The 144,179-nt window shown below is 37.2% G+C and overlaps 9 protein-coding genes, 1 long non-coding RNA gene and 1 pseudogene across 16 annotated transcripts; 7 read left to right on the top strand and 4 right to left on the bottom strand.

The window, feature by feature from the left end:
• Positions 1-9,257: 9,257 nt before the first annotated feature.
• On the bottom strand, positions 9,258-10,640 carry LOC111214494 (defensin-like protein 250). Its single transcript, XM_022717405.2, has 2 exons — positions 10,631-10,640; positions 9,258-9,599 (listed from the first exon to the last, which is right to left on the bottom strand). The coding sequence occupies exons 1-2, from the start codon at positions 10,638-10,640 to the stop codon at positions 9,346-9,348; spliced, it is 264 nt and encodes an 87-aa protein (XP_022573126.1). The 3' UTR covers positions 9,258-9,345.
• A 25,526-nt stretch (positions 10,641-36,166) lies between these two features.
• LOC111210986 (X-linked retinitis pigmentosa GTPase regulator-interacting protein 1-like) lies at positions 36,167-43,629 on the top strand. Of its 2 annotated transcripts, XM_048777253.1 has the most exons (9): positions 36,167-36,316; positions 40,466-40,988; positions 41,074-41,277; positions 41,349-41,438; positions 41,515-41,622; positions 41,701-42,445; positions 42,533-42,949; positions 43,029-43,319; positions 43,393-43,629. In XM_048777253.1, exons 2-6 carry the CDS (start codon positions 40,476-40,478, stop codon positions 42,067-42,069), a joined length of 1,284 nt encoding a protein of 427 aa, XP_048633210.1. In that variant the 5' UTR covers positions 36,167-36,316; positions 40,466-40,475; the 3' UTR covers positions 42,070-42,445; positions 42,533-42,949; positions 43,029-43,319; positions 43,393-43,629. The 2 variants fall into 2 exon arrangements, with proteins under 2 accessions (XP_048633210.1, XP_048633209.1); XM_048777252.1 differs by having other exon boundaries at positions 43,029-43,629.
• LOC111210985 lies at positions 36,246-39,633 on the top strand. The gene is made up of 4 exons (XM_048777251.1): positions 36,246-36,605; positions 36,697-38,353; positions 38,443-39,068; positions 39,142-39,633. Exons 1-4 carry the CDS (start codon positions 36,514-36,516, stop codon positions 39,428-39,430), a joined length of 2,664 nt encoding a protein of 887 aa, XP_048633208.1. The 5' UTR covers positions 36,246-36,513; the 3' UTR covers positions 39,431-39,633.
• Positions 43,630-48,376: 4,747 nt separating the features above from the next.
• On the bottom strand, positions 48,377-53,718 carry LOC125607277. The gene is made up of 4 exons (XM_048777182.1): positions 52,012-53,718; positions 50,904-51,840; positions 50,053-50,810; positions 48,377-48,475 (listed from the first exon to the last, which is right to left on the bottom strand). The coding sequence occupies exons 1-4, from the start codon at positions 53,716-53,718 to the stop codon at positions 48,377-48,379; spliced, it is 3,501 nt and encodes a 1,166-aa protein (XP_048633139.1).
• A 13,097-nt stretch (positions 53,719-66,815) lies between these two features.
• Positions 66,816-69,186, top strand: LOC106395781 (rho GDP-dissociation inhibitor 1). Of its 2 annotated transcripts, XM_013836143.3 has the most exons (5): positions 66,857-67,832; positions 67,989-68,055; positions 68,326-68,550; positions 68,629-68,753; positions 68,943-69,186. In XM_013836143.3, exons 1-5 carry the CDS (start codon positions 67,644-67,646, stop codon positions 69,012-69,014), a joined length of 678 nt encoding a protein of 225 aa, XP_013691597.2. In that variant the 5' UTR covers positions 66,857-67,643; the 3' UTR covers positions 69,015-69,186. The 2 variants fall into 2 exon arrangements, with proteins under 2 accessions (XP_048633160.1, XP_013691597.2); XM_048777203.1 differs by having other exon boundaries at positions 66,816-67,832; positions 68,326-68,753.
• A 1,779-nt stretch (positions 69,187-70,965) lies between these two features.
• Positions 70,966-76,653, top strand: LOC106409471. Of its 4 annotated transcripts, none has more exons than XM_048777263.1 (3): positions 70,966-72,788; positions 73,365-73,590; positions 73,669-76,653. In XM_048777263.1, the coding sequence occupies exon 3, from the start codon at positions 75,746-75,748 to the stop codon at positions 76,643-76,645; it is 900 nt and encodes a 299-aa protein (XP_048633220.1). In that variant the 5' UTR covers positions 70,966-72,788; positions 73,365-73,590; positions 73,669-75,745; the 3' UTR covers positions 76,646-76,653. The 4 variants fall into 4 exon arrangements, with proteins under 4 accessions (XP_048633220.1, XP_048633219.1, XP_048633218.1 ...); XM_048777262.1 differs by having other exon boundaries at positions 70,972-72,955; positions 73,051-73,590; XM_048777261.1 differs by having other exon boundaries at positions 70,975-72,955.
• A 1,191-nt stretch (positions 76,654-77,844) lies between these two features.
• Positions 77,845-78,658, top strand: LOC106407963. The gene is made up of 2 exons (XM_048777181.1): positions 77,845-78,199; positions 78,306-78,658. Exons 1-2 carry the CDS (start codon positions 77,845-77,847, stop codon positions 78,656-78,658), a joined length of 708 nt encoding a protein of 235 aa, XP_048633138.1.
• Positions 78,659-87,107: 8,449 nt separating this feature from the next.
• Positions 87,108-88,773, top strand: LOC125607314. The gene is made up of 2 exons (XR_007338480.1): positions 87,108-87,251; positions 87,568-88,773. It is a non-coding gene; the product is annotated as an uncharacterized LOC125607314 (long non-coding RNA).
• Positions 88,774-112,708: 23,935 nt separating this feature from the next.
• On the bottom strand, positions 112,709-114,106 carry LOC106409787 (annotated as a pseudogene).
• A 4,884-nt stretch (positions 114,107-118,990) lies between these two features.
• Positions 118,991-122,023, top strand: LOC106407056 (phosphatidate cytidylyltransferase 1). 2 transcript variants are annotated; one of them, XM_013847835.3, is made up of 10 exons: positions 118,991-119,272; positions 119,487-119,887; positions 119,985-120,278; positions 120,417-120,573; positions 120,691-120,738; positions 120,811-120,897; positions 120,979-121,107; positions 121,192-121,248; positions 121,497-121,580; positions 121,687-122,023. In XM_013847835.3, the coding sequence occupies exons 2-10, from the start codon at positions 119,562-119,564 to the stop codon at positions 121,759-121,761; spliced, it is 1,257 nt and encodes a 418-aa protein (XP_013703289.1). In that variant the 5' UTR covers positions 118,991-119,272; positions 119,487-119,561; the 3' UTR covers positions 121,762-122,023. The 2 variants fall into 2 exon arrangements, with proteins under 2 accessions (XP_013703289.1, XP_022544818.1); XM_022689097.2 differs by having other exon boundaries at positions 119,387-119,887.
• A 14,400-nt stretch (positions 122,024-136,423) lies between these two features.
• Positions 136,424-138,390, bottom strand: LOC106407006 (1-aminocyclopropane-1-carboxylate oxidase-like). Its single transcript, XM_013847779.3, has 4 exons — positions 138,131-138,390; positions 137,801-138,027; positions 137,099-137,432; positions 136,424-136,915 (listed from the first exon to the last, which is right to left on the bottom strand). The coding sequence occupies exons 1-4, from the start codon at positions 138,242-138,244 to the stop codon at positions 136,628-136,630; spliced, it is 963 nt and encodes a 320-aa protein (XP_013703233.2). The 5' UTR covers positions 138,245-138,390; the 3' UTR covers positions 136,424-136,627.
• Between the last annotated feature and the right edge of the window lie 5,789 nt (positions 138,391-144,179).

The following is a 144,179-nucleotide window of genomic DNA, read 5'->3' as shown; positions in this document are numbered from 1 at the left end:
TTTTCCTCCTGCTCGTTCTAGAGGACACGCTATCACTCTACAGGAAGGTACATCGCCAATCAACATCATACCCTATCGCTACACCCACTTACAGAAAAACGAGATGGAGAAATTGGTGCAAGAGTTGTTACATGCGGGTTTATGCGGGAGTAGAAAGGGGTAACAAAAAGGGGATAATATCAGAGGAAGAGCAGAGGTAGAAATAATATTCTTTTAATATAGAGTTACTATTTTATCTACTGTTAATAAGCCTATTTTTATAAATAAAATAATAACTCAAAAATATATTTTTATGAATAAAATAATAACTTAAATCAAAATATTAAAGATATATTACATTTATTGTCACTTAATTTTTCACTTCATATAATTAGTTTACTTAATACAAGACTATTTTTATTTCACTTAATTTAACCAAATCACATAGAAATAGTTATTTTTATTAGGTTATAAAATCAGTTAAGCATGAACATTAGCTATCAATATAAGTACGGGTTGTTCTTTTCAGCTATTGTTTAACTTAAATTGGCTCCGCTTGAATATTATAAATTTATGTGTGGGTTTTGAGTCGAGTACTTCTGGGTCTGGATGAGTTCGGTTCTGATGTATAGGAACTTAAAAATATCTAAATAACAAATATATCTGAACCGAATTCGGATATTTGTACCAAAAATAACCATATTACCCGATTCGTCCAAGTCTTTTGAATACAATTAGTTATAATTACGACACATCAAAATATATGACACTAATTATGAAAAACAAATATCAATGTATAAAAATGTAAAAACCAATGTCCTCGCAGGTCTATAGTTAATATTAACCGGCCAACTTCTTCTGACTCGTGGTATTCTATTTAAAAAAAATTCTGATAAAAATGTGGATATATTTAATCATATACAATTTGTAATTGGTCATTTCCCAAAGTACCTTGCTTTTGTAAGCTCTGAATCAAACTATTTGGTTATGTGCCATCCTCAATAAATGACCCTATTTGTTAATACTATAGTACTCCATATGTGAACCAAAAGAAAAAAAACCTTATATAAACCTTGCTTCTTTAGCTTCCATCTATCTTTCTATTTCATACTCACCTCCCTTATTCAAACTTTTTTCATAGAAAATAATAATAGTATTCGTCTTTGGTTCTTCACACAAAGGGTCCCTTTTTCTAGCTGTTATTTTCAAGGGGAAAGTCAAATATATGTTCAGATATATTTGTTATTTAGATATTCTTAAGTTCCTATACATCAGAACCGAACTCATCCAGACCCAAAAATACACGATTCAAAACCCACACATAAATTTATAATATTCAAGCGGGACCCAATCTAGAAAAAAACAATAGCTGAAAAGAACAACCAGTACTTAAATTGATAGTTAATGTCCATGCTTAACTGATTTTATAAACTGATAAAAAGGAACTATTTCTATGTGTTTTGGCTAAACTAAGTGAAATAGAAATAGTCTTGTATTTAGTAAACTAATTATATGGAGTAAAAAATTAAGTGACAATAATTTCTTGGTTACAGGCAACTTGGACCCACGATTAAATATTACTAATATTTGCATGATTCCAAAAGTAGAGAGACCTATAAGGATGATGGAACTACGGCTGATAAGTCTATGCAATGTAGGTTACAAGATTATATCGAAAATTCTGTGTCAACGACTGAAAATTTGCCTCCCCCGGTTAATCTCGGAGACACAATCGGATTTTGTGGCAGGAAGGTTAATATCAGATAATATTCTTATAGCGCAGGAAATGTTTCATGGTCTGAGAACAAATAAGTCATGTCAAAATAAATTTATGGCCATTAAAACGGATATGAACAAGGCGTATGATAGGATAGAGTGGTGTTTTATTGAGGCCCTTCTTAACAAAATGGGGTTTGATTCTCGCTGGATCACACTAATGGTGGAATGTATCTCTTCGGTTCAATATAGGGTCCTCCTCAACGGCTAGCCGCGAGGCCTTATAATTCCCCAGCAAGGTCTACGCCAAGGGGATCTTTTGTCTTCGTATTTATTTATTATGTGTACTGAGGCTTTAATTGTGAATATCAAGAAGGCAGAGAGGGTAAAACAATTAACCGGTATGAAGGTAGCGAGAGCTTGTCCGGAAATATCTCATTTGTTATTTGCCGATGATTGCCTTTTCTTTTGTAAGACAAACAGAGAAGAATGTCAAACTATTCTCAGGATTTTAAAAGAGTACGAGGCTGTTTTCGGGCAACAAATTAATTTTCAGAAATCCTCAATTCAATTTGGACACAAGATTGAAGAGTCCAGTCGACAAGAGTTGAGAGATATTCTGGGTATTCAGAATTTAGGAGGAATGGGATCTTATCTAGGGTTACCCGAAAGCCTTGGGGGATCTAAAGTCCAAGTGTTCGGATTTGTTCAAGAACGTTTGAATAATAGAGTAAATGGATGGACTTTTAGATGTTTTACTAAAGGTGGGAAGGAGGTGATGATTAAGTCGGTGGTTACGGCTCTGCCAAATCATGTCGTGTCTGTTTATCGATTACCAAAAGCTACAGTTAAAAAATTAACGAGTGCAGTAGCTCAATTTTGGTGGAGTCCAGGAGGGATCACAAAGGCATGCATTGGAAATCATGGGATAAATTATGCCTCCCTAAAGACAATGGTGGATTAGGTTTTAAGGATCTTATGGATTTTAACACGGCGATGCTTGGAAAGCAACTGTGGAGGCTGATTGAGAAACCAAACACTCTCTTATCTAGAGTCTTTAAAGGATGGTACTATAGGAATGCTTCACCCCTTGAACCGATCCGATCCTACTCCCCGTCATATGGCTGGAGAAGTATGATCTCTGCTAGATCTCTGGTTTGTAAAGGACTAATTAAAAGGATGGAAACAGGTTCATATATATCAGTATGGAATGATCCTTGGATCTCAGCCACTCGCTCGAGACCAGCAAACAAAAATCTTCAAAACAGTTACCCGGATCTCACAGTGGATTCCCTCATTAGTTTGGAATCTCGAACTTGGAATCTTGAGGCAATCAGGGCTTTGGTGGATCCTCATGATGCACAAATTATTGAAAGTATTCCATTAAGTGGACATCAGATGGATGATAAGAATGGATGGCTTTTCACTAATTATGGGAAATATTCGGTCAAATCAGGGTTTCAGGTGGAATGGGTCTATCCTGATAAGAAAAAACCACCAGATTTTTATGGACCCACAGTGGATCCGTTAAAAGCTTTCTGCTGGGAAGTGCGGTGCCCGCCGAAGTTAAAGCACTTTTTATGGCAACTCGTTTCAGGTTGTATAGCGGTAATGAAGAATCTGCGGGGGAGAGGAATACAAGGGGATATTTGTTGTGCTCGATGCGGAGATCCGGAGGAATCAACTAATCATGTGTTTTTTGAATGTCCTCCAGCACGTCAAGTGTGGGCACTATCTAAAATACCATCGAATCCAATTTTTTTTCCTACTTGTTCTTTTTTTGGTAACATGGATCATATCTTTTGGTGAGTTATTCCAAAGATGGATGATCACCAATTTGCATGGATATTATGGTATATATGGAAAGGTCGGAACAATAAAGTGTTTAGTAATATGGATATTGATCCAAAGGAAACACTTAGACTAGCCGAACTGGAATCAACACTTTGGGCTGAAGCACAGGTTATCACTGATCAACGAAGGGAGAGGCAAGTACAGACCAGACCTACATTAGAAACTACAGGATATGGTGTTTTATAGATGGTTCGTGGAAAGAAAATGCACTATTTTCGGGACAAGGATGGTATAGTACCTTACGAGGTTTTGATGGTTTATTAGGAGCAAGGAATGTAAGGGCGTGTCTATCACCTTTTCACTCGGAGGTGGAGGCGTTGATTTGGCAATGGAATGTATGAAGAACCTATACAGTTTCAGGTTACGTTTGCAACGGATTGTTCTCAATTGGTGAAGATAGTTTCGGAACCAGAAGAATGACCAGCATTTGAAACCTACCTGGAAGATATCAAGCTTTTACGAAGAAGCTTCCTCAACTTAGACATCATACATGTTCCCTGAACGGAGAACCAAAGGGCGGATAGCTTGGCACGTAGTGCTAGGAAACAACCGTCTTTCGTTGTTCATATGGATGCGGAGTTGCCGATTTGGTTTACAGTCAATATGAGTGTGTGAATGTCTTGCTGTAAAAAAAAAAGATTTAAGTTATTATTTTAGATGTGTTGTAATATAGTCTATTCTTTTAATATAGAGTTACTATTTTATCTACTGTTGACAAGTCGTACTAAGACCATTTAAATAACTAATTAATATGGTATATTTAATTATTTATATTAATCATTCAAATATACAACATTTCTATAAAATCTCAATAATCAATAAAGATATTAATTATATATCAATTTTAACTATAAATTTACTTTATTTTTAGCTATAGAAAAATCAGTTAAAAAAATCTAACAAAATCTACTAAAAATTTAAAATATTTTTTATAAAAATGCATTAATTAATTCCGTAATAAGTACTTTAATATTATGATAAATTAGTTTTAATTAAAATTTTATTATAACAAGATAAAAATTATATGCCATCTTTTATAAAATTTATAATTGTAATTTATATTATATTAAAATAGAATTATTATATGAATTAAATAAAAAAATTATCTTAAATTGGTATAACCTTTTTATATAATGTTTTAATTTAAATAAATATTTATAGTTCACTGTTAAAATATGTTAAAATTCGTACTATGTGAATATATTTGTACAAAAATAAAATTATTAACATATGTTACACGTTTTATATCTACAATTATATATTATCTTTTATTTATATTGAAAAATCAAATAATATATATTTAAAATGATTATATACAAAATATAATAATAGTATATAAAAAATTTCTTAAGCTACCACATACTTAATACCACCTTTCATGTTTACCTTTACCACATCTATTTTTAGTTTTAAAGAGGTAAATAGAAATTTGTATCCCTAAGATTAACTAATTAGATTTTAGAGTTTAAATTTGAGGGGTGTGGTTTTGGATGGTGGGATTTTGGATTATTGAAAAGATGATTTTTCTGCATATTCAGAAGTGGCCAAAGAATTAATAATATACCCATGATACATGTATCAGCGGTGGATGAGACGGTTATAGTTTTACTTTGCTCATTTTACGCGCGTGTACCTAATGTATTATCTTATATATTAAAATAGAAGTCACAACCTTGATTCATGTGTGATTTTTTTTTAAAAAGTGGATCCTCATTAGAAATCAGTTAACATTCATTTATTACGAATAACATGGTTTAATAATATATCACAACTAATATAACTATAACTCCTACAAAACGGAAATGGTAAACATGACCAATTTTTAATCCTTATTAAATGTAAAATCAATTTATAGATAGCCAGTATGTAAAACATTATCAAACCAGTCTGTGGACCAATACATCATCCTATTGTTATTATTCTGAACATGCAATATAAATCAAATTTCGACTAACCCCTTAGACTAACGACGAACACTATACCAAATGGGTTTAATTAATCATCAAACAAATTATATAAACCAAATTTGAATTACAGACTAACTAATGGCACGCTAATATTTTACAGGCACATTATATTATAGTGTTAAAAATTTGATGTTTTTAACAGTATCCCAAATTTTTTTTATCTATTACCAATTTGATTTAGTTTTTAACAGTAAGTCCAATTTGATTTAAATTTTATATATATTTCAAATTTAGAAATAAAAAATATGTAAAATATTAATGTTATATAATTATGTTTTCAAAACAAAATTTATTACAAGAATACAAAATTTGAATTTTTTTTAATAATAATAATATCATAAATCACATAAACACAGGTATAATAAAGTTAGATAATACGTAATACTAAACTATATTAATTTATTGATAAATTTTGTTTTATAAACTAAAATGATTTAGTATATAAAATAAAACCCGCACGATTGTGGGGGTCGAGATCTAGTGCATACTTAATATAATTAGATTTTACTATGTTTATTTAGTAATTAGTATATAAAAGTTTGATTGGTTCTCATCTGATGAGGAAGTGGAGGACTATAAGTGTTTGAGGCGGAGTGACAAAGGTGGAATATATGGAATGGTGAAGGAGATGAAATAGCCAAGGAGAAGAGAAAAATAACATATGAAAGAAAAAAATAGAAATTAAATGATTCTTATCTTTAAATTAAAGGTAAAAGAAGAATTAATTCATATAATATACATTATAATCTTGCCATTAAATTTTGATGGTTAGTTTCTTAATTTTTGTTTTGTTAATTTCTCTTATAAAAAATAAAAATATTTAAAATTAAAATTAAAATTATTTTTTTTAAATAGTTTCAAAAAGAATTTTAGAATTTCAAAAAAGAATTTGAATAAAAATTCATTTTTTAAATAAAAAGTTCAAATTGAAAAACGTATAATTTGAAAAACTATAATTTTTATTATCTTTTTATTTTGAAATAATTATTTATAATGTTATATCTATAAAGTAAAGGTAGAAAAGTCTTTTGCATCTTTAATGAAACTTCATACTTTATGTATTTGTTAAAATGTCCTTCTACTAAAGGTAAACATGAAAATTGGTACAACAATAAGGTAAAAGTAGAATTATCCTCGTATATAACTAATCTTAAGTTCATTTATTATTTTAAAATATGCCAACAGAAAACTTTACAATTTGAATAATTTATTAAAATATATTAGTGACAAATCCATTTTAATTATGAGTAAAATATTTATTTTAATTATAAAAAACAATTTGAAAAAATATAAAACATCTTACCAAAAACTCAAATACTTTGTTTATAAAATAATGAATTAATTTGATAAAAAAAAAAATCAAAAGTCGTACAATATTCTAAACTTAAAAATAGTTGTGTAATTTTCCAAATTTCGTTTGACAAAATATATAATTTTGAAAATAAATATTCCAAAAACAAAATGATAATATTCCAAATTTTACAAAAGATAAATCATAGATAGCTAAAGTAAATTTTTTAAAATGCAATACGAAAACCAAATTATGTTGTAAAAACTAAAGTAGTATAATATTTTGAAATTTTAATTTAATAAAAAATCATAAAATTAGTACTATGACATTTTTAAATATCCAATATTGATAAAATTTATTAAAATAATATAACAAGTGCTACTCTGTATAAAATTTACTAAAATAATAAGGTTATATTATTCAAGCAAAACAATGTATTTACTTATAAAATTCCAAAAATATTAAAAACATAGATGTTAAAGTATATTTTTAAAAACACAACATGGAGATATAAATTATCCTGACAAATATTCTTTCTAAAGTATAACTAAATAAATTTTAAAATTTTATTACATGCAAGAACAATTAATAAGGAAGTAAAATGTATAAAACATATACTATATATTAGCAATATCGAATAAGAAACCTAAACGATAATATTATAGAGTTACACAACATATAACACTAAAATGTAAAATATATATTTAAAACGTTTATGATAATATTAAAATTATACATTTATAAAATAAAAAGGTACTTACACGGACGTACGGGTCAAACTCTCGTTTGATTTATTGTCTAAAGCTTTTTCAAAGCCATTGTAAACCAATAGAGATAAAGTGTAAAATGGTCCTCTGGAATTGAATCTTAAGTATTAGAATAACCATTGTTCACTTGACAGTGGCAAAGACTCATTTTTAGTGTATCATATTGCTCCATCTGCCATAGGAAATTATCTACCTCCTTGGCATCCCTCACACCATTGAACCGGTTTGATTGCGGAAAGTCAACCCGACCAGCACTAGTTCCTCTAAAAGATCCAGCTTTACGCTTGCCCTCTTGATCAGCGTGACGTCTTTCTCCATCGTAGTAAAGTGTTCCTTCATCCCTTGATGTCATCACGCAAGGCCTGGATGGATCCCGTCACTAACTCCTCAAGTCGAATGAACTGAGATTCCAAATCGGCAGAATTTTGCTTGACCTCTTCAAGCCCACCGAACACAACACTCTCCATCTCAGTGACAGTATGCTCGACCCTCTTTAGTTTCTCACTCATATCGCCCACATCCACACCCAAAGCCTCACAAGATACACTCATTTCCTGTTGGGCGCCAGCACGTGTGGACGTGGTCTCCCGTCTGCGTTCCTCCACACCACACCGGACGCCAAGCTAACTTCCTTCTCTTTTCCTCCCTTATTCATATTCACTCGGACAGAGTCTCCCCTTGTCTAGATTGTAACTCCGCTCTGATACCAATTGTCATGTACAGATTTCTCACAGCAATCAGAATGTACAGCCTTAGTACCTTTCTAACCTTGTGGTTACTAAGTCATCCTCGAACCGAAAAACGCACCAGCACTTAGAGAGAGGAAGTATGAACGTTTTAGCGAGAGGTCAGAGCTTTATATATGAACTGATTTCTTATTAAGTTCAGAATGATTTACAAGTGAGGAACTCAGTCCCTATTTATACACAACCACCTCCTCAATGGATGGTTCAGATTAAACCGATCTTACGGTTCATATCTTTTCTATCCTATGAAGTAACTTCCCCTTTAAGTGCTTCACTCCTAAGTTACTTCATCTACGCACTTCTTAATATATTTAATACTTAGATATTTTACAAAGCTTAGGACTTAAGAAAATTCTAAGTATAAGTCGGCCCAAAAACCTCCTTCGCTTGGCCTGTCTACTTCTCGATCAGATGGACGTGACAAAGAGCTGAGAAATAGTAAGGAGGCTTGTTGAGGGATGAAATTCTTGATGCCGACATGACTATTTATAAAATCAAATAAGAGGAAATTCGAAAGAGCAATAGTTAGATATTAAGCAAGGAGAGAATGCACTAAATGAAACCTAGTTGGCGAAATGGGTCGGTGATGTTTAAGGTAGCGTTACCTCCTTTGATTGAATGCATCGATTGAAAGTTATGCCGTCAGGTCGTGGGAGTGGTTTGGAGGAACATAGATCAACACTACAGATGAGCCGTCTTCAACAAAAAGATGCAGATGAAGATGGAGGCTTATCATTAATACATCTTTGGTTTCCATAACATATATTTTCTAGTCCAACTGTGTACTAACATACATAAATTTTTCAGACATAAAGTTTAGTCTAATTACACAAAAGCCCAACGAATCTCACATCTGGCATAACTAAACTCTGCCACGTGTCAGTTGTAGATATCATTTGTTGAGGAAGCATAAGGAGAAGACCAGAATCGTACTCTATTTTTATTTTTTTGTCAACTCTTACTTTATTATTATAGAAGATATATATGAGAACAATTTGATTTCCGAATCATAAAAATTACAGTATTTAGCTAGGGCAAGGTAAATAACGACAATAGCAGAGACGCTTGTTCTGGGGTTGAGACGTGCAAGTGCAATCGGTTGGACCAAGGTCTCCAACAGAAGCCCATGTTGCTTTTAAGTCATCAAAGCATTGTGTGAAATCTTTTTTGCATGAACCATCAAATGTTTGTTTTCTTGATGGACACCACGGTCTTATTTCCGCAACAATTAGGCTTGGCGCAAGGGAAAACAAGACACAACAAAGCAACAAAACTGCACCTTACTTCCTTTTTCTAAGTCAGCACTAATATGCTACGTATATATAATTAATATCTACGCAGAAGCGATATAGCTAGCAATAAATGTTACATGTTAGTTTGACTGTTAAAAATTTTGCATCTTGGGTTTGGGAAATCCAAAAAGCTACGACTAAAAAGAGAATCCACGATTTACCGAATTTATAATGAATGATGATTATGTACAGATAATTATGTCAATTAGAAAACAAAAGTTTTTAAAGCTAGTCAAGATAATACAGTTAAAACATTAAATGTTAGTTTGACTCTTAATAATTTTGCATTTTGGGTTTGGGAAATCGAAGAAAGCTAAGACTAAAAAGAGAATCCATGATTTACCAAATCTCTAAGGAATGATGATTATGTAAAGATAACTATCTCAATTAGAAACCAAAAGATTTTAAAAGCTAGTCAAGATAATAAATTTAACACATTAAATGTTTAAAATTTGTTGATTTTAAGAATCAAGAGATTTGTTAAATTTATAAGGAATTCTAAGGAGTCTATCATATTTAAAAAGTTTACTAGATATTGATCCGCGCTTTTGAATGCGCGGGATTCGTTCTTCCGCATAATCGGATTCAAAAATAATATAACAATATTACTTTAAAAAATATTTTGAAAACAAAGTGAAGCCGATTAGCCTTATCAGACTAATTGTATCTCTTAGTTAACCGAATCCAAGTTGTGCTAATAATCGGATTTGGATCAAAACCATTCAAACCGGTTATAAATGTTGTGACAACACTGGTCAACCATAACATCTAGTTTAGGCCTGGGCGTTCAGGTATTCGGGTCGGATTCGGAAGTTCCTTTCAGGTCCAGGTCTTTCGGGTTCGGATCCTAAACACTTAGATCCAATAGGTACTTAGAAATTTTCGGTTCGGGTTAGGATCAGTTCATTTTAGATCCGAGTCGGTTCGGGTCTATAATTAAAATAGCCATAAAATACCTGTAATTTTTCGGGTCCATATTGGATTTGAGTATTTAAGATCTAAAAAAGACATGACATACCCAACTCCATCAAATTTAGTCGATATTTATCATATATATCTAAAATTGTACAAAATAACTTATATGAAACTATTAATAATTAAAATATAACATTTTTAGACTCTAAATTTTATAAGCTTCATATTACTTAAAATTTTTATAAAATAATAACAAATGTTGTTAACAAAATATATTTCAACTAAATCATAAAATAATATATATAATAGAACACAAAAAAATCATAGTTTTAGATACACATGTTTTTAAGTCGGGTACAAATCGGTTCTTACCGGATCGGGTCTATTCGGGTTGGTTCTTTTCGGGTCGGTTCCTTTCGGTTCTGGTTCTTTTGGGTAAAAGAAATTTAGACCCAAAAGGTACTTGTAAATTTTCGGTTCGGTTCTAGGTGGGGTATTTTTGGATCGGTTCCGGTTCGGATTTTCGGGTACAAGTAAAAATGCCCAGGCCTAATCTAGTTCGACCAAATACAAAACATAATTGGTTTAATTTGTATATATAAATAATGTGTATAATTATAAATTTATTTGGACTGCTTACATAAATACTTTGAAGTTTCCTTATAAATGGACTTCTGCATTGTTTTGAAACCCGATCCAGACTTACAGTCGAACCGGTAAACCCGGTGACTAATATGGTTTGGGTTTTAGGACAAACCATTATTTAAAAACCCGATAAAACCCGTAAAAACCTTTAAAACTTATAATTCGGTTACCGGTTGAATCAGTGGCGGATCCAATAGATAATTTTTTAAAATATTTTTATTATATTTCTTAATTAATTTATTAAATTATGTTTTGTATTCTAAATAAAAAAAATTAGGTTTTCAGTTTCTTACTATCGCGAATCTCACTTACATTATTTTTGCAGTTTTGGTTTTTATTTGTGAGTTTCATATTTTGATGAAGATTTTACTATGCTAATTTTACAATGTAATAAACAATGATGATGACATAGAAAACAAAAATTAGTTGATATGATTTGGTATTGACAATCTATTACAATCTGATAATTTAGCTTATTTTGAATTTAAATTTAAATTTTATTATTCAGATTAGACATTGAAATACTCATGAAGTTTAAGTCTTGAAATTCTTAATAAATGTTACAAAAAATGTTAAATAGTTTAAATGTTTTTTATGTGAAATGAAAATAAATAATATCACTAAAGTTCAGTATTTTATATATTAAAAAAAATAAAATATTTCTTATATTTTTTCAATAGGTAATATAATATATAATAAAATTAAATGTATTTATTAATCTGCGGTCGACCCAATAACCTAGTGACTCGAAAAGTTGTTTGGTACTGTGTCTGTGTTGATTTAAAAACATTGGACCTCTAATTTAAAAGACATGTAATTTGCAATATTTTGCAGATTTAATTTTATTTATAAACAGTGAATTAATAATTTTCTGATTTAACAGGCCCGTAACTATTCTTTCAGATTTAATTTTATTTATAAAAAGTGAATTTGTCGACCTTTGGAATATGTTCCTCTCTAAGCATCATTCAATTAAAAAAAATAGGTTATAAACCGATACCTTTCCTTCTATCTATACTATTATTTGCGAAGTAAATTTTTGGAATCAAGCTCTCACGTTAAAGTTAGAACGGTTAATATCGTTTATACCCTTAATAAATCAATTATATAAATTAATCAAAAATAAAAATGAATTTTAAATCTATATGATTAAATAAATGATTAAAATTAATAATAATCAGAATTACCTGTTAATATCGTTTGTACCCTTAATGAATTAATTATATAAATTAGTCAAAAATAAAAACGAATTTTAAATCTATCTGATTAAATAAATGATTAAAATTAATAATAATTAGAATTACCCTTAATGAATCAATTATATAAATTAGTCAAAAATAAAAACGAATTTTAAATTTATATGATTAAATAAATGATTAAAATTAATAATAATCACAATTATCTAAAATATAAATAATTAAAAATGAATTTCTATAAAACATAAGATAATTCTTAAATATGTTGGGTTTTTATCTGAAAATAATATTCTTTTTCGGAGTTGAACTCTCACGTTAAAAATTAGAGCGGTTGATATCGTTTATATCTTTAATGAATCAATTATATAAATTAGTCGAAAATACAAACGAATTAAAAGTTAGAGCGGTTAATATCGTTAATATCCTTAATGGTCAATTATATAAATTAGTCAAAAATAAAAACGAATTTTAAATCTATCTGATTAAATAAATGATTAAAATTAATAATAATCAGAATTATCTAAAATATAAATAATTAAAAACAAATTTCTATAAAACATAAGATAATTCTTAAATATATTGTGTTTTTATCTGAAAATAATATAATTTTATTACAAAGTATAAATTTTAATGTTTGATTTTTTTTTTTTAAACATAATTAATAATTTATTATGTTGATAAAAACACTATGCCCGCATGTGCGGGCAGAATACCTAGTTTAAATTAGTTAACCATCACTTTAGTGAGGTCTCGTGACGTGTCCCTCATATGTGAAGTTTCGAAAAAATTGTTATAATTTGATTGGTCGATTGTTTTTAACTTTTATTTATTTAAATTTGATCTAAAAATTTAAAGTAAGTCTAAAAACATTAAACATCATTTTCCGTATAATCTAAAGAATATTACAAATAACAATTTATGAAGGTTTAGGGTTTTAGGGTTTAGGGTTCAAATATCATAAACATATAGGGTTTAGGGTTCACGTTTAGGGTTTAGAGTTTATGTTTTAGGGTTTAGATTTGAAGGTTTAGGGTTTAGGGTTTAGAGTTGATGTTTCGGGGTTTAGGGTTTAGAGTTGATGTTTCATGTTTTAGGGCTTAGAGTTGATGATTTAGGGTTTAGAGTTGATGTTTCGGGGTTTAGGGTTTAGGGTTTAGGGTTTAGGGTTTAGGGTTTAGGGCTCGAAATTATAGAAAGATTAATAATGTTTTATTTATTACTTTTAATATTTATAAACTATAAACTATAATGAACGAATTTTTATATAAGATAATTATAATAGTTTTATACCCTACTTGATGAATTGTATTCAAATATAGTTATGTAATAACTATTTTAAATATGGGGAAATTTTATGTTTACCATTTTGATGCTACCACTTTTCATCTTTAACATCACTAAAAGAGACATTTTCAAAAATACCATCTTCATTAAGTGGCAAAAGACTCTCATGCCTTTGTTCTTTATATATATAAAAAATAAATATTTAAAACATCAACTTTAAATCCTAAACCCTAAACTTCAACTCTAAACCCTAAACCATCAACACTAAACCCTAAACTATCAGCCCTAGACCCTAAAAAGTAAACTATAAACCCTAAACCCTAAAAAGTTAATCCTAAACCCAAAAAAACCAACTCTAAACCCTAAACCCTAAACCTTCAACTCTAAAACCTAAACATAAACCCTAAAAACCTGAAACATCAACTCTAAACCCTAAACCCTAAACCTCAACTCTAAACCCTAAACCCTAAACTTCAATTCTAAAGCCTAAACCCTAAAAAATTAACCCTAAACCCTAAAATATCAACTCTAAACCTAAACTTGCAATTATAAACCCTAAACCCTAAAACATCAACTCTAAACCCTAAACCTTAAACCTTCAATTCTAAACCCTAAACCCTAAAACATCAACTCTAAACCCTAAACCCTAAATCTTAAAACCCTAGAGTTAATGTTTTAGGGTTTAGATTTGAAGGTTTAGGGTTTTAGGGTTTAGGGTTCTAATATCAGAAAAATATAAGGTTTAGGGTTCACGTTTAGGGTTTAGAGTTTATGTTTTATGGTTTAGATTTGAAGGTTTAGGGTTTAGAGTTTAGATTTGATGTTTCGGGGTTTAGGGTTTAGAGTTGATGTTTCATGTTTTAGGGCTTAGAGTTGATGATTTAGGATTTAGAGTTGATGTTTTAAGTTTCGCTTTAGGGTTTACATTTGATGTTTTAGGGTTTAGATTGAAGGTTTCATGGTTTAGGGTTTAGAGTTGATGTTTAAATTTATATTAAATTTATGTTTTTTTTGTCAAAGTTAATTTAATGATTATAAATGTCTTTTACCCTTCATTAATGATTAGGGTAAAATTGATTAGTGTAATCAAGAAAAGTGGTACTTTGAAAATGATATTTTTGGCAATTTCCCTTTAAATATTACAAAATCCAAACATGTTTATTAATATGATTTTTAAATTATTTATCGTTGTTTACAGAATAACTCTATCAGAATTTTAAATTTATTTATATAATGTTATAAATTATTTTAAATTATTTATATAATGTTATAAATTAATAAACCAACTCTAAACCCTAAACCCTAAACCTTCAACTCTAAAACCTAAACATAAACCCAAAAAACCTGAAACATCAACTCTAAACCCTAAACCCTAAACGTTCAACTCTAAACCCTAAACTTCAACTCTAAACCATAAACCCTAAACCATAAAAAATTAACCCTAAACCCTAAAATATCAACTCTAAACCTAAACCTGCAATTCTAAACCCTAAACTCTAAAACATCAACTCTAAACCCTAAACCTTAAACCTTCAATTCTAAACTTTAAACACTAAAACATGAACTCTAAACCCTAAACCCTAAACCTTAAAACCCTAGAGTTGATGTTTTAGGGTTTAGATTTGAAGGTTTAGGGTTTTAGGGTTTAGGGTTCAAATATCAGAAACATATAGGGTTTAGGGTTCACGTTTAGGGTTTAGAGTTTATGTTTTAGGGTTTAGATTTGAAGGTTTAGGGTTTAGGGTTTAGAGTTGATGTTTCGGGGTTTAGGGTTTAGAGTTGATGTTTCATGTTTTAGAGCTTAGAGTTGATGATTTAGGATTTAGAGTTGATGTTTTAAGTTTCGCTTTAGGGTTTACATTTGATGTTTTAGGGTTTAGATTGAAGGTTTCATGGTTTAGGGTTTAGAGTTGATGTTTTAAGTTTATATTAAATTTATGTTTTTTTTGTTAAAGTTAATTCAAGGGTTATAAATGTCTTTTACCTTTCATTAAAGATTAGGGTAAAATTGACTTGTGTAAACATGAAAAGTGGTACTTTGAAAATGGTATTTTTGGCTATTTCGCTTTAAATATTACAAAATCCAAACATGTTTATTAATATGATTTGTAAATTATTTATCGTTGTTTACAGAATAAATTTATCAGAATTTTAAAATTATTTATATAATGTTATAAATTATTTTAAAAAATATAAATCCTACTATATATTGATTGAGAACTCACATAAGTGATTTTTATTACGTATTGATCATAAATGAACTCTTCAAATTGTAATAATTTGATTGAGCGATGATTTTTAATTTTATTTATTATAATTATATCTAAAAGGAAAGGATAATTCAAATAACACTTTCCAAATAATCTACATAATATTGGAAATAATTATATATGGTAACTAATTGTTGAAACTATGAAAGAGTAATAATGCGATCAATTTTCTTATAGTTTTATAAATTACATAAAATAATAAACAAAAATGTTTACTTGAATTGATATAATGATTTTATATTCGTATAGAAAGAATTATATTTGTATATAAAGTATCATAATAACTATTAATGTCTAATAATTCAATGCATGCTTTATAAATCATTTATAAAATTATTTATATTGGCTTATCAGATGTTTTAAATTATTATAAGAGGTTCTAAGTCATTTATAGAAGCTTATACATTAATTTATAAAAAGTATTTTGAAAATTTATCCTCCTATTACAATATTTTGAATTTTTTCATTTTTAATGGTAAAATTCCTCAACTATGTTTACTTAGTGTAGAAACCCATAAACTAAAGATTTACTGGTAGTAATGGTAATTATGACCTTTTAGAGTTTAATTCATTAGATAAAGTTAGTTTAGGGGATTTTTCGTTAAATACTTAGTTTGGGATTTTTACCCAAAACAAATTTAGTTAAGGGGGTTTTAACGTTAAAATTATTTATTCTTTCTTTATTATCTATTATTTAAATCCTTATAGTGGGATTTGTTTTATCAAAAACCAGTTGCAATCAACTGACGAGATATCTTCTTTCCTAATATCATGCATATAATATTTAAATACATATATATACCAAGATTTGAGTTACCACTCCATGGGGGATTCTTCTTCTCCGTTTATTTTTGTTCTCTTCCACTCCATGTTGTATCTCTATCTATATTTTTGCATCAGTAGTGATTCAACTAACAAAAAGAGACGACTCTGTTTATCCAGGAACTGATCATCCCTTTCGAAAAAGGTAATTCTTTTTTTTATAAAGTTAAATCACTTATCAAGAATATAATATAAGATGTGTATGCTAATCAAGTGCAATTTATTTATTGTGCGTGATCCTCTTCGGTACGTCTGAGAGCCAAAGGTAATCTCAAAGCTTTTTAAAAACTTTGAAACTCATTGACGTTATCCTATCAATTATATAATTTGTTATCTTTTGGGGGTTGTTTACATCTTTAAATATTTTTGTTAGAATTACCTCTTTTCTGACTCAAGGCTTAGAGAAGGAAACCGTAAATCATCTTTGCTGTTACAATGAAACCAATGATAATAAATTTCAGGTAATTCAAATCTCTCTTTTATATTTCATGGCTGATTTTTTTGTTGGGGTTATGCGTGAAATATTTATTTTTTCTCAATTATATTTTTCTGATGTTTTAAGATTAGTGTTAAATGTGATCGTTTGAAGCATAATGCATTCTCAGAACACACTTCCATGATAAACACTTCTATGTAAATTGTGTCAATTATGTTAGTGATTTTGCATCTGAGTATTGTGACTGATGTTCCAAGAGAGAAAGCGTATCATCTCAAACCGAGATTGTTGGGAAATGTAATTGGTTTATAGATGTAATTGGATAATGGACATCTAAAGGATACATTTTATTAGATAGTACCAAGCAGTCCTTTTAAACCTTTTGAACTCTAACATTTTGAACTAACATAATAATCATGCTTAATCTATAAGCAGTTCAAAGAGTTATGTATCTAAAGGATACGCTTTATCAGATATAAATGATACGTTTTATCAGATAGTACCAAGCAGTCCTTTTAAACTCAAACAATGTCATGTTCTGAGTTGTACACAATGTATTGACCTTCTTTTTCCTTGCGGTGTGTATTCAGATAGCAGTAATGAAGTGCAGATATGAAGTAATATCAACCAAAATTAAGAAAAGTCTTTTAAAAGCAGAGATAATCACATGGGCCTCTCTTGAACATAGCAAACAACCAGCAGTTTTGCCAGACCCGAATTTCTTAAACATGTTTTCTACTTTCTTTTTTCTTTTTATTTAGTTTCACCTGATGAGAAATTTGAATCACAAACTCTTGACATTTTAAAATTTATATTATTTGTTTGTGTAATGGTGCAGAGGTTTCAATGAGACCGGCTTATCGTTCTTCCAAGAAAGTAAAGGACTATGACAAGCTTGAAGCTGAAGTGAAGAAGAATAGAAGGATGATAAGCTTGAAGGAGACGCTGCTTTGAACAAGTTCTTCCGTGAGATATATTTGAATTCTGATGAGGATATGAGGAGTGCTAGAGCAAATTATTTGTGAGTATCTATCTATCTATCTATATTCCTATTTAATCTTTCTTCTCTCATGGAGATTACAATGTTTTGGGCATTTTGATTGACTCTTTTGCAGTTTTGCACAATCAACTGGTGGAATCTAATGGGACAGTGCTTTCAATAGATTGGAAAGATGTTGGTGCTAAGAAAATCGAGAGCACTCTTCATGATGATCTGGCGCTCATGACATGAGAAATATGATCTTATATGATGTGTGGGTTTTACCTTAAGGTCTGGTTTCTCTACTTTATGGACTTAAGGTACTTTGTATTTTCCATAACTCATATTGTTTATATGAAACACTGAAATTTTTAATCTAAACGTTCTAATGTTTTTTTTGTTCATATGAACATAGTATAAATATTAAGGTACCTTAAGTCCATAAAGTAGAGAAATCAGACCTTGAGATTAAAAATTCGTCGTGTTCGCATAACAGTTACATTACGATACAACAACAACCTGCTTCTTCAGCTATCGAGACCAATCCCTCATGTCCTGATGATCAGAGCCCTAAATTCAATTCCTTCCTTGACTCATCGGATCCTCCAACTTGTAGAATCTGAACATATAGAACTCAAACAATCTTAATAAGCATTTGCTCTCTTATTAATCTCTCAATGCTTTAGAAAATCACTCAAAACTAAAGCTCTCACACAATCACAAAACTCATAAGTTATGCAACACACTTGCATCTCCTTATATATAACTCAAAATTTCAACTCATTAGGTTTAACATATTTGAATATTTCCTAATCCTTTAAACCATAACTCGGTAGGATTAGGTCTCTAACTTGTAACTCAAGTTTCCTTTTCTTTCAAGCTTAATCCAACATTCTCCCCCTTAAGCTTGAAGTCAGTTTTCAACACATCTTTCACTCCTATGAGCTCTCTCATTTCCTTAAACTTTGTTCTTCACAGAGGCTTGGTTAGTATATCAGCTCTTTGCAAGACTCAGGCTACATGATGCACTTCGATCATCCCTTTGTCGACACATTCTCGAATAAAGTGATAGCGATGATGAATGTGTTTGCTGCGGCCGTGAAATACATGGTTCTTTGTCAAGGCTATGGATGATTTATTGTCAATCATGATTGACACCTTCTTGCTCTCGGTCCCTGTGATCTCCTCCAAAAGGTCTTGAAGCCAAATAGCTTGCTTAGCTGCATCAGTCGCCGCCATGAACTCGGCCTCGCAAGAGGATAGCGCCACTGTCTCTTGTTTATGTGAACTCCAAGTGATTGGACTGTTTGCAAAGTAGAAAACGTTCCCTGATGTGCTTCTACCATCATCCTCATCCACATTATGAGAACTGTTGCTGTATCCTTCCACTTTCGCATTACTTGATCGACTGAAATTAAGACCATATGATAACGTTCCCTGCAAGTACCGCAACACAACCTTCAACGCTGCTTCATGAGATACCTTCGGAGATTGCATGTATCTGCTGAGGACGCCTACCACAAAAGAAAGGTCAGGTCGAGTGTGCAACAAGTATCTGAGACAACCTATGTTCCTTCTATACTCCTTTTCATTCACACTTGCTTCTTCCTGCGCCTTAGATAACTTCAATCCCGGGTCCATTGGGATATGAACTGCATTGCAATCCTTCAGCCCCGTTTCAGATAAGATTCTCATAGCATATCTCTCTTGTCTCAGTGTGATTCCTCCTTGATGTTGAACCACTTCAATCCCAAGATAATAAGTAAGCTTTCCTAAGTCACTCATCTCAAAGTTCTCTGCCATTCCTTTCGTAAACTTAGTTATAAGCTCAAGACTTGTGCCTGTGACTAATAGGTCGTCCACATACACGGCCACTATGAGAACATCCTCTTTCTCTGTCTTGCGATACACGGCTGGCTCTTTTGAACATTTAACAAAATCCAAGCTTCGAAGTACCTTATTAAGTTTTTCATTCCAAGCCCGTGGAGCCTGTCGTATACCATACAGAGCTTTCTTTAGTTTGTATACTTTATTTTCTTGCCCTTTGATCACATAACCTTCTGGTTGACAAACGAAAACTTCATCTTTCAAATATCCATGTAAGAAGGCTGTCTTTACATCTAGATGGTGTATCTGCCATCCCTTTGAGGCTGCTAACGCAACAAGGAACCTTACTGTCTCAATTCGAGCTACCGGAGAAAAGACCTCATCGAAATCAATTCCATGCCTCTGTATATAACCTTTTGCCACCAGCCTAGCTTTGAATTTATTTATGCTCCCATCAGAGTTCCTTTTGACCTTAAAGACCCACTTTAAACCAATGGCTTTTGCTCCTATAGGAAGATCAACCAGCTCCCATGTTTTGTTCTTGATTATCGAAGTGATTTCATCATCACAAGCATCGCACCATACCATTTGATCCTTTGCTTCTTCATAATCCCAAGGTTCATCATTCAAGCTTAAAAGAAGACGCTCACCATCAAGTTCAGCCAAGAGAATGTAATCATCTAAGTAAGCCGGTTTCTTTCTCTCCCGTGTGGATCTTCGTAGCGTGTCTTCCTCGTTATCTTCAACTTCATCATGTTCTTCTTCACTGTCTCGAGTCTCTGCAGTATCATCATGTGTAACTATTGCTTTGTTGCTTCCATCGCTTGTTTCTGATCTTCCGACATCATCATCATTGATTCCTCTGTTTCCAAACGTTCCATAGACGACATTGAAGGTTCCTCCACTATCTTTAGAGTTGTTTCTCCAGTTCCACATCTTGTTCTCATCAAAAATAACATCCCTGCTTACAACAATCTTGCGATTTGTTGGATCATACAGCCTGTAGGCCTTTGATCCTGGTTCTGTACCGAGGTGCACAAGCATACGAGATCGATTATCAAGCTTCTTGAGATTTGGTTTGACTACCTTCACATAACTGATGCAACCAAATACTCAAATGTGCTCAACGGATGGTCTCTTTTCTTTTAGTGCCTCATACGGTGTTTTGTTGTCAAGGACTCGTGTTGCAACTCGATTGATCAAATACGTGGAGTGTCGCACAGCTTCTCCCCATAAATAGTTAGGACACTCCATACCTTTTAATATGCTTCTTGTCATTCCCATTAGAGTTCTGTTGCGTCTCTCCACCACTCCATTTTGCTGCGGGGAGCCGTTAAGTGCCTGGCAATACCAGATGCTTCACAAAATGCTTGAAACTCACTTGAGATAAACTCTCCACCACGATCTTTCCTGAACATTTTGATAGAAGCTCCGGTTTCCTTCTCCACCACGGCCTTAAAGGTTTTGAACTTCTCAAACGCTTCTCCTTTTTCTCTGAGCAATATTGACCACATATAGCAAGAGCAATCATCTATGAGCACAAAGATATATCTCTTAGAGGATGGAGTTTGGGGTGTGATGGGGCCGCATAAGTCGCCATGTATCAACTCAAGTATCTTCTCTGCTCTATAAGTGGTCGCTTGTGGGAATGATTGTCTTGCTTGCTTTCCAAGCATACATGAGGAGCATGTGTCTTTCCCAATTTCTATGTCTGGTATCCCAATCACTAGCTCATTCTTGATCATCTTCTTCATGGAATCTCTTCCTATTTGTCCAAGACGCGAATGCCACTTAGCCGAATCACTTAAATTCGCAGCTTGCAGGCAAACTGGATCAATGATGTCTATAAGAACTTTGTATAACCGATTTCTTGACCTTTTAGCTTTGGCAAGTAGCTTCCCATCTTTGTCTTTGAGCGTAAGATAGTCATCTCTCATTCTAACATCACAACCAGCTTCTGTAGCCTGCCCAAGGCTGATGATATTTGATTTTAATTCCGGTATATAGTAAACATCATCTAGAATTTTCTTTGATCCATCTCTGCTACAGAACAAGATCGAGCCTTTCCCCTTTATGTCGATACACGAGTCATCTCCAAACCGTACCTTTCCTGTGATTGACTCGTTTAGGGTCTTGAAAAAACTTTGACTCCCAGTCATGTGATTACTTGCACCATTATCTAAGTACCAAACGTTTTCATTGTTTGTCTCAAACTCTCGAGGTCTGACATTCTTCTCATTTAAGTACACAACCTCATGCATCATGAGCTCTTCCGCCTCTGTTGTGTCGGCCTCTTTCTCCTTAGCCTCTATGGTCTCTTGTAGATTAAGTAAACGATCCGGACAGGTGGATGCGTAATGACCGTTTTTGTCGCAGCGGAAACAAGTGATCTTTGACAGATCAATTTCACTATAGTATCGATCATTGTATCGTCCATTGTAATGTCCTCTCCCTCTGCCTCTGTTATAATACCTTCCTCCATGTCCCCTACCACGAAAGTTTCCATTGGAGTCGTGATTTGAAGAGGCAGATTGAGAATCCGAGTTCGCATACATAAGCTTCTGAGTATCTTGTGTTTCTTCTTCTTCATCCATAGCAACACGTTCTTCATATGCCTTCAGACGTCCGATAATATCCTTGAAGGTCGTAGTCTTTAGATCAAGAACTTGCTCCAACGAGGCCACAATATGTATATATTTTCTTCGAGGGAGACTTGAGAGAAACTTCTTGACCAGCTTTGTTTCTTCAATGGTTTCCCCTAGAGCGGCTGACTTCGAAGAAATCTCAGATAGTTTTCCTACAAAATCATCAATCTTATCATCATCTTTCATTCCCAATCTGTCAAACTCCGACATAAGAGTTTGTAAGCGAGCCTCTCGAACCCTATCTGCCCCCATGTGTCTTGATTTTATTGCCTCCCAAATCTTCTTTGCAGTTTCTAATTCTCCTATCTGCAGGATAAGTGTCTCTGGTATAGACTGGAATATCAATGCAATCGCGACATTGTTCTTCTCTCCATCAGTGGATTCTTCTTCGACAACCTCCCATACTTTATGCACCTTAAGTATGATCTTTATCCTTATTGCGCACACAGTATAGTTGGTTGAGTTTAACATAGGACAGCTGATAGAAGATGATTTCGCCTCCTTGGCTTTTAACGAATACGGTATTATATCTCCCCTTGTTTCCTTGCCTTGCTTCAAACAGATCGAATCCTAGTTGCTCTGATACCACGTGTAGAATCTGAACGTATAGAACTCAAACAATCTTAATAAGAATTTGCTCTCTTATTAATCTCTCAATTCTTTAGAAAATCACTCAAAACTAAAGCTCTCACACAATCACAAAACTCATAAGTTATGCAACACGCTTGCATCTCCTTATATAGAACTCAAAATTTCCTAAACTCATTAGGTTTAACATATTTGAATATTTGCTAATCCTTTAAACCATAACTCGGTAGGATTAGGTCTCTAACTTGTAACTCAAGTTTCTTTTTCTTTCGAGCTTAATCTAACACAACTCCAGATTCCGACGATCGGTCCAATGAAACTCCCCAAAAGGGTCAGACCCCAAATGGGTTTCACGGAAATGGTTTAAAGGAGATCAAGAACCTGCCTGATGCGTTTTTCAAGCTCAATCTGATGGATAAGAAGTTTCTTCGTCCTTCACTTGCTCGAATTCAATCTGGGGTTTTGAGAAATGGGTTTAGGGTTCACTAACAGTTTCGCAGCAGCGCAGCCTGTTGTAGCAGATGGAAATGGTCATTTCGCGAGAAGGGTATATATAAAGTTTAGACCTTTTGTTTGTTTGTGTGTTTGTGGGTTAAATAAGCCTCTGTGTGTACATAAAGTTTCGAGCTTTTATGTGTTCTACGAGTCTTTTGCTTGATCAATCATTGTATGAGAAGCTGTTTACTTTTGCTTATTCAGTTACACTTCGAGAAAATGGTTGCAAATTTCCTTTTTGGTATGTCAGTTTCTGAAGTTTTAACAAGAAAATATATATTATTTCTGTGAAAAAAATCTTCAAATGGCTTGAGATTGGTTTATTCTTCAAATGAAAGAAAAGTATGCAAAGCTTTACTATTGATTGGATACCAGTTTTGTGATTATTGTGTTTCTCCTCCTTTTACACGGTTGCTGCAGAGAAGGAGCTTTGGCCAAGGAATGAGAAGATTGAACAAAAGAACCAGTTTGGCTCAGAAGGAAGATGTAATCAAGAGAACTATATGTCTCTGATATCGATCAGCAGGTAAAAGAAATAGAATCTTTGGGCTTTAGATACCATTTTATAACCACAATACCTCTCTTTAACTTTTATTTATGTTATTGAGGAGAACCTAGCAGGTGTCTTTGTTAACTGTGGACAGGTACTTAAAATGATCTTTGTTATGTTTTGATTTTCTGCAGTAACTCTTTTCTTCATATGATCTTTTTGGGAATCAAAAGGTTGTTGATTGTCTGTCGTTTATGCGGTGATCCAAAAGTTTAATGGTTTAGGAGATTTCAACTATTGAAATGTGGGGAAGCATCCACTACGAGGTACAACGTTCATTGCTTTGACTGTTGTGTAAATTCCATTTCCATTGAAAAGAATTACACATGTCCACTAATATGAACTTATAAATCTCTTCACTCTTCTTCTTTTTATACATCTCCTCATATTTTTTCTTCTACACTACACTTCCATCAACATTTTAAACTACAATAACACAAGTATTTCTAAAATCTTTGGATACATTTTGATACATTTCAATGAAAGTTATCATTTGATCTATGTTCTCTGACTATGTCAATTTTTCCCTAGATATCGATCACTACGGGTTGCTTATGTAGACGAGAGGGAAGAGACAGCAGATGCTTAATCTCCTAAGGTCTTCTACTCTGTTCTTCTCAAAGGAGGTGGCAAGTTTGATGAGGTACAAGAAACTTGCATGCTGGTTATAGGTTTGTATATATGTCACTCTTCTTGATGTGAATATTCTTTCGTCGTTAGGAAATCTACCGTATCAAGCTTCCGGTCCACCAGCTGAAATTGATGAAGGAAAGCCTGAGAATCAAAACCATGCTATCATACGTACATGTGGTGAGGCCTTGCAGACTATAGTTATGAATCAAGTATGTAACTCTTCTTCATTCCCATAATAGTAGATTTAAGTATAGTATCCTCATGGTTAGTCTCTCAAGTATAGTATACTTACATGTTACTTTTATTTATTATTTGTTCTTGTCAAAACCAGGAGCGACTCTAAGACCAAGAACCTTTTCGAAACCCACCTTGTCAAGAACGTTTACAGGGATAGCTAGAGGGATGCGGAGTCCCATACTGCGACTAAACTCATTGGCCAACCCCACCAGTAAACATGCAGTATTGAGATATACGTCCCTTTTGTATTCACTATTTTTATTTGCAGTTCTAGTTAAATAGAATCTCAAATATTATACAAGTGCATTAAAATGAATTAGACATCTCTTCTCTTCTTCTTATACATCTCTTCACTCTTCTTTTTCTACATCTCCATCAACATTTTCAACTACAACAACCCAAGTACAAGCGCGGGGATTTGTCCCTAGTGTATATTAATGAAAGTCTTTACTTGAAAAACACATAAACCCCACATAAGAATCTCGATTTAAATGTAATGGATAAGTTTAATAAGGAAATATATTGTTAGTTTAAATAAATTTAATTAAAAGCATATATTTTAAATAACCCAATGGCAGTAATATGTAAATATTTACAAAATAGAAGGGCACCTTGAAAAATGGTCTTCTGTTTTAATAGTATAGATGAAACTATTATACTACAATGATTTTAAGAATCTTGATGATATATACGATATTTTGAAAGTTTTATTTCGTCAGTTAAAATGTTAAGAATCAAATCCCAATAACACTAGGGGGTGATTGGTTGGACTGTAACTGTATAAACTTTACTGTAGAATTTAGGCTCTATGATTTTTTTATTTAGCTGTAAGCGATGTTTTGAAACCCGACCCAGACACTGAACCGGAGTACTTCCTGGGTCCCCGGGTCACCAGTTCGATCGCGGGCGAACCATGGGTCAATAAATTCATTAAAATTAATATATAATTATATATAACTATTAAAAATACATATTTACAGAGTCAATATAAGTCTGTTAAATTGATGACAAAAATATATATTTAAAAATCTAATATGAATAATATCATCAGCATCCACATTTTGAACTTCAGGACCTTCTAAGTTAATCATCTAACTGATTTTTTTTTCTCTCTTGCCCTTAATTTCTTTCAGTGTTTGCATAAACTTAAATCACACATCTGCCGGAACCTTCGTACATGCATCAGTATCCTCTTTCATACCAGTAAGATGATGTTTCATCCTATTAATACCACCTCCTAGTTTTTTTTGTGACAAAATCCACATTCTAAAACCAGTTTTCCTCTTGAATCGTTTGACTGAATCACATAGGACCATGCAATATCTTTTTTTCCTCGGACCGAATGGTTTGCAGCAGCCATTTCTTCGTAGTTTTCCTCAGGGTCAGTCTCGATTTCCTGTAAAACTCATACACAAAGTTTTTTAAAAATCATGGGTTACAGAAAATATATAGAGTTGTACAAAACAAACAGAACATGACATATCATTGTGATTAAACAAAACAATAGTCACAGCAAAAAAAAAGTCACTCAGAACATGATTCACGTCATATGGTATTGCATAAACATATACAAAACATAGTCGGGGATACATAGTATATGAGACAGCCGCAAAAAAAAGACAATACTAGGAAATTGATAACTGAAAAACTGAAAACCTAATCCTTCTATTTGAAATATCCAACCGACTTTAGTATCACAATTTAAAAAAAAAACTAAAAAAGTAAATAAAAGTTATCCACTGGGTTCACCCGGTGTCCGGGTTCCGGGTTTTAACGGTTTTTTACGGATTTTACCGGGTTTTTAAATAGTGGATAAATCTTAAAACCCAAACCGGAACACATGCTGGGTCACCGGGTTTACCGGTCTGACCGCGGATCCGGGTAGGGCGTGAAAACACTGGCTGTAAGTAATGTAGCTTTAAAATTGATTGCTACAACAATATATTTTCTACAGCCAAAAAGACGGGCATTAAAAATAAGGCTTTTACAGTTTTTTATTTTTTTATTTTTTGGCTGTAGTTTAAAAAAACAAGATAAAGCATGATTGGTGATTTAAAGGATGTAGATTAATATTAAAGCTAAAATCAGCTCCTACAGCACAACCAATTTGATATAATTATAGAATCATCAAAACCTTAACATTTTGAATAACAATGAATTGTATATATCATTAAAATCAACAAATAAGAATGTTAGAATCTATTAACCATTAACTATAGAATTTTAAAATTTTTACAATCATTATAAGTATCTAAACTATTAAAACTGAAGTACAAATAAATTTTAACCCTAAATTTTCCTCAATAATTACTATTCAATGCCATTAACCTTATAAATAGAAATTTCCATAAAAATTGTTACAAAATTGCCTAATATTTAGCTACCTAATAAATTTAGAAGATATGCAATTCTTCATTTACTTTTAAATCAAAAAGTCAATTTTGCAATTCATAAAAAAACTATAAAATATATTAAATTATCAGATTAAATTATTGGTTTATTAAGAATTAAATTAATCAAAATTGTTTAAATTTTCAGAATAATAAAACTAACTCAGTTATATTTAATTAATTAGTATCTTCTTATTTAATTAGTACAATAATGTATGTATTTAATTTTAAATGTTTACAAAAATAAATATCCGTGCGGACGCACGGGTCAAGATCTAGTAAGTATTAAAAAGAGAATCCATGATTTACCAAATTTTTAAAGATTGATGATTATGTAAGGATATTTATCTCAATTAGAAACCAAAAGTTTTTAAAGCTAGTCAAGATAATGCATTTAATACATTAAATATTAGTTGACACTTAATAATTTTGCATTTTGGTTGTGGGAAATACAATAAAGCTACGACTAAAATGAGAATCCATGGGGGTGATTGGTTGGGTTGTAGAAAGTGAATTTAGCTTTAATTTCCATCTACAACCTTAAATACTACCAATCATGCTTTATCTTAGTTTTTAAAGCTATAACCAAAAAACTAAAGCTACAGAAAAAACATACAAAAAATGGTTGTAAAAATCTTATTTTCTAAAACCCCTTCTTTTTAGCTATAGGAAATTTTAAAGCTACATCCCTTAAAACTAAATCAAAAAATTCTACACACTAAATTCTAAAGTAATTTTTCTATAGTTACAGCCCAACCAATCAATTTCTAAAGAATGATGATCATGTAAAGATAATTATCTCAATTAGAAACCAAAAGTTTTTAAAGCTAGTAAAGATAATGCATTTAAAACATTAAATGTTAGCTGACTCTTAATAATTTTGAATTTTGGTTTCGGAAATCCAATAAAGCTACGACTAAAAAGAGAATCCATGATTTACCAAATTTCTAAGGAATGATGATTATGTAAAGATAATTATATCAATTAGAAACCAAAAGTTTTTAAAGCCAGTCAATATAATAGATTTAAAACATTATTCAATAAGTGATTTAAAATAAATTGTTAAATTTTATAATCAATTAAAATTTTAAATTTAAACATAGTTTTTATTTAACGTATACTAAAATCTCTGCAGTATACTTTGGATTTTGATTTCAATTATTTGTTCATGAGAATCCACCACAAATGATTTGAAATCAATTTTAAATACAAAGAAATTTTAAATCCTTTGAATTTGAATAACAATAGATTTTAAAAACTGAACTTAAATCATTCATTGAATAAAACAAAATTTTCAATTAGATTTATAAATATCATATCGAATAACACTAGATTTTAAAATAGAATTTACAATCATCATTTGAATAACGGTAGATTTAAAATATAGATTTAAACTCTATTAAAATACAAAATTGAATAACACCACCTATATACTTCTCTATCCAAATAACTTACTCCTTTAATTTTAGATTATTAGATCTTTTGACTTGTTCACACATAGTAAAAATTATTTGTAGTTATTTTTTCATTTTTATCTAATCTTATTACAAATTGTCCTTCAATTTTAAAATGCTAAAGAAAAAAAATTTGGGTTGTAAGTAGAAATTTTGCATGAAAAAGTTTCCATTTTTAATTATTTTTAACATCAAAAGTTATTATATTACTCAAATTTGATGTAATATGGATCTGGAAAGCCATACCGGAATTAAAAAAAAATCAACGAAAACAGTTCTCTATGAAGAATCAGTAATATCATTCTCCAAGGGATATATGAAATCACGAAGGGTGAAATCTTCATCGTAAGGTGTGAAATTGTTTCTAGTTTAATGGAGAAGAATATTACTCTTATAGTATGTTAAGTATCCTTTATAAGAATATAAAATTTTAAATATAAGAAACTGGTGATCATAACTAGTATCCATCAAATGACCATATTCTCGCTGGCAAATGGCGACTGGGATGGACGCTCATCTGATTCAAATGTCTCTTTGAAATTTCGATTCTTTTTTCATCATACACTACAAAAAAACGTATTTTCCGACTACAACATCAGTCGAAAATCAGTCTCCAATTAACGATTTAGTTACGAATAATTTGCGAGTAAAGCAAATAGTCGCTATTTGGTCACAGTTTAGTTATAAAATATTCCGTACTAAACTGCAACGAGTATACAGCTGACGTCCAACTATTTATGCAGTCGCAAAATCAGTCGTGAAGTTTGCAGTCGTGAAGTATGCAGTCTTTAAATCAGTCATAAAACTGACGGTAGCTAAATCAGTCGTGAATGCAACAACTGTTTAACGACTGATAGGCTACCGCTTAAGCGACTGATTAACTACTATTTTATTGTTCGAGAAATTCCAAATGGCTAAGGAGCTACTCATTTACGACTAAGTTGTGTCTGTCTAGCGACTGATTAGTGACTGAGTTATGACTTTATTTTGTACGATTGGTTATTGAATTTTTTGGTTTCTTGTTTGGGTAAATGTATTGGTACAGTTCGTGTTTAAGAAATTAAAACCTAATTTTAAATTTAGAAATCAAAATATTTACAAAATTACTTGATACAACAAGTTTCATAAGAAATTCCTACAAGAGGAGGAACCTATCATCCATCATGTTTCATACAAAAAAAAACTGGAAGGGGAACCTATGCATCATCTTGATCATCTTGATCAGCATCTACAAACTCCAGATACCTTTGATCTTTATCACTTGCTTTGAGATGTAAGCTGACTGCTCTTCAATCTTGAGGTGAGCTTCGGCTAGCTGTTCTTGGAAGTCCAAGAATGCTGAAGATATGAGAATGCACTATCTTCCGCTTTCCGTTGACAAGAGTACGCTCAAAGTGCCTATTCCATAGTGTCGTCCCCTTTCATTTGTGAAAGTTGACTACAAAAACAAATAAAAAGCAGAGATCATTAATCAAAAACAACTCAAATCGGCAGAGATCATTAATCAAAAATTAATTCAAAATCGTAGAGATAATTAATAAAAAAAACTAAGAAAGATTGGTGGACAACAGTATCATCATTATTTAAGACATGAAACCCGAGATAAAAGAAGCAACTTAGCAGAAGGAAGTGCTCATTATCCTTGTCTAGGAGGGGCTGTGGAGGACGAGAAGTACCATCTGAAGTCTCTGAGTTTGCAGTGTCGAAGTCAGTCAAGTTGGCCTGCTTGTTCTGCTGATAAGCCTCTGCAACTTTCTGAGCTTTCTTGTCGACAAAGCTGCCATCCTTCTTTGTATGGGTCTTGATAAAAACTTCACCAAGAGTCACTGGTATGCCCAATTCCTTAACCTGAAATACAAAGGAAAGGTTAATAAGACCAAAAAAATTGGACCTTGGACATAAAAAATAAACTTGCCATTTCTTATTTGCCCGGAGCTGTGCTTGTGAGGACTAAGCACTACAAAAAAAACGTGTATTGATAGCACAGTATTATAGCAGTGTTTTCTAAAGTGCTATGGAAAATCAGTTTTGTGTTTTTGGTTTTTATTAATAGCAGTTAAACACAACTATTGGCAAAAATTAGTGAGTGGGAATCGAAAATCACTTATACCGTGAATACTTAAGTAATTCGCTTTAAATAGATTCTTTAAAAAATTGACAAAAAAGGAGCAGTACAAAAAAAAAAAAAAATTCAAAACACTCTCTATCAAGCATCTCAACTTCAATTTCCTCTTCTCATCTCGATTTCGAGCTCTACTCCCTTGTCTCATCTCGGTTTCAACTTCAGTCAGTGGTATTATCTCCGATAAAGCTTGGATTCTCCTCGTGGGTTTGTTCTTCTGCTGGTAAGGTTTCCTCTTTTCCTTTTTTTTTTTTGAATAGAATGTTAAATTAGATTCAAAAGAAAAATAAGCTTGTTTACAGCATGAGGTACTTTTTTTTATGACTTGGTTTCTAACAATGAAACACTTTATAAAAATTTCCTATGTTCCCACAAACCCAATCCAGCTTTGATAAGCATTAACCATCCTTTTGTCTTGCTTTAGGGTCATTACTCTATTCTTCACTTGTCTGTCGATTGACCAAAACAGAACATCTACTGAACGGGAGTTGTCTCCATGCTTCCTTCCATTTCGTTCTCTCCAGAGTATGTATACAGCAGCCTGAAATACATAGCGAAACAGGAATCTGTGAACTGGTGGGTCCTTCCTTGTGTGAGCTGTTGTACAATATCCTCCCATTTAGTAGAATAAAAATTCCCCATTAGATTGTGTGCCAACTTCTTCCACAATGTGGAGGAATAAGAACACTCAAAATAGAGATGGTTGCGTGTTTCCAAATGTTGATTGCAGAGTATACATCTTCCGTCAATTCCCGTGTTCCACAAAACCATTCTATCTCCTGTTGCCAATCGATTATGCAGAGCTAGCCACGTACAGAACCGAAACTTTGGTGTTGCTTGACTAAACCAGATACCTTTGTGCCAAGTTACCTTTCCTCCAGTGGTTCTAATATGGTTCCATGTGTCCCGAGCTGTGAACTTTGGCTTGTAGATATCATTCTTCCCTTTCCATAAGATAACATCCTCCTCCTCTATTCTCGTCAACAGCCTTAAATGCTCTTGAATTTGAGTAAGCTCCAGCGAGCGATGAGTTCTTCTTCTCCTTTTTATGCAGGCCATTTTAACAGTGTCGAACTGACCAATGCCCATATCTATCTGTCCTCTTGGACCTAGCACATCCCGTAGACAACCCATTGGTGACCACTGATCATACCAGAAAGAGGTCTTATCACCATTATGCACTTCCACTCTACAAAAATTTCGCGCCAAGTTCCTGATTTTCAAAATCTTCCTCCACATCCAATAACCTCTATTATTATCTTCTTTGCCTGACCAGATTGATTCATTTTTCAAAAGAGTATCCTTAATCCATCTTACCCAGAGGGATGAAGAATTAGATACCAATCTCCATAGAAGCTTGAGTAGAGTAACCTTGTTTGTTTCCTTTAGCGATCGCAGACCAAGGCCTCCTTCATCAGTTGGCCGACAAACCTCCTCCCATGCCATCTTTGATTTCCTTGGGTTTAAATCATGACCTGGCCACAAGAAAGCAGAGAATAGCTTATCAATCTCCTTAATACATGCACTTGGAAGGCGAAAAGCAGATAACCCAGAAATTGGATGTGCTCCATAAGACTGAACCAATTAGTTCCAGCCTCCCTGCGTAAGATAAGAAACGATTTTTCCAGGAGCAAATTCTTTGCTTGAGTGTCTCAATAAGAGGCTGATAATCACTGGTTCTCATACTCTTGGTGGTGAGAGGTAACCCCAAGTAACGCACTGGGAGAGAACCTGCACCGAAGTTAAATCTGCTTACTATCTCTGTACTGACCTCATCGGTTACACCTTGCAAGTACATGGTAGATTTCTCGATACTTATTTTAAGACCAGAGAACTTTGCGAACTGATCAAAAACTGCTACAATACCTTCAACTGATCTCACTTTCCCATCAGACAGAACCATGAGATCATCCGAAAACGCCAAATGGGTCAGATTCAGATTCTTACATCTAGGGTGATATCCAAACTTTTGAGTACTTGCTGCCTTGTCTAGAAGTTTTGAAAGGACATCCATTACAATGACAAAGAGGTACGGTGAGAGCGAACATCCTTGTCTTAGGCCTCTTTTACTCTGAAAGTAACCAGATAATTTACCATTTACGTGCACCGAAAATGATGCTGTAGAGATACACAAGGATATCCAATGTATAAATGGTGGAGGGAAGTTCATTGCCGAGAGTACATTTAGGAGAAAAGGCCATTGGACTGAGTCGAAAGCCTTCGATATGTCAATCTTGATGGCACATCGAGATGAGATAGTTTCTTTGTGATAATCTTTCACAAGTTCTGTAGCCAGAAGAAGATTTTCGATCAGAAGTCTTTCACTCACAAAAGCTGATTGATTTGCCGAAATAAACTGCGGCAAGATCTTCTTTAGCCTGTTGGCTAAGAGTTTGGATATCACCTTATAAATGACGTTGCAACATGAGATAGGTCTGTAGTCCTTCATCTCCATCACTTCTGTTTTTTCGGTATCAAGGCCAAGATTGTGGAGTTTATCCCCTTAGGAAGAAAACCTTTCTCAAAGAAAGCTTGAACTGCCGTTACAAACTCTGAACCAATGATTCCCCACGTAGATTTATAAAATTCTGCATTAAAACCGTCTGGCCCAGGAGACTTATTCGTTGGCATTGCAAAGAGAATATCCTTTACTTCATCTTTAGTAACTGTTTGTAATAGCACCAGTGAATCAGAGACTGAGCAGCGGAAGGGAAGTAGCTCTTGGAGACTATCCACTGTCATGCCTTCAAAGTCTTCTGGTTGGTGTTGAAGAAACTCTTGAAAAAACCCTGTTGCTTATGCTTTTATTTCATCTTCTTCTCTAGTTAACGTGCCATCTCGACATAGGACTTCTCTGATACTATTTGCTGCTTCTCTTGTAGCAATAGCTCGATGATACGTTTTGTTGTTCTTATCCTCAACTGTTAACAAGTGAAGTTTTGATCTCTGCTTTAAAAAAATTTCTTCCAAGCCAGCGACTAGTTCCCATCGTGTAAAAGCTGCGTTTTCCCTTTCCAAATTCTCAGATGAGGGATGGAGCAGACATCTTTCTTGTTTGAGACAGAGATCCGCATGAGCTTCCTTTGACTTCTTCACGAGGTTACCCATTCTGTCTTTAGCCAGATTTCTAACTAAGGGTTTCAGACCTTTAAGCTTCTTGGAAAACCTGAATAATGACGATGTAGAGAGGAAGATCGGTTCCGTATGTTCCCAATAATCATGCACCATTGGCAGAAAATCATCAATAGTAGTAACAGCATTAACAAATTTGAAAGGCTTGCGTTTAGCCTGTCTTTGTTGAGCTGAAATTTGAATCCGGCATCTCATGTGATCAGAGCATCCTCCTGCTTCAAACACCGAGTAGGAACATGGATATATTTGACTCCAAACTTCATTTACTAGGACCCTGTCTAATTTTTTTGAAATGAGACCAGATCCTCTCTTGTTGCTCCAAGTAAGTAAAGGTCCATGATAGGACATATCAGCTAGAGAGCACAGGTTGACCACGTCTTGGAAACTTCTCATCCCTGAAGTGACCATAGGTGAGCTATCAAAATTTGAATGCTCTGCCATATCCAACGTTTCATTAAAATCCCCAAAAATCATCCATGGCTTATTGCCACTTATCGGAGCATTGTGGTGATCACTCAAATCTCTCCACAGCTCCTTTCTCTCTTCCTCCTCGTTTGATGCATAAACAAACGAACAGAAAAACTCCTCCTCCATTGATTCCAACTTCACTGAACAAGTGATCATTTGACTACTCTTAAAGAAAGGAGTGAGTCTCACATTGCTCCTCCACACAACCCTTTGTAACACCCCCGGACCGTACTAGGCCGGACTAACCCGGTACGTCCCAGGAGCGCCACAATTATAGCTCACCGTACCGGTTCGACCAAGAATCAAGAACAAATCAAGACTCTCGACCAATCCGTTCCAGTTTGCTATGACCTCGATGTCATGGCCTAAGGCTTCACAACCCGTACCACAATCATCGAGTTGTGTCGACCCGGACAAGGTCTAGTATCATTTAACACACAACTACGAATATAAACATACATTTTATTAATAATAGGTAGAAAGCGTTTTACAAAACATTACAATACAAAATATCAGAGTTTGAGCTCACAGCCTAGTGCCAAAATGAAAAGAAAGTAATTATACATTCCAAAAGATAGTCCGCTTATGCTTATGCCACTTCCAATCTACACCGGCCGCTTCCTGTTCCGCTGCGTCCTAAGCTTCCTACCTACGGGTTACCTGCATAGTAGAAGAGGGAATGAGTAATCGGAATTACTCAGTGAGTTTCCAAAAATAAACAACAATGACCCCCTTCAGCCCATGCCCCAAACACAATCAACAATTGGTTAGTAAACAACACAGCAGAAGCAACAAACAAACAAGCAAGCAAGCAAGCAAACAAGCAATTACTAAACAAACAAATGGTCTCACCACCGAGGCCTAACTACACAAAAGAAAGCTAGACTCGATCCTAGACTCGATCTACACAAACAAAAATTCGGATGACACACATCCTGGGATCCCAACACATCGGAGCCCTAACACATCTCCATACTGAACACTCCCGATCACAAACACAACAGTCACATGGTCGGAAAACATCATCTCCGGGAATTAGGCTTCTCCCAATCTAACCCGGGCCGCATCGTCATGCAGCGCTTGTCCATGGGCGCGACCCACTTCACGTGACAAGCCATGGAGAGTAGGTCACTCCACCACTAGAGACACTACAAAAAAAGTTGCTATTCATAGCACATTGTTATAGCACGTTTCACTGAACTGCTGTCGTTGATGAGTGAATTTTTTTTTTAGTATAGGTTAGCATTATATAAATGCTATGATAGAGTTTTGCTAAGCGGGAAGCTAAAATTAGCTTTTCCACGAAACACTTAGTAAAAATTAGCTAATATTTTCTGTTTTCCCTCTCTCTAATCGGGGTTCCCTCTCTTCTCTCTCATTTTCCCCCTTTCTCGACAAAACTCTAAGAGAAATCAATCTGGATTCTCCATCTCCTTCTCTCTCTATTTCCATCTCTGTCTCGATTCTCCATCTCCGGTTCTCCATCTCCGCCTCGATTCTCCATCTCCGCCTTGATTCTCCATCTCTGATTCTCCATCTCCTCCTCGATTCTCCATCACTCTCCTTCATCGCCGCTTCTCCCAGCTCCGATTCAACTCCTGTTCTACATCTCTTAGGTATAGGAAGTCACAATTTCGATATCTCTGTCAGTGTTAAGCTGAAATCGAAGTTTTATTTTTTTGCTTTAATTTCTTGGTTGCTTTGATATGTTGGTTGCTTTGATTTCCTGTTTTATTCCAGTTATCTTTTTATTTGGTTGGTATCGTTTCATGCTCTGAATATTTTTGCTATATCATTACATCCTCTGACTCTTATGTGTTATGTTATAAGTTCGTTTTGTTACAAAAGGTTTCAACTTAGGTTCGAACACAGCATTATGGACAAAGCTTGGGTACATCTAAACAGGTAATGAGCTTAAGCGTGTATCTCATGTTTCATTTGGTGATTACTGACTTAACTTGTTTACTTTTGTTTTTCTTTTGATTGTTAATGGCAGAGTTGATCCTGGATATGAGAGAGGGGCTTCAAAGTTTGTCCGGGATGTGGCTTCAGCAATGGGAGGGGTTGATGTTATTGTATGTCCGTGTATTGACTGCCGTAACATAGTTCGACATTCAGCAAGTGTGGTACTTGATCATCTTGTTACTAGGGGTATGGAGGAGGGTTATAAGATGCGGGCTGATTGGTATCTACATGGAGAGTTGAACGCAGAGGTTGCTGATGAAAGCAAAGGAAGTGAGTGGAACGATGAGATCTATGGGTTGTTCAGAGCTGCTGAGTGTTTTGATGAAGAGTTAGCTGGTATGGGGAATCTATCTGATATGGCAGAGGGAGAGGACAAGAGAGAAGATGAGTTCTTGGCAAAGCTAGCTGACGCTGAAACACCATTGTATCCGAGCTGTTCAAGCCATAGCAAGTTATCTGCAATTGTTTCGTTGTTCAGATTGAAGACTCAGAATGGATGGTCTGACAAGAGCTTCAATGATTTGCTAGAGACCTTGCCAGACATGTTACCTGAAGAAAATGTCTTGCACACATCACTCTATGACGTGAAGAAGTTCTTGAAATCATTTGACATGGGCTACGAGAAGATCCATGCTTGTGGCAACGACTGCTGCCTATTCAGAAAGAGGTTCAAGAAGCTCGATAAGTGTCCTAAATGCAAGGCTTCAAGGTGGAAGACTAATGTCCACACGGGTGAGACGAAGAAAGGCGTCCCACAGAAAGTTCTCCGTTACTTCCCTGTAATACCAAGACTGAAGAGAATGTTCCGGTCTGAAGAAATGGCCAAGGATTTGAGGTGGCACTTTACCAACAAAAGCAGTGATGGAAAGCTGCGTCATCCTGTTGATTCTGTGACATGGGATCATATGAATGCCAAATACCCTACGTTTGCAGATGAAGCAAGGAACCTGAGGCTGGGACTTTCAACAGATGGATTCAATCCATTCAACATGAAGAACTCGATGTACAGTTGCTGGCCTGTTCTGCTAGTTAACTACAACTTACCTCCAGACCTGTGCATGAAGAAGGAGAACATCATGCTTTCTTTGCTGATTCCTGGTCCACATCAGCCTGGTAATAGCATAGATGTGTATTTAGAACCCCTAATCGACGATCTTAACACTCTGTGGAGCATTGGAGAGGTAACATACGACGCTCTTACTCGATCAGCTTTTAGACTAAAGGCGATGCTGCTTTGGACAATCAGCGATTTTCCAGCTTATGGGAATCTAGCAGGCTGCAAAGTAAAGGGAAAAATGGGATGTCCGTTATGTGGAAAAAATACAGAGAGCATGTGGTTGAAGTTCAGCAGAAAGCATGTGTATATGGGTCATAGAAAGGGTCTGCCACCAACTCACAGTTTTAGAGGAAAGAAGAAATGGTTTGATGGAAAAGTAGAACAAGGGAGAAGGGGAAGAATACTTACTGGGCGTGATATTTCTCAACATCTGAGAAATTTTCACAATGATTTTGGAAATTTCAAACGGTCTGCCAGTAAGAGAAAAATGATGCAGGGTTCAACTGATTTAGGGTCTGATATTGAGGGTATGTCGAGTGAATCAGATGAAGAGGAAGAAGTACTAGTAGATGAGGATGAGTTATCTAGATGGAAGAAGAGGTCAATATTCTTCAAGCTACCTTATTGGGAGGTAGATTATTATTTCATTTGCTTAGTTTTTTTTTCCTCATCACTGTTATTTTCTTAACTTAAATATGATATTTTATTTCTCATGTGTAGGAACTCCCGGTGAGGCACAACTTAGATGTAATGCATGTGGAGAGAAATGTTGCTGCAAGCTTAGTTTCAACGTTGTTGCACTGTGGGAAATCTAAGGATGGCCTTGCCGCTCGTAAGGATCTGGAGGAGCTTGGTATTAGGCCGGATTTGCACCCTAGAGTGCAAGGAAAAAGAACCTATCTCCCTCCAGCACCATGGTCTTTGTCCAAGCAAGAAAAGAAGATATTTTGCAGGCGTCTATTTGACTTCAAAGGGCCAGATGGATATTGTTCTAACATATCAAGAGGTGTCTCGTTGGATGACTGTAAAGTCTCTGGTCTGAAATCACATGACTACCATGTTTTGATGCAACAACTTCTGCCGATTGCACTTAAAGGGTTGCTGCCAAAAGGACCGAGGCTTGCAATTTTTAGATTATGCTCTTTCTTCAATCTGTTGTGTCAAAGAGTGATTGACATGGAGAAGCTTCTGGTTATGGAAGCTGAGATTGTTGAGACTCTGTGCTTGTTTGAAAGATACTTTCCTCCAAGTTTGTTTGATATCATGCTTCATTTGACTGTCCATCTAGGAAGAGAAGCTCGGCTTGGTGGACCAGTCCACTTTAGATGGATGTACCCGTTTGAAAGGTAGATAGATATGATTTTTTTTTTCATTCTGTTACAAACATATCCAAAACTGACATTTATTGATTTGATTCAGGTACATGAAAGTCCTCAAAGACTTTGTTAGAAATCCTGCAAGACCAGAGGGCTGCATAGCTGAGTGCTACCTTGCTGAGGAATGTATCCGGTTTTGCAGTGAGTTCCTGAAGAAAACAACAAATGTTCAAGAGAAACAGGATAGAAACACAGAGTATGAGAACAATTCTATCTTAGAGGGTCGTCCAATAACCACTGCTACTTCAGTAACTCTCACTGAAACGGAAAAGAGAATTGCTCATCTTGCTATCATCCAAAACATGGCTCTGGTCGAACCTTATGTAGAGTAAGTATAAATTTATCTTTCATTACATAGTTTTTATTTACAATCAATAACTTTTTCTAATTTATTTCTATTTTGATCTGCTACTAGTGAGCATCTACAATATTTACAAGACACAGATGGAAGGTGTCGGCGAGATGCATCAACGTTATGGAGTATGCATACTAAGAATTTTGCTTCCTGGCTAAAAGAGAAGGTACTGAATTACATTATACAATTCTCCTCTTATAGACTGCCTACTTGTTATTGACTTGTTATTTCTTTATCAGGTGCCGCTTGATTCTGCAGAACATGACGACACACTTAAGTGGATAGCTTATGGTCCACGTTGTTCTGCGAGATCATATACAGGATTCATTGTTAATGGGCAGAGGTTTCACACAGTGTCAGTTGATAGGAAAAGTCAGAATAGTGGGGTCTATTATGAGGCTACAGCAGTGTGTAGAGCTAGTGCAAAAGATACATCACAGGTGGTAGATTTAGTATCTTACTACGGCAGGGTGACAGACATCATTTTGATCGACTACAATGTCTTCTATGTTCCTCTGTTCCGATGTCAATGGGCAGTTAAGGGTAATGGAGTAAAGATTGAAGATGGTTTTACGCTTGTGAACATGAATCAAAGTCAAGCCTCCTTTGCAAGTGACCCTTACATTCTAGCATCTCAAGCGAAGCAAGTGTTTTACTCCAGAGAAGATGAGTCATCAAACTGGTATATTGTCATGAAAGGTCCTTCTAGAAGATACAGTAAGGAAGATATTCAAGAGGGAAATGCAGATATTGGGCCACTACCGTCGAATGTTGACTTGGATGTTGACATTGATGATGCTGAGAATGTCAGAACTGATTGTGAAGGGATATATGTGTGACGAAGTTGCCTTATTTACATTGATGATATCATTGCTTGTTTTTGTTTTTGATTGTGGTACTTGCTTGGTCATTGTCTGCTTGTTTGGTTGTTTCTTGTTTTGAGGTTGTTGTGTGATTGTTTCAGTGTTCTGTTGAGTATGAAGTTAACTATGTATTTCTTATTATATTTCAGGTGAATTAAGATGGGACGGGCAAAGCAGACTAAACGTGGAAGGAGACAAGCAAAGAAGTCAAAAAAGGCAGATGATGACGAAGTTGAGTTCGTTTGTACTATCCAAACACATGAAGAAGAACATGAAGAGGAACGTGGGCAGCAACAGGAACAGGAAGAGGAACATGTGGAGGAACGAGAACCGGAAGAGGAACATGAGGAGGAACAACAACAGGAAGAGGAGCGTCCACCAGAGCAACATAATGGCGACGAGCCTGAAGGTGAGATAGAACATACTCAAGAGGCTGAAGGTGGAACCTCCCGTAAGAGAAAGCGTGGTCCAACAATGATGAGAGACCTAGCCAAAGATCCAAATACCAGAGTTCATGTCGATTTCACTTTTATGGGAGAAGCTTATGGTCCTGGTTCAGTCAAGCTATCTTCATATTTGGGTCCGTTGGTAAGGGAGCACGTGCCTGTTACAGTTGAAAATTGGAAAAAAATTACTGAAGAAGTGAAGACAGTGCTTTGGAAATCAGTCCAGGTGACAATTTCTAAACGATAACAGCATATATATTTCTGAACAGACATCAAGTTATTGATTATTGGTTGGCTAACTATGTGTGCAGGCAAGGTTTGAACTTGATGAGGACCACCAAAGGGTTGCAGTTCTTAAGCAGATGGGAGCCTTGTGGAGATCATCCAAGTCACGTCTTGTTACCCAAATCAATGAAGCTGAAAATAACCAACAAAGGATGAATCTCAGACCTAAGAATGTTCATCCAATTGAGTGGCGCAAATTTGTGAAGCTAAAAACAAGCCAAGAATTCAAGGTATAAATTCTTAAATGAATAAGATCGTTATTACTAACTAGATTAATAAGATCGTTATTACGAAATGATAGGTTCTGAGTGATAGCTACAAAGAGAGGAGAAGCAAACAGATTCCTCACACTTGTAGTAGAAAGGGAATGGTTAGACTAGCAGAAGAGATGGTAAGCATATTATCTCAGATTTTGGTTTCATTTTTTTATCTGTAGACAAGGCTGTTGACATATAATTTTGCAACAGAAAAATAGTTCTGAAGACAAATCTGAAGTGTCGAGACTTAAAGTCTGGGTGAGGTCACGTACAAGAAAAGATGGAACTCCCATCAACACAAATGCTGCCGAGAAGATTGTAAGTTTATAACATAATCTGTTCCTCCTATTAAGACAATCTTATAACTTTTTCTGTTAATTGTAATGTGGTATACAGCAAAAGGCAGCTGAGATTGTTAAGGGTGGTAGTCAGAGTGGAAAAAATCTGGATGAAGATACGCTCATCCAGGTCTTAGGACCTGATAATCCTGGTCGTATGAGAGCAATGGGGAGGAATATTAGTAAGACGAAATTAGCTTGCTTCAATGTCAACCAGAAGTCAATTTCTGAAATGCAACAGACACAAATTCATCTTATGCAAAAGGTTGATGAACTACAGTCTGAACTTGCGAAAGTAAAAAACCAGGTTAGTTACATCTCCAAGAATACATCTCCAAGTGCTTATCACATAATAATAAGCTTTGTGTTGGGTTTATGTTACAGAGAGATGACAATGAAGTGGGGGAAAACTCGGCTGCAAGAGTAAGCAATTTATATGAGATCAATGGCATTTTTTTCTACTTTACACTACTCTTATACTTTAACAACTGAACATTTAACAGAGTGTGAACAAGATACCACAAAAGAAGTGTCTTCTCATTGACTGGGCTGATGAAGATGGAAACGTTGCTGAGGGTCGTATCATTTCTTCTGACCCTGAAGACATAGTGAATGACAGTCGATTAGGTCCTAATGATGTTAAAGTCTTGGTTGATGAAGCTACTGAACCTGAAGCATTCCTCTGGAGACCTGCGACTAACATGTGCACAATTAAGGAAGCTGTTGGTCATATTATTGCATGGCCGAAGAAAAAATGCGTGGAACTAGGTCTGGGGCTTGAACATGAAGACATTGCACCACTGGTAAATGTTTTTCATTCTTGCAGTTACATAGTTAATAAGGTCATGATTTCGCCTATGATAACTTCTTTTTCTGAATGTGTTTGATAGGGCTCAAGAGCAAATTCTCTCAACAAATGCAAACTTCTGGATTTGTCTGATGATAGTGTAGTTGTTGGTGAAGGGCGTTGGCAGACAAAAGAACCAAAAGCATTGGTTAATGGACTTCCTCTAGGACCTAAAGCAGTTAAAGTATTCTTGGATGTTGTACATGAGCATGGAACATATTTATGGAGGCCTACGATGGATCATTCCTACCTGGAGGACTGCTTACATTCTTTTATGTCATGGCCTGCTAGCAAAGTTGTCTTTGACAATCCACCAGAAGCAACAAGAGGACAATCTCCTACGGGTATGAAAGTTACATCGGTTGGTTATAAATCGCCTACTGATACAAGTGGTAGAAAAGGTGCAAAATCAGGAGCAACAACATCAATTCATACTGACGAGTCTCCTGCAACTGATCAGGTAAATTTTTAACTTATATGTTCAATCATCTGTCAGATTAATATCTGTGTTTTGAATTGTGTGCATGTCTATTGTAAAGTGTCAGCTTAAGCATGGATCTCAGACAATGAAACAGAATCAGAAGTGCAAATTGATGGACATTGGTGAGAGGAAACAAGTTGTTGCTGAAGGTCGTATCCATTCAACAGACCCAACTCAACTGGTCCACTTTGTGCGCTTGGGTCCAAAAGCAGCTAGAGTGTGGGTAGATGCAGTGCTCGTAGATGATGCCGAAGTTTGGAGGAAATCAGATGAAATAGAGAGTTTGAAAGATGCACACGGTTCATCAATTGCATGGCCAATTGATAAATTGGTCATATTTTAAGCTGCTGTAAGTATTCTGTTTTGTGTGTTTAAACCTGCATATGTAATTGCATAACTGATCAGAGTTTTCATTGTTGCAGCAGCTGAGGGAATGAAGAACTTAGGTCCAGATTTAGCTAGTGTTTAAGCTAGGCTAATGAACTTGATGTATGATATTATTGCTTATGACTTTGGTTTGTGTTTTAGAACTGCATCAGTAACACTTATGTGTAATGACTTATGTATGTCAAACTTATTTTATGATTGTGTTAGTTTGTTATGAAGTTTCTGCTTTTTTTATTACAAATTTTCGAAAATGCAAATTCATAGCTCGTGGACAAAATAACAATAGCTAAAAAAAAAACAGTTATGCTTGTAAAGCATAGCATTAAATATTTCATATAATGTAAACTATCATAATATATTTCTAAGCTATTAAAAACTTTAGTATAGCACTTATCCACAGCAATTACCAAAATAAGCTATTGCTATTGTAGACGTTGCTACCATGGCACACAATACGTATCATAATCAATTTGTAACAAAAAATAACTGTGCCGTAGATTCATTAATAACATCAGCTAATTAATGCTATCGTAAACGTACATTTCGTAGCATCAAAGAAAAACGCTATTGTAGGGGGCCTACCTATGATGGCTGCCGTATACACAGCAGTTGTGAATTCGCTATCAAAACTCTAACATAGCATATAACCCGCGCTAACAATGAGCATTTTTCTTGTAGTGAGAATTGGGTATCGCCCAATCTAACTCCATGGTCTCGAACACCTTCGGAGAATTAGGCTTTCCCTAATCTAACCCTGAGATGGCCTATGCTTTAGACTATATGCCACACAAACAAGCAACAAGCATGAGGGAGCTCCACCTCTAACCTCCACGCACATCTAGACTCAAAGCATAACAATCACTCGCCCTAGTCTAGACAACACACACACAAACACTACTTAGCATGAGGGAGCTTAACCTCAAACCTCGATGCACCTAAGTCTAGACTAAGACTAATAACTAAGCGAGTGACAACTAAACAAACAAACAATCAATCACACAACATGTATGCAGCAGCACACACTTTCCCCGGGGCCCTGCAGAAAATCGATTAACTATGCCCCGAGTCTCCGTTTAAGACCCGTTGGTCAAGCTTGAACCTGCATACAAAACACACACACAAGAAACACACAGGAAACCCACCTTGGCTACTGGCTACAAAGACTATCCAGCACCCCTAGCTATCTCCCCAAAAACGCTAACTAAAAACTACCCGAAAACACTCTTTTTCTCGGTTTCTCTCTCTAACTCACCACTCTCTCTCTAAGGTAAGCTCTCACGGTTTTGAATGAGAAAAATGAAAGGGAGGGGTCTGGTATTTATAGAAATGGAGGACTGAGGCTGGGCTGGACAAATGGCACATATGCATGAGGAAAAATGGACACATGTCCCACTACGAATCTTCCGCGACAAGTAACCTTGCTTCCGGAAGGTTTTTACCTTTCTCCCCAAGTTTTACCGTTGCTTGGTTGCCAAGTCTTGTCTTCTAGAAGCTTCGTAACTTGGTCGCCAAGTCTTCTTCCAGCCAATGAGAGTTTGCCACGCGTATCGCTCCGTCACTCCTCTGAATCCAATCGGTGGTCGCCATGTCATCGCGTCTTCACTTTCTTCTCCATGTCAACAACTTCTAAACCTCTTCTTCAAATGAGAAAACTCATTCCTTGATTTACTTAGACAATGCTTCTCCTTCTTCGGTTTCAAAACGTCGATCTCCTCTTGCTCGGTTTTTTTTATCGATTTTCTCGTACCGGCAGAAAACTGTCTTTCGACCATGACCGTTCCTCGTTTCGACCACGACTAAGGTCAAGGTCTTTGACTTTTCTACTTATGAGCAGGGTCATTACAATAACCTTCCTAACCTACTATATTCATAGTTTGTTAGGATCGACCAATTATTAAAAATAGTTCCCATCAGCCTTGGAACTTTTCCTTCATTCACTTTCGTTTCTATCAAGCAACCAAACTCAAACTGCCTCTCTTCAACCCACTTCTTTACTACGGAATGTTTTATAGATTTGTTTAGACCGCAAACATTCCAAAAGAAGCTCGACATTATCAATTCTTTTTGGAAATGTGTTTCTTGCTATTACCACTTGGTTTTCCAACCTTAGCAGCCATAGCAAATTGCATCGTTCGACTTACTTTCCTAGCAGATCGAGCATGTTTGGTGCTTTGCGCAACTCCCGTCGTCGTATCTTCTGATCGTGGGACTCAAACCTCATTTCCTGATATTTCTCCCTCCTCAACTTCTTCCGTAGGATGATTAGGATCCTTAGAAATATATGTCTGTATATCCTTGTTACGACTACTCATCTGCTCGTCTTCTACATCTTCTAACAGTTGGAAACGTGATGGAGATATCACTGTCTCTGAACTCGGCTTACTTTCTGTGCTCCTACCAACCTTCCCAGGTGAGACATTCAACCAACTTTCCTCCTCTGTTTCTTTGAACTCAACCCGGGCCACTTCATTTAACTCCTCTGTGAATTGTTCCTCACCTGCAACTTTTTCCTGCACTTCTTTCTCTGGCGAGATGGAAATTCCCTCTTCTTTTTCCTCCACATATTTAGTCACCAATGTACTATCAGCTTCATTGTCATCTCTTATCAGGTAGCAACGTTGACTCAATTGTTGAGCTAGCCAAGTTTCAAGAGGGGAAAGTGGAGAGACCAAACTCGGATTCAATTGGTGATGGATGTGACAGAACAGCATTCATCCATGATCAGGTAAAAATGCTTAGCTTCTCAATCATGGCTTCATCTAAACGTTCAAAGTGTTTTTGATGATAACCAATTAACCATATTTTGCTTCCTTTAAACTATACTTGATAACTTATATGGCTGCTCCTTGTGTTCTAAGTAGGCACATGATTTTGAGGTGGAGGCTGTGTTCGATCAAGATTTCATCAAGGTATCTTGTCTAAAGAACCTTCCCTGTTCCATCTCAAATAGTTTTTTTCCAACAATGTTTTCAATGCTTATGGTTTACATGATACGTAAGATTACGTCTTCTTGTTATGGATACTAATTGGTAAATGATGATATACGTAAATATTATTTCTTCTTCCTAAGATAGTATGTTTTTTCCTGAATTTATCTTTGTTCTTTGTAGAAGAGTTGTTGCAGCAGAAAAAGGTGATGTTTGGTGGTGGTGTGGTGAAAAAGATTGGTGGTGAAGGTGATGTGGTGGTCGTTGGATTCACGTCACACGGCTGGAGGTTGGAAGAAGAAGATTTTTGAGATCCAGTGAGGAGGAGGATTTAAGGTTGAAGGACCTAGGCAACTAAGAAGATGATGACATTAGGTTTAGATTTTTTTTTTCTGGTTTTACTTCTTTTTTTTTTCTAATTCTGATTTAGTGTTGTAAACCAGAATTTATTTGTATACAGATTTTAATTTATAAATAAAATTTATTTTATTTTTAACTATAATGCTCTAAATAAACGTTATTATAATATTCATTATCTAATAGCAAACTATAAACCCTTCTATCATATGTCTCTGATACAATAGCTTGTACAAAACTATAATCGTAAGTGGGAGACTTATTATAGTTTAGGGGTGTCAAAATGGGTCATGACCCATGGGTTGACCCAACCCAAGTTGATCCATTAACCCAAATGAACTGTTTATTTTTGATCCAATGGGTTAATGGGTTAACATGTTAATGGGTTAACATGTTAATGGGTTAATAGGTTAATGGGTTAACAAGTTAAAGGGTTAGGAAGTTAATGGGTTTATTGGGTTGGGTCAACTCTGACCCATTTTGTTTTCAATTAATAAAACCATGAGTAAACCACTCAATTCTAAGGTTTGATAGAATTGGAAAATCATGAGTTTCTCAAAAGTTTAATCATTTATTCGGTAGTAAAATGCATTTTCCACTAAAACCGCAAAAATAAGTTTTTTTCCGCTAAAATTGCGAAAAAAAGTTTTTCCGCCAAAACCGCAAAAACGCGTTTTCCCGCCAAAACCACAAAAACGCGTTTTCCCGTCAAAACCGCAAAAACGTGTTTTTTTGCCAAAACCGCAAAAAACGCAATTTCCCGCAAAAACGCGTTTTCCCGCAAAAATGCGTTTTCCCGCCAAAACCGCAAAAACGCATTTTCCGCCAAAATCGCAAAAAATGCAATTTTCCGCCAAAACTGTAAAAATCAGTTTTCCCGCAAAAACGATTTTTCCCACCAAAATCACAAAAACGTGTTTTCCCGCCAAAACCGCATTTTCCGCCAAAATCGCAAAAACGTGTTTTTCCGCAAAAATGCAATTTCCCGCAAAAACGCGTTTTCCCGCAAAAACGCAATTTTCCGCAAAAACGCGGTTTTCCGCAAAAATGCGGTTTTCCGCAAAAACGTGTTTTCCGCAAAAACGCGTTTTCCGCAAAAACGCGTTTTCCCTCCTAAACCCAAAAACGTGTTTTCCCGCCAAAACCACATTTTTCCGCCAAAACCGCAAAAACGCAATTTTCCGCAAAAATGCAATTTCCCACAAAAACGCGTTTTTCCGCAAAAACTTGTTTTCCACAAAAACCACAAAACGCGTTTTCTCACCGAAACTGCAAAAGTTTATTTTTCCGCAAAAATGCTTTTTTCCGCCAAAACCACAAAAAACGTTTTTTTATTTCGATCTAACTTGGTCTTAACTTAAAAATAATTCATTATAAAGATGTTGGGTTGATGGGTCAACCATTAACCCATCTAACCTATTTAATTTAATGAGTCATGGATCAACCCAACCCATTTAATAAATGGGTTGGGTTGACTCATGACCCATTAACAGTAAACCCATTTGGGTTATAGGTTGGGTTGACCCATTTGACCCATTTTGACACCCCTATTATAGCTGAAACAGATATAACGGTTCATAATATGTTATCTAGGGCCTGTGATAGCAGTTTTTCTCTTGCTAAGAAAAGAGTTTTTTTTTGTAGTGAAGTCCTCCACGGTCAGACATCCGAGCCGCTGAAGTCGTCTCTTTCTTAGCTTGGGCTTCAGAGTGTCTCAAACCTTTATCATTTCTTTTCACAGAGTATCAGTAATCCAAGTTGGTTGCACTCGAGACGTCCTACATATGCTAACCATGTCTTCCATATGCTGCTCACATATCTCCTCGAACTTTTCCTGAACCACACTGGTTTGTGACGGATGTCAAGTGTGAGTTTTCTATAAAACAGAAGAGTAAATTGATGGTAAGAATAAAATTAAACAACATTTTAATTGTGAAGTTTAAAAGAGAAAATTTAACTGCAAATTCAACAAAAAACTTTTTCTTTTTGGCCCGAGGGACAACAGTCCAACTGTAGAAAGGACCATCAAACTTGTCGTAACATCCCGAGTTGTGATATATACAAAGACTTAAGAAGATTGATTTGGGTACCTCTGTCACCAAAGTTGATTTACTTTTTCAGTCACACATCCGTTTAGAACTTCAGAGTTAAGCATGCTTGAGCTGGAGTAGTGGAAGGATTGGTAACCTATCGGAAAATGATTCACGTTACCGTGTGAGTGGGACCAAAGCACGGGAAAAGGTCATGTGGTGATTGCAAGGTCAGTAAACATTACTTTGGGACCTCGGAAAATTAATGCACTGACCGTTGGAGTGGGATGGTCGCACATGCCGAGAGAGCGGGCATGGGTGGCCCATTAGCTGTGGGCGGTTGGGGCGTTACAAGTGGTTTCAGAGCTGCTTAGCCATCTCTGTTCTGACCTAAGATGTGTCTTGAGACATGTCGTGGGGCACAACGAGGACGTTGCATTTTTTGAGAGGAGGTGAATTGTAACATCCCGAGTTGTGATATATAGAAAGACTTAAGAAGATTGATTTGGCTACCTATGTCACCAAAGTTGACTTACCTTTTCCGTCACACATCCGTTTAGAACTCCAGAGTTAAGTGTGCTTGAACTGGAGTAGTGGAAGGATGGATGACCTATCGGGAAGTGATTTGCGATACCATTTGAGTGAAGCTAAAGCACGGAGAAAAGTCATATGGTGATTGCAGGGTCAGTAAACATGATTTACGGATCTTGGAAAAAATAACGCACCGACCGTTGGAACGAGATGGAGCCCACGGGCCGAGAGAGCGGACATGGGTGACCCATTTGCTGTGAGCGGCGGGCGTTACACTTGTTTGCAAAGATCTTTGTGGTATTCCGGGTCAGTGATGATTTGTCATGACCAAACCTTAAAACACATAAACATAAGTTACTAGGGTAAGTCCGCCCTACGGGCGGGATGTGGAAAAAAAATATTTAATTTATATTCAATTTGTGAAAATTATCTTACAATATATTTATTATTATATACTATTATTTTTGTTAAAATCATAAGGGGTAGTCCGCGCTATTTGATGTTTTTTTGTAAATTTTACCATTTTTAAAAACTTGTCTGTTGTAAAAATAAATTTTATTGTTTTTTTTGTTTAACACTGTTTATATGTATGTCTGTATTATGTGTAAATTGTTATTCGGTTGTTGCTATACTTTATATCTTTCGTCAAACTTATTTGGTTTAAAAAAAATATTTTCATTAATTTGTCAATAACCATTTTTTTTTTTTTTTTTGACGTCGAAAGTCATTCTATTACTCAAGCTAGAGGTGGTCTAGGTAACCAGACCGGAATAGAACAACCAATAAAAAGTAACTCCCTATGGAAGGATCTCGCAGTTTTAGCTAAAAAGTCTGAAGTCTGATTGCGCACTCTTGGAACATGAATGATGCTGAATTCCGGGAAGCATATTTGAAGCGTCTCTATCCTCTCCAGTTCCGTCGCAAAGCTTGGCCAAGCATGAGGTTCTTTTAACATTGCGATCAGGTCCTTGCAGTCTGTCCCAAAACTCTGGCATGTCGAGTGTTGGAGCATATTCTCCATTGCCCACCGCAGTGCTTCAAGTTCCGAATGCAGGGCTGATTCGCGTCTAGTGATATTTCTTGTCCCCATAAGCTGTATGTTGCTCCCATTGTCCATCCACACCCATCCACATCCACTGAAGTGATCAGTAGATGTCCATGATCCATCTAGCAAGCAAATATTCCCCAAGCTTAAGACTTGGGGTTCCTCAGTGTTGCTTTCCTGTATCACTAGTTGTGGCACTTTATTCGCATCAAACCAGGCTTGGCATTCACTTTCTGCATATCTAACCAGCTCTAATGGGTCTCTGTCTATACCTCTAAAGAGTTTATCATTCCTGGCCTTCCAGATGTACCAGATTATCCACGGATAAGGATCCCTGTCTTGTTCTGGGTCAATGATGCTTTTCCTCCAGAATAGATAATCCATGTTCGTGTAGACGCTTGATACTGGAAACAAATTCGGACTTGTTGGAGTTGATGATAATAACCAGGCCTGCATAGCTGGTGGACACTCAAAAATGGCATGGGTTACTGATTCTTCAGGTTCTCCGCATCTTGGACAGTAGTTATCACACCTCATCTTGCGTCTTACTAAGTTCCTTGTTACTGCCACATGACCAGTTAACAATTGCCATATAAGATGACATATCTTCTTCGGCGCCTTCAGCTTCCAAGCAAAGGCTTGAATTTCAGTAATACTTGGCTCCACAACTTCCTTTTCTTCCTCTGGCTTTAGTAAAGTCCGAGTCACCCAATATCCAGATTTGACCGTGTATTGTCCATTCCTTGTGTAGCTCCAGCAAAATGTGTCCCGTCGGTGGGCCGAGCTTATGGCTAAGCTCCGTATAAGAGGTATGTCATCCCGATTGACGTATTTCTCCAAAAGACTCACATCCCAATCCTTCGAATCCTGATTAATGAGATCGCTCACTCTCATGTTGGGGTTCATAACTGGGGCCACAGGGTGAGCTGCTCTCGCCGGCACCGTTGGAATCCACGGATCCTGCCAGATCTTGACTTCATATCCTGAGTGTACCTTCTGTCTGATTCCCATCATCAACAACTCCCTTGCCGCCGAGATACTAGTCCACACATATGATGGGCTACTAGCTGGGATTACACTTAGTGGTGAGCACAACCTATAATATCTTCCTTTCAACACCCGGGCTACCAAAGAGTCAGGGAACTGGACAAGCCTCCATAGCTGTTTCGCCAAAAGAGCCAGATTAAACTCATGGATCAAACGAAAGCCAATCCCACCCTCCTCTCTTGGTAGACAGACTTTTTCCCATTTCGCCCAGTGCATTCCTCGTTTCGGTGGATTTGAACTCCACCAAAATTTAGCAATAGCCGCTGCTAGGTTTTCGCATATCTCCAAGGGGAGAAGGAACGTAGACATTACATAAGTTGGAAGCGCTAGCAAAATAGATTTAATCAGTACTTCCTTGCCTCCTTTTGATAGCCACCTACATGTCCAACCATTCACTCTATGCATGAGCTTATCCTTGAGAAACACAAAGAGCTTGCACTTAGACCCACTTATGTCTTCCGGGATACCAAGGTAGTTTCCCATTCCTCCTTCATTTTGGATTCCAAGTACATCTTTAATCTCTTGCCTACTATTTGCACTGATTCGCTTACCAAAGAGTAAGGATGATTTATCAAAGTTGATACATTGACCTGATGCTTTACCATACTTCCTGACCACTTTCATTACTTCTTCACATTCACGGGGCTCCGCCTTACAGAAGAAAAGGCTATCATCAGCAAAGAGAAGGTGGGATACCGAAGGGCACGCGCGTGTTACTCGCATCCCCGTTATCTTCCCTTGGTTCTCTGCATGATTGAGAAGGCTAGCGAGCACTTCCGTGCATAGAATAAAAATGAAAGGAGACAAAGGATCTCCTTGGCGTAGGCCTCTACCAGGAACAATATTCCCTCTTGGCTGTCCATTCATGAGTACCTTGTACTTAACCGACGTAATGCATCGCATTATCCAGGCGATCCATGTTTCCGAGAAGCCCATCTTTCGCATGACAGCCTCAATAAATGACCATTCCATCCTGTCGTATGCTTTACTCATGTCCGTCTTGATAGCCATTCTTTTGTTTCGACCACTTGGTTTGGTTCTCAGGGCGTGGAACATTTCTTGGGCTATCATAATATTATCTGAGATTTGTCTTCCTGCCACAAAAGCTGATTGAGTTTCTGATATCAAGCCTGGCAGTACTCTCTTCAATCTCTGGCATAAGACCTTAGAGATTATCTTGTAACTTACATTACATAGGCTAATTGGCCGAAATTGGGTCATTTCATTAGGCTTTGTAGTCTTCGGGATGAGACATATATTCGTATCATTCAAGCCCGCTACCACAGTCCCCTCAAAAAGAAATTTATTAACCATATGAGTTAAATCATCCTTCACAATATCCCATAATTTCTGGTAAAAAAGCGCAGTCATCCCATCCGGGCCTGGAGCCTTCTCGGGATGCATGGCAAAAAGCGCTACTTTGATCTCCCATTCAGTGACCGGGCATGTCAGATTGTCATTCATTGCTCCAGTAATCATCGTAGGAATCTGAGCCAATGCTTCTTCAATATCCTCTGGATTAGACGATTCAAAAATCTGTCTAAAATAGCTTGTAGCAATGGCTACTAACCCTTCTTCATCCTCTACAACATTACCATTTACATCCCGGAGCTGCGTTATCTTGTTCCGGGCCCTTCTTTGCTTCGTCAAAGCATGAAAGAATTTTGTATTTCTGTCCCCTTCACGCAACCAAAACACTCGACTCTTCTGTTTCCAGAACATTTCTTCTGCTTTAAGAGCATCAGATAGTTCCTTCAGAGCTGCTGCAATCACTTCAGTTGTAGCATTATCATCAGCATATAGACCCTCCACTTTCTCCTTAAGCTCCTCCACCAATTTCGCGGAATTAACATTATGTTGTCTCCTCCATTCGCTCAAGGCTTTGCGGCAACTCGAAATGTGTTCCATTATAGTCGCATTAGGAGGGAGATCAGGTGATTTCCATCCCTCGAGAATGACTTGCCTTAACTCCTCATTATCCAGCCATCTTTTGTCAAACTTAAACTTTTTTATTCTCCTCGTTGGCTTTGTGAGTATGTCTGCAAGAATCGGACGATGATCCGATCCCCATAACCTCATATACTTAACCCCCGTATGCGGAAATTTCTCATGCCAGTCCGCATTTCCTACAGCTCTGTCTAAACGACATCTGACAGTTGTCCCTCCTGCTCTCTTTCCTACCCAAGAAAGCATGTCCCCCGTGAAAGGAAACTCCAGCATACCACAATCATTGAGCATTTGTTTAAAAGCCAGGAAGGAGCTATCAGGACGTTGTCTTCCTCCCTCTTTCTCATTATGACCCGTAATTTCGTTAAAATCTCCAATCATGAACCAGGGGCCAGTTCTTATTGTTGAGAAACGCGTAAGACGTTTCCATACATGATCCCGTCTTTCTAATACAGGATCCCCATAAACAAACGTCATATAGACTTTTATTCCATCAATGACTGCCTCAATGTCAATCATACGGTTATTTGAAAACAAAACATGAACTTGAAATTCATCCATAAAAAATAAAGCTAAGCCTCCGCTGAGGCCAAGTGGCTCAACGGTAAACAAATGATCAAAACCTAGGTCAGCCTGAATGTTTTGCAACAACGGCTTCCTATTCTTCGTCTCAGAAAGGAACACAAGTCCTGGGCGATGCTTCTGACACATCTACGTAAGGCGTCGAACTGTGAGGTCGTTCCCTATCCCTCTACAGTTCCAGCTGATTATCTTCATAGATGTTTTCCGGAGGAGTTTTTGGACCCCTCCAGACCATTCACCTTACGTGCACTGCCTCTCGAACTCTTACGCGACCCTGATCGTTGTTTTCCTAGATGTGCGTTGTCTCTTGAAGACGAGCGACGCACCAGCGGGGATCCTCGACGAAAGAAACCCGCCTTCTTATTCTGTAACCCCAAAGGGAATCCAGATCTCCCACCACTCTTATAAGAAGATGATGTTCTCAGCTTTACCCGTGCATTTACGTCTCCCACTCGCTCAACCTGTTGCAAATTGCTCGTAGATCCTACCTCCATGTCCATCAAATCCTCCCCCAGCATGTCATCTTCTTGAATTTCCGCCAGCATCTCTTGATCATGTAGCTCCTCCTCTGTGTTGATTGGGTCAACAATTTCCATGCCATTTAGAGCTCCAATAATCTGAGCATCAACCGGCAAAGCTTTCTTCGTAGGAGAGAAAGTCAACAACCGGGGAGAGACGCGAGGACGTTTTGTGACATTATCATCATTGTCATGCCTAGCCGGTGTCACAATTTGACTTGCAATCCTCTTCCCACTGCTCTTATGGACCAATTCATCATCAGAATGATGCACAGAAGGCTCGCCAGTAAAACGCATATGCGTTCCATGGGCGAGAGATCCACTCCTGTCCGCATTATACACCTCGTGTGCCGGGGACCTTTCCTTTGCCCTCCATACCGTCGGCCTCTGCTTCCCATAAGGCGCATATCGCGAGCTCTGACGTGTGTATTCTGAAGCTAGCTTTCTTACCTTGCCTCCTTGTTGCCTTGCATTTCTATCTCCAGAAACATCACGGCGCGAGTAAGCTACCCTAGCATCATTCATAAAACCACCATCTGCCCTACGCTCCCTCAGAGGTGATCTACTACGGCGATCTCTTCTGCCATAGCCATCTCTGCCATACCTACTCTCTCTCTCTTTATCTCGCAGCAAAGACTGTCGAGATTCTACATTTGCCGGGAGCTGTACCCTGGAGAAAACATTAGATCGCTCTCCTTGGACTGCCAAAGGCGTTACCTTCGTTGGGCAAAGAGCCTCCTCGTGAGTAAGCATTCGACAGGTCTTACAATACTTGAATAGCCTCTCGTAATGTATCTGAATCCAAACTTCATCACCTTCTGGCGATGCAATCTTCCTCTTGAAAGTGAGAGGCCTCCTAGTATCAACATCAATAAGCATGCGTCCTGCAGACAGTTCCACCGTATCAATATGGCCTAGTCTTTTCCCAATGTTTTTGAGATTTCCAATCGTCCAGAGATGTAGAGGAATGCCCGTGATCTCGACCCAAAACGGGATGATCCAAGGGTATTCATCGTGAACCACTGGCTCCCAACGAACTAACACAAACATGCAGAAGTTATAGTGGAAGGGACCTTGCCTAAGGACAGATTGTAGATCCTCTTCTGTCGCAAAGTTCAGAAGAAACTTGCCATTACCAAGATCATTAGCAGTGATCTTGTCCTGCATCTCCCACTGCGCTGGCATGGTCTGGATGAGCTTCACCACAGACTGTTTCTTAGGGTTCAGTACCTTGCCGATGAGAGAAAGCTTGTAATCGCGGATGGTGGGAGAATCTCCCTGATCTGTTAATTGAATGGGCTCGTCATCTTCCTCGTAGCAAATCCCTTTCCCTTTCAGATCCGCCATATGAGCAGAACGTGGACGACTCATCCTCCGTTAGGGTAACAGAGTAGTTGTCTTGTAGATCACGCGACAGAAAATTCAAATCGAATAGAAGGTCACCTTAACACCAGCGATCAACAAAGGCTTGTCAATGGTGATCGTCGTGTGTATAAAGGAGAACCGGTGATGAGTGATGCGATTCCGTGAAAATCCCTATCTCATAAGGAGTAGAGATCACGATAATGAATGATACGTCTTCGAATGGAGAAAACGTAACAGCAACGAAATATCAGCACGCTCCTGGTAATCTCACGCCAAAGAACGTAAGATTATGTGAAGATCACGATCTCAAAGGAGATCATGTTCTAGATCGCCATCGCAGCCGCCTCTCCTAGGGTTCTCTATAATCCAAAATTTGCACATGTCATTAATAGAAAAATGTTGAAACAACACTGTTGATCAATAACCTTTTCTAGTTTGAAAAGATCAATATATATATATACATAAATATATAGTATAGATAGGGGAACGATAGAAGGCATGGGTCAACTCCGATATCCATCCCAACATCTCTCTTTCAGACAACTGGGAGATTTCACTTATGCTGCAAGTTTGAGTGTGTGGCTTGCCACACGCTAATACAAGAATGAACAATGGTGGGTTTTTTTTTATAACTTTCCAGTCTTTTGATCTTTGTAGCACTTGATGCAAATACTGTGTATTTTTCATTTTGAGCAAATTTAACATATATTAATATATATATATATATAAGAATGTTATTTCTTTCTTGGGCGCGCCACGTTCAACTTCGCTTAGTATGAGACCCTTTGGGAACGTTTGCAGGTTATCTCTCTCCACTTGATCATAAATATATAAAACAAAGCTAAATTTTCGCCAATTTGTGCATAAGTTAAAATTCACTTTCTTTTGACATCGTTGATATTCTTTATATTTTATCATTGTTTTATATTTAATTTGTTTGCTGTAAAGAAATTTAGTTTTCTTTCCAATGTTTTGACTCTATAACAAAGAGTATATAAAAAGAGTGTGTATATGTATCAGAACCATACAAAACCAGTAAACATACGATAAGCTTAAAGAATTTAATTTTTTTCAAAACTATTATGTATTTATAAGATGAAAATGAGGAGACTAACCCTCAAACAGAGGACCAAATCCAAACTTCGAATCTCTTACGGAATTTTTTTTGTATAAACTCTTGAGCAGATGGCGTTTTATACATTATAAACATCAAGAACACTTAGTTAAGTTTTGAACAGAAAAAGATAACTAAAAAAAGAAAAAAAAAAGACATTGTAGTGAAATTTGTTTTGAATCCCAAATATGAACATAACAAAAAAAACAACTTTTCTTACTATCAACTATGTTGAAATGCGCTTGGGCTTCCTTATTCAAATTAGTTAAACAGATTTTGATACACATAATAAGCAGGTTCTGTTCTATATTCTTGCGCTGCACCAAGCAAACTGTTTAATCAGAAAACATAAAATTTTCAAAGTTAAGCAATGCAATTTTACCTTATGGGCTCTATTTTTACTTTAGCTTCAGCTTGCATTTCCATAGCAACCCTCACTCCATTAGGAGGTATGATAATTCAACCAAAGAGGAACAGAAAATGTCTCACTTGTCTCATAAAAATTCACTCAAGAACACAATGTTTTGCAGCAACATTGATGGCTTCGTGCAAGAATGATTCAGTCTCGAAATCATCATATGATTCTGTAATATGCAATGCATACAGGGCCGGCTCAACATTCTTAGGGGCCCTAGGGCAAAAAAAAAAAATTTACCTTCTAAAATTTGTATACAAATAATATTTAAAATATATTTAAAATTTAATATGTAATATTTTGTATATATTTGCAATGAAAATAAAACTATATATAAATCAAATAATTTCGGACCCTTTTCAATTTTATTTATTATATTTATAATTTTTATATATATAAAAATATAGATTTATAAGAAAATCGGGTCCCTTAATTATTATTATACGGGGGGACACAGGCTTGGGCCCGGGGCGGTCGCACCGGTTGTCCCCCCACTGAGCCGGCCCTGAATGCATACTCTGTATTTACCAGCTACATTGTACAAAATCTTATCTAATTAAAACTAATATCAATCTCAAACCTTGCAATGGCTAAAAGAACCCGAAAAAAACTAAACAAACAGCAAGCCTAGGTACTAACATCTCATCATACACCCTCGAGCACTTGTTAAAAAGGACTGCAGACCCAAATGAGACTTCTTTTGTGAACACAGGACTTCAAAGTCGAGTTTATAACGACGTGGTGGAAGGGTGAGACACACCAGTGCTTATTATGTCTGCCATGTGAACATCCAAGTGAAGTTTTGGAGGGTAGTGTACTCCTAGATAAAATACATATTGTTATGTTTACTGGGGTAAATAGTTTGAGTCCACATTAACAGAAAAAAAATGAAGACTTTCTCTCAATTTTTATAACATGAAGATACGCACCATACAACATACAGTCATGCTCAGGAAGAAGACAAAATAAATTCCACATTTTAAAAAGTCGGGCTGCATTTGCAAGACTTTGGGCAATAGAGTGTATGAGGAACTTACGACAATTTCAGGTTACATTTGCAACGGATTGTTCTCAATTGGTGAAGATGGTTTCGGAACCAGAAGAATGGCCAGCTTTTGCAAGTTATTTAGATGATGTTAAAGTCCTGAAAGAAAGTTTTTCCCGATCAGAGATTGTCCATGTGCCAAGAACGCAAAATACAAAGGCGGATAGCCTAGCACGTAGTGTCAGGAAGCAGCCGTCTTTCGTCGTTCACATGGATAGACATCTCCCAGTTTGGTTCACAGAGTCTGTATGAGTCTGTTTATGCTGATGACAAAAAAAAAAAAAAAGTCGGGCTGCACAGCTGCATAACTTACACAGAGAGCGAGAATGAAACTTCATTAGGGAGATAAAACATGAGTCACCATCTCCAAAGCTATATCTGACCCGTACCTGAGAATCTATCGTAAGAAGAGAAAGCACATAGTCGGAACCATCAATGGAGATGTCGAAGGAAAGAAGAGACGGAACAGTGTCGGAGAAATTTTAACTGGCACACCGGACCCTTGAACCACTGTTGAACTGACATGTCCATCTTTTAAGAAGCAGATATGGTTATTCTTATCCACATCACTTGAATCGATTCCCGATTTTTATACCATATACAGATCTCTTTGCTTCTTAACTAAGCCTTGAATCATTTCACTGCAGCAGCGTTATAGGATCCGGACTGTGAATCTTCGTCTATTGAGATCCAATCACTCAGATCCAATCACTCGTCTCGGATCCGAACGATAATCCGTCAGTCCTAAAAGTTTCTCTATGCTTAAAAGTTAGAAACTGAGGAATACAAAATCACTTGTCCAACGCTTGAACAATCGGCAAGCAACCATTTCCCTCATAAACTGAGGAAGACAATGATCTTCTTGAATGCCGAGTTAGTGGAGTCGTGGTTTGATGGAGTCAATGAGAACGTATATGCCACAAATTGAATGAAAGCATAGACCTTACGCTTTCGTATGGTAAGAGGCGTGTTCTGAACTATGATCGTTATGGCGGCCTATGAAGATGATGAACTGTTAGGAAACGTAAAGACCCTAATTGAGATCCCAAATTAATGAAGTTCTGCGTTTTTGGGATGGTGAGACACGTGTCGCAACGATAGTATTCGAATTTCTGACCTGGCATCCTAGGTGTCTCTCTAAGACTATCTACAATCATAAAATTATTCAACACCCTTTTTTCTCTTTTTAACACTTCACATCATCTTCTCTCTTCCACATACTTATTCAACACCCATTTAAATTAAAATTTATATCAAAATTCATAATTTTTTATGGTCTATAAATAGAGTCTAGGTTTGTTTCATTTAGATAAAGAAAAAAAAAAGTCAATTTCAGATAAATTTTCTATTAGTCTCCAAGCACATTTCCTTTTTTTTGTGTGTAAACTTCCTTTTTTAGTTAAATGAATTACAATAATGATCCCTTTAATTTAAAAAAAAAATTCTTATTACAAAATAATTGAGTTACAATGATTTGGGGAGAAAAAAATCTCCAAAATTTAGAATAGCCAATAGGATGAGAGTAGTTCTTTTTACAAAATAAGGTTTTAGACATGTGATCACTCTTTTCCTTTTTTTCCTCTTAAATTTCGACATGTGTATTTGTGGGTCCCATAATCAATGTATTCAACTAGTTGAACTGATTCAACTCCAATTCATCCACGTCTGATTTTTTGAAAATTCAACTACTCCATTGTGGAGTTCAACGCGTTAAATTTATTATTCACCTATCTCATTGCTCCTAATCTAAGGAGAAAGCAAACTTTCCTTTATATAATAAAATAATAAGATGTACGGGTGAGAGTGATTTCATATTTAAAAAATAAATAAGTTAAATTGAACCAAAATTGATAACCAAACAACGAAATAAAACATTTAAACTGAACCGAAACTCACGGCAAGAACAAGTCATATACTCATATTAGAAACAAACATAGAAAAAACTTTCAAGTCGCAACCAAACAACGAAAATAAAACTTAAAACATAGACAAAAATTTCACCATACAGCAATTTCAAGTCATATTTAGAAACATAGAAACACTTAAACAAAAATAGAAAAAACTTTCAACTCACTAGGTAAAACCCGAGACCAAACTTTGAAACACATATGCGATTGGTTTCACCTGCTGACCACCCGGCCATGCCTATATTATTCCCCAAAAAATTGAGTTTAACCCATTTAATCCAATTTGCATATGGGGTTCGTCCCTAACCGACTCATCTATATTATTAAAAGAAAAATACAAAAATAAAGTACCCCTTAATTTTTCAACTTATCTACAATGACATGCCATTAAAATTATTAATTAACCTACTTTTTAGGATTCTTTATCTTTTTCTATTTTCTTTATTTATTTAATAAATTGATTACTAACTAAAACAATTACTCAACTATACTTTAATGCAACTAAAAACCTAATTGAGCCTAACTTTTAGAATTTACTATTTTTTGTCAAATTAACAACCGTAAAACATAAATTTTATATGATAAATTTTCAACAAAATACTAATATCATAAATTTAGTACAAACGAAAATTTAAAACTGAAAACAAATACTAGCGTAATTTCCCGGATCATTAATATAAATTCAATATGATAAATATTTAACAGTATACAATACATGTTTTAAAAAAAGAGTATAAAATGCATAGCACTAAATTTTAAATAGTACATAATTTTTTTTATCATACATTATCATCAAATTTTAATCCATATAAAAAATAAAATCATATCCGCATGCACATGTCATATTTTAAAAATGTGGATGATATAGTTAACGATTTACAATACAAAATAAAATCATCCAATATAAACTATAAATTTATTGTGTTAAGAAATGTCATATTAATCATTATTTAATATATGTTATAAATTTTGAAAATATATATTATCACTTATACAAAATATATATGATTACCATCATGTCGGTGTACCGACTACCGAAAGCTATAGGGAAGAAATTAACGAGTACAGTAGCTCAGTTTTGGTGGAGACCAGGAGGAAGTACAAGGGATATGCATTGGAAATCATGGTATAAATTATGTGTCCATAAGGATAATAGTGGGCTAGGTTTCAAGGATTTGACGGATTTTAATACAGCAATGTTGAGAAAGCAGCTGTAGAGGCTGATTGAGAAGCCAAATTCTCTTTAATTTAAGAGAAAGAAAAAAAAACGTCGATTTCAGATAAATTTTCTATTAGTCTCCAAGCACATTTCCTTTTTTTATGTTTAAACTTCCTTTTTTTAGTTAAATGGATCACAATAATGATCCCTTTAATTTTAAAAAAAAATTCTTATTACAAAATAATTGAGTAACAATGATTTGGGGAGAAAAAAATCTCCAAAATTTAGAATAGCCAATAGGATGAGAGTAGTTCTTTTTACAAAATAAGGTTTTAGACATGTGATCACTCTTTTCCTTTTTTCCTCTTAAATTTCGACATGTGTATTTGTGGGTCCCATAATCAATGTATTCAACTAGTTGAACTGATTCAATTCCAATTAATCCACGTCTGATTTTTTGAAAATTCAACTACTCCATTGTGGAGTTCAACGCGTTAAATTTATTATTCAACTATCTCATTGCTCCTAATCTAAGGAGAAAGCAAACTTTCCTTTATATAATAAAATAATAAGATGTACGGGTGAGAGTGATTTCATATTTAAAAAATAAATAAGTTAGATTGAACCAAAATTGATAACCAAACAACGAAATAAAACATTTAAACTGAACCGAAACTCACGGCAAGAACAAGTCATATACTCATATTAGAAACAAACATAGAAAAAACTTTCAAGTCGCAACCAAACAACGAAAATAAAACTTAAAACATAGACAAAACTTTCACCATACAGCAATTTCAAGTCATATTTAGAAACATAGAAACACTTAAACAAAAATAGAAAAAACTTTCAACTCACTAGGTAAAACCCGAGACCAAACTTTGAAACACATATGCTATTGGTTTCACCTGCTGACCACCCGGCCATGCCTATATTATTCCCCAAAAAATTGAGTTTAACCCATTTAATCCACTTTTCATATGGGGTTCGTCCCTAACCGACTCATCTATATTATTAAAAGAAAAATACAAAAATAAAGTACCCCTTAATTTTTCAACTTATCTACAATGACATGCCATTAAAATTATTAATTAACCTACTTTTTAGGATTCTTTGTCTTTTTCTATTTTCTTTATTTATTTAATAAATTGACAACTAACTAAAACAATTACTCAACTATACTTTAATGCAACTAAAAACCTAATTGAGCCTAACTTTTAGAATTTACTATTTTTTGTCAAATTAACAACCGTAAAACATAAATTTTATATGATAAATTTTTGACAAAATACTAATATCATAAATTTAGTACAAACGAAAATTTAAAACTGAAAACAAATACTAGCGTAATTTTGCGGATCATTAATATAAATTCAATATGATAAATATTTAACAGTATACAATACATGTTTTAAAAAAGAGTATAAAATGCATAGCACTAAATTTTAAATAGTACATAATTTTTTTATCATACATTATCATCAAATTTTAATCCATATAAAAAATAAAATCATATCCGCATGCACATGTCATATTTTAAAAATGTGGATGATATAGTTAACGATTTACAATACAAAATAAAATCATGCAATATAAACTATAAATTTATTGTGTTAAGAAATGTCATATTAATCATTATTTAATATATGTTATAAATTTTGAAAATATATATTATCACTTATACAAAATATATATAATTACCATGATGTCGGTGTACCGACTACCGAAAGCTATAGGGAAGAAATTAACGAGTACAGTAGCTCAGTTTTGGTGGAGCCCAGGAGGAAGTACAAGAGATATGCATTGGAAATCATGGGATAAATTATGTGTCCATAAGGATAATAGTGGGCTAGGTTTCAAGGATTTGACGGATTTTAATACAACAATGTTGGGAAAGCAGCTGTGGAGGCTGATTGAGAAGCCAAATTCTCTTTTCTCGCGAATCTTCAAAGGACGGTACTATAGGAATGCTTCACCCCTCGAACTGATTCGCTCATATTCCCCATCGTATGGCTGGTGGAGTATTATCTCTGCTAGATCTCTGGTTTGTAAAGGACTAATTAAAAGGGTTGGAACATGGTCATCTATCTCAGTATGGAATGACCCATGGCTCCCATCCACCGCCCGAGACCAGCAAACAAAAATTTTCACTATAGCTACCTGGACCTCACAGTGGATTCCCTCTTTCATCAGGAATCCCGAACATGGAATTTACAGGGAATTAGGACTTTGGTGGAACCCAATGATGCAAAAACGATTGAAAGTCTTCCTCTGAGTAGAAATCTGTTGGATGATAGGAATAGATGTCATTTCACTAAAAAAGGAAGATACACGGTACAATCAGGGTATCAAATTGAAAGGATATATCCTGATAAGGAGAAACAACCAGAATTTTATGGACTCAACGTGGATATTCTTAAGGCATTCTGCTGGAAAGTGAAGTGCCCTCCAAAGTTAAGGCATTTTCTATGGCAGTTATTGACAGGTTGTACATCAGTGACCAAAAATTTAAAATCACGTGGAATACAAGGTGTGATGATCCAGAGGAATCAATAAATCATGTATATTTTGAATGTCCTCCGGCACGGCAAGTGTGGGCACTATCTAAGATTCCATCGAACCCAAATATTTTCCTTTTGGGCTCGATATTTGCTAATATAGATCATCTGTTTTGGAGAGTTAATCCAAAAATGAAGGATCATTAGTTTGCATGGATTCTATGGTACATTTGGAAGGGTCGGAATAATAAAGTTTTTAGTAATATTGATGTTGACCCGAGAGAAATGATAACTTAGCTGAATTGGAATCAACATTTAGGGCGGAGGCACAAATTTTTAATGATTCTAGGATGGCCCCTGAAGCGCAGTTCAGAGTTAACTCACAGACTACAGGAAGATGGTGTTTCATTGACGGATCTTGGAAAGATAAGGATTATTTCTCAGGACAAGGCTGGTTCAGCACGCTTACGGGGTTTGAGGGTTTGTTAGGGGCAAGGAATGTAAGGGCGAGTCTCTCATCTCTTCATGCGGAGTTGGAGGCTCTAATTTGGGCAACGGAGTGTATGAAGAACTTACGACAGTACTGGGTCACGTTTGCAACGGATTTTTCTCAATTAGTGAAGATGGTTTCGGAACCAGAAGAATGGCCGGCATTTGAAAGCTACCTGGATGACATTAAGTTTTTGAGAAGAAGCTTTACCAACTCAAAGATCGTTCATGTTCCAAGGACGGAAAACATAAAGGCGGATCGCTTGGCACGTAGTGCTCAGACACAACCGTCTTTCGTCGTACACATGGATACGGAGTTACCACATTGGTTTACAGAGTCTATATGAGTCTGTAAATTTATTTTGCTGTAAAAAAAAAAATATATATATATATATATATATATAATAAAAAACAAACACTCGAGCGGAGGTTTAGTCTACTCTATTAATTTAGAGTCTTATTTTTTTATCTACCATAAAAGGTTGTTTTTAAAATTTGGACTTTTCATTTTTAGTACCACGCTTAATATATTACGAGATGCACAAGTTTGTTACACATTATATATTTACACGCTACGTACATAATGAGACCGGATCACTTAAAGTAAAGCAAAACCTTATTTACCATAACCATCGGAAATTAATCTAACAAAACCGATGTGTTATTGACTATTAGAATAATAATACACTAACTCTGATTTGACTCCATGTCACCACAAATAATCGATCATCTTTGCTTATATTCCAATCTACATATACAAGACCATGTTATGATAGAAGAGTAATACAATAACACTGATTTACTATTAGAAGCAAAACATGGTCTTTTCTGCTTATTCTCAGATCAATACCTGCGCACATAAAAAATCAAAGTGTTTCATATTTGGTTCAGCTTGACCCATACAAAGATTACCACCAATTTATAGTTATTAATATGAAAATAAGTCGCATATAAGCTTCAGTCTTATATATTTATAACTAGGTCTTTTGTCCGCACATGCGGGCACAATCATCTTACGAATACTTATTAGTTTATGTGTTATTAATTCAAAAATCAGCATAACAAAACTCTAATTGGTGAACATGTTGAAGGAAAAAAATTATGGTGAATTCTTTGTTCTTCAAAATTTATACCAGTTATATTGAAATTTTAGTCAAATTATTGAAAGGTAGATCCCACTTTTTTCTTCTAAATTCTCCATGGAGGAATGAATTTATAAGAAAAAAAATTCCCTATGCAATTTTGATAAGGAACAAATTGAACAAAAATTCATATTTTTTTTTTCAATTCCTCGAATGAAATTTTATTTTTTATTTTATATTTTCTTCATTTTTTTCATTCGTCTAGTGGTCACCAGCTGAAACTATAGTGTTTTACGGATTAAACTTAAACTGGTTTAAAGTAAAAGCAAAATAATTTGTTTTGAATTCAGTCACAAGTTAAGTTATTATTTATGATTTTAAATAGTTAAATCAAACATCAAATTATTTATATATGTAAAAAAAAACGTTCATCAAACTATGTACTTATTATTGTGTTAAAATTTTTAGAACATTTATATATTAGAAATAGTTTAGAAAATATCTTTATATAAATATTTTTGTTTGACTAATATTTAATTATAATTTTTTTTATCTTAAATTTTTAACTTTATAATAGAAAATATTATTTTCAGATAGTAATACAATATATATAAGAATTCTCTTAATTTTTAAATATATTTTCCCAATTTTATTATATTAGTTTATAATTTAATTATTTAATATAACATATAAATTTCATATTATTAAAATAAAATTCTTATTTCATTATATATAAAATTCATTACAGGTTTTGTGAAAATTAATAAATACTCATTTAAAAACTAATAATAAATCAATGACCTGTATAAAAGCTTAAAACCTAATTAAATATGAAAAATAAGAAAATATGAATTTTAATATAACACATAGATTTAAATATTATTAAATCAAAATTCGTTTTTAATTTTATAAAATTAATTACGAATATGTTTTAAATTAATAAATTAGTGATTCAGCTAAAAATTATTAATAAATCAATGACTAAACTAAAACCTAATAAAAACATGACAAATAAGCAAAATTGACTAAAACCATGGAAAACATGACAAATAAGCAAAATCAAAATAATTATTTATCTTATTACATATTTTATAGTTATAGTATTTAAATTAATTAATTATGGAGTCAACTAAAAACTATTAATAAATTAATGACTCAGCTTAAACCTAATTAAAACATGACAAATAAGCAAAATTAACTAAAATCATGGAAATCATGACAAATAAGCTAAATCACTTCATAAATAATAGTATAGATTCAAAACATAATTGTCATTACATATGTTTTCTTTTTTTAATCTATTTAAGCCATATATTATAAAGGAATACTGCAGTTTATATCGGTATTGTAATACCAATTATTTTAATTTCTTTTAATTATCAAAATCTAATCAAATAGAATAGAATATTCTAACCTCATTAACAATATATAAATCTAATCTTAACTAAAGTACCGTGCAAACAAGATAACCTCTAACAACTTAATTCCTTCTTATCTTCAAGATTTTCTTTTTGATCAAAGTAGATTCTTTGTTTTAACTAATGGGCCAATTCCATAGACAATAAGTGTAACTATTTTGCAAATATATGCTTCCCAAACGAGTATCTATTATTCTTATATGTGCCAATAGTTTTCAAAGTTTGAATATATCAAAATTTACATAAATGTCTATCTCTTCCAAATTGTGTTTCAAAAAACAAACTTTTTTTGTCAACAAATAACAAACTAAAATACAAACGTTACGTCCAAAACAAAAGTAAATTATTTAAAAAAAAAGAAGTTATACAAAATAAAAATATAATCTTATCTCAATAATAATTATTAAAATTAGTACAAATATTATCCGCGCATGGATCTGGATCTAGTTATATTTTAAACGCTGATCACTCATGGATACGCTGATCATTTGACACTCCTATAGACTGTCGCCAAAACGTATAAACAATACAACTATACGCGCATTTTAAAACTCGTACATATTTAGCAAATTTTGACTTTTTTGAGAGTTAGATTAACAGAATAATAGGATCACCGCATGACCATTTCTTCAACTCCAAATATAATCATTTCTCAAAAAAAACACTCTCACTTTCTCTCTCTCCCTCTTTCTGTTGCCATCTTTGAGTTTTGCTCGAATCCAAAGGTTGATTTTAACTAAAATCATATTAGATTAACCAAGAGACTTTGGTTTTTGTTTGTTTCTTAAGTTTTGCTTGGAAGAATCAATAATGGGTTTGGAAGATGAGAAGAAGGGAGGAGAAGCATCAGGAGAAACATCAGACAGAGAAAATAGGCTAAGCAGAATGAACAGTGAGAGCTCTTTGTCTCCGACCGAAGATGATGATGATGACGACGAAGACAGGAAGCCCGAACTCGGTCCCATGATCGCTCTCAAAGAACAGCTTGAGAAAGACAAGGTCTTTATATTTTTTTAACTTACTGTTATGAGAAGATCTAAACTATACAAGGTTATATATAATGGTGGGATTAGCTTGGTTATATGTTATTAATCTTACTATTATATTAATCGAACTTTTAAAAATAATTTATATTTCCGTCGAAAATTTTGATAGGATGATGAAAGCTTGAGAAGATGGAAGGAGCAACTTATCGGCGTGGTGGATCTTGAAGACGTTGGAGGTAAACCAAAACCACAATCTCGTTTACATCTTATGATTTAATTAGACTGTAATCTTTAGAAGGATATCATGTACGGGAGGGACGATTCATGCATGTTAGTTAAATCAAATGACATTTTTACTTACCCTAGTCTCTCGGTTAATATTAATACGGGCATAAAGTCCATAACTATTGAATTTAAGCTGTCCTAATGCTATATGCTAAATGATGTTTTGGAAGAAAAACACTTAAATTGTTATATCCAACACACTTACGATCTACGAAATGCAGAGACATCGGATCCTGTAGTAAAGATACTACACTTGACAGTTAGGTCTCCAGACAGAGATGAGATGGTATTGACGATACCTGATGATGGTGTGCCGAACCCGAAAGGTCCTTGGTTCACCATAAAGGAAGGATCTAAGTACACCCTTGTCTTCAACTTTCGTGTTACCAACAATATTGTTTCTGGACTTCGCTATAACAATACCGTTTGGAAAACCGGTGTCAAGGGTAATTTTAAATTTTTGTGTAAGATATATTCTCCAAGAAATTATCTATTAATAGTTGGTGTTTTTCTTGTTGGGGCAGTGGATAGTACGAAAGCAATGCTTGGGACATTTAGTCCCCAGGCTGAGCCTTACCAACATGTGATGCCTGAAGAAACCACGCCGTCTGGTATATTTGCTAGAGGATCCTATTCCGCAAGGACAAAGGTATATCGTTTCATATTTGAGCAGGCAGTTAAATTTTTATAGGTTTTTGTCAACGTAATAAAATTTAATTATTATCTTTTACTAACGTTGATGAGTATCGATCATGAGGCCCTCTTCAAATACAACTATGTTTTGCTTTGTTAGTGAATAAGTTTTTAAGTTACTTAATTAGTTTATTTTACATTTCAGTTCATTGATGATGATAATAAGTGCTATTTGGAGATCAACTACACCTTCGACATCCGCAAAAATTGGCAATGATTTATCAGATTCAACATTTTCTTAAGTCTAAAACTATATAGACAAAGCTCTTCTGATAACATTCATTTTTATCTTACATACGACTTCAGACTAGAAAATTTATTTAGCTTTCGATTAAACGAGCATGAATAAAAATATCGTTCGAAGCTTTAATCTAATTTCCTCTTCACTTCTCTAGTGATCTTTATCTTCTAGAGTTTTAATGAAAAAATGTTATTTTGAAGCATAGTGTTTTATCTCGTAGTCTTTCAATTCTTTCGACCATATATTATAAAACTCATTAAGCAAGAATAAGCATTTGTAAAAGTAATTTATATTTTACAACATTTAGAAAATACACGTAAAATAAGTAGCCTATCTATACTATTATTTGCGAAATGATTTTTCCCGTTTGAACTTTCATGTTAAAAGTTAGACTGGTTAATGTCGGCTTTATCCTTAATGACCTTTTATATATAATTTATTATATAACTTAATCAAATCTATACTAATATTTGTGAAGTGATTTTTTGCATTCGAACTCTCATGTTAAAAGTTAGACTGGTTATGTTGGCTTTACTCTTAATGAACTTTTTATATATAATTTATCTGTTATATTAGATAATTGATTATAATTTAATATAATAAATTTCCAAAAAAATATTTTAAAAAGTAAGATAATTCTTATATATTGTGTTATTATCGAAAAATAATATTTTCTCTTATAAAATTATAAAATAAGATATAAAATATTTTTAATGTGTGAATATTTTTAAAATTTCAACACAATAATAAACATATTTAATAGATAAAATATTTTATATATATAAATAATCTGATGTTAAAGAACATAAATAATAACTTATTATGCTGTGTTTTTAATTTAATAAGATAAAATAATAATTATTCGCAAGAGAATTAAGCCCACGGAGAAAATATTTAGTTGTAAAATAACTCAAAGCATATACTTAATTTTCTATGCAATCAATAAAAATAAACAGAATAATTGTAAGCCTTTAAAAAAATAAACAGAACAAATATTCGAGGGGGGGGGGGGGTGGGATGGACTCTCATTCACCAAAACACACATGAAGCCAAATGAATTGACCATTGTGACTAGTGTCGACGTTAAGCACTAGGTAATGCACTGCTTAAACTTAGTAATATGGGATTGATGGTGGGGGAGGAGACGCATAAGAGAAACTGTGGATTGGTGGAAGAAGTGTATCTTAGAATGGAGGCGGTGGAGTAATGAGTATTAAAATAAAATGAAAAAGTTTTATCCAAAGATACATCACTGGAACATAGTGGACAAAATACTGAAGTATTGAATGGGTCCTGGTCAAGGAATTTTGATGGAATGTAATGGGAGTTAAGAGGTTGTTGGCTACTGTGACGTTGATTGAACATGTGATAGAGTGGATAAACTTAGTGTGGGGGGGGGGGATGGACTCTCATTCACCAAAACACACATGAAGCCAAATGAATTGACCATTGTGACTATTGTCGACGTTAAGCACTAGGTAATGCACTGCTTAAACTTAGTAATATGGGATTGATGGTGGGGGAGGAGACGCATAAGAGAAACTGTGGATTGGTGGAAGAAGTGTATCTTAGAATGGAGGCGGTGGAGTAATGAGTATTAAAATAAAATGAAAAAGTTTTATCCAAAGATACATCACTGGAACATAGTGGACAAAATACTGAAGTATTGAATGGGTCCTGGTCAAGGAATTTTGATGGAATGTAATGGGAGTTAAGAGGTTGTTGGCTACTGTGACGTTGATTGAACATGTGATAGAGTGGATATATGATCGAACACATGCTATTTTACTTTCATTGGAGGAAACTTTGTTACTTAGAAAAGTAAGAAGCAGAAAGTGGTATCTTTCTCGAGTGTTGAGGTAAAGTATAAAACCATGTTGAAGATGACAAATGAGTTGATAAAGATCAAGGGTATCTTGAAGGATTTTGGCATCGAGACAACAACACCCATGACCATACATTGTGATAACCAAGCAGCTATCCACATTGCATCTAACTCAGTTTTTCATGAGAGGACAAAGCACATAAAAGTTGATTGTCACAAGGTGAGACAGATGATAATCCAGTGAGTGATACTGCCATTCTATACACGAAGTGAAGATCAGCTTGCTGATGTGTTCACTAAGGCTGCAAGACATAAGACAAGTGAGTCTAGTCACTCTCGCTGCCTTGGACTCATGGATCTCACACCCAACAGCTGATCCTCTTAACCATGAAGTCTCCACTTTTTTTTTCTCATCAAGATTTTATTCCAATAGGTTTTCCTTGGTGATGTTTTTAATGAGAGGTCTTCGGTGGTTACTACTTGGACCGCCATTTCATCTCTTCGGTGGTAGTTGCAGAGAGTGGTTTGGGGTTGTCGGTTGTGGCGGTTGAGGACTTTGTGTAACTGGAGGATAATACACCGGTGATGGTGGAGGTGGACATGTTCTATTAACTTTATTTATTCTCTTTACAAGCGTGGATATATACAATCACAATGACGGTGTAAAACCCTAAACCGTATGAGTATCAAAATAAGAAAACATCCTTATGGAAATCGGATATGGGAAAATATACGATTTTCATATTTTCTAAACATATGCTCAATACTCCCTCTAAAATTGGAGCATGAAGATTTTGAATGCACAACTTGGATACTAACTTCTGAAATGGAGCTCCAAAACCTTTGCTTAAGATATCAACAATCTGCAAATCTGTACAAATATGTTGAGTAGTCATGATCCCATCTCGAACAACATCCTAGACTGAATACAATCATTCTCAGTATTCTTGGCACATTCGTAAAAAACAGGATTTGAAGCGATCTGAATTGCTGTTTTATCACAGAAAAAGTTTGCACCTACGTTGCATGGAATCGCCAATGGAGCCACGATTCTCACTCCGGAAGCAGAAGCAGAAACGGAAACAGAAGCGTTTGGAATCGCCTGGAATCGGCCGGAAACGCCATTCTTAAAAATAGAGTTTGCAATCGTTGTGGAAACTCACGATTCAAAGTTGGAATCGTGATGTTTACAGATCGGAAACGGTTACTTTTCGTCGTTGCTAGAGTTAGCGTAGAAGATGTTCACACGTGTTTATTTAATAAGCTTTTTATATTTTGGCCCATGTTAGTTTGGATTGTAGGACCATAGTTTCACACTAAAAATACATAGCTTATTAATAAAGTTAAAATGAAGCCTATATAAAAAAATCATGCGTATGTAAAAAAACTAACTTAACGTACATTTAAAGACAAGTAAATTCCAAATCGTTCAAATTGAATAGTTTTTAGCTATGGTTTTATCTTTTGTCGAATTACATCTTCATATTCAGTTATACATATATATTTAGTTCATATAATTCAAAAAATCTAAACAAAATTTTAGAATGTGTTTTAAGAATTATTAGATTATGAAGGGTTTGACATTTGTGTTTCACAATAAATAAATAAATATATATATATATATATCTAATAATATAAAGTAGACAATTCTCTCATTCTCCTTCATCTACGTCAGATAATAACTTCTTCTGTGCGCGACACGTATCATGAGAGACAATTTGCTGCGTTTCATTAAATCATCGTTTGGGCGTTTGTTATATTTTTATTTTGGGTTGGGCTATCATTTTGTTATAAAAAATTGAGTATTAAGCCCAGTAGAAAGAGAGTCTACAAAATCAGGGTTTCGTCGTCTTCCTCGATCAATCACAAGCTGAACCAACAATGGCGATTCTGAATGTCGAGTAAGACGAATCGTCCTCCAAAAAGTATGTGCTATGCTTTGTTTGCGCCGTTTTGTATTTTGTTTCTATCCTCCAAGACGTTACGATTGATTCATCGCATTTACGACACTTCATAACTCCATCAACGCACATCAAGCACATTCAATGATACTTTTCCATGTTCAAGGCGGTGCTTTCCCACCTATATATAAGTAATCCTTCATCCATGCGTTCATCTTCCTCACAATTAGTTCTAAAACAAAAACCTTATTTTCAGTATTATAGCTAACTTAACTGTTATTTGAAGTCCGGCCGATGTTCTTCCACCGTGGAGGTGCGGCTCCTGCGATTCTGGGAAGCCGTCAACAGCGGTGGCGATTTGATGGGAGTGGACATGCTCCTCCGATCTTAACTCTCATAATCATAGTGTTTAGAAAAATTCCAACGACAATATTCATAAATAAGTATCAAACATTTTATGCATCTTAGAGTAATGTTTTGAACAATTCAGGCGAACACATTCATAAGTATCAAACTTTTAGTTTTTATTTTTGTTTAATATCTTCTAAATGCTCTATTTTGATGTGTTTGTTGATGATGCTTTTTTCACAATTGTTTCAGTCCACCCTCATGCCAGCCACCGTTAATATTCACCCACTTGACGCTTTCAGCACCGTCTCAAGGCAGGTTCGATGTTCACACTCAGAACTACAGGCTCTCCGACTCTTATGATGATTTGGGTCAGTGATTCAACCAATTTCAATGTGTTAACCCGATTCCGGCAGAGCGTTTTTTCCAAATCATGATTCGCTGCTTGGCCTAGACAAGACTAACCCACAACTTCCAGGTACATCATCTTATAATCTGATCATCTCATACTTATCATTGTAACGGATAGATAATAAAGCTGTTCCCCATCTTGCAGATGTTCTTGGTGAGCTAACCTCTATGAAAAGTACAATGAGTGACAGTCCTCAAGGAAGACATTCAAGGATCAACGTGTTTTGAGTGTTTTACATCACTCTATCTGGCTCTGTTTTCAAATACCAACTACGCGGCATCCATTACAGGGGAAGCAACATATGCCCTTCTGAAGAAATAACTCAGTGAAACCAAGGAATCATATTTCCAGAAACAAATAATTTAAATTTGAAAACTCATTCTCCTCTTTCCAGTTACTACTGAAACACATACGGGTGGTTAAAGTTTGTGCCATTTCCAAATATTGACTTTTCTAATATAGCAGTTTAGCATGTGTTATTTTCTGCGTCACTATAAAGGACCAATGTAATATCTCACATAATAAATTAAGTTGAAGATAATGGCACATCAAGCCTATCAGTTAGAGCTTGGAAATGAATCACCAACTTCAGCCATATAAAATTATATCACAGAAATACAACTGTATAAAGCCCTGTTCGAAACTACGCTAGGCGCTAGTCGGGCAGCAATTACGGACCTAGCGAGTTACCAAAAAATCGGGGATTAATCGGGATATACCCGGGGACTAGTTTAATTATTATTTTATTTAATTATAATATTTAAATTAAATATAAAATATAAATATATTAGAATGTAATAGTTTTTTTGTATGTTATCATTGAAATTTATATTTATTAGTTGAACAAAATTAATTATTAGCATATGTTAATACCATACAAGTGGAAAACAAATTAATCTAGACTAGTTTTTGAATATTCATATATGTATACGCGTCTATATATTAATATTTGCGTACAAGTAACAAAATTTCGCTTTTTCTCATTGGTAATGTCACATGTTCTTAGGCCGAATAACCTGTGTTCGAAGCTCTCCGCCTGCAATTTATTATTTTCGCATTGTTTGCATTGATTTACAAAAGTTCCACATCGGTTGCTGAGGAAAAGAGATTCAAAATCTTAATAGAGTTCACATGTTTGGGAAAGAATAAGGTATTTGGGCTTCGGATTTCTTCTAAAGCCCGATATATATTTTGCAGTTTATTATTAAGCCTTATATAATCGGGCTGATTAAACGGTAAATGAGCCGCTTAGTTGGTTAATGGGCTGATTAATCGGTCTAATGGGCCGAGTAAGTTGAGTCCGATTTTGTAGGGCGATTATACCAAAATCGCGGCGGGTGATGTCCGAGTCCCGCCTACTCGGACGCCTAGACGGCCAGGCGGCCGCGTTTTTGAACAGGGGTATAAAGTAACAACCCTTTATCTAATGATTAATATGCTAAGCGCAAGTTATAACACTTATTATCTGTTTTCTCACATAAACACCATTGTAGCCAAGGTTTTGTAGGAGAGGAATTTAGCATTCTCACACAAGGCCCATCGGTTAATAAGATTCGGACCAACTTTATCAGGAGACTAACCAGGATCTAACATGACGATCGGTGTTAGAATCCAAGCTAATCAACTGGGCCTCGCGATCGACTGGATCAGTCTTGGCCCATCAGGCCATCGCTCGATCGACTCAGCCTCCCGATCAAATGACCGACTGGATCAGTATCGGCCCATCAAGCCATCGCTCGGCTGGAAAGCCCATTAAACATCAAATTAAGCCCAAACTGCCAGGGCGAACGAGTGAGAGACATGTAGAGCCTATAAAAGGAGAATGAATGGGAAGAAGAAAGGGATCCGCAAATAGACACTAAGAGATTGACGGCAAGATCTAGGGTTTACGATCAATCGCCTTGCTTAGTGTTTCTGTCGGAGTCTTTCAACAAAGCTCCAACCTTTTCCTTCTTTCCCTAATCTCTTTGTAACCTCGACTGTTTACCTCATATTGTGAATAGAACGTCTTTGTAAGACCCACAAAAACCGAGTTCATTTCACTATCGTTCAACCTACCAAACTTGTACTCAACATTTGGCGCCCACCGTGGGGCCTTACAAAGTAACGTTCACAAACTCAGTATGAGTCCGACGACACACCCGCTGACGGTAACCGACCGTCGGTCTCTTTCACGCCGGCTCCTGACGCTCCGGTCGCACCGAACCAATCTGTTCCCGAGATGCTACAGGCCATCATGGCACGTTTCATTCAACAAGAAGAAACCAACAAAGCTACGAGCGACCGTCTGGCTGCACTCGCTGCTGCTCTCGGAACCCTAGATGGTGAAAACGACAGAGCTGAAACGGCAAGAAGAAGGTTGTTCGCAACCGAAAACCCTAACCTTGGAGTCGAACGACCAACAGACAAAGCAAACCCTACGAACGGTGAAGTTGCACAAACGACTGACGGCTCAGACTCTCTGACTAGCCGCCAGATCGCCGATCTGCAACTCTCACTGTGGGACATCCATTCCAAGATACATCATGTCAAGGCATCCACCCCAGAGATTGAACACGTTCTCGCCACCACCCGGCGAAACTCTTTCACCCAGCGGATAACGAAAGTTAAGATCAAGAAGACGGAGAAACTCCGTATCCCTCCATATAAGGGAGATTCTGATCCGACCGATCACATGACCGCTTTCAACATCGCTATGGGTCGAAATCACTTTTCCGACGAAGAGAAAGACGCAGGCCTCTGCCAACTCTTCGTCGAGAGCCTTTCCGGACCGGCCCTAAGTTGGTTTTCACATTTGAAAGAAGGTTCGATCCATAGCTTCGACGACCTGTCCGCCTTTTTCCTCAAAAACTATATCATGTGGTCCTGTCAAGGAACATCCATGGCCGACCTATGGAAGTTGTCACAATCGCAAAACGAGAGTCTAAAGGACTTTATGGAAAGATTCAAGCAAGTACTATCAACGGTATCTACCCCGGATCACACTACCGTCGAAGCTTTGACCAACGCTCTTTGGATCAACTCCAAGTTTTGCGATTACCTCGGGACTAACCCAACCATAACCATCGAAGACGCTCTGCACGACTCAAAGAACTTTATCAAAATGGACGAAGATAGGTGAGCTTACAACGCCAAGCAACAGGCTCTAAAGCCAACGGCATTGAAGACATCAAACGCCCAGGAGCCACGACATCACGCCCCTTACCAAAAGAAAGGACCTGTCTACGCCGTCTCCGAAGACGATCAATCTGGCGTAGTTGCCGCGGTACGTGAACCAGGGTGGAACGTATGAGAACGCGATACCGAAAGAAAGGCGCAGCAGCCCCGCAAACCTGCGCCTGCCAACTCTAAGAGCTCGTACGACCAGAACAAGTTCTGCAAGTATCATGATATGAGAGGTCATGACACCAAAGAATGCAGACACCTCTACGAAGCATGGCTCGCCTCCACCAGCGACGGTCGCACTGAGGTCGAACCACCAAAACCAAAAACGACCAAAAACAGTAAAAGTTGGAGCAAGAGCAAGGACAAGAAGAAAAAGTCCAATGAAAAGAAAGAAGAAGACTCCCCTCCGACAGATGATGGCGACCAATCGCATCATGACGAGGAGTCAACCTCCGACGAAGAAAAACCAAAAGCTCGGCGAAAGATTTTCACAATCCGAGCACGCCATCTACAACGGCAATGCCGGAGGACGATCTACGTCACTCACTCAACCAAAAACCCGGAAAGACGGTCGAAAGCCCCACTCTCACTGACACCTCGACGCGAACAATAGGAAGCAGCAGTACGCTTATGGAGATCGATGGGGCGCCGCCTAGGATCAGTCGTTCCATAAGGAAGCTCAATGTCTCAGACGCTCGACACGTCCTAGACGCAAAGAGAAAAGATCCACTCCATCGGCAAGACAAACTTAAACGGGAACTGTTGTCAAGCAACCAATCCGATTGTGTCGAGATGACTGATCTTCGAATTAAGCTTAACTCGAAGATCCCGGATCTTCGCGAAAAACTCAAACGATGCAAGATCGACCGTTCCAAAGCGGAGCCAGAGCCAATCGTTCCATATCAACGCAAGACTCAAGATCTGCGTACACGTCTCAATTCACTTAGAGCTGAACGAACGGTACAACCCGAGGAAGAGAACCAAGAGCAGTTTCAGCACTTAAACGTGATCATGGGAGGATCCCCTCCTGGCAACGATTCTGTCAGATCTGAGAAAGCGTTCCGACGGTAGGCAATCACAACTAAGCGCTGGCCTACCACTCCAGAGGCTAGCCCTCCAATCACCTTTTCTGCCGAAGACGCGGCAGGCGTCCACATGCCGCACAACGATTCACTCCTCGTTGACGTCGGAATTAGTGACTGTACGGTCACCAAAGTCCTCGTAGACACTGGCAGTTCAGTCGATCTCATCTTTAAAAGAACACTCGTCAAGATGGGGGTAAGCCTCGACGATATGAAACCGTCCGCGCGATCGCTAACAGGTTTTAACGGGTCAACCGAAACCATGCTCGGAACGATATGCTTGCGAGTGTACGCCGAAGGCATCGCCAAAAACGTCAAGTTCTCCGTCATCGACGTTCACGCTCCATATAACGCAATCCTAGGTACACCATGGATCCATGCGATGAAGGCTATCCCTTCGACCTATCACCAATATATCAAATTTCCTGGTAACGAAGGACGGATCATTACTCTTCGGGGCGACCAAGCAGCTGCTCGAGATCTCCTCGTCGCCGAGATAAAAAAACCGCAAGGCGACTTCCCACGTTAACTCAGTCGCCAAACCAATCCAGAAGATATACCCTTTCAAGGAAGAGATTCTCGAGGTAACCATCGACGACAGTGACCAAGCCAAGATCGTCCGAGTCGGCGCCCACCTTCCCGACGACACGAAAGACAAGATCATTTTGTTTCTCAGGGATAACATCTCTACTTTCGCTTGGTCTACCTCCGACATGAAAGGGATCGACCCGGGCGTCACTACACACGAGCTCAACGTCGACCCAACATTCAAACCAATTCGTCAAAAAAGGTGCAAGCTCGGCCCCAAACGATCAAAGGCCGTCAATGAAGAGGTCGACCGACTGCTGAACGCAGGCTCCATCACGGAAGTGAAGTATCCCGAATGACTGGCAAACCCAGTCGTCATAAAGAAGAGGAATGGCAAATGGAGGGTCTGCATCGATTTCACAGACCTCAACAAAGCATGTCCTAAAGACAGCTTCCCTCTCCCTCACATCGATCGACTAGTCGAATCAACAGCAGGAAACGAACTGCTGACATTCATGGGTTCCGGTTACAACCAAATAATGATGCATCCAGACGATCGAGAGAAAACAGCTTTCATCACTGACCGCGGGATATACTGCTACAAAGTAATGCCCTTTGGTCTCAACAATGCCGGCGCGACATACCAACGACTCGTCAATAAAATGTTCGCCGAGCGATTGGGAGCCACAATGGAAGTGTACATTGATGACATGCTGGTAAAGTCCCGAAAGGCAGCCGACCATATCGACCATCTCAAAGATTGTTTCTTCATTTTGAACAAGTACGGGATGAAGCTTAATCCAACGAAATGCACTTTCGGCGTAACGTCCGGCGAATTCCTTGGATATATAGTCACTCAAAGGGGAATCGAGGCAAACCCAAAGCAAATAACCGCCATCCTTGATCTTCCTAGTCCAAAAAACAGTCGCGAGGTGCAACGGCTGACCGGTCGAATCGCCGCCCTCAATCGATTTATATCACGATCGACCGATAAGTGCCTCCCGTTTTATGATCTGCGGCGCGGCAACAAGAAATTCATTTGGAACAAACGCTGCGAGGATGCATTCGAACAGCTCAAACGCTATCTTACAACACCGCCAGTGTTGGCCAAGCCGGACAAAGGTGACACGTTATACCTTTACGTCGCAGTCTCCGACGCGGCTGTGAGTAGTGTGCTCGTCAAAGATGAACGAGGCGAGCAGCGTCCAGTATTCTATACCAGCCAACGCATGACCAACACAGAAACGCGGTACTCGACCCTCGAAAAGATGGCGTTGGCGGTTATGACTTCAGCAAGGAAACTTCGGCCTTATTTCCAATCTCATTCGATCTTCGTCCTGACAAACCTACCACTACGAACCATCATGCAAAACTCCAATCACTCGGGTAGACTCTCAAAGTGGGCCATCGAGCTTGGTGAGTACGACGTCACGTTTCAGAGCAAACCAGCTGCAAACTCCCAAGTGTTGGCCGGTTTTCTCATCGAGCTAACGCCGGAACTCGAACAAGACTTACAACTGCCCAACGCCACCTGGATCCTGCACGTCGACAGATCATCCTCCACTAAAGGTTCAGGAATCGGTATCCACCTCCAATCCCCCACCGGGGAATTGCTCCAGCAATCTTTCCGACTCGGTTTCAAAGCATCCAACAACGAAGCAGAATATGAATCCCTCATTGCTGGATTACGCCTTGCGCAAGCAGTCCAAGCAAAGCGCGTCCACGCCTACTGCGACTCTCAATTGGTTGCTAATCAATTTAGCGGGGACTACGACGCTAGGAACGAGCGAACGGACGCTTACCTTAAAGTTGTGCAAGACCTAGCCAAAAAATTCGAGTCTTTTCAACTTACAAAGATTCCCGCGGAGAAAACGTCTGCGCAGATGCTCTAGCGGCGCTCGGGAGCAGTCCAAAAGATCAAGTAAAGCGGACCATTCCAATTCAGCAGATTGACAAACCAAGCATTACTCTATCGCACGATGAAAGCGATCATGTAGTAACAATCGACGCAGCAGAAGGGATGGATATAAGCGAATCAGGCGATCGACCGAATGATACACCGCTTGACTGGCGAACCCCATTTATCCGTTTTCTCTCAGACGGATCACTTCCGCAAAACAAATGGGAAGCCCGTCGACTGAAAACCAAGAGTGCGAACTACGTTCTCATCGATGGAAGACTACGTCGTTGGACCTCCGCCAAAGTTCTGTTAACATGCCTCGATGTGGAAGAAGCGTCTCTCGCCATGGCCGAAACCCACGAAGGAGCAGCGGGGAACCATTCAGGCGGACGAGCGCTAGCCCTTAAAGTAAAAAGCCTCGGCTTTTACTGGCCAACCATGGTCGCCGATTACGAAACAAATGCACGCAAGTGCGACAAATGCCAACGACACGCACCGAACATACACAGCCCGACCGAAGCTCTGCGAACTATGACAGCTCCCTACCCATTCATGCGCTGGGGGATGGATCTCATCGGACCAATGCCAAGTTCCAGACAACGCAAATACGCCTCGATCATGACGGACTACTTCACCAAATGGGTCGAAGCGAAAGCACTCGTCCACATAACAGACAAAGAAGTCCAAAACTTTGTTTGGAAGAACATCATTTGCAGGCACGGCCTTCCCTACGAAATCGTCACTGACAACTGCTCTCAGTTCATTTCTAACGACTTCCGCGGTTTTTTAGAACGATGGGGAATTCGCTTGAACACGGCGACGCCTCGCTACCCCCAATTCAACGGACAGGCCGAAGCCACCAACAAGACAATCCTGGATGGCATCAAAAAACGCTTGGACCTCAAAAAGGGACATTGGGCCGATGAGTTGGATGGAGTTCTTTGGTCACACAGAACAACCCTACGAAGTGCGACCAGTCAAACACCATTTTCTCTGGCATACGGAGTCGAGGCTATGGCTCCGGCGGAAGTCAACGTTACAAGTCTTCGCCGAGCGAAGATGCCGCAGAACGAGGAACTCAACAGAGAAATGCTATTTGATGCCTTGGACGCAATCGAAGAACGAAGAGACCATGCGCTGCTCCATATCCAGAACTACCAACACCTGGTCGAATCTTATTACAACAAGAAGGTTCGCGCTCGACCGTTAGAACTCAACGACCAAGTATTCGAAAACACGAAAGAATGGAAGGCCGGCAAGTTGGGGACAAACTGGGAAGGACCATATAAGATAGTCGAGATCGTTAAGCCTGGTGTCTATCGATTGGAAACCTCCGCCGGCGACCCAGTGCCACGAGCGTGGAACGCCGCCAACCTTCGGAAGTACCTCATCTAACCGTCTCCCCAAAAAAAAAAAAAAAAAAAGGAGCGAATGACCTTATCGTCACTTTCGCTTAGAGCCGAACGAATGACAATACGTCACTTTCGCCCAGCTCCAGACAGATGACACCACGTCACTTCTGTCCAAACACCGAATGAGCACGTTTTCGTCACTTTTGCCTTAACTTATGGTAAATGACCAAGACGCCGTTCGGTCAAATCGAACTACGATTGGCTTGATCCCTTTACCAGGGGTACGTAGGCAGCCTGTCATCAGGTCCAGCCATACTCCAAACAAAAAAAACTCATATACATAAGTTGGAGTCCTCACCAAATACACCGCGCGAACGCTTGTATGTCACTTCTGATCGACTCGGATGACTATACATCTCACGGTCCGGACTCGCCATCAGCATCAATGGCAAATCCGTGATAAAGCCCCATCAACAGGAGCTTCTCGGTCCTCCAATTTTGAAGCCAAAGTCGCCTAATTGGAGTACTCACCAAAGACATGGCGCGAACGGAAGCTTCTCGCAGCCCCATCAACGGAAGCTTCTCGCGGGTTTAAAGCCCCATCATTTGCTCGACAGTCAAAGAAGCCAGAGATCATATATACACGTCGGCCAGCAAGAAGCTCGAGCTTAAGTTCAAAGATCAATAGGCTCACTGCGCCAAAATTCTTTTCGATCCTAAGACAAGTTCGCACATTGCTCGCAACTAGTCATAGTCGCTTCTCTAGCAGCCTTACTCCAAAGGCTAATCTTCTCTTTGTCAAAAAGATGCACACATGACCTTGACACGAACCATTTCGGATCGAAAATGTCATCACATCTCCATCACAAGAAGCTGAGCTAACACATTACATAGAATTTAAGGGGAGAGCGTCTGAAACTAGGAGAATAAAGAAGATCCAAAAGATACAACAACGGTTCCAGACCAAATGCAACAGCAAGCGGCCGACCAAACAAGAGACAGAGCTCAGAGGCCATAACAAAAGGTGCTAAATAATTAAAAAAAACATAAGTAGTAAAACAACAACAAGGTAGCACGATCAACCCTTGAAGGCTATTCTTCAGTGGCTACTTCCGACGAAACAACACTTCCTGCTTCTGCGACCCCCACAGGCGCAGAAACCCCAAGACTGTCCTGAGTAACCGCACGACCATCGGACGTGACAGCCGCCGATCGACAGGCAACGGCCGGATCCAAAGCAGCGGTCGAACTCTCACAACAAAGGACAGGATATCGAAGAGCCGTCGCAGAATCAGAATCAACGGTGCCGAAGGTTGACCCAAATTGGTTCCCATAAGGAAGCAAGTCCCTACGAGGAGGTGAGAGAGCAAGATCGTTCTCCGTGATAACTTCAAAACTAACGTTTTCTACCTCTTTCTTGAACTTCTCCTCGTTAGCAGTCAAAAGATCTTTCAGTTGTTGCGGGACAGACAGTCCCTTTGTCTCCAATAAACTCAACGCGTCCAAGGTTCCAAGAGCCATACCGTGGAGTAGACGCTTCTCCTCCTTTTCATCTCGTTCAGCAATATACTTCCAAAATTTGTCGAAACGCCTATTAGCCGCAGAAACCACGCAACTTCTCTCGGATAAAAGCTCGCGATTGCGAGATTGTCTCATGCGATCCATCGCTCTCTTCGTCTTCTCAAGCTCCTCGCCCTTCTCCGCCTCTAGCCGAGAAATTGTGCTCCCTGCGGTCTCTAACTCCTCCTCAAGATCCGCGGCTGTCTGGATCGCTTGCCGACGCTCGCGGGAATAGCGACCTCGCTCAGCGGCCAACTCCTTATCCCTATCGTGCTTCTCCTTTCTAGCCGCTTCAAGCCCAGCCTCTTTTATCTTGATCGTCTCTTCCGCTTCCTTAAGGTCCAACGTCATCTTCTGCAAAGCTTTTTCGTACTCCATCACGAGAGCATTCTTCCGAGCAGCAGCCTAAACCAAGAGAAAGCCAACAAAAAGAAAAGGATCAATAGATGATAAGAAGATCGTCACCCAAAGGAACAAGATAAGTAAGCAATCAAACACAATCCCACAGACAAACGCCTACCTCCGCATCTGCACGAAGTGTTTCAGCAAATTTGTCTGGAAACGCAAATTCATAAACAGATAGAGTCGTCTGCATCCTACCGCCGATCGGACGAGTCACCTCACCAGGCTCCCGGGTCTGCCCCCCCCCCCAAGACTTATCTCCGGGCGGACCTGTAGAATCCTCTATGGGAGCAACTTCATCACCTTCATCCACCTCGTCACCACCCATTGGTTCGAGTTGGGTTTGAGCAGCCTCTGTTTCATCTCCATCCAAAGGAGGATCAGCCGTCACCTCTTTGGAAGACTTAGTCCTCTTTCTCTTTTTCTTCGGCGGACGAATGTCAACGGATCCCTCAACGCCAGAATCAACTGTAACGATCACCGGCGCTGGCGCCCGATCGATCGATATGTCCGCAACTGCGCTACCCGTCCCATCCGTGTTCGCCGAAGGGCCGAAGTTTGCGTCCCTCAGTTGAGCAGCCAAGATTTCATTGTAGTCTGGATACACTCTAGAAGGCGTCCCCATGATCGGAAGTTTTAGTCTTTTCTTTCCCTTCGGTTCCTCGCAAGGAACGTTTGCTGCTCAATCGACTGCCAAAACAAAAAGGAGAGGAGAAGAAAAGATATAAAACAAAAAGAGATAATGACAATCAATCGATCGGTCGAGAAGAAAGGAAAAAAAAAGAAATATAAAGGAGACAAACCGTTAGCAACGCGTCTTCGTTGACGACAAATTCTTTTGCGGTCAAAGTCCTTCCACTCTTGGGATCGGAGCACGACGATCTTCGGTAAGTCCCTCCGAAAAGCGTCCCAAGGACCAAAGGTGTTTGGACGACCCACTGCAAAAATTTTAAAGAAAAAGTTAGAATCAACACCACACGAGGAACAGGTCGACACAAAACGATCTACCAATGCTGCTACTCCATAAAACCCGGCGATCGACTTCTAGCGGATCAACGAATCCAGCATCGTCTGCTTTGACATAAAAGTAAGAGCGTTGCCATCTCTTAGTCTTGATAAGGGGACTCGTAAAGACGTTCAAACCCGACCTCATCTGCACAGAGTAAAGCCCGTTTGGTTTTGGCTGAACTTGTGTTAGTTTCTCGAAACTGTGAACGGTCAATCACACGTCAATCTCAGGCGCCATAACCATTAACGCAACAGCGATCCTGATCGCCCCGTTCATGAGCTGACTGATGGCGATCCCTTGCCGAAAGCAATAAGAAGTGATCAAACGAGGAATTGGAAACCACAACCTCGAATCCTCCCCGAAAAACGATTCGTAAACGCAGCAGTATCCGACCGGCGGACTCCATGGACGCTGGTCTGATCTCGGGATCATGAAAGTGACGCCGGATGCTCGGCTCGCTTCCATCAACAAGGAAACCCCTTCCAAAGTAGAATGAGTAGGGGCAACGTCGCCCCAATCCTGCCCATCTATTCCCCGCGACCGATCGAATGACGGAGCCAGATCTGGAAGTTCTTCAATCGTTCCATCACAGCAAAAACGGAACGGAGTCAGTCGTTCGGTCGGCGAAGGAATAGACCTCCGCGATGATTGCCCCGCAGCCTCGGAGTTGCTCGAGCGCTTCCCGGCGGGCCCAACCTTCGCCGGACGAGAGTCGCGCGCAAGATGCCCAACGCCTCCATCGCCATCGCTCGCCGCGGAGTGCTCGCGATCGACCATAAGACGTCGCCTACCTTCGCTTCCATCAAGCGGCTCTTCAGTGCCAGCCCCCGAATCAACGGATCGAGCAGCCGTGTCGTCGCGATTAACCCTAATCGCCGGATCCATCCGTTTAGGAGCGATCGACGGCACGCGCGGATGACCCAAGACCGATCGATCGACTTTCAATCGATCGTGAGAAAAGCCTAATCCGATCTCAGACAACGAACCTTCCTCCTCAAAGAACGATCGACCAATCGATCCCGAAGATAAAAAAAAGGGAGGTGAAAGAAAGAATGGAAATCGAAAGGGAGAAAGGGAGAGAGAAAGTACATTTGGGTTTGAAGAGAAGTGAAGAAATAAGAGATTAAGACCTTATTTATAGCTAAAATAACGGGCTTTGGAGATAATACTGTTATTAGGCCTTTTTGGGCCCATATTATTACACTCAGAATCCCGCGCCAACGGAGGCGACGCTCAAGATTTCCGCACGACATGCGGCATAAGAGGCGACCAATCGATAGGCAAAGACCAGACGGTCAATCGATCGCCAAAAGGAATCGTGGAAACATCACGGTTGTTCGTTGATTGCCGGATCACCCAGGGCGGCGGTCGTCTAACCGATCAATGAACTCCAACAATAGACAAGACCGAATCCATTACCCTCAGAACCAATTCATGACATTCCACTGCGAAGACCAATGTTTCTTCGCAAGCGGACTGGGGGGGGGGGGCTTACTGTTGGAGAAGAATTTAGCATTCTCACACAAGGCCCATCGGTTAATAAGATTCGGACCAACTTTATCAGGAGACTAACCAGGATCTAACATGATGATCGGTGTTAGAATCCAAGCTAATCAACTGGGCCTCGCGATCGACTGGATCAGTCTTGGCCCATCAGGCCATCGCTCGATCGACTCAGCCTCACGATCAAATGACCGACTGGATCAGTATCGGCCCATCAAGCCATCGCTCGGCTGGAAAGCCCATTAAACATCAAATTAAGCCCAAACTGCCAGGATGAACGAGTGAGAGACATGTAGAGCCTATAAAAGAAGAACGAATGGGAAGAAGAAAGGGATCCGCAAGTAGACACTAAGAGATTGACGGCAAGATCTAGGGTTTACGATCAATCGCCTTGCTTAGTGTTTCTGTCGGAGTCTTTCAACAAAGCTCCGACCTTTTCCTTCTTTCCCTAATCTCTTTGTAACCTCGACTGTTTATCTCATATTGTGAATAGAACGTCTTTGTAAGACCCACAAAAACCGAGTTCATTTCACTATCGTTCAACCTACCAAACTCGTACTCAACAGGTTTAATATGCTAATTATCTGATATGTTATCGGTGAACTCACCACTATCAATACCGTGTGATGGCGACCATCAAATTGATAAGTAAATTTCTAATTCATGCCGAACTCAACACTGAATAAATAATTTTATACATTTTAAAATAAAACACGTGGTTTGCATTCCTTACACTGTTCTTCTTGTCGCAGTGATGTGTATGTGACCTTGAGTTAGCATTAAACAGGTTTTGTTGGTATACTATTTCCGATCTGGTTCTGTTTTCAAATACTGACTATATCACTTTCATGGCAGGGAAAACAAACAATGTGTTCTTGAAGAATTTTTAAGTTAGACGACTAATCATATTCGAGTGGACAAAAAATATATTCTAAAAACTCAACTCACACTATTTTTTGTTTTTTCATTTGCTATTGTATGCAACCATCAACTGTTTCGCTTAAACATTGGTTAAAATATCAGGTTTCAAATAAATGAAAAAAGTACATTCGCCACCGCAGTTCAAATTATTTTGATTTATTAAGTTTATATGGGATAGATAATTCATTCTTTCGGTGTTCAAATCTCATTGCAGCTCGAAATCTACTGAACTGGATGATCTATAGAGGAGTGACTTAGCTACGATAAATCTGAGAAGAAGCAGCTTCTTTTATTATTTTTGAAAGGTGTGTTCTGCCAAATAGTGTAAACAAAATATGTTTTAAATTTTTTTAGTCTCGATTCTAAAAAAGAATTTTCGGCTGATATAAGAGAATATTATATCATTTTTATATGTTTTATAGGTATCATATTCTTCCTAATGAAAAATAAAGTATTCTTCATATTTTTGTCTCGATTTTAAGGCATCCCTATTGTCTAATTAATACGCATGTGTTAGTTAAAATGCTTCAAGATAAGGACTCACCAAGGAAATTAGCGGAATTTTCTTTGATATTTAACATTTCACTTCTTTAAAGCTTGCTCTTTATATAATATTCGTAGATTATGTAATGTGAGGCTGATGCAGTGGCAAATTCAACGCTCTTATCTCTAAATTTGTCTTTTCTTTGTTTCGGGTAAACTTGCTTTTTGTTTAATGAATTGTAGTTCAGCCAGAAAAATGTAACTATGTATAATGATATTTGCTTGGTGTTTACCACATTATAGCTTCAATGTAACAAAAGCAATCCACGTTTAAGTTTTGAATGAATCCTCAAAAATTTAACGAGATGTGTCTAGCCAGCATATATATATATATATATATATATATATATATATTCTAAAATGTAGAAGTACTATATCTAATTATTACGAGTATACATATCTCTTTTGTAAAATGTATGGACACTATATCTAATTATTACAAATTATTTCAAAATCAACAAATATTAAAATGTTATAAAATACTCTAATATAAAATGCTAATATAGTCTTATAGAATAATTCTAGGAACAATGATGCAAGATTGAAAGAAAATTAATGCATAGTCATGTGTTAGACAAATACTTTATTTTTCATGACCATAAAATTAATTTAAATTTCACTAGAACATATATTATCATCGAAATCCGGCGCGTAGCGCCAGGCTACCCTAGTGTATATATATATATTATATGCTTCCAATAAGCATCCCCTTCTTGATATATTTTATAAAATTCGCTTTTACGCTTCCAAAGGTTTCTGCTTCCGTGCATCTTCCTGTGATTCCATGCAACATAAGTTTGCAGAATTTGTTCGTTTCCAAGTTCTTTTAACAATTTTGCGAATCCACTTCCTTCTCACGGTTAGCAACTGACATGGCCCTTATTCTGCCCCTGCAGACGAGTGTGATACAGTGCCTTGCTTTTTCATTTTCCAGGCATTAGGTGATCCTCTTTGAAATGCTTTAACATGTGAGAGTTATCACCACATATGAGAAGGTCATCAGCATATATCAACACACCCAACTCAATATTTTTAAACGAGTATGAGAAGAGTGAGTAGTCTTCATAAAACTAAAAAAAATCAAAAACGAAGTACCGCATCTGAGAGAGGCAAAGAATGCTAATGTAAATGAAATCTGAAAGATGCATTGAATTGTGTGTACAATATATAGACTGTGTAAATATACTTGCCTAAGTACCCTACTTGTAATGTATTATATATATGGTGTAATCTCAGTATAATAAGATCATTCAATCATTAACCTCTATTGAGTACATTCAACAATCCTGAGACAAGAGATCCAAGTTTGTGATGTCAAGACTCAGGATGATCCAGATAAGAGCAGAGGAGATGTATTTGTTTCTGAGCGTTTTCTGCAGAGAATATAACAGTTATATTGGGAGTTTGTCTCTCAGGTTTAAAAGAGGAGTAAGGTGAAGCCAAGTCTCTTTTTGGATCGGTCAGTGATTAGTTTAATCAATCTGATAGAGAGATTGGTTACAACCTAGAGACACACGACACGTCGTGATCAGAGTTATATTCACATTTAATATCCCAAACAGTTTATGAAATAAAGATGTGAAGCTGAGTGGTTACTGCTTATAAAGTGACATAGCTATATATATTTTGTGACACCCCGATTACATAATAAAATATTACGATAAATAGCTCTGATACCAAAAATGTGACACTCCGATTACATAATAAAATATTACGATAAATAAATAGCTCTAATACCAAAAATTATCAGACCCGGCTTTCTCTTTTTTTTTTGAAACACTACCCGACTTTCTCAAAATAATATAAATGCGAAAATAAAATAATAATAATAATATAATACAACCGAAATAATAATAATAATCTCCATATCATAATATAAAAGTAAATTCGATACCACAAGGCCTAAAGGCCCAATAACGATAACATCCGAAATATAAAGTACGACATGAACCGAAAGTCCAAAATACAAGATAACATAAACAATAGATAGGAGCCCAAAGGCCCAAAAGCGATAAAACGATAAAAGTGATAGAAGTCCAAAGCTCGATAGTAGTAAAAGCCCAAAAGCACCGGTCCGGTATAATCACTCCTGCTCATCGGTCTCACCTGAAAGGAGAAAGAAGCAGGGGTGAGCGACAGAAGAATCGCCCAGTGAGGTATGGGGATGCTAAACCGCAAACCACTGACTGAATTCATAGCACTACTAAAATGTAGGCCTAGCTCTAGCATGAAACAAACACGGCGTCTATTACACCACACAAAACAATCAAAATATGTCTAGTGGACTAGACATGCTACAACCAATGCGATGATATCATACCGCATTTCCTTATAAGGATATAAATATATATGACTCTACAAGCGTCGTAAATACAGTAGTCCACTCTGTACCCCCGCAATCTCCACAAACAAGCGGCCTAGTACAAACGTCTCTGTACCCCGCTAAACACACGGCCTAGTACAGATATCTCTGTACCCTGCGATCTCTCAAACAAAACGGCCTAGTACAAACGTCTCTATACCCCTGCTAAACACACGGCCTAGTACAGATATCTCTGTACCCCGCGATCTCTCAAACAAAACGGCCTAGTACAAACGTCTCTGTACCCCGCTAAACACACGGCCTAGTACATATATCTCCGTACCCCGCGATCTCTCAAACATGCGGCCTAGTGCAATCACCCTGCACCCCGAAATCTCAACACGTGGACTAGCATATATACATATATATATATATATTTAACAGTTCTTAGCATCAATCATTTCAATCAACCGTTGAATCCTATATTATCCTATTTCCGGTTTAACAATCAATATCAATAATGAACAAGCAAGACTCTCAAACAGACTCAATTCACAGAGACGGATCATGTTTCGAAACTAAACTTTCCATAATGGTAGTACTAAACTAGCTCGGGATTTAAACGGAGAAGCCCTCACCTTAGCAACAAGAAGAAGTGGTATCTATGGACTCTAGATGCTCAAATAGACTCCAAATCTGAAACCAGGGCGAGAAATCGAGTCAAAACGCCTTTCGAATGGTTTAAAACGAGTCTGGTCAAGGTTTATGGAAAAGTCAACTCGCTGGTCAAAGATCAATCTGGTCAACCCTTGATCAGAAATCAATTTGACTTAACCGACCGGTTTACCCTAACCGAATTGAAATCAATTTAAACCGGTCAGACCAACTGGTTGACCGAGTCACCGAGTTGACTTACCGGGTTGGCGAGTCGTCGGCGAGTCACCGGCGCCGGTCATCGGTGGCGGCGGCGACGGCGGGTGGCGGTGTCTTACCGGAAAAGTCACCGGCGACGGCGGAGGTGTGGTGGCGATACGGCGGCAGCTTCCCGGCGTCGGGCTGACGGCGGCCGAGCACGGCGGCTTTGGCGAACGACGGCCGGAGACGGCGGCACGTCTGTTTCACGCGCTGGAGAAGGGCGATCTTCCGGGGGCGCGTGAGGGCTCGTCCGGACTCCGATTGCAGCGCGGTCGGTGTGTATGGCTTCGTCTCGACGAGGGGAACACGATGGTGGTCTTTCATGCATGAAATTCACAGTGGTTAGGAAGTTATGGGTGATTTACTAAAACGGCCGAAACTGAACTAAATGCATGGCGGTTTGCGGTGGTTACCTAGCGTTGCGAGCGGTGGTGATGAGCTCAGCTTGGTCACGGCGTGCGGTTACTCCGGCGAACTCCGGTGATGGCTCAGCCTCTGCAAAAGTTCCCCATTCTCAATCTCTCAACTCTTTCTTTCTAGCTTATGATTTTCTTGGATGGTTTCGGTAGAGAAAACAAAATGAAAGGAGTTTTTATACCCATTACCTTGGGCTAATTTGATTGGTCTTGGGCCTTTGCTGGTTTGAATATGTGGACTTGGGTTTGGGTCATTACAATTCTCCCCAACTAATAAGGAATTCGACCCTGAATTCGAATCACCAACTGGCTCTCCAATATCGTCCGAAAATAGCTCCGAATATTCAATCCTCATCTCTGCCTCGGACTCCCAAGTCTCCTCCTGAATATCGTCTCTCTTCCAACGAACTTTGACCAACATGGTCATCATACCATGATCTTCTCTCACTTGACGATCCAATAACTCTAATTGCTGACACGGCGCATGAAAATTTCTACCAAGGTCACTGGGCGGCTGCTTCAAAATGAGCTCCGGTTCTCTCAGGACTTTCCTCAAAACCGAAACATGAATCACGTCATGGAAGTCTGATAACTCTTCTGATAAATCTAATCGGTAGGCAACTGCTCCAATCCGCTCCAAAATAGGATATGGTCCCATATATCTCGGCTTAAGCTTCTTTAGTTTTCGAGTCTTAGATCCTCCCTGAAATGTCCTCATTTTCAGGTATACCAGATCGCCAACCTGAAACTCCAAATCCTTACGCCGCTTATCTGCATAACTCTTCTTACGGTCATGGATTTCCTTAACCCAAACCTTGAGCATCTCAACCTGCTCTACCGTCTCTTGAACCATGGCTGGTTCTATCTTGTTGGGGTCAAAAACGGTGATGACAGAATTAACACCCGAAAACCCTCGGAAATCGTATTTTCGAAAAGATAGTAAAAGAAAAATATGATTTTCGTAAAAAATAACCAATACGAAGTTTTTACGAAGAAGTATCCTTGAAAGCTCAAAGTGGAAAAACCAAGCTCGGTCATTGCGCAACTACCGCACATGCACGCTATCCGGTCGCTACGTAGCGCCGAGTTCGAGCCAAAGCTCGGTCGCTACGTAGCGATCGAGCCCAAGCCAAAGCTCGGTCGCTACGTAGCGACCGAGCGCCCGTCCCGCTCGGTCGCTACGTAGCAACTGAGCTCGGCCAAGCTCGGTCGCTACGTAGCGACCGAGCATCCGTTCCACTCGGTCGCTACGTAGCGACCGAGCTCGAGCCAAAGCTCGGTCGCTACGTAGCGACCGAGCCCGAGCCCGAGCCAAAGCTCGGTCGCTACGTAGCGACCGAGCGTCCGTCCCGCTCGGTCGCTACGTAGCGACCGGGCTCGAGCAAAGCTTGGTCGCTACGTAGCGACCGAGCTCTTCCGAAATGTCGATACGACACCAGTCCATGCATTCTCGTCAAACCTTCGATGCTATCTCCCGAAGACCGTAGCCAACTCGGTTCATGTTTTCCGCTATTCTAAATCATCGATCAAACTTTGCGGATTGAAACCGCGGAAAGTTAGTTCTTTATCGAAAGAAATCGTAGTAAACGCTTCGAGTCGGAAGACGGCCCAAAGGGATCTAAAACACGACTCGAGGCCCACCCTACGATTTCTCAACCAAAAGCCCGTAAATCGTGGTACGATTTACGCTTGGCGCGTAAGGAAAGATAAATGTCAAGTTTCTGGGGATAAATACAAAATTTTGAGGATAATTACGAAGATCGGAAAAAATAGAATATCTCCATTTTATGCTATGACGGCTTAAGGGCAGAAGAGTAAAAGCGTAAACCGACCTTGAAGCAAGTATATAAGGAGTCCAAGGCGAGAGGCATGGGGAGAGACTTTTTTCAGAGCAAAACTTAGCACTTACAGTATTTAGGCAATTTTCCGTTTTTGTTATTTCGAGCTGCGACTCAATTAGGTTTAGCCGTCTTAGGGTTGCTCGAACTAGGAATCTCGCCGACAGCTCTCGAGTCCAGGCTTATACCTTGTTGTAACGCTCATACGCAGATTCGGAACAAGATCTACTTTTCTCTCTTTTCAATCTCTAATACTTTATCGTTGTTATTCTCGTGTTCTGATTGCTTGACGTGTGGTAATTAGCAGATATCCGGATCCTCTGGGAAATTAGGGTTTTCCTAGTTTCCTTATTTAAACGGAAATCGACAGTGCGAATTTCGGTTCCCACATATCTCACGTTGCTCCCCCACTTCTGTCCAACAAAGTGGTGTGCGACAAGGTCTACCATATAGAGCCTCATATGGTGCCATCCCAATACTCGAATGATAGCTGTTGTTGTAGGCAAACTCGGCTAGAGGTAGGTACTTCACCCAACTACCTTCCCAATCTAAGACGCAAGCCCTGAGCATATCCTCTAAGGTCTGGATAGTCCTCTCTGACTGACCATCTGTCTGCGGGTGATAAGCCGTACTCATATGGACTTTTGTCCCAAGTGCCTTCTGAAAGGCTCTCCAAAACTCAGATGTGAACTTTACATCCCGATTCGATACAATGCTCACGGGAACTCCGTGCAATCTCACAATCTCGCTAATGTAGATCTGTGCCAACTGATCGGCTCTGTCTGTCTTCTTAATCACTAGGAAATGGGCTGACTTGGTAAGTCTATCCACGATCACCCATATGGCATTTTTCCCTCCTGATGTGGTCGGCAAACCCATCACAAAATCCATAGTTACCATTTCCCATTTCCACTCTGGCAAAGGCAGGTTCTGTAATAACCCGTTAGGCACCTGATGCTCAGCCTTAACCATCTGACACGTTTGACATTGCGATACAAATGAAGCAACATCCCTCTTCATACCAGGCCAATGGTAATATCGCTTCATATCCCTGTACATCTTCGTATTCCCTGGGTGGTTAGAAAAATTCTAGTGGTGTGCTTGCCGTAAGATCTCCTTCCTTAACGGCTCATTATCTGGCACACAAACCCGCTTCCGATACATGAACATCCCGCTGGAGGCTGTATGATAACCAATACTCTCCATCTCGATCTGCTTACACAAAGCTTCATCATTATCTTGAGGTTTGCGTATCCTCCACAGTAAATCTGCCTGCTCCACAGCCTCAACGCCAACTGTCTCTCCATCCACGGTAACTGCACACAATCTGAGGCTAGCAAGTGTCCCAGTAAGCTCTTGAACCTCTTTGGTTCCCGATACATTGCTTATGCGCCTACTCAAGGCATCTGCCACATGATTGGCTTTTCCCGGATGATATGTGATCTCGAAGTTGTAGTCTACTAACAACTCCATCCATCTACGCTGCCTCAAATTCATGTCTGCCTGCGTAAATATGTACTTCAGACTCTGGTGGTCCGTGAAAATTTTCACCTTCTCTCCATACAAGTATGACCTCCAGATCTTCAATGCAAATACAACTGCTGCCAACTCCAAATCATGCGTAGGATAATTGGCCTCGTGAGGCCTCAACTGTCATGATGCATAGGCAATGACCTGATCCTCCTGCATCAGTACACATCCCAATCCGGTGCCTAACGCATCAGTGTAGACCTTATATGGTATTCCTGGCCTCGGAAGTACCAAAACTGGCGCATGGGTCAGCTGTCGCTTCAACTCAGTGAAACTCCTCGAACATTCATCTATCCAATCAAAATCGGCTGTCTTTTCCTGTTAGCCGTGTCATTGGCTTTGCAATGCTAGCAAAACGTTTGACATACTTTCTGTAGTATCCAGCCAAACCGAGAAAATTGCGAATCTTCGTCGCACTCTTAGGTGCTGGCCACTCTGAAATGGCGGTAATCTTCTCCTGATCTACGGCAACTCCTGCTTCTGAAACCACGTGACCCAAAAATCCAATCTTCCTCTGCCAAAAGATACACTTACTTAGCTTGGCAAACAACTGATGTTCCCGAAGCTTACCCAACACAATCCGCAAGTGCTCAGCATGCTCTTCTCTACTCCGAGAATAAACCAAGATGTCGTCGATGAAAACGATCACACACTTATCCAAGTGCTCTTGAAACACATCATTCATGAGCTTCATGAATGCTGCCGGTGCGTTTGTCAACCCAAATGGCATCACCACAAACTCGTAATGTCCATAACGTGTACGGAATACCGTCTTCCGCACATCTCCCTCAGCTATCGCAATCTGGTGGTATCCCGATGCTAAGTCAATCTTAGAGAACCATGAAGCTCCCTGCAACTGGTCTAACAACTCGTCGATACGCGGGAGCGGGTACTTATTCTTGATGGTCACTTTGTTCAGACCTCTATAGTCGATACAAAGTCTAAAAGTCCCATCTTTCTTCTTCACAAACAACACTGGTGCTCCCCACGGTGAAGTACTCGGTCTGATAAACCCCTTATCAGATAGCTCCTCCAATTGTTTCTTTAACTCTGCCATCTCAGTTGGTGCGAGACGGTATGGAGCTCGTGAAACTGGTGCTGCTCCTGGCTCTACTTCTATCATAAGACCGTCCGCTCTAGCTGGTGGTGGCCCTTTTAAAGCCTCAAAAACGTCCTCGTACTCGGCGACCACTGGAATATCATGCAGTTTCTGCTTACCGTCCTCCTTAACCATCGAAATGGTTGCCAAAAATCCCTCTGCTCCACCCTCTAATAATTCTTCTGCACGCAACATGGAGACGATAGGAATTTCCCGGTGTGTCTGAATGCCTTCGTAAATGATCTTTCCTTCTTCTCTAGGGATATTAACTCTTGCCTTCGGACAATCCAAGACTACTCAATGTCGCGACAACCAATCCATCCCAAGTATAATATCGTAGAAGCTCATCTCCAACTCCGTCAAATCTCTGAGCAACTCAACTCCTGCAAGAATAACTGGTACATCGTGATGAATGCCAACTGCTCCCAGCTTCTCCGTGCCGGCAGTCTGAATCTGCTTAGCCTTCGGTTCGAAGACACCCCGAAAAGACCAAGACTGGACTAAGCGCGGACTCACAAAACTATGAGATGCTCCCGTGTCAAATAAGGTATAAGCTGACTCTCCTCCAACCGAAATTGATCCTACACAAGATTTTTACTAACTACACATAATAACCACACACCAAAATATTCAGAGACAATAAGTATGGAAAAGTCACATACCCGCTATCGGCTCAGCTCCTTGGGGATCTCCAACCGCAAACACACGTGGAGCGATGGCTGGACGCTTCAGTGGTGGTGGAAGCGCTGCATTGCCCCTCCTCGGACAATCTCTGTAAATGTGACCTGGCTGGTTGCAGCCGTAACAGTTCCTCGCTGCCGCTGCTGGTGCTACTGCCGCTGCTGGCGCTGCAACCTGAGTACGTGACGGCTTCCTACAATTCTTCAAGATATGCCCAGACATACCACAGTTAAAGCACTGGAGACATTCCCCAAAATGCTGGCGATGACAACGCCCCCAACGGGGTACTCCAGTCTGTTCCCAAGTCCTCTTTTGTGATCCCGAAGTCCCTCCGGCCTTAGGCTGAAATGCTTTGGAGAACTTCTACTCCTCTACCATACATTTCTCCTGCACAGCTGCCTTCCCTACCAGATCCTCCAAACTGGTGTAGGTAACCACACTGCATCTACCACGAAGCTCTACTCGCATCCCATCTAAGAACCTCCTGATCAGATCCTCCTCATCAATGGTGTTACCCACAAATCTGCGGAGTTGGTTAAACTCCCGCTCATACTCCCTCACAGACTTTGCTCCCTGCCTCAAATGCTCGAAGTCATTCTTCTTCTCATGCAAAGCTTATCTCGAAAAATACTTCTTGGTGAACGCGTAAAGAAAATCATCATATGTCAGCTCGCCACGGTGCATCAATCTCACTCCATCCCACCAGATTGATGCGTCTCCACGCAAATAAAGCTCAGCGATGTTAAGCTTGAGCCTTGGCGGGCACGAGATGGTCTTCAAACACTTATCCAAACTGTGCTTCCAATCGTGAGCAACTGTAGGTTCCGTCATCCCACTGAAATGCTCCAAACTCACATACTTCATCTGTCCCAACACCCTGATAAATGTCTCATCAACCTCGGGCACCTGAACTGGGAAAGCAGGTGGTGGCGGTGGAACCTGAAAAACTCCTAGAACAGGCTGAACGGGAACCTGAGGATACTGCTGAGCTGGAGCCGGCTGATGTGGAACCTGATGATCATGCTGAACCTGAACAGGTGGGGCCTGCTGCACGTGAATCTGCGGACCCTTCTGCACCTGAACCTGAGGACCATGCGGAATCTGCTGACCCTGCTGAACAGCAGCCATCTGTCTGGCAACCTCCAGAGCAGCTACTCGGGCAGCCTCCTGGGCAGCTTGCTGGACTGCCTCCTGTGCAGCCTGCCTAGCCGCATCCTGAACCATCGTTCTCAAAGCATCCTGATCAATAGGTGGAGCCGCCTGCTGCGGAACTGCGGGCTGAACATGCTCGTCCTCAGCCTCAACCTCTCTAGCATCTCTGACGGTCTGAGTACGAACAACTCTCTTCCTAGGCGCCATCTGAAAGGGAAGCGAAAAGTTAACTTCTGCTGAACTCTGGATACCAACATTTAAAGAGGAGTGATTCCGAACGAAAATGTGCTATTTATTTTCATTTTCAAAATTCCCAAATCTCCGAAAATATTTTGAAATCGTCTAAAACCGTTTAAACCGAATAAAACCAGGTCTCCAAAATCGCCATCCCGGGTCGGAGCCAGGATGGAACCCCGTTCTGATACCAGAAATGTGACACCCCGATTACATAATAAAATATTACGATAAATAAATAGCTCTGATACCAAAAATGTGACACCCCGATTACATAATAAAATATTACGATAAATAAATAGCTCTGATACTAAAAATTGTCACACTCGACTTTCTCAAAATAATATAAACGCGAAATTAAAATAATAATAATATAATACAACCAAAATAATAATAATAATCTCCAAAAGTCAATTCGATACCACATGGCCTAAAGGCCCAATAACGATAACATCCGAAATATAAAGTACGACATGAACTGAAAGTCCGAAATACGAGATAACATAAACGATAGATAGGAGCCCAAAGGCCCAAAAGCGATAAAACGATAAAAGTGATAGAAGTCCAAAGCTCGATAGTAGTAAAAGCCCAAAAGCACCGGTCCGGTATAATCACTCCTGCTCATCGGTCTCACCTGAAAGGGAAAAGAAGGAGGGGTGAGTGACAGGGGAATCACCCAGTAAGGTATGGGGATGCTAAACCGCAAACCACTGACTGAGTTCATGGCACTACTAAAATGTAGGCCTAGCTCTAGCATGAAACAAACACGGCGTCTATTACACCACACAAAACAATCAACATATGTCTAGTGGACTAGACATGCTACAACCAATACGATGATATCATAACGCATTTCCTTATAAGGATGTAAATATATATGACTCTACAAGCGTCGTAAGTACAGTAGTCCACTCTGTACCCCCGCAATCTCCACAAACAAGCGGCCTAGTACAAACGTCTCTGTACCCCGCTAAACACACGGCCTAGTACAGATATCTCTGTACCCCGCGATCTCTCAAACAAAACGGCCTAGTACAAACTTCTCTGTACCCCCGCTAAACACACGGCCTAGTACAGATATCTCCGTACCCCGCGATCTCTCAAACAAAACGGCCTAGTACAAATGTCTCTGTACCCCGCTAAACACACGGCCTAGTACAGATATCTCCGTACCCCGCGATCTCTCAAACATGCGGCCTAGTGCAATCACCTATGCACCCCGCAATCTCAACACATGGACTAGCATATATACATATATATATTTAACAGTTCTTAACATCAATCATTTCAATCAACCGTTGAATCCTCTATTATCCTATTTCCGGTTTAACAATCAATATCAATAATGAACAAGCAAGACTCTCAAACAGACTCGATTCACAGAGACGGATCATGTTTTGAAACTAAACTTTCCATAATGGTAGTACTAAACTAGCTCGGGATTTAAACGGAGAAGCCCTCACCTTAGCAACAAGAAGAAGTGGTATCTATGGACTCCAGATGCTCAAATAGACTCCAAATCTGAAACCAGGGCGAGAAATCGAGTCAAAACGCCTTTCGAATGGTTTAAAACGAGTCTGGTCAAAGTTTATGAAAAAGTCAACTCGCTGGTCAAAGATCAATCTGGTCAACCCTTGATCAGAAATCAATTTGACTTAACCGACCGGTTTACCCTAACCGAATCAAAATCAATTTAAACCGGTCAGACCAACCGGTTGACCGAGTCACCGAGTTGACTCACCGGGTCGACTAAGCCGGGTTGGCGAGTCGTCGGCGAGTCATCGGCGGCGGCGGCAACGGCGGATGGCGGTGTCTTACCGGAAAAGTCATCGGCGACGGCGGAGGTGCGGCGGCGATATGGCGGCAGCTTCCCGGTGTCGGGCGCACGGCGGCCGAGCACGGCGGCTTCGGCGAACGGCGGCGCGTCTGTTTCACGCGCTGGCGAAGGGCGATCTTCCGGGGGGCGCGTGAGGGCTCGTCCGGACTCTGATTGCAGCACGGTCAGTTTCTATGGCTTCGTCTCGACGAGAGAAACACGATGGTGGTCTTTCATGCACGAAATTCGCAGTGGTTAGGAAGTTATGGGTGATTTACTAAAACGGCCGAAACTGAACTAAGGGCCTGACTGGTTCAAACGCAGCGGTTGCGGTTGCGGTTGCGGGAGTTTGTGGATGCGGGCGGTTGCGGTTTCTAGCGGTTTTAAGAGATTTGTACGACTGGTACTGCGGTTTAAAATTAGTGCGTTTGCGGGTGACTTATGACTGGTTAACTACCAAATGCGGTAAAAGTCAAATAATAAATTAACAATATTTATATTTAATATAATTATAAAAATATCAAAAATCATAAAATTATAATAAATATAAAATTTATATTTAGAAAGTTATAATTTTAATTTTTGAAAATTTATTGAAATTGTTTTTATTATAAAATTTTATAATATTAATTAAAATATAATATATATATTTTAATATTTTCATAATTTCAATTTTAAAATTTTTATTAAATATTTTTACTTTTGTATATATATTGTTTTAAAAAAAAAGAAAAAAATTTTACCCTCCAGCAACCGCCCGCAACCGCAAACGCTAGCTGGAGCCAGCTTTTGAATTTATGAGATTCGAAGCGGTTTCAAGCGGTTTAGAGCGATTTGAGTGATTGTTGCAAACCGCCGACAACCGCTACCAACCGCAAAAACTGCGTTTGCGGGGGGTAGCGGTAAAACCAGTCGCCCCCTAAATGCATGGCGGTTTGCGGTGGTTACCTAGGGTTGCGAGCGGTGGTGATGAGCTCAGCTTGGTCACGGCGTGCGGTTACTCCGGCAAACTCCGGTTATGGCTCAGCCTCTGCAAAAGTTCCCCATTCTCAATCTCTCAACTCTTTCTCTCTAACTTATGATTTTCTTGAATGGTTTGGTAGAGAAAACAAAATGAAAAGGAGTTTTTATAGCCATTATCTTAGACTAATTTGATTGGGCTTGGACCTTTGCGGGTTTGAATATGTGGACTTGGGTTTGGGTCATTACATATCCCTTTATTATTAATAGAGAAGCAATTTTAAAGAATACCCTTTAAAGTGCAACATATTTACGAGCATGCCATTTGCTGACGTGTCATCATGAGAGCTACTCTCAGCAACCATTGATATAGACCCACTCATTACTAGAGTATTTACAATTATTTTCACTGGTCAGACTTTATTGTCGAGACTTATACACATGCATATAGTACGGTTTTATAAAATGTGTCGTGTTCTCTTTCTCACAATGATTATAACCTATAGTAATTCTCATGTAAATATTTTATAAAATTTAAAGCCTCTGCTCTACTATATGTCCTGGCCGAAAATAATCAAGCACACATCCAAACGATCGTATAACATATAAGATGAACTGTCTTTTATAATCAAACAAACATCAAAACGACTGTAAAACACACATCAAATTGCAAATTGTGTTGTGTTAATTTCTGCCGGTTTAGGTTTTGTATTTTATTCGAGAATCAAGGTTACGTATGGTAATGGCTACGAATCAATGTTTCGTTTGTTGTCGAACATAACAGTGAAATCAACATTTACAGGACAAACTGGCTATAAGTTTCAATCATGTTCTTCTCTTATTTTGAACAAATGTTCCAAAATCTTCATATTAGTAGAGTCTACCGTTTTAAATTTCTCATATTTGTGGGTTTCGAAATTGTTTCTCTATTCATATCAGCTATGTTTTTTTTCTTTTCTGGGATCCTCTAAATCTAAAATATATATTTCTAAAAACGCCTCTGAATATTTTACATGAAGAATTTCTTTATCATTTTCTTTATTAAGTAAAGAACGTTATGCTTTAATTCCATGCAAGTCTAACAAGATTATACTTGAATTTCCACACTATACAAATTTTTATAAAGAAACATTGTTCTTAACTTTGAATCTGGTCAGAGTACGGTTAGCCAAATTATATTTTAAAAGACTTATTCTTAGGTCCACCCCTAGGGTGAACCTCTAGGTTCACCAATCAATAGAATTGTTTTATTTTATATTCGATATCTTTTAAAAAAGGAAACAAAATATTGTCAAATTATATTATGTTTTTAAATTTAAAAAGTAATAATTACAAAAAAAATATTTTACGTCGTCAGCATAACATTAAACTCTAAACCCTAAATTCTAATCCCTAAACCCTTAATCCTAAACTCTAAACCCTTGGATAAATCCTAAACTCTAGGATAAATCCAAAACTCTAAATCAAAATCACTATACACTAAAACATTCAAGCGTTTAGGGTTTAGTGTTTTAGTGTTTTTTATTTAGAGTTTAGGATTTATCCAAGGGTTTAGGGTTTACCCAAGGGTTTAGAGTTTACCCAAGGGTTTAGGATTTACTCAAGGGTTTAGGATTTATCCAAGGGTTTAGGGTTTAGGGTTTAGTGTTTTAGTGTTTTTTATTTAGAGTTTAGGATTTATCCAAGAGTTTAGGGTTTACCCAAGGGTTTAGGGTTTACCCAAGGGTTTAGGATTTACTCAAGGGTTTAGGATTTATCCAAGGGTTTAGGGTTTAGGATTTAGGGTTTAGGGATTAGGATTTAGGGTTTAGTGTTTTGTTGAGAACATTAAAAATATATATTTTTTTTAATTCTTTTTCTGTAACTATTATCTTTTTTTTATTTTAAAAACATAATATAATTTGAGAATATTTTGTTTCCTTTTTAAGAGATATCAAAATTAAAATAATGAAATCCTATTGGTTGAACCTAGAGGTTCACCCTAGGGAGTGAACCCAAGAACGACTCATTTTTAAATACTTAAATTTTGAGTAGAAAATTGTAACATTAAATATATGACTCAAATTTGGGTAACTTTGAACAATCATAAAGAGTGCAATTTTTTTTAAAAAAAATTGAATTGGTCATCACGCTAATTATACATTGAATGTAAATATATATATATACGTATTTTATTAATCAATGCTACCATCTATAAATTTATTTTACGGCAAGTAAATTTTCCGTATGGTTAGTTAAATATTCCCTTATCTTTATAATTGAATATATTTCATTGCAAAAGAGGAAATCCTACATTTGTCAAAAAAAAAAAAGAGGAAATCCTACATATCATATGCTTATAGAAAATAATCAGAGATGTTATCATTCACTGTGTTTATGCCTTAATTGGATCCTGTCGAGAAATTAATATATTAATATAGGAAAGTCTTCGTTTCAAGAGCTAACATTTCGGCATATAGGTTGTTGTATACATTTATTTACAAACTAGTGGCATGCCTGCCGGGCGGGCGGTTGTATTTTGTTGTAATTCTTATGTTTTTGATGTAGCCATGTTTTGGAGTTATTTGTTTGTGTTGAATTTACTTCATTTTTGAAAGTTGAATATACGTTGAGGGATAGATATTCTTCTGTTCTCTTTTGATGATTAATGAAACTTGAAAAATTAGGTAATGTTTGAATTAAATTTGTCCGGTTGAAACAAACGTCAAATGAATAATAACATGAAGAGTTCTGTTTATATTCCAATGCCTTGACAAAGAAGTAAAACCTTATTTCATTCTCCTTAAGCAAACGATAATGACCTAATATAATAACTGTTGGTAATTCTAATAATAATAGAAACTTTCACTAATCATAATTTATTATTTAAAATCAAAATACATAAATGATAAAGTTTAAATGGAAATAACTTAGATGAAAATTAAGGAATAAAACATGAAAAAAAAGAGAGGCTGGAATGCTTGGTTCTCTCAGTTGCAAACGTTTTGTTCGTTTACATCATGTAAACAAACTTTGTCAATTGCTTATAATAGTAGCACGTATCACAGCGCTCGTGAATATTGTCTCTGTGGCATGCGATGGTCTCTCTTGTGTTACGGTAAGCAGTCATGTAAGACTCAAGTCTTGTGACTCTTATTCCATGGAGTGAGCGCTTGACCCTTCTCCAGCACCTGTCAGCTCGGTTTTTGCTTTGTCTCCATCCAAGGGTATCTAAAATTGCTTGTCCAATTGCCGTTTCTCCCTTAGCTAGCATTATTACACCATAAAGGTAAACAGCTTTTTCGTACGATCCTTCTGCTGCGATCTGAAGATGTAGCAAGCCTCCATTGATGTTTTGGTGGTGGAAATATTGTTGTATCCCCCGTACGTAATGAGCTTGCAAGTTACCGCTTGCGAGGCAATTTTCCATAAGAATTTGGTACCTTTGTAACGCAGCTCGTGGATGAAAGGTTAACGGTGGATATTGAGGTTCCTATAGACAATAGGAACTGCCGCGGAGCGGGCAAGATTAGGAACCGCAGCCAAGAGATTGCGGACTGCTCTCCTGGAGTGCCTTGCTATACGTGAAATGATTTCTGTTTGCATATCAATTGGCATGAGTTCGAGGTTAGAGAGATCTCTGTTTCCGGCCATTGTGATCTGAGTGTTTTTTTCTTCTGGTTAGTGCTTGTGGAAGTTTCAGAGTTTATATGTAGGTGGCAAGGGTTTGGTCTGATCAATATATGTCGAGCAATGTTTATTGCTTGACGTGATCTTGTCTTTGTAATTGATTTTTTTAAAGTAATATTGGAAAGTATGCTTATTTCATAGTAACTGTTTTATATTTTTTTGATAATCATTTGAACTTCGTATATATTGGATTTCATGTATAGTTTAAATTTGGTGTTGACTATCTTTTGTTATCATATTGTATTTAATAGTATAGATATATATGAGAATTGGATTAATGGATTTGTTTTTTTTTTTAATTTTGAATGATTCAGATTAGTTTTTATAAGTAATTAATCTTAGATTTTGTTTATGAATTTTGAATGACTAAGATTTCGTTTATGAATTTTGAATGACCAAGATTTTGTTTATGAATTTTGAATGACTAAGATTAATTTTTATAAGTAAAACGCATAGAAGAAACCCGTTTTGGGCTTAATATATTAAATCAGGTTTGGTGGTTTAGTACACGTTATTATTAAGTTGTTTTAATTTATAAAAATCAGCTTTGGGCTAAGTATCAGAAAATGAACACAGGTTTTGAGCCCATGCGCATAAACCGTTTAATGAGTTTTCTTAAGTTTCCATGCATGGTAAAATCATAGGTCAAACATGATAAAGACGCGGGAAGTAATATTTTTTGTTTGTAGTTTGGTTAAAATATTATTTTGTAATTTGATTAACAGTTTCGGTTTGTTGTAGGAAATATTGAATGAGTATTTGTAATTTTAATTCTGATAATAATGTGTGTATCATTGTGGTAGGTGATTTAAAATATAATCTTTTAAACATTGTGATTATACATCGACTTGTATTTGTTTGGAGTCCAAATTAAATAAATGGGGTATCAATTTAAAAGATTAAATAAACGGGATATCAAATTAAATAAACAGGGTATCATGAGTAAAATAGTGCATATGCGTATTTATATTATATTTAATTTGTTTATTACGTCTGTAAAATTTTATAGTCTTATAATCCAAAAAAAAATTTCAGGCTTGATTTTGTATTTTTTTGTCATCTCGATTATAACTTTATGATCAACGAATTATGATTTGCCATAGGCCTGATTTTCAAGTTCGTATGCGTACGGATAAGATAGCTTAGGTCTTGGTTCTACTCTTGATCGTAAAGCTGGTTTCTTTGTTTTCATTAACGAATGTATTAAGGGACAATGTAATGCTATTATTATTATTATTATTTTTTTTTTGGTCAATGTAATGCTATCTATACTATACTAAAAGTTCTTATTCCTCAACACCTAAGGTATCCACGTCGTTTAATTAAATTGACCAATGACAGAGAGCCTTTTTACCACGTCATACATACTTTAGTCCAAATAGATCTTTCATTTGGGCTGTGCTCACATTTCGAACGCCTCAATTTAAGCCCATTTTACCATCTATGGAGCGTGAAGTTTTGTTTTTCCCCGAATATTCCTCTTCGTCCTCACTGATCAAATTCTCCGCACTTCGCCGTTACCGTAATCCACTCTTCATCAGTATATGCTCTTTAATCCTGCTTTAATGGTTTCGTTTCACCTTCCCCTCTTTCTCCCTCTATACAAAGAGCTTCATCTCGACTTTATTCCAACCCAGATTGAAACTCTGCAGAAACAGCTACATCTACAGCCATGAAATTCACTGTAGAGTCTCCCCTCTCCACCGGCAAGTCCCATCGCCGTTTCTCTTTCCAATTGAAAATGACGGGCTCCGAGAATGAGGAGGAGGAGGAGGAGATGAATAATCCATTCCTCAGTGATGACAGTCCGAGAAGCAATGTTAACGGCGACAAAAAAAATAACTTTTCGATCCAACCTCTTTCGGTATGTTGTTTACTGTTTCATTTGATCAAAATCTATACTATACTAAAAGTTCTTATTCCTCAACACCTAAGGTATCCACGTCGTTTAATTAAATTGACCAATGACAGAGAGCCTTTTTACCACGTCATACATACTTTAGTCCAAATAGATCTTTCATTTGGGCTGTGCTCACATTTCGAACGCCTCAATTTAAGCCCATTTTACCATCTATGGAGCGTGAAGTTTTGTTTTTCCCCGAATATTCCTCTTCGTCCTCACTGATCAAATTCTCCGCACTTCGCCGTTACCGTAATCCACTCTTCATCAGTATATGCTCTTTAATCCTGCTTTAATGGTTTCGTTTCACCTTCCCCTCTTTCTCCCTCTATACAAAGAGCTTCATCTCGACTTTATTCCAACCCAGATTGAAACTCTGCAGAAACAGCTACATCTACAGCCATGAAATTCACTGTAGAGTCTCCCCTCTCCACCGGCAAGTCCCATCGCCGTTTCTCTTTCCAATTGAAAATGACGGGCTCCGAGAATGAGGAGGAGGAGGAGGAGATGAATAATCTATTCCTCAGTGATGACAGTCCGAGAAGCAATGTTAACGGCGACAAAAAAAATAACTTTTCGATCCAACCTCTTTCGGTATGTTGTTTACTGTTTCATTTGATCAAAATCTATACTATACTAAAAGTTCTTATTCCTCAACACCTAAGGTATCCACGTCGTTTAATTAAATTGACCAATGACAGAGAGCCTTTTTACCACGTCATACATACTTTAGTCCAAATAGATCTTTCATTTGGGCTGTGCTCACATTTCGAACGCCTCAATTTAAGCCCATTTTACCATCTATGGAGCGTGAAGTTTTGTTTTTCCCCGAATATTCCTCTTCGTCCTCACTGATCAAATTCTCCGCACTTCGCCGTTACCGTAATCCACTCTTCATCAGTATATGCTCTTTAATCCTGCTTTAATGGTTTCGTTTCACCTTCCCCTCTTTCTCCCTCTATACAAAGAGCTTCATCTCGACTTTATTCCAACCCAGATTGAAACTCTGCAGAAACAGCTACATCTACAGCCATGAAATTCACTGTAGAGTCTCCCCTCTCCACCGGCAAGTCCCATCGCCGTTTCTCTTTCCAATTGAAAATGACGGGCTCCGAGAATGAGGAGGAGGAGGAGGAGATGAATAATCTATTCCTCAGTGATGACAGTCCGAGAAGCAATGTTAACGGCGACAAAAAAAATAACTTTTCGATCCAACCTCTTTCGGTATGTTGTTTACTGTTTCATTTGATCAAAATTTAGTTAAGTTTCAAGTTTTGTGTTAGATTGTGGAGACAGAATATGATTTCGGGTTTGAACCTATCCTCCAAATAAGTTGAAATCCACCTACTACCACCCTTAAGCTACACAAAGTTTTCTGATTTTAGCAAAGGCCATTTTGATTATGCCGTCAGAGTTTCCAAGTTGTCGACCTTTTTCGTAGATCGTTGATTTGGATGGATATGGACCTTCATCTAGACGTTTCCAACCAAACACTCGAGTAAAGTTGAGTGACGAAGACCATACCTACTTAGAGAAACATTTCTCAAGCTTTACCATTCCATTTCATCCTTAGTAATTTGCATTACCTATTTTTTTAGCTATCTTCCTCACCACCATTGTGTGTCTTCTCAATAGTTAAGCTTCAGGGAGAGTTGTGCATAAGCATCTTGAAGAATTCCTGAGAAAGTGAGGTAACTTGCTTAAACGCGTTCTTTTCAAAAAAAAAATCAATCAGTTTGTGAGTAGGTTTATATTTTGAGAAGAGATATGATCATGAAATGTTCTCATGATTTATACAAGTTGCAATTTTTGTGTTTGAATTTCTGCCTTTTCCTTTTCATTTGCTGATACCACTTATCTTTGTTCTCTTTACTTTTGTATTAACTAAGTTATGATTCTTCTGCATTTGGCCTGAGGTTTTCTTCATCCAAGTCCTAACAGTCTTTTCCTTTTTTTCTTCTTTAATCTGTAAAGGGAGGAACAATGGGCTAGCTTCTGCTATCGTGAGACTATGGGAGAAATGTAATATTGCAATCAAATTAGTGCTGTTTATCGTCTTTATATTTTGTTACGCACAGAAATACATAATGACAAGGTCTCAACCAGAGACTTCAGAGGCTACCGGTATATACTTTCACATAATACTTTTTTGTTATTTCTGAACTATAAACAATGCATGTCTCTAGAGCCTTACTTACTCTTTAGATAAAAGGTAAAGTCTTGAAGGCAAACAGGTTACAAAGGGACCAATTTCTTTTTTTTTTCTTTCACAGGAGAACCTCAAGTGACGAAGATGACATCTATCAAAGATATCAACTCTCTTGACATTAACACTTAGGACATTTCTGTGTTCTGAGTTCTGACTTGATAACAAACCAGGAATCATTCTTTCGTATTTGTTCAGAATCTGATTGTTATAGTATTTACTTACCTATATGTTTAATTTTGTCACTCTTTCTTTACCAGGAGCTTTGAGATCACATAAGCTCCAACGTTTAAAGTGGAAGCTTAGAAATGTTTCCATGAGCAGATCGAGGTAATGATTTAACTTGCATAGCTGCTAAAAAACTAACCTTTGTCTGCTTTCTAACCAAAAAGAACATTAGTCATATCATATCTGATGTTGTTTAATTTATATGCCCCAGCTCCAATGGTCCTTGCAATTACAGATCGAAAACACGGTGGTACCTACAGATGATGTTTGAGAAACAACAAATAAAACAAGAGACCACGAGCTCTTCCTCAATGCCATCCACCAAAGCAATGCAATGGCACATTGGCTGCATCCGAGTTTGGTTTCAAGACACAAACTGTGAACCAAACTGAATCTGCTTTGGTATGAATGAAACTAAGTCCACTCAAATTTCTGTTTTTTTTTTTTCCAATTTGAGTATAGTTAAGGAAATACGTTGTCCTGGAAAAATGAAGATATTATGGGTATACATTGGTACAAAAGTCCATATAAGAGAATACAACAAAGAACCTATGTATTTTATCTGTGTATACTTAGAAGTGATATAGAGCTCAACACTTAAGAATGTCTGGAAGCTTCAATTAGTCAAACTTTTGTCTAAACAGAGAAGAGATGACTACGAGAACAATTCAAAAACAACAAGTCACCACGCATAACCAGGGAAGATTAGTAGATTAACATTTAAGGTTGATATCTTTTGGCTAAACATGTTTAGTAGGAATTAGTTTAGGTGGTTTTTCAAATACAGAGTAAATAAAATTTGAATAATCGTTGCAATAATTCCAATGTTGTTATAAGAAAATTGTCTTTTCCTTGCTTCGTAAGTCCTCAACAATCTGAAGTAGTGAAGATGATTACCAACACATGAATAATATTAGCATCATATGATATATTAAGTAATTTTCTCCGAGCATGTAAATATTTATAAAGGAAGCACACTACAATATTTTTTTTAATATTTGACTTAGATATAAATTATTTTGTAATTTATATGTATTATTTACTTGAAATAATATTATGTTAGCTCTTTTACCGAACATGTCTACGGTTCAAATCTTTTAATTAAATACGTGCTTTCTATATAAAGATCCGGTCAGTTTGGTTATTATTGTAGTTATTGGATTGCATATACTTTTCTGAACTCAACCATAAGATTATTCATTTTTAAAAAAATTGATTAGTTTTGTTAATGCACTTAGTTGAGTTTGTTGTCTTAGATTCATAAATTTGATTTAGTAAAATTATGTATGATTTGATATATGTTTTATTGTGAATCAAATAAAAAAAAGTTAAAAGTATTGATCGATTTAATGTTTAGAAGCTCATACATATATATAATTTTGTTTACAGAATTAAATCATAACTGTTACTTAAAGTTCCAGTTTCATTTATTAATATATCTTCAGTCATTCCATAATTTATATGTATAAAATAGATAAAATTATTATTAATAACAAAATTTTATTATGTTAGTTAAATTTTTAATTTTGGTATAATGTAGTTTGGTTCTGTTATTCATTTTCAGATATATTAGTTCTCTAAACTGATTTAAAATTTATGATGCTGATTAGACCAAGCAGATTAGTTTTAGTCATTGCTTTTAGTTAAGTTCTTTATCTAAAATATGGAACTTTATTTTCATAGATTTTTATGAAAATTTTAATTTTACAGATATTTTTTATTAATATATTTTGATAAAAAAATTTAACAAAAATTTAAATCTAATTATTAAAAATAATAATCTGCAAAATAAATAAGTATGTCCAAAATTACTTATATAATTATATCTAAACCAAATAATTATTTACAAAATAAATATTTTAACAGACGCACATCAGTAGAAGATATGATTTATTATATTATAATTATATTTTAGAAAACAAAGTTTTAAATTCATTATGCTTTAGATAGTTTTAGAACTAATTAAAAATAAACTAAATAATTAATCAGAAAATATTATGTAAATTATTTGGTTATATTTTACACAATTGCAAAGTACACATTTTCGCAATCATAAAGTTGTTTTCACCACAAGCATTAAACCAAAAGTTATCAAAAGCCAAGCTCATATGTTTTCAACCTTAAATAATATCCTCTAACTATGTTGTTAAAAGTTGATGACAAAAAAAAAATGTTAGTTAAAAGTTTAGGAAATTAGTTATCAAAAGTCAAGCATTTAAGGAACCTGATTTTATTTTAAAAAAAAGGTGAAGAATATCAAGAGTTTCATACGAATTTATAAAAGATAAAATCAAGAAGAAAAACAAATGGAACCAAAGTCCAGAGCAACACAAGTCCATCCGATTGATTTTTTTTTTTTGGCGTCGTCCACCCGATTGATTTAAGAAAGACAATGCATTCAACATAATTTCTGTCAACAGCCTATATGTTTTTTATATATTTATACATCATGCATTGATATTATTCATTGTGCAACAAAAACTCTATAATTATTCTTACCTTTATGCAACACTAAGATAGAACTGTTAACCATCTCTGATCAATAATATTTTTTATTGCTCATTCAATCCAATTCAAAATGACTAATACAAAATGTATCCTAACATTTTTGTGTAGATTGGTACATATATATACATGATAAATAGAATTTGCTGCCAAATGAGATCATCAACAAAAAAAATAACAAATGGACAACAAAATCTTATTCTACTTTTTATGTACAAAGTTTATAGGTTATTTGCGACAAAACGATCAAACTATCAATAACATATATTTATATTCATATAAAAGGAAAATAACATAAATATATCATCCGCGCGTAGCGCGGAAATGGATCTAGTTATTATAAAATGATGATAGTAAGAAAGAAAACCTCACATGGATATTATTAAAACATAATGCAAAATAAGAAGTTGATTAAGGAAAAAAGAGAAACAACATAATAGGATACGTAAACATAAGTAAACGTAAACATAGCAGCATGAACACTGGATTGGGCTTTTCTTCTTTCAAACTAAAGCCCAAAAAAACCAAACTCTCCCGTGAACCAAACTCTCCCGTAAGAAAAAAGTGAAGCTCCTCCCTCTTCGACACGTGGCGGCAAAAGGAATAGAGTGTGCTAAGGTGGCACTCTAAGGAGAGTTTCTGGGCAACTTTATTAATATAGATACTACAGTTCCTTAGGGTGCATGCAAGTGAGAGTTATAAGTCATTTGTATTAAAAACGCATTTAAAATCCACTTTTATTGAACTTAACATTTCGTAGAGTACTCTAAAATCCACTGTTATTGAAAATATTTTAAGTTATTGAGTTTTAAAGTTTTCAGGTGATTTTGGGGTGTTTGGTGGAGTTTCTTAGTTAAAATAAAAAATAAAACTCAAATTTTATGGTTTTTAGGTTATATTCGAGTGGTTTAACAATAATCACCTAAATATCTGGAACTTATTGAAATCATCTAAAACTCCATTAAAAGTCAAATCATCTCAAATGTTATACACTAAAAATTCCATTAAAAGTCAATTTATTATATATATATATATATATATATTTAAATCATTTTCGGAAATCGGTTTGGTTCAAAAAATTTTGGGTATCGGGTAGTTCGGATAGAGGATTAGAGGATCCATGACCTATTTTTGGTTTGGTTCGGATAGTTTTGGGTTTGGTTCGGTTCAGATAGTAATACTAGGAACCGGAAAATACCCAAAAATTTGGTTTTCATCTGGTTTCGGTTCCGGTTTGGATAGGTCAGGTCGTTCGGATAATTCAGTAAAATATCGGTTATTTAAGGTAAAATATCAAATAATTAGGATGATTTAAATTAAAATTTTAAATATTTCGGATAAAACTATCTTGATACTTTCGGATTGTTTTGGATACTTTCGGGTAGTTTGGTTAATTTATAATAATTTAGTAATTTTTAATTATTTTTATACTTTTAATAGATTTTTAAATTATAAAAATATATTTAGTTATATTTTAGGTATATATAATTAATATTCTTTTATATTCGGATACTGTTCGGTCCTCGGTTCGGTTCAAGTTTGGTTTTGTTATTTCGGATATAAAAATATAAGAACCATTTGGATATTTCAAGGTTTCAGGTATTTTAGTTCGGTTCCGGCTTGGTTCTTCGGTTCCAGTTTTTTTTGCCTAAGCCTAATTTTAACATTGTAATTTTCATCTCATCCCGCGCAAGGCGCGGATCCTATCCTAGTTTATTACTAAAAACAAAAACCTTAACAACATGGATGTGTAAATCTACAAGGGAAGGAACAAAAGGATGGTGAGTTATGCCCGTGGGAGCTCTAGTGTGTGTGATATCCCATGGATTACAAAGTTGTTAGAAGAGAACATATCTGGATCTACAATCTCAACTCCAGAGATCATGAAACACTGTGACGAATTAACTATAGCTCTCCTAGTGAATATGAGACCTTGGTAAGGATCCAGTGTCTTGAGTAAGGCTTTATCAGGCATTGAAGCAAGATCTTTGTTGGTAAGTCGTTGAGCAAGAATGTGACGTCTCATGACTTCGTAGAGAAACGGAGAAGCAGATGACAGTGAGACCAGATTTGGTGTGGCTAGAATTGTTACTCCGGTGAAGTTCTTGTGTTGATCTGCAATGATCCTGTTGAGAACAGAGTGCAATCCGATTGCAAATGGCACAAACCCGTTTGAACTTAGCAGCTGAATGATCCGAGTCCACTCTATCTTAACCGGCACAGCTTCTTCTTCTTCTTCTTCGATAATGGTTTTGTTTGAGTCAGATTGACACAAAGATGACTGGGGAATATGATGCATGCGAGGTTGCAGAGGTGAGAAGGGTCCAAGAACTCCGTGAATAACCAATGAATCTCCAAGAAACATGTCCGGATGTGAGATCATGACATGATTCACTTCTGCTGTTCTTGATTCTTTGTCAACGGTGGAGATCTGGACGCTCTGGTGACGGAGAAGGGTAGGGAGACAGGTTCCTTGTGGCTTCTTGAGGAGTTCCTCCATCGGAAGCTTTAGAGGGAGTGTGTGATACTGAAGAAGCTGCTTCAGAAACAGAGGAGGAAGAGATGACGTGTTGAACAAGGAAGAGTCGTCAATAGCGAAGAGGGTTGTGTTGGGAGAAGACGAAGAAGAAGAAGAGAGGAAGATCTCAGGAGATACGAGGAGGAGAGTGGCGATTGCCTTGAAATTGGATTGGCGTAGAGCTTTTGAAGCGTTTAAAGAGAGAGGATCATGATGAGTAATGGGTCTGTTAGTTTTTGTGATGTTGGAATCTCGAGGTGGAGACGGCCATGAAAGCTAAAGCAATAGAGAGGACAAAGTAGACAAAGCAATCCAATGAACAACAACCCATCTCAGAGACTTGGAGAAGACGAAGAAGAAGAAGAGAGAGCTCGTCAAAGAAATGGTTTCTTGGAGGGAAGTTAGGTTTCACAGGAGAGTTGACCGATATTGCCGTGTGGATAAGTCGTTGTCATTATATCTTATACTCATTTTATTAGTTAATCCTTTTCGTGCTTTTTTCTTTCTTGTAGCGGTTACTTATTGAACTAAGTCAATGCCATTATCATGCAAGAATGTTGTACTCTTAGATTCTTCCCCTGTTCGAAAACGCGGTGTCCGCGGCCGGAAACACGCGTTGCGCTATAGCACCAGACAACGTTCATAGAATTTTCAAACCACATAAGCTTTTCTTATATATATGTTGTTTCAATATCCCCGCTAGTCTAATGTAAAATTCGCACAAGAGCCTCAAAAAAGGATGGAGGGATTACATATTTTTCAGTTTTCACTGTGCTTTGAGTTAGAAGTAATAGTGTAGAGATGCAGATTAACCAATTTTAAACTGCTTATATCCGCCAACTCACCAAATTTATATTTAAAAACTAAAATATATTATTTATTTAAATTTAAATTATGTACATTATATAAACATAATATTTATATTTTAAAATACAATTTTATTTATAAAATACAGTATATTATTAAAAAGATTTTTTAACAACATATAAAAGTTGTTTTTTCTTTAAATTATTATATTTCCTGTAGACATTCAGAACACCATTTCACATGAATACTCGACACCTCTACTCTCTGAAAGACTAATGGAGATCAAGTTCTTTGACATTAATGAAACATGTCTAATTTCAGTCAATGTGTATAATTTACCATCATATGTCATGAGGTTTATAGACCCAATTCCAGCAATCTTGCATGCAAAATCATTTGCCATCTTAATTTTGCTATAATATATTTTTTTCAAAATCCGAGAACCATTTTTTCCTTGGACACATATGATATGACAATCTTATTTCCAAAAGCCACACATCTTTAGGATGTGCTTTTTTCATGACCAACCAGAACAATTTTATCATCCGACTTAGTTTCATTCTCTGCTACCAAAAGGGAACTATTGCTTTTTTTTCTTAGCACAATCAGACTTCCAGCGTTTTTTTTTTTTGCAATAATTGTAAATATCGTTTGGATTAGAATTTTTTGGGAATGTCTTTTTGTCTTTCGACCTCTTGCCTTTCCCAAATTTCTTTCCACTACTGGCAAATAACACATAAGCATGGCCATCTTACCATATCATTATGCCTTGTGATGCAACTCTGTACTATAAAATGTTGACCCAGTTTTTTCAGGTTCATTGTATCCTTACTTCCTATAAATGACAGAACAAAATTCTCAAAGAAGTTTGGCAGTGATACCAACAAGATCAACGCTGCATCTTCATGTTTGATCTGACATCAATTTTACGCAGATCCAGCATTATTGAATTTAGCATGTCAAGATGATCCTGAAATTGTGTATCTCTCTCCATTCTCAAAGCGAAAAAATGTTTAAAAGTAACATTTTAGTCAAAGACTTTGTCATGTATCGACTCTCTAACTTCGACCACAAACCAGCTGCAATATCAACACCTTAAACCTCGATGATGATATCATCTGTCAATTCTAACAAGATTGTTGAATACACCTTTTTATATAACCTCCATCTCAAATGCAACATGCTCAGTATTCTTCCCTGACAACGGTGCCCGGAGACCCTGTTGATTTAGCAATGTGTTCATCTTAATTTTCCAAAGACAAAAACTGTTCCTACCAGTAAACTTGTCGATCTTCATGTTTATCATATATATTCTCACCAGATTACAACCTGTAACATTGATGCTAGTTTATTGTGACGAATGTGAGAAGAACAAATTAACATATTTGATAAAAATAATGAAAGACGCGTATATTTAATGCGGTTCACCCTTATGACCACATCCATAAACAAAAAATACTTTATTAATGGAGGCAGAGTTTTAGAATACAATTCTGTGCTACAGACTAGGTATTAACTGTATAGATTAACATAGGAAATATTTAATGACTAGTTTCATATTTTCTGTGATTGGCAAAGATCGGTACATGATCTATTCTTGCATGGGATCAGTTGATTATTGATTCAAAGAATCGACCGATCCTTGCTTGCAGATTCAAAGTGTATTTCAACACTTTCAATTTTGTGCTCTCAGTCACTATTAAAATACAAGATTATGATATTAGGAAGATAATATATTGAATTGAATAGGGCACGACAGATACGGCCGTGCTTCTCCCCATGTGCCCAAAAATTCTGATCTCATTTGGCTCCTTCTCGGTTTATCTGTGATATCCAAATATTAGATACTCTTTTAATTCTTAAAGGGAGACCATCATACAGAAAAGTAGTTGTACATTTTCTAAGTATTAATACTATTATATTATTTCTTTATTCGATAATATGGATAAAATTTCTAAATCACTAATTGAAGATGATCGCATCACATTTTTAATTAACTTTTATGAAAGTTAGGGAATACACACTGATAGTAAGCTACAAATGATGTTATAAAAGTAAGCTACAATAAAAAAAATACTACTTTGAGATATCTATATACTAGGAGCGGAGCCCGTGCAAGCGCAGGGATGTTAATAATTAGATGTGTTGTAATACTTTTAAAATGTTATAGGAATGTTGTGGAAGGTCTCTCCAAAGCAGGATGGATGGTTAGTAATTCCAATGGTATAATGCTATCTTTTGGGGTACTACGTGTTTGGGGATGGCATTTTCCACATTAGAGGCTGAAGCACTTGCATTACTTGCTCTAGTACAACTATTAAGTCTAAGAGGTTTTGTTTCCATAGTATTTGAACGTGAATGTCTTAACTTGGTGAAAATGATGAATGATCATGATTTCTTTTACAATATAGCTGTTGAAAGCAACGTTAAATCATAGTGCGTATTAAATTTTGACTCCAACTAAGGTGTCCATTACATTTATATTTACAAACCCTTTTAATATTTTTGTGTTAATATCCCACCCCACCAGTGTTTTTTTTTCATTGAGGTTGATGTGTTTTCAAAGTTATGGGACGTAGGAATTTGTACTGCATGATAAAATGAAGTGTATAAGTAATTAAGTGGACACCATAAATTCTAATACTCGTCAACGTTCCCCATAATTAAATCAAAAAGTATATACTAACCCTCGTGGGTGATAATTTACAGAAATTTGAAAACAATAAGAAAACTCAAAAATTGAAAAACATAGCAATTTAGAAAAGTGAAAACGCAGGAAAGCTAAGTGGGGTTGACAGTGTACCAATCACTCAAGGGGGCGCTTGCGACTCTTGTCTTTCTAAACCAAGCTTGGCGAATTTGCTTCATCAACTTCCTTGGCATTGCTGGGAGAATCCCCAGTCTTGCTAGCAGATGATGGTGATTGTTCTGGTTGGAGATCTCCCCCTAGAGCCTTTTCAGCCTCGGGTATCTGTAAGAAAAAAAGACGGTCAAGGTTTTATTGCTATTAACACTGTTAAATCATGTTAAAGGTAAGATGAGAGTGATTGCAGACATAGTACATGTACGGTAGTTGGAGGTGAAATTGAAGGAAGTGATGTAGCTCGGTTCCAGCTACTTGATCAACCTTTTCATCGACAAATTCATTGACTTTGTATGTAACAGTAACAGAGCCCAAATAGTCAATTTTATTCACCAGAGCCTTTATCGCATAATCTTTGACTCTGCATACACATGTATAAGCTTTATAAATAAATAAAAAAGTCTAATAAAAATAAAGAGGAATAAAGTTTCAATGACTATTGTGTGTCTCCATCGTTTGTGTAGGATAGTTCCAAGTACTTAGCTGCTGAAATACAAAGATGTCATACTAATAAACCTCTTCTTGTTGATACTCAGACTGATTAGTTGAAACATGAAAAGAACTTAGCATTGATCAGTCACAAGACTTGTGAAGATTACTCAGTTTCAATTTTTTTTAATATTACCTTAAGACTATCAGAGAATAGCATACTCTGTTGCATAGAGATTTCATCGTAGTTTGAGCCATCTCAGGGCATGTGCAGCCGCTGCACTCATTTTGATTCAAAGGTTAACTAACAATGGAGTCTTCATAGCCAGTATGCTGCTTTTTGGTTAATAACAGACGTGTAACATAATGTAGAAAATTAACTGCAAATAAAATACATCAGTTTCCCTGAAGAACAAAAAAACCATGAGGATTTGGAGAAGATCAAACTCACATGATCGATTTGTCGTGTTGCTTGTGCCTTCCCAGAACCGCCTTGCTCAAATCACTGTAATAAGTAATAACTCTCTAGGAAGATGGACTTTTTCTTGGCAGCATCGGGAAGAGAAAGCCAAACCTTTTGCCTAAATGATGATGGGATCCCATTCCTAATCAACCTATTCAATGTGATCGCATTAGTCAAGATGTAGAAAGGACCCCAAATGGAGAATTGGAGTGCATGATATACGTACCGGAAGAGGAGGAAGAACAAGCCAACTAATCCCATATTGATGGGACTGAATCGAAACCCTGAACCCGAGGAGTAACATGTCAACCAACTGCAAGAAACATTCATACACGACATATGACATGGGCTTCAGTTTAATTGAGAATATATTATCATTAGTTAGTCCAGTTGATCGTTCTTAGTTCTTACCATTCGTAGGTCCTCGAGATCCACTGCCTTTGATTTCTTTTCGTGAATCTTTTGATATTTCTAATATAAAAGGTTACTTTCTATATTAAGATGAAGATAACAAAGCGAACAAATGCCTTCGGTGTAAAAATATCTATTCTCTTATTTGACTAAAAAAAATCTAGAAGAAAAATAACGAAAAAAGAGGCTTTGGTTGTAAATATTTATTCTTCACTTTATTGGGCCACATGTTTTGTAAATAATTGAATATAAAGGTTAGCCCATCCATCCAAAACGAAAAACACAACATGTCAGTAAAACGATACACACGCAAAGTAAAACGCAAATATATTTTTTGCATGGGTCCCACCAGTGCTGACATGAATAGTTTAATTTACTATGCGTTTTATATTATAGATTGAAATAATATTTTATGTTTATTATTATGTAGAATAAACATAGAAATGGTGTTAGAAAAAGGCAAAATAATACCAACAAATAGAATTTTCAGAAGGTGTGACAAAAACAAAACCAATAAATACGAATTGTAGGAACAAAAGAAAAATATAATCTTTGTGCCAGGCGAAAAAATGTTTTTTTTTAAAGAAAAAAAGCCTTGTGCTCTCTCTCTCTCTCTCTCTCTCTAGTCTCTATTCCAGAGAAAGGGAAAATAATTCTCCTTGTTGATACTTTCTACTGGGCTTTGCTTTGATTTACTTTTACTCTCCATCTCCACAATAATATTCCTTTGGTCTCTCTGCAAATCTCTTCGTTCTCGTCGCTCAGTGTGTTCTTCTTCCGATCTTCGCTTCAAAACCAAAGCTATCCCTTTGGATTCAAAACCTCGTTCTCGGCGAAAGAGGTATGCTCGAAAATAATTAAAACTTTGAATTCGAATTCGTCACTTCACTCTATTTTGAATTAATATCTGAATTAAATCTTGTCTTTGATGGAATGGAATGGAATCGAACCCAAGGGCTTGTATGATAAATCCACAGCCGCCTTCATATATAATCATAAATTAGGGTTTTTAGGCGAATCAAAATGAGTCAGTTTCAAGTTTCTGTTGGACACAGATGTTCGCCTCTTGAGGTCAGGTCCGGTCCAGTCAGCAAAAAAAAAAAGACAAAACAGTTAATAAGGCGAAAGATATGGAAGAGGAGAGTAACGTTAGTAGCTCCCCTTCAACGCGGCTTAGGCATCGAAAACAACAACGCTCCTCCTCTGCGGAGGCTGTTGTTGATGGGAACCCAAGCCCTCTCCTTGTTAATGATCAAAACAAGTACAAATCTTTCATGGTCCGGACATATTCGACAATATGGATGATTGGTGGGTTCGTCATGGTTGTCTACATGGGCCATCTCTATATCACTGCCATGGTGCTTGTCATCCAGATCTTTATGGCCAAAGAGCTCTTTAATCTCCTCAGGAAAGCGCCTGAGGATAAATGTCTCCCTGGAATCAAACACCTCAATTGGTAAAGAAAGAAAAAAAAAAAAGTCTCAACACCTTTTGTTCATTAAAGATTATTGGCTCAGGCGCTGTATAATGTTCTTAAACTCGTCTTCCTGCAGGCACTTCTTTTTCACTGCCATGCTTTTCGTGTATGGCCGGATCCTTAGTCAACGGTTGGCTAATACTGTCACTGCTGACCAGTTCCTATACCGGCTTGTCAGTGGCCTAATCAAATACCATATGGCTATCTGTTACTTGTTGTATATTATAGGTTTCATGTGGTTCATCCTGACGCTAAAAAAGAAGATGTACAAGTACCAGTTTGGCCAATATGCATGGACCCACATGATTTTGATTGTCGTCTTTACTCAGTCCTCCTTCACTGTTGCCAACATTTTTGAAGGAATCTTCTGGTACATTTGTGAACTTGAAATCAATCTTATGCTTTTCAGTCTTTTTGCTGAAAAGCCACTCTGTTTTTCTTTTGTTCTTTGTCGAAATGTGATCGTCTGCTTTTTTCTTTTCTTTTCTTTCCGTGGCTTTAACTGCAGGTTTCTTCTTCCAGCATCCTTAATTATAATCAACGACATCTTCGCTTACATTTTCGGTTTCTTCTTTGGAAGAACGCCCTTAATAAAGCTATCTCCAAAGAAAACGTGGGAAGGATTCATCGGAGCCTCTGTCACAACTATCATCTCTGCATTTTTTGTGAGTTTTTGTTACCTCTACCACCACCAGTTCAACACATTTAGAATGCCTACGTCATTTCATTAATTTTTTCACCCACCCTCTGCCTGAAAATGTTATGTATTCGCTCTGTTTCAGCTTGCTAATATTATGGGTCGTTTCCTATGGCTGACATGCCCTAGGCAGGTTAGTGATTTAAGAAAAAAATGATACTGATCTTTGAGGGAGCTTATAGTAAATCTGTTGCTCATTCTGCAGGATTTGTCCACTGGCTGGCTACAATGTGATGCGGATCCATTGTTCAAGCCTGAACCTTTTACCTTACCTGCGTGGATTCCAGGATGGGTAAGCTTTAGTATAATGTTACATTTCTTTGAAGAAATTTTGCATTCGCTTTGTCAACTTGTTACTACTATACTTTTGCAGTTTCCTTGGAAGGAAATGGAGGTCCTCCCTGTTCAGTGGCATTCGTTATGCCTCGGTTTGTTCGCATCGATCATAGCACCTTTCGGTGGGTTTTTCGCCAGCGGGTTTAAAAGAGCATTCAAAATCAAGGTCTGTAACCATCATCACCAAATATGAGCTAAGCTTCAATTACGATACACATCTAAAAAAAAACCTTTGCTTCTGTAATGGCAGGACTTTGGTGATAGTATTCCAGGACACGGTGGGATCACGGATAGAATGGACTGCCAGGTAACTCTTATGAATTGAGTTTATGATTAATTCTTCTAGTAGCAGAATTGATTTTGGTAAGAACACAAAAAAAAAAAAAAAAAGAGTGGCAGAAACAGTAACATTTTTTCTACTGTTCCTCTGTAAAATGGTCGATAAAGAACATTGCACTGAGGAACCAAGGACTAGTGGATATCAAGAACCAAGAGATAGTTAGGGTCTTGTTCTATATTCCTCTAAACAGACTTTATCCTTTTCTATTGTCACAGATGGTAATGGCAGTATTTGCTTACATATATCTCCAGTCATTTATAGTCTCCCAAAGCGTTTCCGTTGACAAAATCCTGGACCAGGTAGTTTAACTTCTCCATATACAAAGCTAGACTTTGTTATTCTATCAGAGCTAGATGATTCTCTTTTGCAGCTAATCAAATTCAATCATATTATGTTTTATTGTAGATATTGACGAACCTTACCTTGGAGGAACAACAAGCTCTCTTCACGAGATTAGGGCAAATGATTGGTTACTCGTAGTTTCCCACTGCCAAAAATACTTTTCCTCAGATTCTTCCAAGAACAGCTTCTGTAACTCTGAATCAGTACTAGAGACAATCCTTTGAAATTGGATAAGATTTGTTTTATGGCATTGTAAATCCTCTCTTGAAGTTAGAAGTTTTTTTTTCTAAAAAGGTCCTCTCATTTGATGCAATAGGTTTGAAGTTACAATTGCAAAGTTGTATCTACTATCTACTTAGCTAGTAGCATCGGTAGTTCGTATGTATTTTTGTTCCATGTTTTTTTTTACTCAAATTGATATATATATAGAAAACGAAACTGATATACGAAATCAAAGATGACATACCATCTGGATCACAAAAACCATTCAGTCTCTAACCACCACCAAGAGCGCTAAACCTTCCAAAAAACTTCAACATCCAGCATAACCATACAAAATATACCTCCTCTACTCTAATTGACCAGAGATACTTCTTTCTTTTATTTTACAAAGAACTTGTCCAACCACTGAGGATGACCAGAGGCAACATAGGACTGTGTTAACCCAAGGTTAACCACACTCTGCGCGATAAAAGAAGCACATCTAACCGTAGCCAAAGCTTCCACTTTCAATTCCCACTATACAAAAACCTGCAACTCCTTCCTTAGCTCTGAAGCTTCAAATTGCAAAGCCGGCCACAGCCAAGGTTTAACCACCGTTTCAGACAGATCATCAAAAGTAGAAGAGAATATCACCTTTTGATATCTGAGACTTCTCATACTTTCCACTACCCACATATAGACTTGAAGCTTAGCCTCCAATACTGTGGAAACAGCAGGGAGAGCTCTTCTACTGTGCTGTAGGACTGCCACCATCATTTTTAACTATCCAAGCCGCACCTGTATATGAGCTCCCTCTAGACCACTCCATTCCTATCTCACATCTCACCCAATCTTTTGGAGGCGCAATGAATGGAGGGCAGGCTTCAGACGGACATACCGCTTCCTCCATCTCCATTTTTCGCTCTATCTGTTGAGCCATGAACCATTCATCAGCTTCCTTATACGCGTTGCTCACAATAACATTTGGGGGTTAAGCTTTTTCCTTCGAAAATGAAGCCATTTCTATGCTTCCAGAGAAACCAAAGGATCCAAGGCCAAGCCCTTGAGATGTTAGGGTCAACCTTCACATTCTTGCTCATCGACAGCATATAAGAAATATTATCATAGATGGATCTCTCCAACCATCCTTTCGGCGGCATAGGGATGTACGAAAGCGCCCAGGTCTGTCTCGCTATATCACACTGGAACAGAACATGATTGATAGATTCACCTTCTCTCCCAGCGACCCGACACCTTTCATCACATTTCATACCTCTCGCAATAACCAGCTCTGATACAGGGAGAGCATCCGACAAAGCCTTCTACAAGAACAATCTTATCTTAGGCGAGGTATGCACCTTCCAACATTGCACGTTGAGGTCATTAAGAGAAGGCTTCGCACCAGCCAGCACCCGCAGCTCCTTGTTCTTCTCGTTTGCAGAAACAAAGAAACCAAAGGAAGAGACAAAACAGGTTAGATGATGATGAGAAGAGGGTCAGAAATGGTGATCGTCCCTTCACCAAAGCCAAGAGAAGCAACTGTGATATGCTTGATCGGAACGAGCTTCAGACGTATGCCAGTTTGGAGAAGATGTTGCACAAGGCAATTTTTGCTATTCAGCAACTCAAAAAGAAGGGAAACACCAACACTTCTTCTGCACCAAAACATCAATGTAATTTTTCTTCTCTTTCAAATTCTGATTTGAAAAGTAATGTGTTTTCTTTTGATAAAAGCAAAGCTGTGAAAACCACAAGCAAAGCTCATTCTACCAGGTGCTTCAAATGCCATAGGATCGGTCATTATGCTAACAAGTGCCAAAACCAGAAACCGTTGGTGACTTTGGAGAATGACAAAGTTGAAACCGAGCTAGAAAAGGAAGAATTTTCAGACCTATTGCCAATTTTTGATGACTATGCACATGAGCCAATGGCATGTTTGAAATCATGTGAATATAAGAACTTTTTTTCTTCTCAATCTGAATCAATTCCTGGTGAATCTTGCTTGCAATTAACCATTTTACAACCGGAGAATCCAAGTAGTTTTGAACTAATTTCTCAGTTTGAAAAAGATTCTAAAAACGTTTTGAACAAGAATGAATTTTCTGGTCCTTTGAATGATCTTGATATTGGTGCATATGACCTTGGTCTTGGAAGCTTTGTGTCAATACAGGAAGGGCCAGATGAAGAACAAAATCGTGGTCATCAAGCAAACTAAGAAAGATCTTCTTCCATTCAAAAACCGGACCAAACTAAAGGTGAGCAATGTTCTGAATATGATTCCTCTGCTTATAATCCTTTTCCTTTTAATGTTCCAGACTTGAGGACAAATTTTTTTTAAGAGGGAGGGAATAATGCGCCCCAGTCGATGGATCAATACATGGAACCAGCTCAGCATGGAGATCAGGATGTTCTGAACAATTCAACCCAGGTTCGCCCATCCGACCGTACCAATCAGACTAACCGCACCATGTACCAGATCAACCCGCGTACGTCTGAAATAGTTTCGACTGGAACCACGACCATGCAACCGAACTGACCCTACCAGAGCTCGTCTTTCCCGACCATCTCGACATTCTAAAGACAATAGTCGAGCCAGACTTAGCTTGGGTCGTGAAGAACCCAAAGATGGACATGCATTCTCACCCAGTGGACCATCCGGACAGTCCCGCGTGTGTCCTTCTCCTTACCGCCGTGCACCCATCTGGTTCGGATGAACCTGGACAGTAGTCGATGGGTCATCCTAGACCAATATGCTCGGAAGACTGAGTCCTTGAAAAGAAGAACCAGCCAATCTTACAGGTACAAGCCGGTGCCATTGAGGGACGGAGGAGGCAGCGACGCTTCACCATCCTTTCTGACTATGGCAAGGTCAGATCTGACCCAGATCTGCTCTGATTGAAAGGCCATGACCGATTTTGAAGGCTCTTTAAGCTCCCCTACAGACCCACTCCTAGCTGATGATCTAGAGAGGCTATACACACGTACAGTGCTCGGTTAGATTCACCCGAGAATCCGGTGGAAGTCCAGACAATCGTGCGAAGAGGAAGAGGGTGGGAAGAGGAGGCTAAGGAAAGAGGCTAAAGAATGGAGTGGCCGGGGGTGGCGACCGGAGCTGGAGAGCTTCCGGTCACCGGTCGCTAGAGAAAAGTGGTGGTGGTTCTAGGGTTACGGGGAGTTGAGGGGAGAGACCCTAGAGAGAAAAGTTTTTTTTCTCTCTCTCTCTTGAATGTAACTTGATTTTAGTTGCGTTTCTCTTGAATGTCTCTCCAAACACATGTATGACTAGCTTCTAGCCAAGATTGCTCTGCACGAGCTATAAACTTAAACCGAATCTTGCTTAATGCATGGTTGCGTGACTGGAAAACGAACCTCAGAGGTGTGGGACGATGGAATCTTTCGTACGTATAACTTATGTTCTTGATGGACTTATGATTCAAACTTGAATAATTTTTCTTGTGTTTCTTGTACACCTCAAGGTGATTAATTTTTAGGGAATTACTTAATACATTTGCCAATTCTGTTTAAGTTTCCAACATTCTTTGTTTTTTTTTTCGTAACACTGCATATTTTTCATTCATACTTTAATGTTTACATGGATACAAGCAACATCAAACATATGATGTGCCATCTTTTTAGGGAATTTAAGAACAAATCAAACTAAAGATAGAGAACTTAGCTAAGTTTGATAAAGGGTCGAAATTGATATCAAAAGAGCCACTCGCAAGTAACCTCATGGAGAAAGTATTGGGTCCTTTGAAATCTTCAGACTTTGAAATAGTCACTTTAAGTCGTGACGTTGAATGCTTCACAACCTCGAGTCTTAACAGGATGATTCTCGTTGTATCTTCCGGTCCGAAATGAACCATCACACAAGATATCAAGCTGTCAGGAAAGCAACAATGCTCATTGGCTCTGAGGCCACGAGTCAAATACCTCTTATTGAGAGGAGTACTGGTAGAAAGATGCACTTCTACAATAAGGAGGAGAGTAGAAAAGGATCTCTCATGGCACCGGCATGAGGAAGTTTGGCTAGCCTTTTTTGCAAGGAAAAATGCCAAGGGACTGCAATCTTCAAGTTTCAATAAACTCCGACCAAATGTTGATATTTATTTGATAATCGATCTTGTCGGGGTTGACCTCTGATGATGAACTTGACTTGACATTTTTGGAATAAATCCAACGACTGCACCAAGGAGAAACACATGTGGTTCTAAACCTAATATGAATGGTTCGATTGATGGGAATATACACTCGTACAACAATGGAGAGTGAGTCATCTTCACAATGCCGAGTAGAGTAGTGATTGTACCTCATTGATCGTTGGGGTCTTGCTGCCAGGTTGAGCTTGGAACCCCACAAACACAGGTCTGACGATTAATTTGTGACTGAAGAGCACAAGATCATATAAGATTGATATCTGGAGCATACGGCGATATAAGTCGAAAGAAGAGCAGGTTCTTTTCCGGAATACCAGAGACAATCACCAAAAGAAGATGTTAACGTCATGGAGATGATGGTCGAGCTTCGTGAATACCAATCTGGTCGCAATCTAAGAAGTGGAGCCCCGTATACACATGGTACCAGATCCGGTCGATAAGAACAGAGAAAGCGCATAGGTGAGAAATGGATATCCCTAGAGCCAATCACCACCAATATTTTGACAATAAAAAGCCAGTCCTCGAGACTTCGGTTTGTTGCGTATTGGAGAGAAGCAACCATGGAGACAATTTGTTTTTCCACCAAGACCGTTGCATCAACATACATATCTTGTAGAGTTAGAATCAAAGCCCTTAAGTCTGGGTTTGGAAAATAACGTTCATTTTGGGTGTTCCTCGCTGAAATGGCTTGGAATAGATGCTCAGTGCCATCAGAACTCTTAGATCTGAAAACCATCGCAAGGGACTTTGAAGCGATGCGGCTCACAAAGCTGGTGCGCAAGATCACCAAGGAGACAGAGTAGAGGGTGTTCCTCGCTGAAATGGCATGGAATAGATGCTCAGCGCCATCAGAACTCTTAGATCTGTAAACCATCGTAAGGGACCTTGAAGCGATGCGGCTCACAGAGATGGCGCGCAAGATCACCGAGGAGACAAAGTAGAGGGAGTGGCTAGCGGAGATGAAGCTTGAGCAGACTGTCAAAGAATCCCCAGAGAATAGAGCCGTACCGGTGAGATCCGAAGAGTAGAACTTGACAACGGCAAAGAGGAAAATAGAGTTGCAGCAGAGAATGAATAGAAGCACTCGAGAACAGGAACGGAGGCGATGCCGGCGAGCTACATCGCCGCTGGCATTGAGAACCAAAGTGACGCGACCCAGGTCAACAACTATGTCTCAACGAGGAGCTTAAGGTACGAACCAGCTAAGCAACTGATCATAGCTTGGCATAATGGGCATTTTATGGACCGAGAGAAGCTAATGGGCTTGATGCATAACGTGAAGGCCTTATTTTCAATAAGAAATCAGTGTTTGGATTTGTCCAAGAAAGGCCCACCAAGAAAATACAAGTCATGGTCGTATAATATATCAATCTGACGGTAATTCTGAGATCTGCAACCATGCAAAAGGACGGAACCAGTCGAAGAGTTCTGCGACCAAAACTTTCAATATTCGGTCAACAGTCTTGGTCTTTGGTCAAGTCAATATTCCTAGTCAAGTCTTTATGGTTATAAGAGCTTTATAGTTTCTAGGATTGACTAGACTATTTATTTCTTCCACAGCCTATTATATAAAGGCTTGTTATTGTATTGTTTTAATCATTCAATTTTTTAATAGAAACTTTTCTTTTTAACTTGTTGAATCATTTGTTCTTCATCGAACATCTTATCTTCTGAGTCGTCGGAGTGAGTCATATCTTTGGGCTTAGAAGTTGATAGTATCAAGAGACTTTCTGCACCTCTTGTATCACCATTCGATCCACATCCCTTGATCGTTTGTGCTTTCTAGCTCATTCGGTGCAAGGCTTATGCAATCCACCAACCTTAGAGAGATCCTTCAATTTAGGGCGTATCACAAAGGCAGAGACGGCTCCTCGATAGCTGTGTCCGAGAGGAAACTTGAATAATTGGTTTTCCAACATTCTTTGTATGTTTGTTTGTTTGTCTTTGTGTATGTTTTTTAAAAGCTTTTAAGACAAAAGCTTCTTTAGCTTCTATCAACATTAAGTTCTGATTTTTGAAACAGAGAGCTGATGTGATGATAAACATAAAAACTAGAGTGATTTACACTTTAAGTCACTTTGTGACTTTTTATTACATTGTAGAGCACTTCTTGCTCTTGAGGTACTTTTCTCTAACTAAGCGTAACTACAGCGAAGTCTAGTTCATTCTTTTTGTTTTCGTCTATTTTTTTATTTTTAATATTTGTTTCACTCTCTCCTCCACTTTAATTCATTTTCTTTCTGTAAAGTTCGTACCTTATACTCTTGTCCGACCAACCAAAACAACCCTCCTCCGCCATAGTCTTCTTCTTTTCCGACGGACAACAAACGACACTTCATCTCTGTAGCTTTGTCGAGTAAACATTTTTGTTTGTTTATTTTTTTTATTTTCAAGTTTCTCCTCCACCAGAACCCACTCGTTGAACCTCCGGTTAACTGTGATTTCCCTCCATCTCCGACTTAGATCTTTGTTCTCGTTGTTCCATGTGATGTAGAGGAAGTTGACAAGCTCTTGTCGGAGAGAAGCTCTTGTCGGAGACAAGCTCTCATCGGAGAAAAACTCTCGTCGAAGATAAACTCTGGTCGTCCCTGTCAGTGCTGGGTCATGACTTCCTCGCCGTCTCGTTTCGTTTTCTTCCGCGTTTTCAAGTCGGTGACTCGTTCACCTCTGTAGTGCCTTCCTCCATGAGCGTCTGAAACCCCTCGTCTTCACCGGCTCATTCCTAAGCAATCCAACACCGAATAATGAGTCACCAACGCGGCGGGTCTCCTATTCAACCCGGCTCAATCGTCTCCGTGACCTACTGCTCGTCTACGACCGTCAACGAATCACACCGGAGGGAAATCGAGCTGTCGAACCAGGAAGGGATCCATTCCTAAATCAAGTTCCTGATATTTGCAGGACCGGTCCTTTATCTTTAGAATAATTACAATTTTACCTCAAAACTTCCTGTTTTGCACAGTTACAATCCAATTTAGCCCAAACTTCGAAATGAGAAATTTAGCCCCAAATTTATGCAAATACAAAGATTAACACCCAAATGCAACATAAATCGTTAAATGACCTAAAATGAAAAGTCGATGACCTAAAATTAAATATTAAACAAAGTCATGGCAAATCTTGATTTTCTTGTGTACGATGATGAGATATTCATAAACAAATTCGATGGTAAACAAAGTTTTCTCTACGTATGATTTTTTGTATATGTGGATAAACATGATTTTCAAAAACAAAGTCTATTCCTTGTATATTTATATGTACATGATACAATGGAAGATGTGTACGTCTGTGCATATAAAACACATGTGTGCATGATATTTTGGGATGTTTTTGATTTTTTTAGATAGATAATGTATACTCAGATATCGATAATGTATACTAAGACGAATGATTTTGTTTGTAAGTGATACTCTTTGTATTGAGAATTGATTTTGATTTGTGTACATATAATGAAATGTGATGGCAGTAGAGGTGTACTATGTGGTGGTGTACACAAAGATGTGTGTACATGTGTACTACATTGCATTTCTATCTACATGTACAACATATCAAGCTATCTATATCTAAAGGTGTATATCTATATCAAGCTACCAATGTATCAAGTTATATACATGTACATCACTTTATGATGTTTTTTTGCCAATATTTTTTTTGCTTTCTATACATATAAAGAAGGGTATATTACATGGTATTGTACTCCATATGTGTACATGTATACGTGGAGTGAATTAAGAAAATAGTAGTGATTATACAAATCAAACAAAAGATTGAAATTGTTACAAGTATACACAAGGAATTGTCAAGAGTTTTTTGCAGAATTGACCTATAACTTAAAGTCAAACACAAAACTAACCTTTTTTTTAAATTGGTTTTGTCCTATTCACCCCACAAGTTCATATAATTTACGAAAATACCATCAATTTTTTTTTCTTTCAAAAATGACATTTTTACTCTCTCACCCTCATCATCTTCAAGTAATTACAAGATTGCCTTTGTCATCAATACCCTAACCACCATGAACAACCAATTTGAAGCTCTTAATGCTCTCAAAATCGAGTTACCCTTCTTCTTTTTCCATTTTTATGAACTAAACACAACATATCTCTCAATTTCTCTCCACATTGAGCTAAGAAACCCAACATTTTGATTTTACATTTTGTATGGTTCATAAAGTCATAGAAGCTAACGATTCTGGGTGGGTCACTTTCGTTTGAGATTCTGTGTGCTTGGAGAAGCCTTATGTGTGCTAAGGAAGTTATCTCACCAATTTAAGGTATGAAATCGAATTTTTTTCCAGATCTGTTCGTCAGACGACTTACATGGAAAGTCGTCTGGTCAACGCAGAGGTTATTTTTGCAATTGACTTTGAAATCTGTTTTCTGAGACGACTGAAAGTTAAGTCGTCTGATATTGTTTGGTCACAAAAAAAATCTCCAAAGAACCTAGACGACTTACATTTCAGTGGTCATAGGTTCGTTTTGCATTTGACTGGATTATTTCAGAAGTTTGACTTTCCCGGACAACTTACATTTCAGTCGTCTGTTAAAAATTGAAATATCAATATTTTCTTAACACTATATGACTTACAATTAAGTCGTTATAGGTTAGTTTTGCAATTGAAAAAAAATATTCAATATTTAATTATACACAGACGACTTACAATTCAGTCATCCACCCGACGACTTACATGTAAGTCGTCCATGATTTTATTCCGAGATTCTGGTCAAACCTCGTAAATCCTGGACGACTTACAAGTAAGTCTTCTGACGGACGACTGAATTGTAAGTCGTCTATATATAATTAAATATTGAAGTTTTTTTTCAATTGCAAAACTAACCTGTGACGACTTAATTGTAAGTCGTCTAGTTTTAAAAAAAATATTGATATTTTAATTTTCACGAGACAACTGAAATGTAAGTCGTCCAGGAAAGTCAAACTTCTGAAATAATCCAGTCAAATACAAAACTAACCTATGACGACTGAAATGTAAGTCGTCTAGCTTTTTTGGAGTTTTTTTTTAACCAAACAAAAGTAGACGACTTATTTTTCAGTCGTCTCAAATAACAGATTTCAAAGTCAATTGTAAAAATAACCTCTGCATTGACCAGACGACTTATATTTTACTCATCTGGAATACTTAGATTGAAGTCGTCCGCGTCGACCCTAAATGGACAACTTCTCTGGAAGTCTACTAGATGACCTCCGTGGATGTCGTCTGCTTCAATGTTTAATAAACTTGCATTTTCTCTAAAACTATAAAGACTTTTTAACATTTTCTTGTTAATTCATGTTTATTAATGAATATTTGGGCTATTGAATAAAATTTATAACTTAATTGGTGATATTTATGAGGTTACCAACATTCACGTTAATTAAAGTTTCTAACTGATCCGAGAAGACTTCCGTGGAAGTCTTCTCCGCTAGTTTTTAAGTCTTCTACGTTAGTTTTTGAATAACTTGGATTTTTAAGAGTGATAAGTAATTTCAAGATATGTAAAACTCATATTTACAAAATATGTTCTCTCTCTTAGTTTTACTAAATTTGACTAAGTTTTTCAACGCAAACTTATAAAAAATATGATATGCTTTGACTAGTTACTATTGTTTGTTTCCAGCTCTTAAGTATTATTGTTATAGACAATAATGATGATTATTGTTATGAGTTGGAAGAAGGGTTAAAATGCTTCTTAAAATGTTGTATCAATATGAAGCTACCAACATTCTTGTTTATTAAGATGAGAAAAATGCCATTGGAGTTTATTATTGCATATGAGAGATCCAAAGATAAAAAAAAGGCTACTGAAGTCTATTATTTCATTGATTTGTAAATATGTAAACACATTGTTAGCACATGTATTACATCTTGGGAAACATTATTACTGATTTTACAAAAAATTCACAACTAAAAGAGTAGACATGCAATTCATAAAACAGACCACAAACAAAACTATTATAAATTATTCCTTTACAAAGACAAGCTTGGACTCCACTTGATATGGAAGAAGACTTTGTCAGAAGACTTCCAGGAAGTCTAGACGACTTTTAGGATGTCCAGACGACTTCCAGGAAGTCCAGACGACTTTCAGGAAGTCCAGACGACTGAAGTGGAAGTAGTTTGGAAGACTTCCTGGAAGTCTTCTAGTGCATTATATTTTAGACGACTAACAGGTAAGTCGTCCCAGAAGTCTTCCAGATCTGAAAAACCTGCATATCAAATCCAGATCTGAAAAACCTGCATATCCGAAAATGTTCAAATGGCTTAAAAAAAGAAAAAAATGAGTGGAAGATTAGATAAATCTACTTTTATAGAACACACAAAAATACATATCTAAAATTAATAAATCTACTTTTAAATGAGTGGAAGATGAGTACCATCTGATTAAAACCTGCAAAAAAGATAGATTAGTAAGAAAGACATGAGACAAAACTGAAAAATTCATATAAAATTTGGTGTTTTCAAGTCAAAGAGATTAGAGTGGGTTTGGAGAGTTTTAGTTTGGGAAAAATGTAAGAACTTTATACAACAAGAAGTTACCAAATGAAGAAAAATCAGACATAAAAACTTACCAAAACGCTCAGATCTATTATGAAAGGGAGACTTCATGGAAGTCATCTGGACTTCAAATCCAGATCTGAAAAACCTGCATATCCAAAAACGTTCAAATGACTTAAAAATAGAGAAAATGAGTGGAAGATTAGATAAATGTACCTTTATAGAACACACAAAAATACATTTATAAAATTAATAGATCTACTTTTAAATTAGTGGAAGATGAGTACCATCTGATTAAAAACCTGCAAAAGAGATAGATTAGTAAGAAATACATGAGACAAACTGAAAAATTCATATAAAGTTTGGTGTTTTCAAGTCAAATAGATTAGAGAGAGATTGAAGAATTTTAGAATGATGAACATTACATTTTTGTTGCAGCCATTTGATAAGAGGAGAGAGAATGTGTAATTTTTTTTTATATAGGGAGACAAAAAATCCAATTAGGTTAAATATTTTTGATTTAAACGACGTACTTGTAAGTCGTCCACAAGAGTTTAATATTTTTAGCGGGAAATTAAAATATTTTTAGCGGGAACCTAAAATAGAAGACTTTCCAGACGACCTACAAGTAAGTCGTCTGGTTTAAATTATTTAAGCGGGAAAATTATTTTTAAAAAAATTTTAGGCGGGAATATTTGGACGACTTACATGTAAGTCGTCTGTTTTAATTTTTTCACCAGACGACTGAAATGTAAGTCGTCTAGACCCTAAACATAACCTCTAAACTTAATTAACTAACTAAACACTTCATAAAATCAAATTAAACTTCAAAAGTGTTTACTATACACAAAAATAAACATGTATAGGTAAAAATTTAAGTTTTCAAGAAACATTCAAGCTTTCCAAAATCTAACCCTAAGAATACATACAATACTACAACATATGTTGCCAAACTCTTGACCAAAGAATACCATGATTCACTACCTACACTCATCTATGTTGAAAACAATTCAATTTTGTTATATTTTAATTTATATCACTTAAAATTGTTTATAATTACATGATTTTAATTTTTCGCTTATCAAAATATTTTTTTAAAAATTTATAAATTATTTTTAAGATCAGCTACACCAGAAGACTTACTTTGAAGTTGTCCAGACGACTTCCAACATCTTAGACGACTTACTAGGGTTATATTCGTAAAAATAACTTCTGTTTTTTTATTTGGTCACAAGGGGTTGGGCTGTAATTTCACAAGGCTTTTAGGTTAGTTTTGCATTTGATTCAAGTTTGGGTATATGTTTAGGGTTAAAATCAAGTTGTGGGTTAGTTTTGGCGAATTCCCCAATTGTCAATGTGTACAAATTTCTACGTCCATAAAACCACATGTATATCAGTTCTTGTGTACGTTGCACAATTTATAATAACTTTTGTAATATTTTATATTTATATGTACATACATATGTGTGTTTCTATTTATAATTTATATGTACATGATCAAGTGTACACAAAATATTTACTATCCACATGTACAACGATTCACAAGTCTCACATGTATATCGATTAACTTGTACACCTGATAAATTTATTAAATACATTTTAGATTTCATTTAGATAGATTAGAGTATCTTTTTCTCTTTTATAATCGTTTTTCTCATCTTAATTTAATTCAATTTTAGACAAATCTATTAGCTCCGTCTTAATATTTCATGATTTTAGTAGTTTTTATCATCTTACTTTAGTGAAAAAGTCTGACTTATTTATAAAATAAAACTTTGGCATATATTTGTCCATTTGCATTTGATATGGTGTAGAATGTTTATTTGCAAAAATAAAACTTTGTCATATCTTAGTTTAGTGAAGAAGAATCTAACTTATGTACAATGGTCCATGTATACAGTGTATATATTTGTACATTTGTATTTGACAAGGTTTAGAATGCACAACTCAAAGTTTAAGAAAAAATCAAAAGGATATTTATGCATAATATAAAGTTTATGGGCCGAAATAAAGCCATCTAAGATTCTGAGGACAACTAGTAAAATTACTGAGAGGTTTGAAATACAGAATCTGAAAGTTTAGGCTGATTGGAAAAGATGTTTCTAAAAGTGCAAAGTTTGGGGCTAATTTGTAAAAAGACAGAAGTTATGACGACCAATTGTGAAAATAATTAAAAATCCACCATTGAAGGAGCTTTTGAGCTTCTAGAAGCGACTACTCCGGAGCTTCAAGACAGTCTGTCACGCCGGTGATATTCGAGCACAGCCGCGACTTGATTATGAACCCCGACGAGGAAAGATTTTCAAGGATGAGCGCTCATCCGATGGTCCAAATAAGTATTTCGCCGGAGTGAACCTATCATGACTCTCGCTGGAAAAAGGCAAATATTAAATCACCGGATCGTATCGAGATGACTCCCTCCACCGTGGCGAGCTTCACCTAACTCTTATCGGATCGACTCTCACCAAACCACCTCCATGCTCTTTTCTCCTTAACACATGTATTCAATTATACTAAAATTTAATCTGGGAAGCAATCATTTTTGAAAAGTTAAATTCTTGAAGAAGAAGAAGAAGAAAAGAGAGAAGATAATGGGTCTAAAGAAGAAGACCGACGGTTCACGAATCAATGTGAGTTGATTTCGTCTCTCCCTCCTCTGTAATTCTCAGATTTTGAATGATGAATCTGATTCTCTGAGTTTGCATCTGGGCTTAAGCTCTCTTTCTCTGGGTTTCATCAACTATGAAGAAAGTTGAAATTTTTATGATCTGTCTCTGCACTTGCGATTCATCTTCTTCTCTGTTCTTTGATTCTACAGGGAGGGGAAGAAAACAAGAATGGCGTTTGCTTTTTCTTCAGCAGGTGAACTAAATCTCTTTTCGATAACTTTTTCTTCTTCTGAATATCCTCTTTGATATGGGTTTTTCGATGTTGGGTACGAAGAAAGTTCGATTCTTGTTCATGATTTAGTCACTACCATATAAAATGCTTCCTGTGTTAGCCATGTGTGACTCTGTTTGTAGCTTGTGGCATTGGTAAAGCATGTACTTAGAACATATGAAACTGATTAAATCTCAATGAGTCGCTTCCTCTCCGTACATGTAGTTTGTAGTTTCTCATATGATCAATTCGCATTGTAGAATCCATGACAACTGCAATATGAAACAAGCTTTTTATGTTTACAAGGTTTGTTTTTCTTTGTAATGAGGAGGCTGATGCAGAAGAGATCATTGAGATGGCTGGTAAAGCCACTTTATCTGAGCAACAGAAGCAAGTACAAGATAACATTCACTACCAACTCCAAAACTTGGAAAGTTTAAGATTTGTCATTCTCATTAACGTTTGGGATGTTTTTGAAGCATATGAGTTTTGATTATGTCAAGCTTTGGGTTGTGTGTGTTGCGATTGATACATAGCTTTTCTTTGGGAGCATCATTCAGTGGAAGTTACTGATGAGAACCGTGAAGCTGCTCAAGAAGCTAAAGGCAAAGCCATGGATGCTCTCTCTGAAGGAAACTTCGATGAAGCAATTGAGCATCCGACATCAGCTATCATGTACGGGAACAGCGGTGAGTACTAGTTGAGTTTTGTTCTTCCAGTTGAGTCTTTGGTTGATTCTCATGAAGACTTGTAATTTATTTTCTAGCTATATTCAGAATGATGATGATTCTCATGATTTGGTCTTGTATTTTTTAGTAACAAAAAACAACATTTTTTTAAGAACCCCTAATTAAGAAACTACCGTTGAGGGTATAAATCAATGTGTTTCTTAAACAAAGTTTTTAATTACATTTAATTAGTAAAATATTCACTAAGAGACCCAATGAAGTTTGTGGGTTAATCATGCTCTTAGGTTTTAGCTAGTAGAAACTACCTCCATAGTTAAAAATGTCCTAGAGTGAAATATAAAAAAGTAAAAGTGACCCAAGGTGTAAATCTTTCTTAAAACTATTAGAACAATTACTCATATTAATATTATTATCTTCCATAAACATAAACAGTCACACACTTTAAACACACCATTGAACAACAATTAATCAACCAGATTATTAATTATATCAACACTAATCTCAGTCTTAACTTATTCACGTAAACACACAAAACAAACCATCTTCTTTCTTTCTTTGCTTCACTTAAACTCTCAACTCCGTTTTTAGAAAGTCTCTACGGATGCGGCTGGGTTCAGTTCTGTAACTGCAGTAGCATTCTTCATCGCCTCAAAGCGTGGCTCTTTAGGCTGAAACTTGACCCCAGCATAAAGCTTCATGTAGTCATCAAACACAAAGCTTGGGTATTCGGTTTCCTTGCTGGCGAGTGATGAAGCTGGAGAGATCTCCGCATCGCTTCCGGGATTGTAGAACGATGCAATAGACATTCTGTTCCCTTCTTTTTGAGTCACCACACGGTGCATCACACTCTTGTACTTGCCGTTGGTTATCACCTAAATATGTTACGAACCCATTAAAGATTTCAAATGTCATTCTTGTTTAATTCGGTTATATCATATACAAACCATTTTGCCCAATATCATACAACCAGGACTAAACCAAAATCAGACTTCAACATGAAAACAAGTTTTGTCTAGCAAAAGATATTTTGAAAATATTGTGTGAACATATCATACCTCGAGTTGGTCACCAAGATTAATGACAATGGAGTGGTTGAGTGGAGGAACATCGATCCAATCACCATCTTTGAGAAGCTGGAGGCCACTGACTTTGTCGTCTTGAAACAACAAGATGATGCCTCCTGCATCAGTGTGGGCCCTGAGACCTTTGATCATTTCTGGTCCAGGACAAGGTGGATAATTGCTCACCTTAGTCCCAAAGGTTGGACCTTTTGTTCCATGAAACACTTTCTTCAGATACCCTTTCTCTAACCCTAGATTCTCACACAGTAGATCCAACAAATCCTCTGCAAGATTCTCCAATCTCTTCCCAAAATCTTTCATGGCCGTCCTGCAAAATTTTGAAACATTTTTAGTATTTCGTTGGGATATTATTCACTATTACTCCAAGAAAAAGCAATCTTTCAGTATGCTGCTTTCAAAAAATTGTCTTTTCTTTTTTAATTATTGTTTCAACCTTTACATTACAATAAAAAGAATTAGAAGTTCCAAAAGAAAAAGTTTCAATAAAACTGTTTTTTATCAACCAACAAAGAAAAAGTAATTTTAGCTAATAAAATATCATAACTTCCGTTTTAATCCAGGTAAAAGAGGTAAAGTTTCCCTTTAAAGAAATATAAATTGTGATTTGAAGTTGTTTTTTTTAACGTTGAACAAAAAAAGAGTTGTGTAATATTGATAAATAAATAAAAAGTGTACCGATATTCATCAGACATATCAGGAATGTCGTAGAGATTGGATTGAGGAAGGTGACGAAGGTAGAAAGTGCTTTCCCAATCGACGTCCTCAACTTCTGTCTCAAGCTTTTCCAAACCTTTGGACCTGAGCATGTCGTTAAACTTCTGTTCCATTGATTTCTTGTAATGCTCCTTTGTCATCTTCTCAACGTTGTCCATCAAATCATGTGGTAACCCATGGTTCACTATCTGAAAACAAAAAGATCCACATTACCATTAAGTATATAAACTTAAAAGCTGATATATTACTAAAACAAACATATATATATTGAACACATGTTAATATTTGTACCTCAAAGAAACCCCAATTTTCGCAAGCATCGTTGATTAGAGCCATGGTTTGGTCTCTTTCTTCACCATTGAGCTTGGACAAGTTTACAACAGGAAACTTAATGGTCTGGTCCATGATCTCTCTTTCTTTATATCTCTCTTCTTGGAAAGTCTTTGTTTGAAGTAGCCAGTTGTGTGATGATGTGAGAGTACCTGAGGGAATGAGAGAGGATTGCTATTTATAGGCGCAAAAGAGGAGAAATACAATCTAATAAATGTTAGAAAATATGTGTGATGGTCATACAAATATTCATTCAAGGAAAATAAAATAAAGTAAAAGAAACAGAAGTTCATGGAGCATGTATGTGAGCACATCTACAGTGGACCCCTACCCTCTTTCTTCTTTATGAGTTAAATTCATTTGGCATTTTCCTTTTGGGGCTCTCTTTGTGCACTTCAATTGGTTTATTTCCCTTTGTTTTAAAAGAAAATTATATATATATAATTAAAATTCCTAACCAGGAATCAATGTTAAATACAAACAGGAGTCAAACAATATAATCTAGATAAAATGGTTACAAATCTAGTTTCGCATCACCACCTATCCGACATGTTCTGCTAGACCGTTCTAAAATCACTAGATTACCGATGACTGTGCTCTTCTATTGACGTTAACCCCGGAAACGTGAGTTTTACTTTATTGCCTTTGATGCCAAAGTTCCGAGATGTCGCCTGAAATAGCTAGTTATCGATGATCTGGTCAAGTCTGTATTCTTCATTGTCGTTATAGCACAAAGGCGACCAAAGGAGAGAGAAGTCTAGGAACCCCATACATGTGGAAAGCAATCGGGGCCCCAACTGTACAAGCCCACCTGAGACGCCGAAGGTCGGGTTTCAAAACGCTGCTGCGCCCTACACGGAACCTCTTACGACCTGACAAAAACTGCAAGCACACTAACAATCAAACTTAAGCGATTTCAATTGACATTGGCAGAGGCGCTATTGTTCTAACGCGTTTATGAATCTCAAAGATTATAAGAATAACTTCTTTATTAGCTTAAGAAAAATCACTCAAAAACTTAAACTCTAACAATAATCTCAAAACTCATAAGTTCATGTCACAACTCAAAATCTTTTTATATAGAGATCTACAACTCCTAAACCAACTAGTAAAACCTTTTATCCTAAACATAGCTCGAATATGATTAGTATGACTTGATCTCCGACTTATTCTTCAAGTTTATTTCCAACATTCGCATTGCCAAAAGAGACATCGAACCTGCTAATACAAGAGCGTAGCTGTTATGCCAATTGCTAGCTCCAAGAACCGGAGACAGAGGTTGTGACCTGATAAGCCAACCCTCGGTGTCAGCAAGGAGAGAGAGCAAACGATGAAGAACCAGATGCGATCCAAAACATAAAGTGGGCGTTGACTGGTGGAGAAACCGAGAGGAGTACCGCGTAAAGGATCGGAAGTCAGAGGAACCAGCTAGATGTCACCAAGTAGCCATAGACGATAATCGGGCACAAAAAACTTCCTGGAGACTCATACGCCATTGAGAGAGCCACCGCACCATCACCGCCTGCATAGGATTGCCCAAAACGCGCCTCCAAGATAATGAGACTCTCTGGAACTCTCAAGACTGAAGAGAGAAGGGGAAGGTTTCTACGACGCCGCAGAAGAAACCAAATCTCAGATCCCCCCAATCGTTAACGCCACTGAAAGAACCTGCAGAAACGCACGTTCGAAGTAGCATGATCGTCACTCCGCCAATTGGAAATAATTAGAAAGATCTAAAAATAAGAAATTTCTAAGGACTCTATTACACTACTTGAGTCCGTCGTTGCGAATCATAACCACATATAATGAATAGATGTTGAGAAAAATGAAACTATTACACTTGTTCAAGATGCCGGTTTTGAAAAGTTCATCATCTCTACTGCATGTAAAATCAAGCATATATATTGCTATTTATTACTTAAATCTCTGACATCTATCTTATACCTGTAGTAATGCAGAATATATAACCACACGGTAACACATATCAAATGTATCTATCTATCCAAAATGAAGGAGGAATGGAAACATATCTAGGAATCCCATAAGATATTAGCGAATCCAAATGCAAACTTTTTGCTTTTATGAAGGACAAGCTAATGCACAGGGTGAATGGATGGACGGGCAAATGGCTTACAAAAGGAGAAAAGGAAGTGTTGATCAAATCTATCTTGCTAGCTCTCCCGACATATGTTATGTCTAGTTTTTTGCTCCCGTTGGAGATATGTGAAAATCTTGCAAGTGCCATTGCACAACTCTCGTGGAGTTCAAATCCACCGAAGAGAGGAATTCACTGGGTGAAGTGGGAAAATGTATGCTTACCATGAGAGGAGGGCGGGATTGGTTTCCGTATGATCCATGAATTTTACCTGGCTTTATTAGCAAAACAACTATGGAGGCTAGTACAATACCCTGATTCGTTGGTGGCTAGAGTATTGAGGGGAAGATACTACTGAATGAGTTCGCCTTTACGGACAATATCTGTGAGCAGTCCATCGTATATGTGGAGCAGTATTTCAGCAGCACGAAAGCTATTGCTATTGGGAATTAGACAGAAGATACACTCATGATATAAGATCAAGGTATGGGAGGATCCTTGGATCCCTACAATACCAGCCAGGCCGGCTCGCCCCTTAGCCCCAGTTTTTCATCCGAACATGAGAGTCAGTGACCTCATTAATAAGGAATCAAAGGAACGGGAGGTTGGGTTACAGGAGGACTATGTTGCCCCTGATGATATACCTTTTATAAGGAGTTTGGCCATACGCTCAGCTCATCGCCGCGGCATATTTTGTTGGAACTACACTAAGAATGGCTAGTACACGGTTAAATTATGATATTGGGTAGCTCGCAATTTACTAAAGGCTGAGGAAGAGAAGGAGGTACTAGAACCCAATATAACAAAGCTTCAAGCATTTTCTTGGACGGTAAAAGCCCCACAAAAAATATGTCATCTTATATGACAACTGATAACATGTTATGTCGCAGTAACAAAAAACTTGATAAGGCGTGACATGAAAAGCGATAACTATTTCCCACGATGTGGAGAGCCAGAAGAATCTGTTACTCATGCAATTTTTGAATGCCCACTAGATTTACAAGTATGGGTATTATCAGCGACACCAACAAACCCAAATATCTTTCCTGCTTCGAGTATCTATGGTAATATGGATTATCTCTTCGGAGAAAGAACAGCATTTTCGAGCCAGATTTAGATAGGGATCCTTATCCCTAGATAATCTGGTACATTTGAAAGATCAGAAATGATAAACTTTTTAGGGGAATAGACAGAGATGCTTTGGAGCTAGTTCGCTATGCAGAGAGTGAGTGTCAAGGCTGGTTCAATGCAAACGAGATGGTCCTATCAACTCCACAAAGCAATAGTATTAACGAACCTCAAGTCTTAAGCTTGGGTAATATCTGCATGATAGACGGGTCATGGACCTCTACATCACATTTCAGCGGATGTGGGATGGTTTGGATGGATAGCTTGGGAAAGGTTCAACTTATGGGGACACAAAATTATGTTCGGAGAGAGTCTGCCCTGCATTCAGAAGTGGGAGCACTGACATGGGTGATGGAGTGTATGCTTCAGCACTTGACATCTCAGAGCTTCAGAACGTGCTGAAAGGATTTGATCGCCATGATTAAGGAGCCCCATGCTTGGCCAAGCTTTGCAACAGAATTGGAGAAGATAGAGACTTTGCAGATATGTTTCACGGACTTCAAGATTACTCACATTGCAAGAGCGCAAAATCAGATTTCAGACTCTTTAGCTAGGACGGTAAGGTATTTCCATAGAGAGCTTTATTTTATTGGTTGTTCTATTCCGGTCCGGTTATCCAGACCACCTCAAGTTTGAGTAATAGAGTAGCCTTTCGTTGTAAAAAAAAAATGTGTAACGCACTTTCAGCATATAAATTTTAATTTTTGTGGCATATTTGTTCTTATGTAAGTATTGTAAATGTTATATATACAATTTTTATCAGTCACCACATTTTCTTCTTTTTTTTTAATTAAATAAATTTCATTAATCAATCCTATAATCGGCGGACTACAATTCTGATTAACCGTTAAACGGTGGTATTAGGGTACCGAGACTTCGCCGAGATCAGGTGTCCTAGCCAGTCTTCAAATCCACCGACAGTCACCATGACCACCATCGGAGGTGTATTGTGACACCTCCGATCGTAGATAACCGGAAATGACATGGTCGGTGTTCCCTGATGGTCGATCCGAGGTTCTCGAAATAAATCCGATCGCCTTGGACCAACAACCAAAGAACACAGACGCTCCTATCGGATATTACTCTAGGCTTTTCAACCCGATAAAGCAATATTCGATAGTTAGTTCATCCCGTACAAAGACTAATATCATATGAGAACTCGTGATTTATCAACTTCTTTTATACATTATTTATTTACTTTAAACATCTTACAAAGTGTTATAGTTTTATCCTACGGGCTAACGCCCAACAATGTTTTAAGTAAATATATATCAAAAGGTACGTTGCAAGAAAAACAAAATACTACCGCTGGTTGGCCGCTCCTTCCATCCAAAATAGTAAAGTGTCACCCGCCTAAGGGTTACATGCACACACGAATGAGTCATGAGCAACTAGTTTACTCAGTGAATCTAGAATCCCAACACAATCAATAATAAATCAACAATTATCCAATGCATAAACATGATCATGCAAGTACTAGTACTATACTATAATATATCATTCATCATTGTGAATTCTTATTTTAAACATCACTTCCACAACACCCGCCCGTTACCATACTCATATAATACAATATATATAATAGCATCACCATTATTGTCGAATGTCCGGTATGATCAATCCGACACTGCATCGTCATGCAGTACACGGTCTCCAGAGAGCTACCCCATCATCGTGTATTCATGACCTTGTTCGTTCGCAGAACCAAGTCACAGTAATGCGGAGACTTTAGGGATAGTGAATATAACAAGACTTCACATGATTTTACTTCCATAATCATTCCAAAACTAATCCTTAATTAATCATAATTAACTTTTAATTAATCCATAATTAATCTCATATTAATCTTTAATTAATCTAAGATTAGTACTTAATTAATCATGATTACTCCTTAACTAATCTCAGAATAATTTTCAATTAAACCAAGATTAATAATTAATTAAACCATGATTATTTCATAGTTAAACAAGTACTAACATTAGAACTAACGTCACTTTAGCATTTTGATTACTCTTTATGTGTAGTTCACAATAAGTAAACACAACACCATTCTTTTAAATTTCACAGACTTTACTAACTTAATCAATCTCAACATCTATTAGAATCACCTAAGAGATTAGTCTTGAAACTGGTTGGATACCTAAAGCCTAACCCCACCTCTGACCTGAAACAGAAGTGAATGGACACAAAATCAGTTTGGTTCAAGCTATAATAGTTTTTCTAGGTTCATATCAGCTCAGTCCATGCTTGGTTCTACTCATCCTAAATCAGATCAGCTCGGTTCAGACAAGGTTTATTTTGGACAGGATCAGTTCAGCTCAGCTTAGGTCTAGACAGTTCACATCAGTTAGCTAGCGGTTTACAGAAAATTAATTCAAACCGAAACTAACAAACTGAACCATATAATCACTTAGACAAGTGATCTGACCAACACCCTAGCTTAACATGAACTAGTTCTGATAAAGACTGGTCTGAGGCAAGGAGATGAAGCTTACCACAACAACTGACTGACAGAAGAACTCAGATTGTCCTCCCCCTTAACTGAACTCCCCACTGAACTGATTTAAAAACAGAAATCAAAAACGGTTCTTCACAAAAACAGAACAAGGCCTAGGGTTTACTCTGGATTCTCACCTTCTGATCTTATATACAGTAAGGAACTAAGCTAGAGGATGAAAGGATGTCGTCCAAAGTCTTGTATAATTTTTCTCTGATTTTCCACTGATTTTTGTCTCACTTTTTCTCTGTTTTTCTCTGAAATTTTCTAGATTTTTCTGCAGTGTTCTG

Source organism: Brassica napus, chromosome A3 (assembly GCF_020379485.1).
Source record: "Brassica napus cultivar Da-Ae chromosome A3, Da-Ae, whole genome shotgun sequence".
In the NCBI taxonomy this organism is placed as follows: Eukaryota; Viridiplantae; Streptophyta; class Magnoliopsida; order Brassicales; family Brassicaceae; genus Brassica; species Brassica napus.
This window is presented reverse-complemented; position numbering and strand designations above follow the sequence as displayed.

Excerpts from the sequence above, each read along its gene's own strand:
- LOC106407963 (XM_048777181.1), top strand. The coding sequence starts at position 77,845 with ATGCCGCACAACGATTCACTCCTCGTTGACGTCGGAATTAGTGACTGT. Across the intron at positions 78,200-78,305 it reads CCAATATATCAAATTTCCTG|TCGCCAAACCAATCCAGAAG; the intron begins GTAACGAAGGAC and ends ACGTTAACTCAG.
- LOC111210985 (XM_048777251.1), top strand. The coding sequence starts at position 36,514 with ATGTGTTATGTTATAAGTTCGTTTTGTTACAAAAGGTTTCAACTTAGG. Across the intron at positions 38,354-38,442 it reads TCAAGCTACCTTATTGGGAG|GAACTCCCGGTGAGGCACAA; the intron begins GTAGATTATTAT and ends TCTCATGTGTAG. Across the intron at positions 39,069-39,141 it reads TGGATGTACCCGTTTGAAAG|GTACATGAAAGTCCTCAAAG; the intron begins GTAGATAGATAT and ends GATTTGATTCAG.
- LOC125607277 (XM_048777182.1), bottom strand. The coding sequence starts at position 53,718 with ATGACGTTTGTTTATGGGGATCCTGTATTAGAAAGACGGGATCATGTA. Across the intron at positions 51,841-52,011 it reads GGAAGATAACGGGGATGCGA|CGAATCAGTGCAAATAGTAG; the intron begins GTAACACGCGCG and ends CTCTTTGGTAAG. Across the intron at positions 50,811-50,903 it reads AAAGGAAGTTGTGGAGCCAA|TAACAAGGAACTTAGTAAGA; the intron begins GTATTACTGAAA and ends GTCATGTGGCAG.
- LOC106395781 (XM_048777203.1), top strand. The coding sequence starts at position 67,644 with ATGGGTTTGGAAGATGAGAAGAAGGGAGGAGAAGCATCAGGAGAAACA. Across the intron at positions 68,056-68,325 it reads GGATCTTGAAGACGTTGGAG|AGACATCGGATCCTGTAGTA; the intron begins GTAAACCAAAAC and ends TACGAAATGCAG. Across the intron at positions 68,754-68,942 it reads CCTATTCCGCAAGGACAAAG|TTCATTGATGATGATAATAA; the intron begins GTATATCGTTTC and ends TTTACATTTCAG.
- LOC111210986 (XM_048777253.1), top strand. The coding sequence starts at position 40,476 with ATGGGACGGGCAAAGCAGACTAAACGTGGAAGGAGACAAGCAAAGAAG. Across the intron at positions 40,989-41,073 it reads TGCTTTGGAAATCAGTCCAG|GCAAGGTTTGAACTTGATGA; the intron begins GTGACAATTTCT and ends CTATGTGTGCAG. Across the intron at positions 41,278-41,348 it reads AAACAAGCCAAGAATTCAAG|GTTCTGAGTGATAGCTACAA; the intron begins GTATAAATTCTT and ends ACGAAATGATAG.
- LOC106407006 (XM_013847779.3), bottom strand. The coding sequence starts at position 138,244 with ATGGACCAGACCATTAAGTTTCCTGTTGTAAACTTGTCCAAGCTCAAT. Across the intron at positions 138,028-138,130 it reads AAAATTGGGGTTTCTTTGAG|ATAGTGAACCATGGGTTACC; the intron begins GTACAAATATTA and ends TTTTGTTTTCAG. Across the intron at positions 137,433-137,800 it reads GATATGTCTGATGAATATCG|GACGGCCATGAAAGATTTTG; the intron begins GTACACTTTTTA and ends AAAATTTTGCAG.
- LOC106407056 (XM_013847835.3), top strand. The coding sequence starts at position 119,562 with ATGGAAGAGGAGAGTAACGTTAGTAGCTCCCCTTCAACGCGGCTTAGG. Across the intron at positions 120,574-120,690 it reads CTATCATCTCTGCATTTTTT|CTTGCTAATATTATGGGTCG; the intron begins GTGAGTTTTTGT and ends GCTCTGTTTCAG. Across the intron at positions 120,739-120,810 it reads GGCTGACATGCCCTAGGCAG|GATTTGTCCACTGGCTGGCT; the intron begins GTTAGTGATTTA and ends CTCATTCTGCAG.
- LOC106409471 (XM_048777263.1), top strand. The coding sequence starts at position 75,746 with ATGCTACAGGCCATCATGGCACGTTTCATTCAACAAGAAGAAACCAAC.